General features: G+C 37.8%; 1 protein-coding gene across 2 annotated transcripts; it reads right to left on the minus strand.

The window, feature by feature from the left end:
• Positions 1-2,099: 2,099 nt before the first annotated feature.
• On the minus strand, positions 2,100-83,954 carry LOC150090429 (uncharacterized protein C3orf18 homolog). Of its 2 annotated transcripts, none has more exons than XM_090369125.1 (6): positions 83,818-83,954; positions 60,627-60,830; positions 43,034-43,059; positions 37,767-37,890; positions 8,358-8,423; positions 2,100-2,468 (listed from the first exon to the last, which is right to left on the minus strand). In XM_090369125.1, exons 2-6 carry the CDS (start codon positions 60,825-60,827, stop codon positions 2,418-2,420), a joined length of 468 nt encoding a protein of 155 aa, XP_090225251.1. In that variant the 5' UTR covers positions 60,828-60,830; positions 83,818-83,954; the 3' UTR covers positions 2,100-2,417. The 2 variants fall into 2 exon arrangements, with proteins under 2 accessions (XP_090225251.1, XP_090225250.1); XM_090369124.1 differs by having other exon boundaries at positions 60,627-60,833.
• Between the last annotated feature and the right edge of the window lie 26,668 nt (positions 83,955-110,622).

Genomic DNA, 110,622 nt, shown 5'->3' on the forward strand with positions numbered 1-110,622 from the left:
GAGTTATTCAATAAAAATGTCATTAAAAGATTATTTATAACATCAACTGATTTCAGAAACTTATAATTATGAATTAGAATTATCTTTCTTTATTAATTTTGAACACTAAAAAAAAAAAAAAAAAAAAATTAAAGGTTGCTCATATATATAAAACAAAAATTTACAAACTATAATCAACAGATCTGACATGAGAGTATTTACATAAACACAGGTACTGGGTAGGATAAAAATACAGCTGTGTATTAAGAACTATAAGATGATTTATTAATTTAGTGTTAAATTAATTTAAAGAAGTAGCACTGTGTCAGTTATTTTTTTAATATCCTCCCCAGAGGCCAAAATAGTTATGTTTAAGAGACTTAGAATGTTAAATGACTGAGAACTGAAAACACCATAAAAACAAATGTAAAAATGATCACAATCTGCTACTACAGCTTGTGAGTATTTTTATATAGTTATTCTGTGCACTGAAGTAGAAGACAAAGAACTATAGCAACACAAGATTGTAAATTTAACTTAATTTTTTAATTAAAAAATCCTTTTTTTAGCCCTTAATGCAGAACTGTGGTTTTATCCTTCCCCATAATCAACAGGAAATATTAGGAATAAGATATCAAAATATATTTACAGAGAAAAAGAATAAGCCAGCTTGAAAACAGTAAAGGATACTGCCTTCAAATAAGAAACATTAAGAAATTCAGATAAAACTGATTAATATTCTGTAGGAAGATATTAAAAATAAAAATTACAGCTTATCATTTAACACGAGAATATTAGTGTTAAATGAGAAAATGTGTGATAGTTCAAATCCTTCTTTGGTTACAGGAAAAATGCTGACGGACTCAACCAAATAGTGATGTGAAGGGTAAGAAAGGAAATGAAAGCCAATATTTCAACATCTAAGATAAGTTTTTCTAGTCCAACAAATTTTGATGGTGAGAAAAAATATGCAATTTATTTTTTAAGAATTTTAGGAACATTTTTCCCAGGGCTTTTCTAATGTATGCATTTTTAATAACTAGGATGTGTTTGAAACAAAAAAAAAAAAAAAAAAAAGAATTTACCAAATTAAAACATAAGCTATAATTCTATAATCTTCTAGTTCATATATAAAACCTTACTGCAATGAAAACTGTTCTTCCTTTTTGGAATGATATGCTCAACCTCTGCATAGTGAAAGCATTAAGGTTTTTGATCTACTGGATTAAATTTTCTGCATACAATTATATATATATATATATATATATATATATATATATATATATTTTTTTTTTTTTTTAAATGCAATTCCATACTAGATTACTAATTTTATTTTTAAAAATTACATTACCAAACTCAAGAAACACATGATGAAACAGGATTAATATAATCCAAAAACATATTCAATATAATTTAAGTATGACAAGAAAAATTTTCAAGTGAAAATAGTTCTATCTTTAGACTATATATTTTGTCAATCACCAGAAAGTAGATATTTAAAAGTTTTTCATCCAAATTCCATTTTTTTAAACTGTTTCAAACAGTTTAAATTAAAAAGAATAGTGAAGTCAAATTATCATCATTCTACTGGTTTAACATAGATCAGACAGTCAGTTAATTTCTAGAATTCTTTTATAAGGAAGAAGTGAAGCCTCTACAGCCAGAAATCATAAAACATCAGAATCAGTTCAAACCACCAGGAAACTAAATAAATAAAACATACAAAATTTTAAGTTCTGAATAATTCTAAGTGTAGTTTTGAAATTTGATTTTTAATGTGATAACATTTCACTGAAAGAGATTAACATTGTTTAATAACAGTTTAATAAATGTTATCTCAAGATGTTTTGTTTCATTAAACAAAAATATTCCACAAATATAAAGAAGTAACAACTAACAATATATTTACTACATTTGTTATTGAAAAATTAAAAAAGTTTTAATCCTATACTCAAAATAAACTATCAAAATTTCAAAAGAATTTACAAAAATAACATTACATTACTATAACATGGCAATGCTTCATACATATGTGGTATACACTCTGTTATCACAAACATTCCAAAACTCGTCCACATTATACTAAGCTTTGAACCTGTATCGACTAGGATAACATTCTTCAAAGTATCTTGCTATGTGCTTTAATTATTCTTTTCAGCACAGACCAAGCTAACAGAAATAGCATTAAATATACCATACCAGGGCAACAGTATATATATATATTATGAATATGTACAAAAATACTACAAGTATGAAGCAATGACTTAGTTTTGAAAAGAGGTATGAAAAAATGAAAAATTTAAATTATCGCTCTAGAGCTTTCCATTCTTTCCCAGATGCTACTCATGTGGATAACTTGCACCTGTAACCTCAAAGAAAACAAGTTTCATGTTTTAAAGAAAAATTCTTAACAGTAACTCCATTTCTGACTGGATATCTCACAAGTTGTGCTGAAAAGACAAATGTGGCTGGTCACGAGAGGTGATATTCTGAAAGAAATAATTTTTCAAATTACTCTTTGGCAATATCACGAAGTAAGTTTAGTATTAGTCCAATTTAATAATAATGAAAAAAAAAAGTTTAATTAATTTGATATGTAACTAGATTATAACTACATACATTCAGATACGTTTATACATTTTATGGGGGCATTCAATAAGTTATCTACCTTGCAAATTTTATCATAGTCTCAAATGTTTACATCTTATTTGATCAGGTCCAACTCAAAACAAGATGAAAGAACAGATTTAAAGTAGCCAACCCATAGGAAAAAATGGATGTCAAAAAACAAGCATCAGACCATCAAATTTTTGATAAGGGAATGGACCAAAAATTATTCATGAACACAAAAGTTTGGTGATACTACCAAAGTTTGGTGAATACCAAATGAAATTTTGACATAAATAGTTTAAATGGGGTCAAGAATCTAGAGATGACCTCTGCTTAGGGTCAACGGAAGTCACAACAAATAGAAGTGACAACACCAAAAATTTTCTGAAAAATTAAAGTGCCTATGATTGCCAGAGAATGTAATATTTCTGAGGGATCCATACTAACCATCCTCCAGGACCACTTCAGCATGTCACTTTCATGGGATAAAATTTTACTACAAACTATTAGACTCACACTGGGCTAAAATTTTACTACAAACTATTAGACTCACACAGTTACTATTAGACTCACACTGGGCTTATCAAAAAAGTTCATTTAGATTAAAAAATAGATGATAATCCTATCCAGGAGTTGCAAATAGCCATGGATGATCTTCCAATTGTGAGTGCATCTATGTCTCCTGATGCCATCTCTTCTGATCCCATTTATCTCCCGAAAAATTTCTTGCAGTAGATAACTTGCTTTTGGAGAATGACAACTAAGGAAATTGTGGAAATAATACAAAGAAATGAGTTTACATTTGACAGTGATAGTGAAGAAGATGAGATGGAAGTTTGTGAAAAAGTGGCAGCTATGGAGATACATCTTCAAAAAATTCATCAATTCCTTGAAGAGAACTCGGATGACAAAGACTTAATGAAATATGTTTTAGCTTTGGACATTTCTATAAGTAAAATTTATGGAAAAAAGAAAATTCGGACAAAACTGGATAAGTAATTTGTCAAAAAGTGAGTTTTACTATATTTTTATTTATGTTATAAAATTTTGTAATGCATAACTCATGTTTTTTTCAATGATCTGCATTATATTTCTTTATATCATTCAATGCACAAATATATTTTGATATTCCCTTTTACCTCTAGAGAAAATGTCATAATTCTTCAATTTCTTAATGCCAAAATATGTAGGTTCTTATTATTTAATATACCTCAATTTAGCATATCTAATTTAGTCTAATGTTAGAGGCAAACAAATAGTAGTGTTAAATCAAGGTTCAACTGTATATAAATAAAATACAGGATAAGAGTAAAAATAAATTGTAAAAAAATAAATTGAGTAAAATAAATCTATTTTATATGTATACAATGTTAATAGCTTGTAAAAACTTAAACTGCTGACACACAATCATCGTTGGATAAAATGTGACTGAGTGTATATGGCTCAGTCATATGGTTAAAAGCAGTAAAATGGGCATTTATAAAAATTTGTGCTTACCATTAAAACATGCTTAATAAAATAGTGTCACAAACTGCTTGCACAGAGGATCATCAGCTCTCAGTAGAAAGGAATATATCAGATGACTATATCCATATGCATTAGTAGACGCATATGATGCAAGAAAGCAAGCTTATGTAGCATCAGCCAAAGAAGAAAAAAAAAAAAAAAAAAAAAAACACTCCCGTTTCACCCCTCTGTTCGTTCGAAATACCTGTTCAGCTGAGCCTTAAATTTATTTAGGCTATCAACTTCCACAACAAGGGGTGGAAGTCTGTTCCACCAATCAACTACCCGCTGGCTAAAGGCAAATTTCCGCACATCTATCCTACATCTGTCTTTTCTCAATTTTAATTTATGCCCTCTCAGGTGATTACTCTGAGCAAGAGAAAGAATCCCATAGGCATTGAGCACACTCAAACCATTCAAGGCTTTATACACCTCTATCAGATCACCTTGCCGGTGCCTAGTCTCCAGACACTGTAATTTGCAAAACTTAAGCCTTTCTTTGTAAGAGCAACCCTTTGTTCTATTCACCAATCTTGCTGCTCTTCTCTGTACTCGTTCCAGCAGCTCTACATCCTTCTTGAAATGAGGCCTCCAGACCTGTATACAGTACTCAAGGTGCGGCCTGACCATTGCCTTATACAAGGGAATAATCGCCTCCCTATCCCTGCTAGAAAAATTCCTGTATATCATTGACAAGACACCATGAGCTACTCTTGCAGCACATCTGCACTGCTCAGAAAACTTCATATCTGCCTGCACAATTACCCCCAGGTCCTTTTCATTCTCTACCACTGTTAGTGTAGTACCACAGAGTTGATACATTGCTCTGGATTTACTGTTTCCCATATTTGTACTTTACATTTGTCAATGTTAAACTTCATTTGCCACCTCTCAGCCCATCTGCTCAACCTTTCCAGATCCTGTTGCAGCAGCATCGCAGCAGTAGTGTCCTTAGCAACCCTGCCAACCTTTGTATCGTCTGCAAACTTGGACATTAAGCTTGATATACCATCATCAATATCATTTATAAATGCAGAAAACAACAATGGACCAACACTGAACCCTGAGGGACTCCACTGATAACATAAGTCCACGATGAGCAGTGTCCATTGATTACCACTCTCTGTCTTCTCCCCCTCAACCATCCCTTTATCCATAGCAGCAATTTGCCTCCAATGCCACACTGCTCTAACTTATGCAGCAGTCTCCATGTGCAACAGTATCAAAAGCCTTTCTAAGATCCAAATATATAATATCAAAGTTATTCTCTGCATCCAGTTCTTTTGCGACTACATCATAGTATCCAATCAAATTGGTCAGGCAAGACTTTCCCTTAACAAAACCATGCTGTGTCTGAGCTATAACTGAAGTCTTGTCTAGATGATCCTGCAGTGCTTCTTTAACCAGTGCCTCCATTAATTTTCCTGGAACAGAAGTTAAACTCACAGGTCTAAAATTACTTGTGTCAGCCTTTGATCCTCCTTTGTGAATTGGGGTCACATTTGCACATCTCCAGTCTATGGGTACCTCCCCTGAGTCCAAAGAAGCTCTCACAATTATGGCTAAGGGTTTGCTTACTTCCTTTGCTGCCTCCTTTAATATAACTGGATAGATCCCATCCACCCCTGGTGCCTTTTTTAGGTTTATCCTCAACAATTTCTCCTCCACTTTCCTCTCAGTTATTACAATCCTATGCAAAGTCGAGCAAGAACAACTTCCTCTTTATGATTCTTGTGCAGACTAGAGTGACACAGTTTTATTACAAACTTAATATTATATAGTTTGTTTGTCACCTGCCCATGCCATGAATCTTGCCACTGCAAATATAACTTATTACAGATTGTCTGCAGCCTGTATAGGGAACTGTAGGTTAATATTATTTGTGGAGACCTCTGATTTGACTGCAGTATCAGCCAAACTGTTTCCACTAATCTCAATTTGGCTGGGATCCAGCAGAAGTAGATAATGAATCCACCTTCATAGAAAGTGCATATCATCTGCTGAACTTGGGACGGGATTGGATGAATAGCGTATCTCATTGCTGATAACACCTATAAGGTGCTCAAAGAATTGGTGTATATAATGAACCATTAGTATTGGTGAGTTCTTATGTGATCAAAGGCTAATTTTATAGCATACAGCTTTTCAGTGTACATGCTGCATTCAGGAGAGAATCTGCTCATACAGTATTGTCTGAAAAGACAGCAGCAAATCCCACAAGACTTCAAGATGCTGTGTAAACTGGCGAGAAGTCAGTATATTCAGTTCAGTGTTCGCAATAGAGGTGAAGGTAGATGGGGAATCAGACTTCATCCAAATCTTAAAGAAAAAGTCATATGTTGGTATTTGAACATGCCAATGTGAAAGGAGCTGCTTTGGTGATGGAAAACCTTGTCTACTATGATGCTAAGCTCTCTGAGTAGCTCAGAATTTGGATACCGGACAGACAGTTGACAGTCTGATGAGTGTTATAAAGGTTTTCCTATTGTGGATCAAAAAAAATGATAACATGGGGTGGTCTGGCAGGGAGTTCGGCTTAAAAGCATACTGTAGAGACAATTGTTTTCATCAACGCAACAAGGATGGTTCATTTGCTTCCATATACAGAATGTTTTGAATGCACCAATAGCAATACGAATAGCCTGACGGTGAATTGGATCAGGCCATGGAAGGATGTATTTCTGGTGGACACATATCTGAGATTCCTAATCTAATTTTGATTACACAAGTACATGATATAGACGGAGAAAAGTGCACTGGTTTGCACCCCAAGAAAGAAGTAGAAGAGAGAGCACGAAGAATGTTCAACCTTCTCATGCACTTTGTGTATAGATGATGAATATATTGAAGAAATGTCAACTCTGTCAAATATGAGTCCCAAGAATTTAGTCTCTGGTACGAGTGGAATAGTGCTTTGTCCAAGTCTTAATTCAAGTTTGGGGTGAAGATTATGCTTGTAAAAAAAATGTATGCAAACAGTCTTCTGTGGTGAGAACCTGAAACTATTGGTCACTGCCCAGCAGTTAAGTCAATTAATGACTTGTTGCCAAAGTACTTCAACGACAAGTACTTCAGATTGGGCTACTGCAAGAAGTATGGTTCCCCAAAGATCAGTACTAGGACAACTGTTGTTTTTGATTTTCTTAATGATATTGACAAAGGGATAAATGATGCAATGCCAAAATTTGCAGACAATGTCAAGATTGATAGAGTAATTAATAATCAGTATTAAGCAGTGCTTCTTCATGACAAAGTAGATAGAATTCAAGGATGGTCAAAATAATGACAACTATTGTAATGCAACAAGATGCAAGGTCTTACTTACACTTGAGGAACTGCAACCCCAAACTATCTTATACATACATCTGGGAGTTGATACAGTCAGACATGAAGCTCTCCAGGCAGTGTAATCAGGTGGCAAGGAAGCTCCCATGGTGACATATTGATGATTTACCGAACATCTGCTTGTAGAGGCAGGAAAGTCACAATCCCACCAGATAAGGTAATTTTAAGACTCCACTTGGAATACCATGTTCAATTATGGAGACTGCACCTAAAAAAGACATTAAGCTTCCTGAAAGGATTCAGAAACAGAAACACCTGGTGAAATCAGCAAAAGGGTGTTCGTATGAAGGGTGTAGAATATGTGAGCTACAGAGCTTGGTAACTAGGCACTTTAGATAAGACTTAACTGAGGTGTATAAGGCTCTGAAAGGAGAAAGTAAAATGAATGTGGGTGAAATTTTCACCGTTATGAATGATTCCAGAATTAGAGGCCATAAATTCTAATTATGGGGGAAGAAGTTTAGATTGAATTACAGGAAGTTTTATTTTATCCAGTGGGTTGTTAATCATTGGAATATGTTGCCGCCACAGGTGGCCGAGGCTGACAAAATGAGAAATTCAACGGTCAGCTTGATAGGTACCTATGTGAGGAGGGTGTCAAACAGGTTGATTTTATTAATTATAATTATTTTCTAAGAGTTACTTTACACATCAGGCATAGCCTCTTTCTACACATCGGTATGAGCAAACTGGTTGGGTACTTAGTAACTTAGTACATTGATCTAGATTTGCTCGTTATTACATCAATAGTTTTCACAGATTGTAAGCTTGTGCTGTAGATGTAACTACATTTTTTTTTTTTTTTTTTGGCTGGTCAGGAAGTCTCAACAGCTTCCTTGCACCATATTGCTAATACTAAACCACACATTATTTGAAATTGTATCTTTAATCTTATTCATTAAATGCAAATGACATACCGGAGGGGGGTTAGTTGGACTCATCACTGTTCTATAGGTTGTTGTCAACTCCAAACTCAGTCCATTCTGAAAATAATAAAAAGCACCATTTTTTTCTAAATATCAAAAGGTTGACTCTACATTTCAGAAATCATGTAATATTAATGTTCTAACTCACAAAAACAATCACGATTATTTCATGCTGGAACTAGGAAAATGTTTTGTTTGCGTTTTCACTAGCTGGGAGAGGGAGGCATATATTAGCACACAGGAATTTAAGAATTGGAATCAGCACAAAATTAATAGTTATACTTGTTTAGCTGTTACCAGAGTGAGTTTCTTGAAAACATATGTTCCCGAGGGCTGAGTTTTTGGCTTAGCTGTGGGCTCTGTAGAAAGAGTTTCTTCATGAAATTTTTAAAATTTATACAATTTAAAACTTTCTACATGCTTTTAAATATTAATTTGTTCTTACTTTAACTTGGCTGCCCGATATTAATGTGAAATTGTCAAAAATCAAATCAAATCTAAAAAAATTTGCAAAAAAACAAAAAGATCTGCAAAAAATGCACCAAACTTATCTTTTTGATGTAATATTATCTATCTATTTTGTTTCAATTTCATTAACTACTGGATCTAAACTCCACAGAATTTTAGCTTTTGTAAACTAAAACTGGAGAACACATGTATAAATTGGAGAAAAGTGTCATTAAGGGCAAGTTACTAATATGGATAAAAGGCAAATGATGCAAGAAACAACCAAGCAAATATAGCCAAAAAAAACCTGTCAGTATCATCTAACAGTTTGTCTACTCAAACATGCCATTTCAACAACACCAGATGTATATTTATTCCAGCAAACAACTACCTGTTAGCTGAAGGGAAATTTTTGGACGTCTAAACCTACAAAAATTCTCAGTGTTGATAGAAGGATCCTATCAAAACTGAACTTACTCATTCCATTCAGAACTTTAAACACTTCAATCAGTGCATAGTCTCCATATACTGCAATTTGCAGAACTAAAGTCATTCTTGATAAGAAAACCTTATTTTGTTCCCCTCACTAATCTTGTTGCTCTTCTCTATACCTGTTCCAACACATCTGCAGCCTTCATAATATGAGACAACCTGACCTATATGAAGTACTCAACATGTGTCCAAAAGGATTATCACCTCCTTATCACTTCTAATAGTAGTGGAGAATGAAAAATATATTTTTCATTCTCCACTACTCTGAGGGCTATACTAGATGGGAACTTAAAGATTAGCACTGGAAATGCCTTCAAATGCCTGGTTTTACAGGAAGCAAAGGGAATAAACGAGAAACTGTTGAAGATAAATATAAGAAAGGCACCTGTGGTGGATGGGATCTATCCAGTTATATTAAAGGAAGTAAGCAAACCCTTAGCCATAATTATGAGAGCTTCCTTGGACTCAGAGGAGGTACCCATGGAAAATGTGAAAATGTGACCCCAATCCACAGAGGAGGATCAAAGGGAGACAAGTAATTACAGACCTGTTAGTTTAACTTCTATTCCAGAGAAATTAATGGAGGCACTGGTTAAAGAAGCATTGCAGGATTATCTAGACAAGACTTCAGTTATAGCTCGGACAGCCTAGGTTTGTTAAAGGGATGTCTTGTCTGACCAATTTGATTGGATACTATGATGTAGTCACAAAGGAACTGGATGCAAAGAATAATTTTGATATCATATATTTGGATCTTAGAAAGGCCTTTGATACTGTTGCACATGGAAGACTGCTGCACAAACTGGAGCAGTGTGTCATTGGCGGAAAATTGCTGCTATGGATAAAGGGATGGTTCAGTGAGAGAAGACAAAGAGTGGTAATCAATGGACACTGCTCTTCGTGGAGTAATGTTATTAGTGGAATCCTCCAAGGGTTCAGTGTTGGTCCATTGTTGTTTTCTGTATTCATTAACGATATTGATGATGGTATATCAGGCTTAACATCCAAGTTTGCAGACGATACGAAGGTCAGCAGGGTTGTTAATGACACCAGTGACAGTATGCTGCTGCAACAGGATCTAGAAAAGTTAAGCAGATGGGCTGAGAGGTGGCAACTGAAGTTTAACATTGACAAATGTAAAGAACTGCATATGGGAAGCAGCAACCCCAGAGTAACATATCAACTGTGTGGTACTACACTGACAGTAGTAGAGTGAAAAGGACCTGGGGATAATTGTGCAGGTAGATATGAAGTTTTCTGAGCAGTGCAGACGGTCTGCAAGAGTAGCTCATGGTGTCTTGTCAATGATATACAGGAATTTTTCTAGCAGGGATAAGGAAGTGGTTATCCCCTTGTATAAGGCAATGGGTCAGGCCACACCTTGAGTACTGTATACGGTACTCAAGGTGTGGAGGCCTCAATTTAAGAAGGATGTAGAGCTGTTGGAACGAGTACAGAGACATGCAACAAGATTAGTGAATGGAACAAAGAGTTGCTCTTACGAAGAAAGGCTTAAGTTTTGCAAATTACAGTGTCTGGAGACTAGGCACCTGTGAGGTGATCTGATTGAGGTGTATAAAGCCTTGAATGGTTTGAGCATGCTCAATGCTGATGGGATTCTTCCTCTTGCTCAGAATAATCGCCTGAGAGGGCATAAATTCAAATTGAGAAAAGACAGTTGTAAGATAGATGTGTGGAAGTTTGCCTTAAGCCAGCAGGTGGTTGATTGCTGGAAAAAACTTCCATCTGTCATTTCAGAAGTTGATAGCTTAAACAGATTCAAGGCAGAACTAGACAAACATTAGGAGCGAGTGGATGGGTGAAATGAGAAGGGTGTGTTTGGTTTTTTTTTTTTTTGCTGATGCTATATAAGCTTGCTTTCTTGCATCATGTGCCTTTGCTAATGGGCATGCAAACTAGATGGGTAGTTCCAATGCCATGTTAGATGATATTAGCTGGAATTCAATGCCTGCTGGCAGTGGAGGCTTTGAAAATGTCAGCGACTTGGCGTTTATATTACCTGAGGAGAAATTCTCCCCATGAATAGGTTGGTTGGCCTTCATCCTTCATTCATTTGTTTATTATTATTTGGAGAAGACGATGTTTGACAACAAGAAATTTATTTGAGAGATGGAAAGGAGGCCTGTCTTGTACAATACGGCATTAAAGGATTATCCCAGAAGACTAACAAAGGGTTTTAATGAAATCTTTTTATTGCCACATACATTTAATTCAAATTCTTTGTACATAGTTTCTTATTTTTCAGAATTTTAATTTTCTACTAAATACTAATATTTATTTAAAAACATAGGATAAATTTTACTGTAATTATATTCTAGTATTCTGCCATGAAGGGGTGCTAACACCGTTGAAATATGTAGAAAAAGAATCCATTATTGACACACCTGAAGATCACACTCCAACTGCTGTCATTTCCATTCCCATCTCACAAGTTAGTGCCTTCAAAAACATATCCATCCCTTCTTCACACAAAATTATGCAATATGCAACAATTTTTTTTATTATGTCCATAGCAGAACAGTTGTTGTTGTTGTTGTTATTTGGTTTTTAAGAGCATTAGCAACTAAGGCCATATTGCTCGGGGAATATGCGGTGGTCATTCCCTGACCTTTCTGCATCCTCCGTATTTGTGGCCACGAGCTTGAACCGTGGTCTAATCAAGAAGCGTGTGGTATGCACTGCTGCTCCTGCCCATCTGGCTATGGATGTGCCTAGCAGAATGGGGATTCAGTAAAATGCCAGAGTGAAAAATGTGCAACTTATTTCTCAGTATTCCAAACATGCACTCTACAAGTCGCCTTGCTCGAGTTAATCGATAATTGAAAATTCTTCACTCACTGCTCAAATTTTTTGATGGGTATGGTAGTATTAAATTTTCAGTCAATCCAAATGCTTTGTCCCTTACAAAAAACAAATGGCATTTCCAGCCCATTTGTACCATTTGTTAATTTAACAGCAAATTAAGTTGTTTCATTAGCAGTCTTCTTCCAAAATTTGAATTTTTAAAAATGTTCGAATCACCATCACATCCATCTATTGCAAGGAAACAGTAGTTTGCATTGTGATTTTTTCACTAATTAACATTAGAAGTTCATCAAACTCTATCGACATTCTGTAAAATAAAATTAAAAAAAAAAAAAAACATCTCGGGGAAAATTCCTACGTGTTTCAAACATAATATAAAACTGCCCTGTTTTTAACCTATTTGAATTTGCTGGATGACTCCACCATCATTGTTTTCTCTTTCGACTCTCAATCAATGGTATACATAAATGCACAATACATCCAAACTTGAACATCTACCTTGCAACTGAGAACAGAAAAGGTGAGTCACTGGTGGTATCCAATGAAACGATCTGACGTTAGAAATGCTAAGTGTAGTTTGGTGGCACCAGCTGATGTCGGTGCTTTAAGTGCCTGTCTCGTATAGCCCTGAGTGTGGTCTCACACAGTTGATTAGTTAATCTGGGATTACTACTACTCACATGCAGTATTCTTTGCATAGGAGTAGTAATTATTTGTCAGTGTTAAACTTAAACTTTCACTTCAAGTCCATCTATCTAACTGGTCTAGAATTTATTGCAGTAGTGTACCCTGATTACTACATTAACTACCCTGCCAACTTTCTTATCTGCAAGCTTAGACAACAAGTTTGACATGCCTTCAACATTAATAAATACAAAAAACAACAATAGAACCAGCATTAAACCCTAGAAAACTTCACTAATAACAGTAGCTCAAGAAGAGTGGTGCCTATGATAGCATTAACTCCATTAATGTCACACTGTTCCAATTTATGCAGCAATATTTTATGTGCAACAGTGTCAAAAACTTTTCTGAAATCTATGTACATCTGTCAAAACTGTTTTGCATAGTTTTTTTGTTACTGTGTCATAATATCCAATCAGATTGGTCAGACAAATTCACCCCTTAACAAATCCATGCTGAATGCAATATAACTAAACTCCCATCTAGATGGTCTTATGTTACTTCTTAAACCAGTGACTCCATTAATTTTCCTGGAACAGAAATCAAGCTAATAGGTCTGTAATTACTCGTGTCAACCTTTGATGCCCCTTTGTGAATTGGGAATACATTTGCACATCTCCAGTCCACAGAGATCTCTTCTGAATTCAAGATACTATCATAATTATGGTTAAAGGTTTACCAATTTCTTTTGCTGCCTCCTTAATATAATTGAATAGCTCTCATCCACCCTGGTGCTTTTTACACATATCAGAATGTATGCATAGTGCACCTGCTGTCTTCACCATGTCTATCTGTTCCCACATAACAACAACTCCAGTAGATGGATTTTCATTAAATTTTACAACACCGTTCAATAAGGAATGATCATATATTTTTTTATTTTTTTCCCACAACATACCTTTATTAATCATCCGTATTTTGATGGACCTTTTTAAAGTAGTCCTCGTTTGACGAAATACACTTACTCAACATTTCTGCCATTCTTCAAAACCGTGGTGGGATCCAATTTTTGACATGCATTTGAGAATTGCCTCCAACGTCTTACAACTTCTGATGGCTGGAAACATTTTCCTTGCAGTTCCTTCTTTAAATTTGAAAATAAAAAAATAAAAAAATTGCAGAGTGCAAGGTCAGGGCTGTAGGGCAGATGAGGAACACATCTGACTAATTCTGGCAAAGTACTTGATGACAGTATGAGCAATATGAGGTCTTGCATTGTCATGATGCAGCATCCACCCACCTGCATACAACTGTAGTCATTTGTGATGAATGTGATCCCCAAAGTGTGCAGTACAGTTCTGTAGTAAGGTTCCATAATAGTCATATGATGTGGAACAACATGCTGGTAAACCATTCCTTGAATGTAAAAAAAAAAAAAAAAAAAAAAAGATGACCATACCTGTCCTGCAGAAGCCACAACTTTTGCTTTTTCTGGTGTTGGTGAATTACACTTCCAAACAGAGCTTTGTTGCTTACTCTGGGTCAAAACAAAGCCATGTCTCATCTGCTGTTAACACCTTAAGCAGTACCTCACCATCTTCAATAACTATCCACTGCAGCTCCTGACAAACCTCCATGCAAACTTGCTGTTACTCTGTTACTCAGGTGTGAGTAGTCTTAGAACCCAGTATGCACAAACACGTCATATGCAAATGGTTATGGAGAATACCATGTGTGCTTCCTACTGATATTCTCAATATCTCTGCCAGTTGCCTTACTGTTATACAACAACCTTCTCTCATGATTACAGAAGCAGTGTTTATGGTTTCTGTAATGACAGCAGTGGTTGTAGCTCCAGGACTGCCGACCTTTGTGATTAAATCAAATTCCTCTTTAAACATGCCACCTGCAAGCTGTGCTATATTGAAGCATTGCTTCACTATAAGCCTCTTTTAATATTTCATACACTTCGGCTGAGGTTTTCTTGAGGTGGACACAAAATTTGACAGCAGAATACTTTAACTCACATGTCGTATCCATTTTTACATAGGCGAAACTGCCATAAACTTGACCAGCCACCAAGGTCACACCGTGCGCTTCACTACAAAGTCAACTGTGCAGTAGCTATGCGATGCTCCTTGGTTTTGGTCTTAAATTCCACAGCAAAGCTAGGAACAGCAAGCAATACAGTTGTTCATGAAAAATTATGATCATTCTTTATGGAACAGATCTCAAATATTCTGGCCCTTTAGAAAGATTTGTAAAGTCATCCCAAATTTCATTCATATCAGATACTTGAAAATTATTTTATTATTTTTTTCCCTGTCTGCATGTAATAAGTCAATGCAACACCCAGTGAATAGATTTTCATTCAATTTCGCATTTAGATCTTTCAGATAGACTGCCAAATCTTCTTTAAGCCTTCTCAAATTTCATTAAAATTAGATTAACAAAAATCCAACAATTATTATTTTTTACCCCCCATACATATCACATAGGTTATCAGCTAGTATATTATGCTTCAGCTGAATACAGTATATATTGTAGCTGAAGCAGTGGATATACTATGTTCGTTACTTTGCACTGGTTGGAGGAATGAATGGTCAATGTGGTACAAGTGCAGAAACAAAATGGTCTCGTGAATTATTTGATAATGCACCTAAAATATAACACACTGAAATGTAAACATTAAGTAATGATTAATGTTTAGCTTCAAGAGTTTCTTCCCCAATTTCCTCTCCATAATCACAAGTCATTTATCTCATTTTAGAATTTGATACACCTCCCCATCCTTAAAAAATTCCTCACATGTGAATTACAATGCAAAATACCTAATTAGTTTGTCAGCAATTTAAGCAGAACCACCAATGGTTAACCCATGATCCACTAGATATATTCATATCTAGTGGATCACGTGATTCATCCTCTAGTGTTTACATAAGTAAAGAAGTCTTTGCTGCTCTTCTTTGCATTTTTTGCCAGGCACTTCTCAATCTAACTTAGCTTGCCTAACTTCCATTGTGACTTTATTGCAGACCAGTTTAAATCTACTGTTGACTTCTGTATTACCTGATAATTTATGTGAATCGTGTACATTTTTCTTCTCTGCCATGAGTCTCAGCTTCTACGATTACTTCCCTGAATGCTTCCCATTTATAATTTGCTGTTGGTAATATCAGTTAGTCCCACTGAATAAAATTTAATAATTGTCTGAGAACACTGTAGTCATCTTTACATAAACAAAAGCCCCATCCCTTTGCCCTTGACATAATTACATTTTTAAGTATATTCCACATTAATACCACCTAGTTGTTCTTTTATCTACAGATTCTTAATGCACGACAAGTTGCTGCTGGTAATCAAATCAAGAGTATTGCTACTGTGGGAGTGACCAATCCACAGGTTCCCATCAATATCTGGAAAGTTAAAATCCCCCATTATAAGACATTCTGATTTATTGGTCCACTATTTGTGTGTACAATTGTTCGTTATACTTATCACAGTCATTAGGCCTATAACACACTCCTACTCACATTTTTGTATTCCCAGTGTTTACGTCACACCAAATTGACTCAACGATGCACTGGCCACCTATGTCAACTGGATATACTGCCTTATATTTTATGTGCTTTTTAAATAAGGGCATAACCCTTCCCTTCTTCCCCTGTCTGTCCTTTTTATACATATTGTATTCCCCACAGTCAAATTCTGCATTGCTTGTGTCTGAGTGACACTATGACTCTGGTATCCCTACAATATCTGCATTTGATGAATTGACCAGTACTTCAAATTAAGTTTTTTTACTATACTCCTAATATTAGTTTTATACACCTTCATCTGTTTTTACTCTCAGTAACCTTAACACAGCCCATGTATTTGCTTTTCCCAGGAGACTCCCAGCAAGCCTTGAGTAGTTACTCCATAAAAGTCACTGCCCTTTACTGACTAATGTTATGAGTGAGGTCTGACAGGTTCAGTTCTTGGCCCCTTACTGTTTCCTAATATTCACTAATGATACTGATATTTCAATTTTAATGTTTAATTTTTCTGCAATACAAAGGCAGGCAGGGAGTTAATGACGGTAATCAGGGTATGCTACTTCGACAAGACTTATATAAATTATGTGTGAATGGGCTGAGAATGAATACTGGCAAGGTTCTGCATCTGAGTACTTAAGTACCCAACTCAAGACTGCAGAGAATGCAAAGGACTTGGGAGTAACTATATGGTTTGATATGATGTTTTCTGAACCGTGTATACAGTCTGTTCGGACAGCTCGTTAGATTTTGTCAATGATATATATATATATATATATATATATAGGACCATGTACCAGCATATTTAACTAAACTATGTCAACCAAGCAGAGGATTTTAAAAAAAAAGTTTGTCCATATTTCTAAACAAGTTAGTTAATGTATGCATGTGTTATGTTTCAGTCACATTCATTTTTTTTTTTTCTTAAATTAAATGATTTTTTTCACTTTCTCTGATTAATAGAAATGAAAAGTAAATATGGTTATCTTCTTATCAATTAATTACTAAGATTATAAGTTATAGAACACTTAATAAAATAATATAACCTATAGAGTTTTAATAAAACTCTATAGGTTATATTTTCTAAACTTAGCCATTTAGCTTAATTTTTTTTTTTTTTATGTAAACCCCAAACACGAGAGGTGTTAGAACCTATGGTACTTAGTACCGTACTTGGTTTTTTTTTTTTTTTTTTTTTTGATTTGGTAGTTGTTGGCGCATTGGCTTCTGTGGCCATATTGCACCTCCCAAGGTTTTTGCAGTACTTTGATCCAAGCCCGAGGCGGGAATCGAACCCGCGACCTTTGGGTTGCTGGGCAGGTACTTTACCCACTCGGCTAGCCCGGTCGGCCACCGTACTTGGGTTTACGACTGTATAATATTTATTTGTCTCCTCCCATATTATTATTATTTTTCAAGTCTCTTTTCTCTCTCTCTCTATATATATATATATATATGCATTTCTTTACAAGTGACATCAAGTTTACAAGTCTTGCATAATATTTCACACAGAGCATGCACAGACTGTCTAAAGCTTACAATACTGCATTAAAACTAAATTTAATCTATGAATTTATTTTTTCCATATAATTGGTATGGAAAAAAGAAATAATTGCCAGATTTCTAATTTGTCCAATTTTAATGAAATTTGGTTTGGCTTGACAAATGTTTTTAGGAAGCCAAAACTTACAAATACAAAATTTCAAGAAAATTTGTCTACTGGGAGTCCCTCCGTTATATACAGATGGACATGGTGAAGACGACAGGCCCTTAGCAAATATATATATATATATATAATAAAGAATAATGGTATTGAGAAGCTAATTAATATAGGGAGGAAATGTGCCTGTACTAAAAAGAAGATAACATAGCTTATGGATCAGGGACACTGCATTAGCAAAACATACCCTACAGCAATAATGTGTATATATATATATATATATAAAATTTTATGTATAAAATATTGTAAGTAGAACGCGTGAAGGAGATTTTATTGAATTACTGGGAGAGATATATGGTATGAAAAAGAGGAAGAAACGGACCGAAAATTAAAATAAAGATAAGAAGTGAAAAAGCGACCAAGATGAAATAACATTGTGGTGTCCTTCACAATTTCAGTGTCATCATTAGAGGTCATCCACCGAAATTATGAAAAAGACAGCAATGTTCTTGCTTCTGTTTCCGACATGCTCTGTATACTATGGTGCACGTGTTGTGAAGGCAAATTTAGATTTTGAATTTTGCAGTAAGATTATAAGGGAATGTGCTAATAAAAGTGGTTATGATACGTGGTGCATACAGATCATGGATGACCTTACAGAAGCAAGTGAAAAGAATTGAAAAAACTGGATAGACTAAAGTAAGGAATATCGGTATAGACAGGAAGAAAGGGACTTACAGTTACTTTATAAAACTGACCAAAAGACCAAGATGGCGGGGTGCCGGTATATTTATGTGGGTACGCTAGCGGCTCCTAGCGTTAGGTGTGGAAAAAAAAAAAAAAAAAAATTTGGTATGGTGTCTGTATAGATTGAAATGAAATGAGTGGTGATGATCACTGTATAGATTGAAATGAAATGGGTGGTGATGATGAGCTAGGTTAAATACATGATGTCCAAACTGCCCAGGATAGTTAAGAAATATAATAGCTGACAAAGTAGCAGTAAAAAGCAGCTAAACTTTGTTAAGGAAAAAAATAGATTGGGTAAAGTTAGAAAGTAGTGTCCCGCTATTGCATTCGGTAGACTAATGGCTCACAGGACATAAGTAGTGGCTAGTAAAACAGAAAGATGAATCTTTCTAAATCATGTTTCATGGATGTTTTCTCTTCTGCTTCTTCACTGATGGTAAACTACAGTGAGGGTAACCAAGCAGCAGCTAATTACTGCAATTAATGCCCTATCCCAGCTGCTACAGGGTAAGATTCTCAAATTTATGCTAAAGTGTCTTAGCCCTTATTTTGCCAATACCTTAACCACAATATCTAATAAATCTTCTCCCAGCACCACTTACCCACATTGTGGAATTGTAAAGGACACTGCAATGTTATTTCATCTTGGTCGTTTTTCACTTCTTATTTTATTTTAATTTCCGGTCCATTTCTTCCTCTTTTTCATACCATATATTGCTCCCAGTGTATACCGTTCATTCATTAGATTTAATTCAATAAAATCTCCTTTACGCGTTCTACTTACAATATTTTATACATAAAATTTTATATATACAGTAAACCCCCGCCATTTGCGGTATCTGTATTCTAGGTTTCGCGGTCGCTGATTTAACATAAAATGAAACCTAAACAAATGTGAATTTTAAAGCGCCGTGAACATTTTCAGCCATAAAAAAGCATGGGCGTGGCTAAAATTATCTTTCCCGGTCAAAACAGCACTCACTGGGTGGGGAGAAGAGGTGACAAAATCGCGAGCGTGGATGTTTCTCGCTAATATGTGTTATGCGCTTGTCATGGAAGGTTTCGTCGTTTGTTTTTAATTTATATGCTTATAAATTGAATAAATTTATCAATTTTTGCTTACAAAAGTGATAAATCTACCGTTTTGCAGTGTAAAACACACACTTTTTCAAGTGTGTTAACGGAAGAAAGTGACTTTATTGTGGACAAGTTCTTTCTAACCCCTACAAAAATATGGCTACAAATAACAAGGGAAATGTGAAAAGATCAAAGAAGGTGATGACATTAGCGAATAAAATTGAGTTATTAGACAAAATTTCTAATAGTGAAAGTGTCTCCTCAGTGGCAAAACATTATAAAATCAATGAGTCAACGGTACGATCAATCAAGAAATCGGAAGAAAAAATCTGCCGTAGTGTCCGTGAAAACGCGCTAATTGTTTCAAAAATTTGCTCTGTAACTTGTGATGTTAAATTAGAAAAAATGGAAAAGGCTTTAAATCTGTGGATAGAAAACCGAACTCAAAATAAAATTCCGTTAAGTTCACTCATCATTCATGAAAAGGCAAAACTCCTTTATCAACACTTTAGCAAAACTGGTGATAACAGTGGCGGGATAAGTTTTAGCTAGCAAAAGCGCTGGTTTGAAAGATTTGTTTGAAATTTTTAATAAATATTACATTTGTGGTCCTTGAGGTTGTCACAGACATTCTCTCAGATATGCCAGACAAGCTATACTTGCTATCTGGGAGTCTAAAATGCTGATGAAACTGATATTCGGGTGACACTCAAGTCAAGTGGACCCAATTTCGGCGAAGTCCGGATGGTCTGTGACAGCTAAATCCTCTGCTTGCACCTTCATGATGGTGGGACTGTTAGTAATCCTGGGTATAACCTCCATGCACAAGTACATGGTGGGTGTGAACCTCCCAAGCACTTCCTAATTCATTTCACAAATATACGTGGTCTCAATTCTAATCTCAACGATGTCCATTTCCATTTGCAGTCTGCCAAACCCCATGTACTTTTTCTGACAGAATCTCAGTTATCGGTTGATTCAACTACTGCTCATCTCAGATGCCCAAATTATTCGCTGTATGATTCCTTTCGCCTCAAAGTTGGTACTTGTACATATGTCCATTCTGATATTCCCTGTCAGAGACTTGGCAATTTGGAATCTCCTCTATTTGATCTTCTCTGGCTTAAAATCTCTCTACCTCATTGTGTCAAATTCATCTGTTGTCTCTACCGTTCTCCCAACTCCACTAATCACTTGGAGCTCTTTGACTTCCTCTCTTTGCAACTTGACTTTCTCCAGTCCAACTTTCCTAACAGTGAGGTAATTTTCCTTGGTGATTTTAATGTTCACAACTCCAGCTGGCTTCTGTTTTCTAGTGACACCGACCCAGCAGGTTGAGATGCTGAGGCTTTTGCAATTACTAATGACCTAGCACAGATTGTTCATTTACCTACAAGAATACCGGACAATCCTAATCATACAGCCAATAACGCTTGATCTTTTTCTCACAAAAGTGAGAGGTCCTTTAGGCACTTCAGATCATAACTTGGTGATTGTCTCTTCTCCAACGGAACCTTTATCTCATGGCTATTCCCAACCTTGTGTTGTTTGGCATTACAAGAATGCAAAATGGGATGACCTGCGAGACTTCTTTTCTTCTTTTCCTTGGTCGGATTACTGTTTCAAAACTTCTGATGTCAACGGTTGCTCAGATCGTGTCAGTGAAATTATTCTTACAGGAATGGAATCCTTTATCCCACACTCCACTTTAAAATCTCGTCCTTTATCTACACCTTGGTTTTCCAATAAATGTGCTACGGCTGTTCAAGAGAAGAATGTTGCATATCGTAATTGGCTTGTTTCTAATTCTTCAGTTTCATTTTCTGCCTACGCCAAAGCTCGCAACAATTGCAAAGAAGTTATTAATCAGTCCAAACTAGAGTTTGAACAGGCTAAGAGTAGAAAACTTGCTTCTTGCCCTAATGGTAGCCGAGCATTCTGGTCTCTTGCCAAAGCTATTGGCCGCAACTTTTGCCCATCTCTGCTCCCACCTCTGTCCAAACCAGATGGTTCTGTTGTCACTTCAGCCAAGGATAAAGCTGATCTGGTAGCATCCCACTTCTCTTCCAGCTCATGTATTAATGATCTTGGAAAAACACCTCCCACCATTCGCGACATGCTCCATTCAATGCCTTCTGTGGTCTTCCGTCAAAAGGATATCAGAAGGATTTTGAAGAATCTTGATGCTAAGAAAGCTTCAGGTCCTGATGGTATTTCTCCACTTGTTCTCAAAACCTGTGCTCCTGAACTTACTCCTATTCTTTGCTGTCTTTTTTTCACTTTCTTATTCCAAATGTGTTTTTTCTTCTGCTTGGAAATTTGCTCATATCCAGCCAGTTCCTAAAAAGGGTGACAAATCCCGCCCATCCAATTATCGTCCCATTGCAATTACTTTTACTCTTTCTAAAGTAATGGAGAAATCAATTAACTGCCAACTCTTAAACTACCTAGAAACCTTCCGTCTGATCAACGATGGCCAGTACGGATTCAGTCATTGTCGATCCACTGGTGATATTCTGGCTTATGTTACCCACTTATGGACTAATTCAATGGAAAGGTTTGGTGAAACACAAGTAGTTGCTCTTGACATCTCAAAGGCTTTTGATCGTGTTTGGCATAAAGGTCTTCTAAACAAGCTTCCATCTTATGGTTTGCCAACTGTTTTTAGTAATTGGTTATCCAGTTTTCTTGTATATTAATGACCTTCCATTGACTGGAAATCCTATCCATAGTTTTGCCGATGATAGCACATTGCATTCCACTTTCCATTTTGAGAAACCTTTCCTGCTCAATCAGCTTCAACTGCTCGAAAATCTGCTACCAATTCCTTAAATGCCGATCTTCAGGTAATTCTTCAGTGGGTCAAAGACAACTTAGTTGATTTCAACCCTTCTAAAACTCAGTCTTGTCTTATATTTCGCAAAAAGGATTCTTCTGCTCCTATGCTTATCTTTAGTGACACTCCAATTTCTAGGCAAAATGATATATCTCTTTTGGGGATTACCCTGACTTCTAATCTCTCTTGGCACAAGCACATTACAAATATTACTTCCTCTGCATCTAAAAAACTTGGTTTTCTCTTTCGCTTTCGGTGTTACTTTTCTTCCAAACAGCTGCTCACTCTGTATAAATCGCAAATCCACCCTACCATGGAATATTGTTCCCACATCTGGGGTGGTGCCCCCAAAACCTCTCTCAGGCTTCTTGATTCCATTCAGAAGAGGGCAGTTAGGTTAATTAATGATTCATCTCTAACAGAGTCTCTCCACTTGCTTTCTCATAAACGTACTGTTTCTGCTGCATGCCTCTTCTATTTTGGCTTCTATAATTCCTGCTCTCTCTTTCAAAACAGTCCGAACACGTGACGCCACCAGCCAACATACATTTACTGTCCAACTTCAAACCCACAGAACCAACTTTTCATCTTCCTCATTTATTCATTCAACTGCCGTTTTCTGGAACAACCTTCCTTCATACGTATTTCCTGAAAATTACAATCTACAGAAGTTCATGTCCAATGTCAACAAATATCTTCTTTCGTCTTCTCAACCTCCAACCCAAACACGGTATTAAGTACTATAGGTTCTAATACCTCTCGTGATTGGGGTTCACATAAAAAAAACAAAAAAAAAAAAAAAAACAGGAGAGACTGCTTCTACAGGGATGGGATACACTTAAATAGAAAGGGTGCAAGAATATTTGCTGATGCTATCGAGGCAGTGTTAGGTGGGTCAGCAAACTGCTAGCTTGGGGGGATTCACAGACTAAAAGGTTAAAAGTAGCCGCAGGCAGAGTTGAAGGTGATTCTTGCAAAACTTCTATTAGAATAAGTAGCGACCTGGAGCGAGGGGTGCTGGGGGTTTCAGGGACTGATAGCAGTCATCGTGAAACAGGTGGGTATATGGGATTTGTTAGGTAACTAATAATAAGGATAGGTACATGTATACTTGCATATATACCAATGCTGGAAGTATAGAAAATAAATTTGAAGTGTTGGTCAAGACATCAAAGGCAGATATTATTGGGATAGCAGAGACGTGGTGTCACATAGATATAAGGAATGCAGAACTGGAATTTGGGGAGTACAATGTGTACAGGAGGGATAAACAGAATAGGAAAGGAGAAGGGGGTTATGCAATTAGTTAGGAAACACAAAACAAAATCGAAGGAAGTACAGCCAATCGACATGGCTGGACAGGGCAGTGTTGAGTCAGTTTGGTGTGACATAAATACTGGGAAAGCAAAATAGAGAGTAGGAGTGTGTTATAGGCCTAATGACTCGAATGAGTACAATGAACAATTGTACAGAGAAATAGAGAGGGCTAGTAAACCAGAATGTCTTATAATGGGGGATTTTAACTTCCCAGATATTGACTGGAACTTGTGGATTGGTCACTCACACACTAGTAAGACTTTTGTGGATTTATTGGATGATTGTTTTTTGCAGCAGCATGTTCGAGAGGAAACCAGAGAGGGTAATACTCTTGATCTGGTTATGAGCAGTGATCATTCTTGTATTAAGAATTTGCAGATAAAGGAACCAGTAGGTGGCAGTGATCACAGTGTACTGATGTGGGATTTACTTAAAGATATAATTACCATCAGGGGTGAAGGAAAGGGTTTTTGCTTCAGGAAAGGTGAGTACAGTGGTATCACAGTTTTTAAATTCTGTACAGTGGGATCAACTGACGATGTTACCAACAGTAAATTCTAAGTGGGAAGCATTAAAGGAATTCATTGTGGATGCTACTAAACGTTTCATACCTATTAAGAAATATTGTTCAAGGTTTCGGACTAAATGGTTATCAAATGAACTAATGAGACTCGTGACAGAGAAGAAAAATGCATGGGATGCATATAAATTATCAAGTGACTCAGAAGCCTATGGCAGATATAAGCTAGTCTGTAATCAGGTCACAAAGGAGATTAGGCAGGCAAAGGCAGATTATGAGAAATCTTTGGCAAAAGATGCTAAGAAAAACAGCAAGGATTTCTTTACTTATATAAACTCTAAAAGGAAGGGGATGAATCTGATTGGTCCACTTGATATCGATGATTCGACTGTTGATGATCCTGCTCAGATAGCAAACAAACTGAATGAGTATTTTGCATCTACATTCACACATGAGGAGTTAAGATTTGAAAATGGCAGAAGGTTATCAAATTGTAGCAGGGTGGGTGCTTAATGATTTTGTAATAACTGAGAGCAAAGTGAAGGAGAAATTGTTGAAGTTAAAAATAAGAAAGGCACCTGGGGTGGATGGGATCTATCCAGTTATATTAAAGGAGGTGGCAAAGGAAGTAAGCAAACCCTTAGCCATAATTATGAGAGCATCCTTGGATTCAGGGGAGGTCCCCACGGACTGGAGATGTGCAAATGTATCCCCAATAATGGAGGATAATGGAGTCACTGGTTAAAGATGCATTGCAGGATCATCTAGACAAGACTGCAGCAATAATTCAGACACAGCATGGGTTTGTTAAGGGAAAGTCTTATCTGACATATTTGATAGAATATTATGATGTGGTTACAAAGGAACTGGATGCAAAAAATAATTTTGTTATCATATATTTGGATTTCAGGAAAGCTTTTGACACTGTTGCACATGGAAGACTATTGTACAAATTGGAGCAAAATGGTATTAATGGTAATTTGCTACAATGGATAAAAGGATGGTTGAGTGAGAGAAGACAGACGGTGGTAATCAATGGGTGCTGCTCTTCGTGGACTAATGTTATTAGTGGAGTCCCACAGGGTTCGGTGTTGGGTCCTCTGTTGTTTTGTTCATTTATCAATGATATTGATGAAGGTATATCAGGCTTAGTGTCGAAGTTTGCAGATGATACAAAGGTTGGCAGGGTTGTTAATGACAGTAATGGCAGTGTGCTACTGCAACAGGATCTAGATAATTTTGGGCAGATGGGCTAAGAAGTGGCAACTGAAGTTTAACCTTGACAAATGCAAAGTAGGGCATATGGGTAGAAGTAACCCCAGAGAAACGTACCAACTATGTGGTACTACACTTAAGGTGGTAGAAAATGAAAAACATGGGAGTAATTGTGCAGGCAGATATGAAGTTTTCTGAGCAATGCAGACAGGCTGCCAGGGCAGGTCATGGGATTTTGTCAATGATATATAGGAATTTTGCTAGCAGGGAAAAGGAGGTGATTGTCCCTTTGTATAACGCAATGGTCAGGCCACGCCTTGAGTACTGCATACAAGTCTGGAGGCCTCATTTTAGGAAGGATGTAGATTTGCTTGAGCATGTATAGAGAAAGGCAACAAGATTGGTGAGGGGAATGAAGGGATCCTCTTACCAAGAGAGGCTTAAGTTCTGCAAATTGCAGTGGCTGGAAACTAGGCACCTGCACGGTGATCTGATTGAGGTGTATAAGTCCTTGAATGGGTTGAGCATGCTGAATTCTGATGGGATCCTTCCACTTGTTCAGATTACGAACCTAAGGGGGCATAAATTCAAATTAAGAAAAGACAGATAGAATAGATGTGCGGAAATTTGCCTTTAGCCAGTGGGTGGTTAATTGCCGGAACAAACTTCCATCTGTCGTTGTGAAAGTTGATAGGTTAAATAAATTGAAGGAGGAACTGGACAGGCATTTGGAGGAATGGTGTGATTTTTTTTTTTTTTTTTTGGCTGATGCTGCATAAGCTCATACACTTGCTTTCTTGCATCACATGCCACTACTACTATATCTATATGGTAGTAGTGGGATGAATTGCTAACGCTGCCTCCATGCTGCCCTCTATAGCCTAATTTATTCCCATATATATATATTTCAGGCAGTTGCTTTGTCTGTCCAGTTATTTTTCCACTACATATGGACCACCGTTGTATAAATCTATTGCAGCGGTAGTTTGATCATTGTATCATTCTGTTGTGGTTATGGATTCGTGTAGCATTCGAAATTTAGTGGTTCCCTGACTATTATGGCCTCGTGGTCCACTGACGAGTTGGGGCATAATGGTCAGTTTTTCCTATTCAATTTGTTTTTATAGGTTGCTCTACTCCTTTCTCTATTTTAATCTTCCTTCGCTATTAAACTTAATTTCTGTACTGTTGACAGGTTACATTTACATATGTGATATTTCACGAGTTTCAAAAATTTGCATTTAATGTGTTCTAAACTAGTTATGTGATATTTCACGTGTTTCGGAAACTGGTGCCTAAGCAAAAGGGGGGGGGGTGCTGCTAAATTTTCATTTAATTAGGACTATTTTTTCTAAATAATATTTCCCCAATATTACTCTAACCTTACTTTCGCATGTTAAATTCTTTGCTCTATTTGCCACGCTACTGGCATGTTTCCATTTCTTTTTATTGCAACATGATATTACATTTATATTCAAGCAACATGTTGTGGTTTTTGCATTTTTGCAACCACTGATGTCTGCTATACTATGCTATACTAACACAACATACCTGATATCCTTCCTGATGAGGTAGAACATGCGCTGAAGAAAATGAAGAATCAGGAAGCCCCAGGGGAAGATGAAGTTACTGTAGAGTTGTTAAAATTTGGAGGAAGAGACACGACACAAAAACTGGTAAGACTCTTCACAAAATGCATTAGAAAAGGCGTGACGCCTAAGGAGTGGAATAATGCAGTCATAGTTTTGCTGCATAAGAAAGGAGATAAATCAGAAATTGGAAATTATAGACCAATTATCTTGTTATCCCACATCTACAAGTTGTTCACAAGGGTCATTACTAACAGATTAGAAAGAATACTTGATGAGAATCAACCGAAAGAGCAAGCTGGCTTTAGGACAGGATTCTCAACTAAAGATCACCTTCACGTAATATCACAGCTAATGGAGAAAGCAAATGAATATAAAACACCATTATGCCTGGAATTTGTGGATTACGAAAAAGCAATGTTTCAGGCACTGGAAAGACAAGGCACAGATACTCCATATATTATGATTTTACAGAAAATATATGAAAATGCTACCTCCTTTATTAGACTAGACAAAGATAGTAGCAAATTTAAAATTGAGAAAGGAATTTGACAAGGAGACACTATCTCTGAAGTTGTTTACTGCTGCCCTTGAGGAAGCTTTCAGAAGATTAGGCTGGTGGCAGAAAGGAGTCAATGTGAACGGAGAGTACCTGAACCTTTACGATTTGTAGATGACATTGTGGTCATAAGCCACGATCCCAAAGAATTAGAGGAAAATCTTAATCAGTTATGCAGAGTTCAGAGTTAGTAAGGATTTTGGACTAAAAATGAATATGGTAAAACAAAAGTAATGATGAACAAGTATGCCACAGAAAGGGATATAATGATTGAAGGAGCAGTAATTGAAAAGGTGGGGTCATATACTTATCTGAGACAAGTCATTAGCTGTAATAATGATAAATGGCTTTAAGTCAAGAGAAGAATAAATTTTGGATGGACAGCATTCAGGAAATATAGTCACATACTGTGGAGCAATATCCCAATTTGTCTGAAATGTAAAATAATGAACCAATGTATACTCCCCACCATGACTTATGGAAGTGAAACTTGGGCACTTACCAAAAGAGTGGAAGAGAAGCTGAGAACTACACAGCAAAGAATGGAACGAATTATATTGGGAATTGGACTATTAGATAAGAAGAGAAACACATGGATTAGGCAGCAAACTCAAGTAAAGGACATTCTTATCAAAACTAAAGAACTAAAATGGTCTTGGGCAGGACACATAGCTCGAAGACACGATGACAGATGGACTAAGAAAATAACAGAATGGTACCCAAGAGGAGCTAGAAGAAAACCTGGAAGACAACGACGGAGATGGACAGATGAAATTCATGAGTGTGGGTAGTAAATGAATGGCCATTGCACAAAACAGAAGGAACTGGAAAGTTGCTGGAGAGGCCTTCATCCTGCAGTGAATTGAAAATGGCTGATGATGATGATGGTCCATGACGAGTTGGGGCATAACGATCAGTCTTTCCCATTCAATATGTTTTTATAGGTTGTTCTACTCCTTTCTCTATTTTAACCTTCCTTCGCTATTTAGACTGAATATCTGTACTGTTGGCAGGTTACATTTACATATGTGATATTCCACGTGTTTACAAACTTTGCATTTAATGTGTTCTAAAATAGTTATGTGATATTTTCATGTGTTTCGGAAACTGGTGTCTTAGCAAAAGGGGGCACCACTAAATTTTCATTTAATTAGGAACTATTTTTTCTAAATAATGTTTCCCCAACATTACTCTAACCTTACTTTCGCATGTTAAATTCTTCGCTCTACTGATTGCCACACTACAGGCATGCTTCCATTTCTTTTTATTGTAACATAATATTACATTTATATATATGTATATAAAAAAAATAGTTATGTGATATTTCACGTGTTTCGGAAACTGGTGCCTATATTTATATATTATCACTAATTATATGTTTATATCCAGGGTATGGCATTGTAGTAGACCTACACACGCTATCTTAGTCTTTATAAGTTATTTTGGCATTAAGACCCACTGTACACTGTTATGTTTAGATACATATTCAGCATCTATATAATACATATTATACTTTTACTATAATAACTATATATATATATAGTATGTATAAAGTTAATCATGTTGGATATTATCATAGTATTACTTATGCTTAATGCTATTCTTGTTAGATTTTAACATATTTCTTTTATGAAATCATTTGTGCAACATTAATGCCATTGTATATATGCCAATTGGACATTATACGTGCCTGTAATTATCTATATGTTCAACTTACTGTGGAATGTTTCCGATTAATGGTGTTTGACTAAAGGTATTAGTGTGGTTTACGGATGTATAAAGTTAATCATGTTGGATCCGGATCACCTGATCTGTAAAGCACACTAATACCTATAGTCAAACAGCATTAATCGGAAACATTCCACAATAAGTTGAACATATATACATATATATATATATATATATACCTAAAAAGTGCTTCATACAAACAACACATACCCTACCAACATACTTTAACATTTTACACCCTTTTACTCAACATGCCGAATAACTATATAACAACATATAACAAGAGAAGCACAAATTAAATTAAATCAAATACACTAAACCAACATATTTACAAAATGAATAATAAATGAATAAAATCACAAAGCCATTTTAAGGCTTTATATTCAAAATGCCTACATATTTCACAAATATTAGTTAACTGAAATAACAGAGAATTCAAATTTTTAAAGAAAATATATTTTGAAATATACTTAAAATGTGTATCTAACAATGATTATAGTAAAAATTCACACATGAAAGCTATTAAAACCTATAATACTTAGTACCATGCATGGGTTGAAATCTGAAAAAGCACAGAAGACAATGTTGATATTACTTCAATTTTTGTATAATATAATTTTTGGGAAATACATCAAAGAAAGGTTCTTCCAGAAAACAGAAGTATAAAAGAAGAGGAGGTAAATGATGAAGAAAAAAAGTTAGTTCTGTTAGTTTGGAGTTGCTGACTGGTATAATGTGAATGGATGCTGACTGTTTGCAGAATATTTTAAACTTATTTGGAAGAGAGTAGGGGGATTACAGATGCCAATTCAGAAAAACAGTGCCAATGGAAGTATCTACAGAAAAGGCATACAGCAGATATTGGTGGTCTACGAGACAGATCATTAATTAAAATGGCTTCCCTTTTTTGAATTGAGTCAAATATGAGAAGTTTTGGGCACAACTCGAGATGTGAGAACAAATTCCAAGTTGTTTATAAGAAAAGTAAAGCAGAGAGCAAAAAAAGAAAATCCATTTTTATTTTATGCAGAGAAAGCAATATTTGTGATGTGCTTAAGCACAAGAGAAATTAAAAGGCAGTGTAATAGAGATATGTGATCTTTTCTAGAAATCTAAATGTCATCAAACATAAGCATTGGAGCAGCAGACCATTTTGCAAGAAATAAAACAAAGACTGAGTTTTAAGAGGATTAAAGTTAACTAAATTTTCTTCATCCCATTAGAAAAATACCTGGATATCAGTGTTTAACTGATGGTGGATATTCGAGAAGTTGAGGTTGTTTGTGCAGGACAAGGTTTCTCAAAACTGGAAGGTGGAAAGTAGTTTTGCTATCTTCAGCAAAACTCTGAGTGGGATTCCTAGTCAGAGGAAGATGGTTGTTAATATAAATGAAGGAAACAGCAAAGGAAAAAAACTGAATCTTGGGGTATACTGGCATTAGTGGAGAAATTAGAAGAAAGTGCCATTTACCATCACTGGCACTGAACACTCAGAGGCAAAAAACTGGATTTCCAATTACAAAAACAGTGGCAGGCAATAAGATGGGAGCTTATTTAGAAGACCTTTATTGTCAAACAGGACCATATGCCTCAGAAGTGTCATGAACAGCAGCTTGGATTTCACCAAATTGTCCAAAGCTGAGTAACATAAGCTAATATATCATCAGTAAATTGATATTGATGGAATCCATATTGGTAAATAGAAGATTCCAAGATAGAGAGTTGGCAGTTGATGAATTTAGTATTAGTAGTGGAAAATGATGCAAGAAAGCAAGCTTATACAGTATCAGTCACAAAAAGAACAAAAAAAAAAAATTTCATTTCTCCATTACTTTGTAAGCAGCAGAGGTAAGTTCAATGGTGCAATAATTGAAAGAGAGGGATTTGTCATCCTTTTCAGGAACTGGCTGGATATGAGCAAATTTCCAAGAAGGAAAAACAGCAGTACAAAAAGAAAATGTAAAAAGCAACAAAGAACAGGAACTCAGGAGCACAGGTTTTGAGAACAAGTGGAGAAATACTGTCTGGACCCAAAGCTTTGTAATCAAGATTGTTTTGGAATTCATGTAATGTCCTTCTGCTGGAAGATGACAGAAGACAATGAGCAGTGTACCAGTATGATAGGAAGTGGTTTATCAAGATCATCTATACAAGAGTTAGCAGAAAAATAGGAGATGCAAATAAGTCAGCTCTGTCTTTAGCTGAGGATGAAACAGAACTACCCAGTTGTAACAGAGGTGGGAGTATTAATGGACAAAAGTTGTGGCCTTGAAAATTTAATTGAGTAAAAATGCAAGTTTTTTAATTATTTTTATGATAAAATTTACTATGTCTATGAACAATAATTTTCACAAAGCATGTTTATTGTTAGCTATCTGCACAGCACAAGTGAAACTGCAGTGAATAGAGGTGAAATGGTATTAGCATAGCTGCTGCTTCCAGGGCAATTAAGGATGTCACTGTAGGGGCCAAAGTCAAATAGGGTCTCATTTATTGGGGGTAATTATTATTGAATATAGTATTACTATTAAACTTTGCATTGGGGCCCACTTTTTCATAGTTAAGTTACTGATATAAACGTAAAAAAATTACATCAAAACAGATTACTTGCTTTAAAAAATTGATTCACAATACTGGCAGTCCTTGAAGATCTTGAATAAGTTTAGTTTTCATATAAGTCAAAAAATGTGAACTTTTACCTCTATATCTCACTAATATTGTGGTTTGGAGCTTTGCACACTTCTACCCAAGAAATATTTATTTCTTACAAATTATACATACACATATATCTATATCTTCATTTCACTTAATTCCTCTGGTTTTCTTTATAATTACCACTGATTTCATGCATCCAGATCCTTTAACATGCTCCGTTATTTGATATTTGCCCTTAACAGCAGGGTTAACTGCTGACACTGCCATGTTCAAACTGGTTGCTATTATAGAAAAACTGTCACCTTTTCCATATCTTTTAATTATGTTTACTGAAGTGGAACTGTTCTTCATTTTTTTTTTACACACCTTCACCTTTCTTTTACCGAATATTTGCTAAACACAGTTGCCACTCGTAAAGGAACTTAAGTATATAAAATTCTTACTACATGCACACAACATACAAAACTTGCAAGACGGGAATTGCAAAAAAGAACACCACTTAATGCATGTGCAACCTCTACCCCCTGCTTATGACCAGCTTTTTCCCACTTCAAACCTTACAGAAACTCAAGTTTATGAAAATCAAGGTTTGTTTGTCTTGAAGATATCTTCTCCGATTTATGTTCTTTAAATGTTCTACAAAACTATTTTTTCAAGGGTTATACTTTCTTTACTCTTTGAAGTCCAGAATTATTTCCAATGCCTTCTTGCAAGCCATCTTTAAAATCCAAAACAATGACTACTCAAAATGTAATGTTCAACAAATTATTTATTTTTGGATTTGCTAATAGGCAAAACTGCATGATAAAACATTTTATTTAATGGTAATTATTTATATGATTTTAGTGTGTGGCATTTTCTGAAACTTTCAAAGTCCTGCCATCAGGAGCAAGCCTCACAATACCAAACTGTTTCTTTCCTCCCACTTCTAAAATTTCTGTCACTACATACTGCACAGCCTTTCTTCTTATTTGGTTTCTCATTTATCACTACAAAATGAGGATGGAATTCAATCTGTCTTCTGCATCTGAACTTGATATCCTATTTCCTGAAAGAATGGGTATCTCCTACAAGATGAACAAGTGCCTTCTTTCAAAATTGCTTAGGATGAAGGTTCTTTTGAGATGAATCTGCCTCCTTCATCAAGTTGAAACTGCTTGCAATTGAGAATTCTCAATCCCAGAAAAATAACTTCTGCTGTGATCTCATCCAAAAACTGCTTCACAAGTATCTTCAATTCTGTGAAGCAGTTTTTGAATGAGATGAAACATAATCCTTCAGGTGAAAGTTGTCTGGTTTTATAAAGTCAGTAGCAGGTTTTCCAAAATATCGCATAACAACTGCCATGAAACCTGTTTCTAGTTAGTTAAATAAATTCACAATAGCCCACTTTTTTGACTTTTGAAAGTTATAACATATGAATGAAATTCAATAGCAAAATCAACAATGATTTTATCTAATGCAATAATTCTTCCTAGACTAAAATATTGAAACTTCTCGTTCAGATCACCAAAATTATTTTTTATTTTAGATCCCCTACTTTGAATTCCTTATATTTTCTATATATATATATATATATATATATATATATATATATATATATATATATTTTTTTTTTTTTTTTTGGTGGGCAGAGATGCAGTATCCAAAATATCTGCAGAAATCTCTTCCATTTATGACAATTTATAACTATCATATGTCTTCTATCTTGTCAACTTCTGATATAACAAAGGATCTTACCACTAATCCAACTTTGTTCAATTGATATCTTTCATATAAAACCATAGCAAAGGTTTTACTGAAGTCAAGGTATATAATGTAAAATTTGTTTTTTACATTCAGCTTGTAATAATTGACTATACTGATCACTCAAGATTTCTCCTTCACAAACCCATGCCATGACTGATATAGAACTATTGTATACAGGATGTCTCAAAAATATACGGCATAACTTCAGGAATGAGTTCCTCATATGTAGAGACAATAAAAATATTTTATATCAACATAGTTCCGGAAATGCTTGGTTCCCAAGTTATTAACCGGAATGTCTTATCTCCCGCAGGTGATTTCCTTCATCACAAGGTACTGACAGAATCTGGTGGTTTTCCATTCCGACCATGTACTCAAATCAGGAGCAAGCGGATATGCACTTTATGTACGGTTTGGCGGACGGCAATGCTCTGGAGGCTCGTCGTTTGTACCACGAAAGGTTCCCAGAACGAAGATGTCCAGACAGGAAAACATTTGAAGGTATCCATCACCGCTTTTGTGAACATGGGACCTTTACACCTCGTGCTGCCGACAGAGGACGACCAAGATCTACGACTCCTGAAGTAGAGGAGGAGATTTTGGATGTTGTGCATGTCACTCCTGGAATCAGCATACGCAGAATAGCAATGCAACTGGCTGTTCAACGTTCGACTATTTGAAGAGTGTTGCGAAAACACCAACTGTATCCTTACAATCTGCAACGGGTACAGGCCTTGTCATCATCAGATTACCCTGCGCGAGTAATGTTCTGCCAGTGGTTCTTGCAGCAGTGTGGTAAAACTCCTCGCTTTCCTGCCTTAGTGATATTCACAGATGAAGCAGTTCACACGAGACGGAATCCAAAACTTTCACAATCAGCATGTATGGGCTGAGGAAAACCCATATGCAATTCTTCCATCACATCACCAACAGCGGTTCAGCCTCAACATCTGGGCAGGTGTTTTTGGTGATAAGTTATTTGGGCCCCATGTACTTCCAAACAAACTCACTGAGCAGGCGTAGAGAAACTTTCTGGAAAACAACATGCCTGATTTCTTGGACAACACGCCACTGATCATTCATCGAACAAGCACACTTCATGCACGATGGCACTCCCGCACATTTCAGCCATCTAGCCTGCAATTACCTGAATCGAAGGTTTCCTGGTCGGTGGATAGGTAGAGGTGGACCAACTGCCTGGCCTCCACACTCCCTGATTTAAACCCACTAGATTTCTTCTTGTGGGGCCATTTAAAGTCATTGGTGTATTCGACTCCGGTAGCCGATGTGTAAACCCTCCGCAATCGAATTATGGCAGGTTGTGAGACAATACGAAACATGCCAGGAATTTGGCATTGTCTTCGCGAGTCCATGAGATGTCAATGTGAGGCCTGTATTCAGGCAGAAGGTGGACATTTTGAACAATTACTATAAGGTGATGTGAACAGTTAAGTGTCATAGACAGACCTTCAAAACTCGGAAACCAAGCATTTCTGGAACTATGTTGATATAAAATATTTTTATCGTCTACATACGAGGAACTCATTCCTGAAGTTATGCCATGTATTTTTGAGACACCTTGTATATTGTATCCTTAACCACAAACTCCATGACCTTACCAACCACCTCTTTGTAGATTGTGGAGACAGTAGCACTTCTCCAATCTAAAGGATATAAGGCCCCCATAATGTAATGATGATCTCATTAACCATCCCATGAGCGGATGAAACATGGAGAAATTTTCTTAGAATAACATTATGTATACTGCCCAACTTGGGGCACTACTTTTATTCAGCTTCAGAAACTTATCTAACAGAAACTTCTTTGAGAGTGTTATATCCATTATTTTATAGCAAATTGATTCCTTGTCACTCTTTCAACTCATGCTAAACTTCCTATGATTCTTAATTCAATCAAATAAGGGCCTATCTGATTCACTCTCTTTCTTTTTTTGTATTTACATATGAGTAAAATGCCTTTCCTTCATTCTTAGCACTCTTCGTTAGTGATTTTTATAATCAACTTTTGCCATCATATACTAACAGCAGTTTTATTATATGCTTATAATACTCATATTAATCAATGTCATACAATAGTCTGTAACTGTCCCATGTCTTTTTCTCAGGCTCAATTAGATCTTGAAACTCTCTTGTCATCCATTTTGGAATCCTTCTTTAGTGAAACTTCTCCACTCAAACAAATGCTTCTGTGACTTCCAGAACAAATCTCTTGAACACTCCCCATGATGAACTCATATCCAACAGCATAGTAGTTCTCTCTGTAATTATAAAAAGACATTGAAACTGCAAGAAACTTTGTGGATTACTATTTGAAGTGTTATACAGTAAGTACAGAAATTTTTTGCACTGTATCACTACCCTTTCATACTCAGGCCACAAACTTTTCCAATGCCCCTCATAAGTATGCCTTTAAAGACATGACAAACACTATAGAGATAAAATATAAGGTGAAAAATACCAAAATATATTGTATAAGCATGCAAAACTTCTCAGTAATGTAACAAATTTTATTGTAATTAAATTGCTTAATTACAATAAATTGTGTAATTGCTTAATTACAAAAGAAAAATTAGTGTATATTATTAAATGAAGTGCACCTATTATTAAGCAGGCATTGTTGTTGATATTTGGTTTTTAGGAGCATTAGCAACTAAGGCCATATTGCTCCGGGGATATGCGGTGGTCATTCCCTGACCTTTCTGCATCCTCCGTATTTGGTGGTCACGGGCTCGAACCTCAGTCTAATCAAGAAATGTGTGCTATGCACTGCTGCTCCTGCCCACCTGGCTACGGAGGCGCAAAGCAGGCATTAATCAATGAATAAATCACTTCGCATTTTGGACTGAAGGATTTATGTAAATTTATAATTCATAAAGTTCAAGTTACAGATTTTTAATACCACTGGACTGAAGGGCCTGAAGTACGAATGCAAATAATAAAATTAACTCATTAAATTAACAAATTAAACTAATCATTCACTGGCTTTTAAATCCTCTGTGACTGTTGTGGATTCACCATTTGTCACTTGTTTGAAGAAGTGTATGAATTTAAAACCCATTGGAGACGGGACGAATTCTTAAAGTCCTCTTTTATCGGGGATGTAGTTAGCTGATCTAGGATGGAGGACACCTGTAGTTTCCTCCCATGAGTTATTGCAGTTAAAACAACACACCAATCAGTCAGTGAACACACTTCTGAAGATATAATGCACAATAAAAACATTATGGATAATGTAATTAAAGTAATCAATGTACCAAGAAATTCCAAGGAAACAAAAAAGTGTCTATTAAAACTTACAATAAAATTTTACATAGAAACCATAGCAAATCTGTGTACATAACATATGTGTCCATTAAACATAAATACAAAAGTTAAACAGCTGAATGTCCAGGTAACTAGCATACAAAGAATGAATCAGGTCAGTTATCAGAACAGTAGGCAGTTCACTTTTATATGTATGCTTAGTAGACATATCATGTGTGTTTATGTTCACAAACTAAATTATTAAAATTTTTATTGTATGATTTAATTTCATATGTTAATCTAATGAGTTAATTTTAATTCTTATCTCCAACAAATGGATAGAAGAATACATTCCTAACATAAGGCCATATAATTTCTCAATTCCAATAAATCCTTCAGCAAAAAACAGAGTGGTGTCTTCATTTAATAGTAGCAACGACCACAACATTAGGCACACTGCAAACACAAATATCTTAGATTAGTCAATTCTTGATATGAGTACTTGGTTTCATGGCAGGGAATTAATAATTATAACAGTTATACAATTATACATTTACCTTTTCCCTCCTACTGGGCCGATGGTAAGTTCCTTCCTCTAGGAGTTCAGCTTCCCAGTCTTCTCCCTCTTCAGCAGGATCAAAGCTATACAGGGGCATCAGATGGTGACGTAATTTATCAAGCCTATAAAAGTTTTTTTTTTTTTTTATATATATATACATAATATCAGTTTATTGGTCAGTAATCAAGATACAAATCAATTCTGGACAACACACAGACTACACAAGTTTACATGATAGGGCTAAAAAAAGGAAGGAAAAAAATAGCAAATTAATCACAGAAGAAACATAAGCATCACATAATTTCGTAGCTTTCGACAGTACAGGTAAACATTTTATATGCAACATACAAAAATATTGGGGAAAAGAGTTAATAATAATACAAGTGTACACTTAATGATACAGAGTATGAGGCAACACAACTATAATAAGACTGTGTTGAAATTTGAGAGAAGCTTAACATTGTTCCTATAATTCTTTTCATTTCAGAGACACACAAAGTTACATCAACTTCTACTTATTTATGGCATTCAGAAAAGGATAAGAGAAGATAAGGGAACTAATAGTGCAGTCAGATATGACATTATCTGGGCAAAGCAGGAAGGGCACCAGAACAATCAAGGGTTTTTGTCAATTATATACAGGAACTTTGTTAGCAAGAATAAGGAGGTGATTATCCCATTGTAAAAGGCTGCACCTTGAGTACTGCATACAGGTCTGGAAAGTTCAATTTAGGAAGGATGTATATCTGCTGGAATGGGTGCAAAGAATGGCAACCAGATTGGTGAAGGGAAGAAAAGAGTGGTCTTACCAAGAAAGGCTTCAGTTCTGCAAATTGTAGCTGAAGACTGCATCATTTAAGTATATCTTAAATGATGCCATCTTCAGTTATTTTAGAGTTTGCTGAGTACTAACATGATGCTCTTGCACTAACTTGAACACCAGTTAAACTTTCACAAAGCCCAAGGCATAAGCCCTAAAATGAGTTCAGTCTGATTCATTTCATACACCATCAGGCATCTCCCATAATGTGGAGTTACACTTCATAACTGAATTGTCATCAGTGCATCACCAGAGTATTTACCCAGCCACTAAGGAAAGTCCAAATAGCCTTGAAATAGTGCCATCTGGGTGGTGGTTACCAATCCACTGAGAATAAGTAATGATAGTCTTCTCCATTGGTGAAGCATTACTTATTTGAGGTAGTGCAATATCATGGCAACTCGTCAACGTATTCACAATGAGATATACTTAAATGATGCCATCTTCAGCTATTTTAGAGTTTGCTGCATACAAACATGATGCTCTTGCACCAACTAGTATGTCACTACATTAATCATAACATTATTATTATTATTAATAGTGGTAGGGGCTGCAAATAATGCAAAGAAGCAAGCTTATAAGACATCACCACGCAACTGATCTGTCCATCCTTTCTTAAATTTATTCAAACGGTTCACTTTCACAACACCAGATGATAGTCTGCTCCAGCAATCGATTGCACTCTGGTTGAAAAGTAAATATCCACACTATCTTGCAACCATCCTTTTTTTAATTCATGTTCCATTGGGTGTACTGGCTAAGGAAGGGTAAGGATACCATCATCATTAAGTTTACTCAATCCATTTACTGCCTTAAATACTTCAATCAGGCACAGTTTTGCTCAATCAGGCACGGATTTACTAAAAGAAGTAACTATCATCAAGGGTAAAGGGAAGGGTTTTTGCTTTCGTAAAGGCGACTACGGAGGTCTGAGACATTATTTAAATTCTATACAGTAGGACCAACTGATGATATTACCAACAGCAAATTCAAAATGGCAAGCATTCAAAGAATTAATCTTGGGAGCTACTAGGCTTTACATACCAACTAAGAAATATTGTTCAAGGTTTAGGCCTAAATGGATGTCAGATGAACTAATGAGACGTGGCACAGAAGAAAAATGCATGGGATACATATAAATTAATGGGTGACATGGAAGCCTAGGATAGATATAAGCTGATCTGTAACCAAGTCACAAAGGAGGTTAGGCAAGCAAAGGCAGATTATGAGAAATCTTTGGCAAAGGATGCAAAGAAAAACTGCAAAAAGTTCTTTACCTATGTAAACTCTAGAAGGAAAGGGATGAATCAGATTGGATAACGATGGTTCAACTGTTGATGATCCTGCTCAGGTGGCTAACAAACTAAATGAGTATTTTGCATCTACATTCACACATGAGGAGTTATTCAGGGAAGGGAATGCCAGAGGTGAACTAAACTCTGGTGCCGACCGAGCTAGCCGGGTAGGTAAAGTGCCTGCCTGGCAACCCAAAAGTCGCGGGTTCGATTCCTGCCTCAGGCTTGGATCAAAGTACTGCAAAAACCTTGGAGGTGCATTATGGCCACAGAAGCCTATGCGCCAACTACTACCAGAAAAAAAAAAAAAAAAAAAAAAACTAAACTCTGGCAGTGAGCTATATGATTTTGTAATAACTGAGAAAAGTGGAGGAGAAATTGTTGAAGATAAACGTAAGAAAGGTACCTGAGGTGGATGGGATCTATCCAGTTATATTAAAGCAAGCAAACCCTTAGCCATAATTATGAGAGCTTCCTTGGACTCAGGGGAGGTACCCATGGACTGGAGATGTGCAAATGTGACTCCAATTCACAAAGGAGAACAAAGGGCAACACAAGTAATTATAGACCTGTTAGTTTAAATTCTGTTCCAGAGAAATTAATGGAGGCACTGATTAAAGAAGCATTGCAGGATCATCTAGACAAGACTTCAGTTATAGCTCGGACACAGCATGGGTTTAAAGGGAAGTCTTGTCTGACCAATTTGATTGGATACTATGATGTAGTTACAAAGGAACTGGATGCAAAGAATAATTTTGATATCATATATTTGGAACTTAGAAAGGTTTTTGATACTGTTGCACATGGAAGACTGCGGCAAAAATTGGAGCAGCGTGGCACTGGAGGCAAATTTCTGCTATGGATAAAAGGAAGTTTGAGTGGGAGAAGACAGGGAGTGTTAATCAATGGACACTGCTCCTCATGGAGTAATGTTATTAATGGAGTCCCTCAGGGTTCAGTGTTGGGTCCATTGTTGTTTTCTGTATTTATAAATGATACTGATGATGGTATATCAGGCTTAATGTCCAAGTTTGCGGACGATATGAAGTTTGGCAGAGTTCATAATGACAGTATGCTGCTGCAACAGGATCTAGAAAAGTTGAGCAGATGGGCTGAGAGGTGGCAAATGAAGTTTAACATTGACAAATGTAAAGTACTACATATGGGAAGCAGTAACCCCAGAGTAATGTATCAACTCTGTGGTACTACACTGACAGTGGTAGAGAATGATAAGGACCTGGGGGTAATTGTGCAGGCAGATATAAAGCTTTCTGAGCAGTGCAGACGGTCTGCAAGAGTAGCTCATGGTGTCTTGTCAATGATATACAGGAATTTTTCTAGCAGGGATAAGGTGGTGATTATCCCCTTGTATAAGGCGATAGTCAGGCCACACCTTGAGTACTGTATACAGGTCTGGAGGCCTCATTTTAAGAAGGATGTAGAGCTGTTGGAACGAGTACAGAGAAGAGCAACAAGTTTAGTGAATGGAACAAAAGGTTGCTCTTATGAAGAAAGGCTTAAGTTTTGCATATTACAGTGTTTGGAGACTAGGCACCGGCGAGGTGATCAGATAGAGGTGTATAAAGCCTTGAATGGTTTGAGCATGCTCAATGCTGATGGGATTCTTCCTCTTGCTCAGAATAATCACCTGAGAGAGGGCATAAATTCAAATTGAGGAAAGACAGTTGTAGGATAGATGTGCGGAAGTTTTTCTTTAGCCAGCGGGTAGTTGGTTGGTGGAACAGACTTCCATCCTTTGTTGTGGAAGTTGATAGCCTAAATAAATTTAAGGCTGAGCTGGACAGGTATTTGGAATGAACAGAGGGGTGAAATGGGAGTGGTTTTTTTTTGGCTGATGCTGCATAAGCTTGCTTTCTTGCATCGTGTGGCTCTACTAATGTTAATCATTTTGCACCTTATCTGAGAGGCAGTATCACATATTACTGTATAAAATACAGAATATCACCATTAATATTATAGAATTCAGACAGAAGTTTGATAAAAGTATTTGTGCAGATAGAATGAAAGCCAGAAGCCAGATCAGGATAAATAGTATCCATCTGAGCATTGGGGTTTATTGCATCGGAAACATGAAATATAGGTTTCAAGCAGATTTGTAATTGCCTATCTGACGACCTTTTACTTTCAAAAAGCTGGAGATTACGTATTTGTACATAGGAGGGAAACAGGACTTTCTTTGGCCATTGTGGCCAAAGACATTCCTGTTTTAGGGTTAAAAAAAAAAAAAAAAAAAAAAAGGTTTTTTTTGCAAAAAAAGCTGGAATTATTCCTGAAAAACAGGAGGAAATTATATGGTTTCTCAGAAAAAAAAGAAGAACCCTAAAGTGCTATAAGATTTCAAGAATCAGAGACTTAGAAAAATTAATGCCTACACTTTTTTTGTAATTAATATTCTACCATAAATCGACTGATAAGTTACCTACGTTATAACAAGCAAGAATTCATTACAATCTATCTCTGTTCTTGCTATACATCAGATTAATATTCAAAGTACAACACTGTCAGACAACGAATAAATATTCCCCATATTCTGAAACAATGTATTTCTGGTAGTTCACTGTAAATTTTGATGTTAGAGCAGAGATATGCAATTTTGCAATGGCACTTTATCTTGGTTGCAGTGCCATTGCACTATAACAATTTATTTTGGTTACAATGCAATGGCACTTTAACCAACATAAATTGTTACAAATTATACAGAGTTTTTTTTAACTATCTTCCTTATGATGTTACAGCTGGGTTCTCATTATTTCCAAAGTTTCTTTAAATTTTTAAATATTATTAGGGTTTTATATTATTTTATTATTTATATTTTACTAATGTTTATTCATGTTAAGGTATTTTACACTCTGTATATAAATTATGTATCACTATTTTTATCCGCATAAGGCTGTGACTGGCTGTGATTTAAGCTTGCAAGATCACTAAATATGATTAATATTCTTTTCAGAAAATTAGTTGTAAATCCGTCTGACTTATGTGGTTGTGTTAGGGTATGAACAGTACATTTATTTTTATAATTTAATCTTTGTTTGTAGAGAGTAAAAAAATAAAAAAGTACCTAAAGAAAACAAGATTGCAAGTTATTATTATTTGATTAGAGTTTAGAAACTTTTAAACATGACTCACCTTTTCTTTCTTATTAGGAATACTATCTGTAACAGAGAACCCAAAATTAAGTAAGAGAATATATTACATGGCTGTAATTAAAAACAGTAAAACAATAGCAGTTCCATAAAAATTGACAGTTAAATAATGTTGAATGATAATGAAATATAAACTGCTACTACTGTTTTTCAATAACTATTTAGAGCTAAGCAAAGCTCAAGTCATATATGGGTAAAACTTGTTATAACGCAATGCTCAGGATGCAAAGAATCACATCACGATATAAGCCATTCTAGCCATTTTTTGACATTCAAACTTCATACGTACTATCAATTTTGCTCACCTCTTTTTTTGTGCGATAATTGCAATACTACGTCTAAGAAAAATCACACAATGAATAATAATGGAATAACATGAAGTTACATTGTTTCAATCTTTTATTGATGCACTGTACAATAAAGTCAAAAAGCCAAAATTCATGTTGTTAAATATACATAAACACACACCTTTTGTAACAAAAACAAATCAATACTTATAAAAACTGCTTTTCCACGTGGTTGTACTGACTTTTACATTTGTGTTTTGAAATTAACAAACAGTCGAAAATTCTCGAGAAAAAGGAAAATGTAACAATGCACTCTGTGTTCTTTCAACTACTAAGTAGACATTAGCGAACAAACTTTTGCACATTTAAGTCATTACTTTCAAGTCTTTCATATTTTATAAAAACTATATCAAGGATAGACTGTTTCATTGCATCTCTATGTTTCTTTTTAACAATTTGAATACGGCATTTTAACTATAAATATTGAAAGGGAATCTATCCTTTCTGTTTCAAGAAATTTCAGTCCAGTTTGAAAACCAGCAAGTGCCTCCACTATACAATTCAACAAGTGTTCAACAACTTATGGAAATCAAATGATAATGCGTATTGTGGATTCGCATTAAACTGAAAATATCACCACGTGTTCACAAGGAATCCAAAATGTTGATCTTCAGTGACCAAAAACTCATTTAAACTGACAATAAATGGGAGCCATGCTTGCATCATGTTATAAGCAGAATAACATTCTAACGAATCGTGTTTTAACAGGTTTCAGCTATATTTTAAGAACTGTAAATTAACATGTTCACTGCTTTTTATGCATATAAGTGTCAAATAGTACCACAGATGATATGCCATTATGTGTATAAGCATTCAAAAAGCATACAAGTGCTGTGCTGTAACACAACAAAGTGCTTCTTAAGAAGTCAATAAATAAGTGCTGTAAAAGTACAGCTAAAGACATGAAATTAGTAATGCCTTGATTCTGTCAGCATGCTGATTGAGCTCTGGACCATTAGCTGAAATGCCAGTTTTTGTTTATAGCTTTTTACACAGTCTTGTTTTTTTGTGTTGAGGTCAGTTCGTGTATGTGGAATAAACTTTTGATAAAATTGAGGTGTGTTCTGATTAACAATTCAGCCCAAAAGTAAGAATCTACTTTTAGATATGAATTCCAGAATCTTTCTTTTCAATCATTACTTACAAATTTTCAGAATGCTGAGGATTTTGGAATAGTGTTGTTTCTGAATATTCCAAAATTAAAATTACAGTATGCTGGATGCTCTCTCTCTCTCTCTCTCTCTCTCTCTCTCTCTCTCTCTCTCTCTCTCTCTCTCTCTCTCTCTCTCTCTCTCTCTCCTCTCTCTCTCTCTCTCTCTCTCTCTCTCTCACACACACATACATACAGGCAGGAGCAAATATGTTAAAGAGTACAAGGGCAGGATGTAGTGTCTAGCAACACTACATCCTTCCTAAAATGAGGCCTCCAGGCCTTTATGCAATAGTCAAGTGTGGCCAGACCATTGCCTTATACAAAGGTAAAAACAGCTTGTCTCTGCTGGCAAAATTCCTATATATCATTGACAAAACTCTATGACCTGATCCGGCAGCCAGTCTGCATTGCTCAGAGAACTTCATACCCGATTGCATAATTATCCCCAGGTATTTTTCATTCTCCACCTGCCTGAGTGTAGTACCACAGTTGGTACATTAGGTACTCTTGGGTTACTGCTACTCATATACAGTACTTTGCATTTGTCAATATGGTATATGTCGATATGGGTTGGTCACTCACATGTTAGCAAGACTTTATTATTATTATTATTATTATTAGCCCTATGGTGCAAGGAAGCTTGAGGCTTATGCTGCACCAGCCAAAAAAAAAAAAAAAAAAAAAATTCCCGCGTTACCCTGAGAGAGAGAGAGAGAGAGAGAAAGGAAGGAATCACCAAGAAAGAGAAGAATGATGATATCCAGCTCAGGACCCTGGGTTTTTGTCAGGTTCTTTCCAATTGTATATAAGATTATATAATCTGCATAAATTTTTATAAAGGAGTTCTTTATTGTGGATTTGTTGGAGGATTGTTTTCTACAGCAACATGTTCGAGGGGCAACCAGTGGGAGTAATACTCTTGATCTGATTATCAGCAGTGACTATTCATGTATAAAGAATTTGCAGATAAAGGAACCGCTAGGTGACAGTGATCACAGTGGACTGATGTGGGATTTACTTAAAGATGTAACTACCATCAAGGGTAAAGGGAAGGGTTTTTGTTTTTGTAAAGGTGAATACAGTGGTCTCAGAAATTTTTAAATTCTATACAGTGGGATCAACTGATGGTGTTACCAATGGTGAATTCAGGGACTTAATACTAAGCTTTTCATACCAACTAAGAAATATTGTGCAAGGTTCAGGCCTAAATGGACATCAGATAAATTATTGAGGCTTGTGGCAGAGAAGAAAAATGCATGGGATGCATATAAATTATCAGGCTACACATAAGCCTATGGCAGATATAAACTAGTTTGTAATCAAGTCAAAAAGGAGGTTAGGCAGGCAAAGGCAGATTATGAGAATTTTTTGGCAAAAGATGCAAAGAAAAACAGCAAAGAGTTCTTTGCTTATGTAAACTTTAGAAGGAAGGGGATGAATCAGATTGGTTCACTTAACATAGATGGTCGACTATTGATGATCCTATTCAAATAGCTGATAAACTGAATCAGTATTTTGCATCTACATTCGCACATGAGGAGTTCTTCAAGGAGGGGAATGCCAGACGTTTACCAAACTCTAACAAGGAGCTAAGTGATTTTGTATTAACTGAGAGCAAAGTGAAGGAGAAATTGTTGAAGTTAAGCATAAAAACGGCACCTGGGACAGATGGAATCTCTCCAGTTATATTGAAGGAGGCAGCAAGAGGAGTAAGCAAACCCTTAGCCATAATTATGGAAGCATACTTAGAGTCAGTGGAGGTTCCCATGGACTGGAGATGTGCAAATGTAACTCCAATTCCCAAAGGTGGAGCAAAGGGTGACATAAATAATTACAGACCTCTTAGTTTAACTTCTGTTCCAGGGAAAATAATGGAGTCACCGGTTAAAGAAGTGATACAAGATCACATAGACAAGACTGCAGTAAAAACTCAGACACAGCATGAGTTTTTTAAGGGGAAGTCTTGTCTGACCAATTTGACTGGATACTATGATGCGGTCACAAAAGAACTGGATGCAAAAAATAATTTTGATATCATATAGTTGGATTTCAGGAAAGCTTTTGATACTGTTGCACATGGAAGGCTGCTGTACAGATTGGAGCAGTATGACATTAAGGGCAAGTTTCTGCAATGGATAAAGGGATGGTTGAGTGGAAGATGGCAGAGAGGGTTAATAAATGGACACTGCTCTACGTGGACTAATGTTATTAGTGGAGTACCCATAATGGTATTAGTGGAGTTCAGTGCTGGGCCCATTGCTGTTTTGTGTATTTATCAATGATATTGATGAATGTATATCAGGCTTAATGTCTAAGTTTGCAGATGATACAAAGGTTGGTGGGGCTGTTAATGACAGTAAAGACAGTATGCTACAGCAACAGGATCTAGAAAAGTTAGGCAAATGGGCTGACAAGTGGTAACTGAAGTTTAATATTGAAAAACGCAAAGTACTGCATTTGGATGGTAGTAACCAAAGAGAAACATACCAACTGTGTGGTACTACACTCAGAGAAGTGGAAAATGAAAGACCTTGGGGTAATTGTGCAGTCAGATATGAAGTTCTCTGAGAAGTGCAGGCGGGCTGCCAGAGTAGGTCATGGAGTTTTGTCAATGATATATAGGAATTTTGCATTAATAGATAATTAATTTTACTAGCTATTATAATTAACATATAGCTTACAATCATAACGGTACACCAGAAACTCGATAATTAATACATATAACATAAACTTGATAACGTAATACATATTATTCCTGCATAACTGGTGCAGTGTTATTATAGCAGTTAAGTATATTAGTTTAGTGTAACATTCTCGATTAAACTGAATTTTAATAGAAATCATGCCTCAGACCAGAGCAACAAAGCAAAGGTCTCAAAGTAGTGGGAGTGCTGTGGCTTGGGGAGAACTGATGGGGATGGTTGTTCTTCAAATCATGGCCTCACGAAGTGTACTGCTTGATTGATGTTTGCGGATCTATCTGGAATGGAATATGAAACAGCCAAGGGTAATGTCTTTGTGTGTTATGTAGACGTATGTTAGATGTAGAGAATGTGAGGATATTAGGTCAACTTAGCATCTAATGGGCATTTATGAGAGCTTGAAGAACAGGGTGAATGCCCTCAAAGAAATTAAGTTGGAGCCCATCAAGTTCTCAGCTGCCCACCTAAATGCCAGAGCTTCCACTTGCACATCAATCAACACAGCGACAAACCCCAAGGCAGAACTCAATCTATTAAAGGCATTAAACAACTCAATCAAAGCACCCTGCAGGTGCCTAGTCTCCAGAAGCTTAAATTTACAGAACTAAAGCCTTTCTAGGTAAGAGCACTCTTTTGTTCCCTTCAGCAACCTGGTTGCCCTTCTGTTGTTGTTTGGTTTTTAAGAGCATTAGCAACTAAGGCCATATGTGGTGGTCATTCCCTGACCTTTCCGCATCCTCCGTATTTGGTGGTGACGGGCTCGAATCCCGGTCTAATCAAGAAGCGTGTGCTACGCACTGCTGCTCCTTCCCACCTGGCTACGGAGGCGCCAGGTTGCCCTTCTCTGCACCAATTCCAGCAGATCTAAATCATTCCTAAAATGAGGCCTCCAGACCTGTATACAATATTCAAGATGTGACCTAACCATGGCCTTGAACAAAGAGATAATCACTTCCTTATCCCTGCTAGCAAAGTTTCTGTATGTCATTGATAAACCCCCACAAGCTGTTCTGGCAGTATGTCTGCACGGTTCAGAGAATTTCATATAATTTCTACACCAGGGTTCACTTGGTGTCGATGCTTTAAATGGGGATGATACTGCTTGACTCGCTGACAAGCTGAATGGGAATTTTGTACCTACATTCACACATGAGGAATTCTTTAGGGAGGTGGGGGGGATGCCAGACGTTTATCAAACTCTAACAGGGAGCTAAATGATTTTGTGATAACTGAGAGGAAAATGGAAGAGAGATTGAAGTTAACATAAAAAAGGCACCTGGAATGGATGGGATCTATTCAATTACATTACATTAAGGGAGGTAGCAAAGGAAGTAAGCAAATCCTTAGCCATAATTATGACAGCAATCTATAGATTCAGGTGAGTTTCCTGTGGACTGTTAGCCCGAGAGTTTTTACTTTCCCTGGAATTATAACCAATCCATACTAATACTCAGTTATCAATAGTGTAACGGAGCAACATCAAGCCTGAGTTGTGTAACCGTTAGGTATCTAGTGCCAGATGGAAGAATAGAGAGAATATTCCCAATGTAGCTAGGTGAAGTTTGTATCCCAGGGAACGTGAAAATCTCTCACTCTAACTAGTTTCTTCCCCTATATCTGATGAGAAGTACGATAAAACTTCCCCAAAGACCATCATAGCACCCGAGCCAAAGGCCAGTACATTCACAGCATATGTCAAACATGGGATACGATGAGTCAGAGAGAATGTTATCTAGGGTTACATCAAGGATTGCATCAATTAATCTACAATGAAAGAATGCAATAGGTCAGGCCCTCTTCGCCAACCGCAATACCCAAAAGATTTTACGACTGGGGTAATAGAACAGAAGTCGTGGGAAGTTGGCAAGAAGGGAAGCCAGCATGAGAAAGTAAGTGGGCGTTTCTTTTTATTTATTTATGTCTCCAACACCAAGGTGCCCAAATACTTCCTTATCTGTCAACTCTGTCAACCAGAGACAGAGGGACCCTTTTGGAAGCATGAGTCATCCCTGGACCATCTTGAGCAGAAACAGTTTTGGAAGTCACGAGTTTTGCTCTAGAAAACAAAGGAGAGCACAAAGTATAAAAATGGCCCATATGAGAGCAAAGGGGTGTCTCCGTTGCCACTGCCGAAGGCTTTGCTGGTTCTGGTCAACATCGCTCCTATGTTCCTCGGAAGATCTTCACCACCATCAACATAGTTGCTATCGGTTCGCTGTCGTCTAGTGGACCCCTGTGGTCATCGATGCTGGTTGCCATCACTACCCAAGTCACCATTGACATCTCGCCCAAGCCTCTTCAGTAGCTGCTCGCACTATCCATCTGGCTGAAGAGATGGAATTGGGATGGCCAGGGAAGACCACAGTCCACTCCAATATAGAAGGAAGCCTTGTAACAGACTCCAGGACAAACCAATTTAACCTGGTAAGCAGACCGTTCTTACGTGTGTATGAAAATGTGTGAAACAGACAAGTTTACTTTAAACTCAATGCTTCCTTTCTTATTCTCTTTTATATGTGGAAATTAGTACTAATTCAATAAGGTGTATCATAGTTTATGTTCTAGTATTGTTTAGAGGATGTTAGAAGTAAAGGACAGGATTTGTTTAGAAAGATAAAATGTACAATCACATGAAATCGCAATACCATTGAATGTTGTAATGCTAACTATGTCCTACTGTTAGCATATCGTTGCACTTAGAATTGATGCACACTTAACTCATTGTACTATTATTGTATGAAAGTACACTGTATACATGGCTTTTTTTGTTTATAATAAATGTTGTTAAGTGTTATTAGCATGTCGCATTCTCTCTGTCAGCATATTAAACCATACCAGGGTAAACAAATAAAGAAAATGGATTTTGTGGGATGGAAAGACACTAAGCAATCTTTCCATTAAAAACACAATGCGATCTGCAGCTGCAGAGATCCAGGGCCCCTAAAACCCCTGATTTCCGAGGGCTCAGATTATTGTCCTAACTGATTGCTTAAATTGAAGCAGGATAGACGTTACAGGTGTACCCCGAAGAAAGGGGGGGGATTAACAGGACTGGAGATGTGCAAATGTATCTCCAATTTACAAAGGGTGAAGTGTGTAAATACAGACCTGTTAGCTTAACTTCTATTTGAGGGAAAATAATGGAGTCATTGTTAAAGAAAGTTAAAGTAATATAGCACCATCTACAGAGTAGTGCAGTTATACTTCAGCCACAGCATGGGTTTGTTAAGGGGAAATCTTGTGTGACCAATTTCGTTGGGTATATGATGTAGTGACAAAGGAATCGAATGGAAAAATAATTTTGATATCATATACTTAAATTTCAGGAAAGCTTTTGATACTGTTGTATATAAAAGACTGCTGTACAAATTGGAGCAGCATGACATTAAGCAAAAGTCAGTGCTATGGATAAGGGAACGTTGAGTGGGAGAAGACGGAATGGTTATCAATGGACACTGATCTTTGTGGATTAATGTTATCAGTGGAGTTCCACAGTGTTTGGTGCTGGGCCCATTGTTTTCTGTACTTATTAATGATACTGATAAGGGTATATTAGGTTTAATGTCCAGTTTGCAGATAATACAAAGGTTGGCAAGGTGGTTAATGACAGTAATGGCAGTATGTGCTGCAACAAGATCTATAAAAATTAGCATAGAGGCTCAGAAATGTTAACTAAAGCCTTAACATTGACAAATGCTAGGTAATGCATATATGTAACATTAAACTCGGAGTAACAGACAAACTGTGTAGTACTACACTCAGTGTAAGAGAAAATGAAAAGGACAGGTAATTTTACAGTCAGATATGAAGTTCTCTGAGCAGTGCAGACAAGCTGCCAGGAAGCACTTGGGGTTTTGTCAATGTTATATAGAAATTTTGCTAGCAAGAATAAGGAGATGATTATTCCATTGTACAAGGCAATGGTCAAGTCACATCTTGAGTACTTCATACAGGTCTGGAGGCCTCATTTCAGGGAGGACGAGGAGCTGTTGGAGTGGGTACAGAGAAGGCCAATGAAATTACTGAATGGAATAAAGGAGTGATATTACTAAGCATTAGCATTAGTAGAGGCATTTGATGGAAGAAAGCAAGCTTATGCAGCATCAGCCAAAAAAAAAAAAACACTTCCACTTCACCCCTCTGTTTGTTCGAAATACCTGTCCAGCTGAGCCTTAAACTTATTTAGGCTATCACCTTCCACAACAAGGGATGGAAGTCTGTTCCACCAACCAACCACTCGCTGGCTAAAGGCAAATTTCCGCACGTCTATCCTACCTCTGTCTTTCCTCAATTTGAATTTATGCCCTTTCAGGTGATTATTCTGAGCAGGAGGAAGAATCCCATCAGCATTGAGCATGCTCAAACCATTCAAGGCTTTATACACCTCTATCAGATCACCTCATTGGTGCCTAGTCTCCAGACACTGTAATTTGCAAAACTTAAGCCTTTCGTTGCAAGAGCACCCCTTTGTTCCATTCACTAATCTTGTTGCCCTTCTCTGTACTCGTTCCAGCAGCTCTACATCCTTCTTGAAATGAGGCCTCCAGACCTGTAAACAGTACTCTAGGTGTGGCCTGACCATTGCCTTATACAAGGGAATAATCACCTCTTTATCCCTGCTAGAAAAATTCCTATATATCATTGACAATACACCAGGAGTTACTCTTGCAGCCCATCTGCACTGTTCAGAGAACTTCATATCTGCCTGCACAACCACCCCCAGGTCCCTTTCATTCTCTACCACTGTAAAAGACTGCTGTACAAATTGGAGCAGCATGACATTAAGCAAAAGTCAGTGCTATGGATAAGGGAATGTTGAGTGGGAGAAGACGGAATGGTTATTGTGGATGTAGTACCACAGAGTTGATACGTTGCTCTGGGGTTGCTGTTTCCCATATGTAGTACAGTAATACCCCGACTTACGCTACCCCGACTTACGTGGTTCTTGATTTTTTTTCGTTTGGCAACGCTGCCGCCCACTATCTTCAAGGTCGTTTTTCATATGTTATTGATATACGGTGCGACGGCGGAGAATGAGAGCGAAAGATGAACAAAATTCAACTTTGTTGCTTTTATATTTTTTATATCAGTGAAGGGGAAACACATTTCACCATAATAACGTAAAAACCAACACAATTCCAGCTATCGGTATAATCGCAAATGCAATTAGATCGAGTTTACTACCAGTTTATAACAGATTTCACTAGCAGAAACGCAACTGGATTTTTATTGTTTTATGGTAGTAACCCCTAGAAATGTGAGGTGTTAATAGTGTATCTCTGCCTTTATGGTGTTGTTTATTCAGTTGCTACATGCGCGCAGCTTTGTTTATGCGTATCAAGCGTGCCTCCTCGTTTTGTAATTGTGCTTTATTCCCTAAAAATGAGTAAAATACTTAATTAAAAGGTGTGAAAAGGAAGCGTCCTGGTGAAGACACTGAAGATTCAGAGAGAAAAAGAAAAGCAATTATCGATAAACAGAGGCGGACTGGGTCAAAAATTCTTACCCGGGAAATATAGTGGCCTCATACCATGGTTTATGGCCAAAATCACACTGGCCCACCGGGTTTCCCCGGTAAGGCTTATGGCCAGTCCACCTCTGTCGATAGAGAAAAAATATGAAATTGTGAAACGCTTTGAGCGAAATGAAAGACCATGTGATATTACACATGCTACAGGCCTAAATGAAGCAACGGCGAAAAGCACATGACAATTGCAAACTTGACAGGGTGAAAATTGAAAAGGGCTCAATTGTAAAGGGCTTAAAAATTTTAGAAAACATAGACTCCAACGAAGAACGTGTTATAGCTACAAAGCAAGGAATAAAAAAAAATTATTAGCTTGCTACGAAGAAATTCTGCGTGAAAAAAAGAACGCGCTGTGTCGTCAGACGAATTTGTTAGATTTTATAAAGCCATCGACATCGAAATAACTTTTTAACGTAAGTCATTTGTTTTTTTTAATACATATTTTGTATTAATATGTATAAAGAACTGCAATTTTATTAATATTTTTCTTCTAAACTAGTGTTTTTGTTAGTCCTTGGTCCCAATTAAGCAAAATTTATATGTATTTATATGCAAAGTTGTACCCCGACTTACGCGAATTCGACTTACGCGATTTTCGTCGGACCCACCTATCGCGTAACTTCGGGGTATTACTGTACTTTACATTTGCCACCTCTCAGCCCATCTGCTCAACTTTTCCAGATCCTGTTGCAGCAGCATAGTGTCAGTAGTGTCCTTGACAACCCTGCCAACCTTCGTATTGTCTGCAACCTTGGACATTAAGCTTGATATACCATCATCAATATCATTTATAAATACAGAAAACAATAATGGACCCAACACTGAACCCTGAGGCACTCCACTAATAACATTAGTCCACGATGATCAGTGTCCATTGATTACCACTCTGTCTTCTCCCCCTCAACCACCCCTTTATCCATAGCAGCAATTTGCCTTCAATGCCACACTGCTCCAATTTGTGCAGCAGTCTTCCATGTGCAACAGTATCAAAAGCCTTTCTAAGATCCAAGTATATAATATCAAAGTTATTCCCTGCATCCAGTTCTTTTGTGACTGCATCATAGTATCGTAAGGAAGAGCTTCAGTTCGTCAAATTGCAGTGTCTGTAGACTAGACTCCTGTGAGGTGATCTGATTGAGGTGTTTAAGGCTTTGAATGGCTTGAGCAAAGTCAGTGCTGATAGGATTCTTCCTCTTGCTCAGACTATGCACATGAGGGAAGGGAAGATAAATTCTAATTGAGAAAATATGGTTGCAAAATAGACGTGCAGAAGTTGCCTACAGCCAATATGGGGTTAATTGCTATAACAAGATTTCAGGTGTTGTTGTAGAAGTGGATACTTTGAAGAAATTCAAGGACGAACTAGACAAACTAACCCAGGGGCTCACATCTGGTGAGCATGGGCTTGGCACACCCAGTGTCCTCAGCTGGATATCATCATTCTCTTTCTTGGTGATTTCCTTTTACTTCTGACTCTCTCTCTCTCTCTCTCTCTCTCTCAGGGTAACTCGGAATTTTTGCCTTTTGCTGGTGCAGCATAAGCCTCAGGCTTCCTTGCACTATATGGCTGGCAATAATAATAATAAACTATTGAAGGGGATGAATAGGTGAAATTTTTTTTTTTTTGGCTGATGCTGTGTAAGCTTACTTTCTTGCATCATTTGCCATTATGGATACTTATACTAAGACTTCACCCACCAAATTCTCATCTCTTTTCTCGAGCGATGAATGGCATCTAAGTTTAAAGAGTCAACACCAATGAATAATGAATAAGAGATCACTGCAGATTGATTTCTTCACCAGAAATCATTTCAGGTAAGGGATGCTTTTTGATGATGGATCTCTTCATTCTAATTGTTGGAATGTTCTTCAACTTGCCAAAATTTTTGTAGAATAAAGTTCATCAAGGATTTACATCCCTTGCCTGGTCAGCATAGGTGGAGAAGACAAGGGAAGTCTGGTGCAATTTACTTGAAAACCCTGAACATATGATTAAGCCTTCACAAAAATCTTGCCATTGGACACCAATATATCAATATCAAGAAATTAACTAGGTACTCCTTACAACTCTATGGAGTGCACAAGTTAAACAGTCATATGAAACAATGAAGGAAACGAATTTTAAGAGCTCTTAGCACATTCTTCAAGTAAGGAGTTGCATTGATCAGGTGCAATTGGAAGAAAGACAGAGAGAGAGAGAGAGATATTGGACACCAATATATCAATATCAAGAAATTAACTAGGTACTCCTTACAACTCTATGGAGTGCACAAGTTAAACAGTCATATGAAACAATGAAGGAAACGAATTTTAAGAGCTCTTAGCACATTCTTCAAGTAAGGAGTTGCATTGATCAGGTGCAATTGGAAGAAAGAGAGAGAGAGAGAGAGAGAGAGAGAGAGAGAGAGAGAGAGAGAGACCCTTGTATAAGGCAATGGTCAGGCCACGCCTTGAGTACTGTATACAGATTGGGAGGCCTCATTTCAAGAAGGATGTAGAGCTGTTGGAACGAGTACAGAGAAGGGCATTTGGAGACTAGGCACCGGCGAGGTGATCTGATAGAGGTGTATAAAGCCCTGAATGGTTTGAGCATGCTCAATGTCGATGGGATACTTTCTCTTGCTAAGAATAATCACCTGAGACAGCATAAATTCAGAATGAGGAAAGACAGATGTAGGATAGATGTGCGGAAATTTACCTTTAGCCAGCGGGTAGTTGGTTGGTGGAACAGACTTCCAGCCCTTTTTGTGGAAATTGATAGGCTAAATAAATTTAAGGCTCAGCTGGATAGGTATTTCGAATGAACGGAGGGGTGATATGGAAGTGATTTTTTTTTTTTTTGGCTGATGCTGCATAAGCTTGCTTTCTTGCATTATATGCCACTACTAATGGTAATGGTAAAAAGTTGACCTATTTGCTTTTCAAGTACTACATATGCGTTATCATCGGCAAAACTATGTATAGGATTTCCAGTCAATGGAAGAAGGTCATTAATATACAAGAGGAAGAGTGGGGGAAAGAACAGAAACTTGGGGAACACTGGCATTATTGGAGAAGTCAGAAGACAGAGAGGCATCTACCATCACCCTCAGTGAGTGATCAGAGAGAAAACTAGATAACCAATTACTAAAAACAGTTGGCAAACCATAAGATGGAAGAAGACCTTTATGCTAAACACGATCGAAAGCCTTTGAGACGTCAAGAGTAACTATTTGTGTTTCACTGAACCTTTCCATTGAATTAGTCCATAAATGGGTAACATAAGCCAGAACATGACCAGTGGATCGACACTGATGGAATCCATACTGGTGATCGTTGATCAGACGAAAAGTTTCTAGGTAGTTTAAGAGTTGGCGGTTAATTGATTTTTCCATTACTTTAGAAAGAGTAGAAGTAATTGCAATGAGACGATAATTGGATGGGCGGGATTTGTTACCCTTTTTAGGAACTGGCTGGATATGAGCAAATTTCCAAGATGAAGAAAAAACACATTTGGAATAAGAAAGTGAAAAAAAGACAGCAAAGAATAGGAGTAAGTTCAGGAGCACAGGTTTTGAGAACAAGTGGAGAAACACCATTGGGACCTGGAGCTTTCTTAGCATCAAGATTCATCAAAATACTTCTGACATCCTTTTGACGAAAGACCAAAAGAGGCATTGAATGGAGTGTGTTGGGAATGGTGGGAGGTGTTTTACCAAGATCATTAATACATGAGTTGGAAGAAAAATGGGATGCTAGCAGGTCAACTTTATCCTTGGTTGAAGTGACAACAGAACCATCTAGTTTGGACAGAGGTGGGAGCAGAAATGGGCAAAAGTTGCGGCCAATAGCTTTGGCAAGAGACCAGAATGCTCGGCTACCGTTAGGGCAGGAAGCAAGTTTTCTACTGTTAGCCTGTTCAAACTCTAGTTTGGACTGATTAATAACTGCTTTACAATTGTTGCGAGCTTTGGTGTAGGCAGAAAATGAAACTGGAGAATTAGAAACAAGCCAATTACGATATGCAACATTCTTCTCTTGAACAGCCTTAGCACATTTATTGGAAAACCAAGGTTTAGATAAAGGACGAGATTTTAAAGTGGAGTGTGGGATAAAGGATTCCATTCCTGCAAGAATAATTTCACTGACACGATCTGAGCAAACGTTGACATCAGAAGTTTTGAAACAGTAATCCGACCAAGGAAAAGAAGAAAAGAAGTCTCGCAGGTCATCCCATTTTGCATTATTGTGATGCCAAACAACACTAGGTTGGGAATAGCCATGAGATAAAGGTTCCAATGGAGAAGAGACAATCACCAAGTTGTGATCTGAAGTGCCTAAAGGACCTCGACTGTGTACTTAGAAGGGTTGTTTGTGAGAAAAAGATCAAGCGTACTGACTGTATGATTAGGGTTGTGCAGTATTCTTGTAGGTAAATGAACAATCTGTGCAAGGTCATTAGTAATTGCAAAAGCCTCAGCATCTTGACCAGCTGGGTCGGCGTGACTATAAAACGGAAGCCAGCTTGAATTGTGAACATTAAAATCACCAAAGAAAATTACCTCACTCTTAGGAAAGTTGGACTGGAGAAATTCAAGTTGCAAAGAGAGGAAGTCAAAGAGCTCCAAGTGATTGGTGGAGTTGGGAGAATGGCAGAGACAACAGATGAATCTAACATAATGAGGCAGAGAGATTTTAAGCCAGAGAAGATCAAAGAGAGGAGATTCCAAATTGCCAAGTCTCTGACAGGGAATATCAGAACTGACATATGCACAAGTACCACCTCTGAGACGAAAGGAATCATACAGTGAATAATTTGGACATCTGAGATGAGCAGTAGTTGAATCAACTGATAACCGAGATTCTGTCAGAAAACGTACATGGAGTTTGGCAGACTGCAAGTGGAAATGGACATCGTTGAGATTAGAATTGAAACCACATATATTTGTGAAATGAATTAGGAAGTCCTTGGGAGGTTTAGATCTTTTCAGATAAGCTTGCTCTAATAGTCTGACAGTTCACTGTGTATTCAATAGTAAGAAAAAGTGGGTGGGACATGCTGTATGAAGTAATGAAATTTTTGGATATGGCGTGCACATGGTAAGAATATACCCAGATCCTTGACATAACGTGGCCTCAACAATGTTCCCCGCATACACACTACTCAGACTCCCTCCAGTCACTATCTGGCAGAGTAGAGGTAGCAAGATTATACACTAGCTGATCCGGAAGCCTCCTACAGAATTACCAATAGGTTCAGTCCGGTGTACTAACTAGCGGCCGGCCTGTGAACACCGTTTTAGAGCTGTACCCTTGAAATGTAAGGAATATTGGATCTCGCCAAGATGTTCATCATAACCTCAAAAGTCATCAATCGTACTGCATGACGGAAGAGATAAGGAAGGGTTGACTGGAACTTAGCTCTAGAGACTAAACATGAGTTCCACCACTTCAAGCCTCCAATAAGCAAAGTGGGTATTGCACCGGTTGAGGCGGCGTTCCTCCATGTGGTGTGGGCGCCACACCTCGACCTCTGCTTATGTTGGTCCACACCTCGGTGGTCAACCACCATGTACTCGTGCATTGAGGTTATACCCAGGATTACTAAAGTCCCACCGTCGTGAAGGTGCAAGCAGAGGATTTGGCTGTCACAGACCGTCCCGACTTCACCGAAATTCGGTACACTTGACTTGAGTGTCACCTGAATATCAGTTCTATCAGCGTTTTAGACTCCCAGGTAGCAAGTACAGCTTGCTGGTCCAATTTACTTCACCTCTGGTGAAGTAAATTGGACCAGTTTACTTCACTCAAGGACCAGTTTACTTCACCTCTGGCATTCCCCTTCCTGAATAACTCCTCATGTGTGAATGTAGATGCAAAATACTCATTTAGTTTGTTAGCCACCTGAGTAGGATCATCAACAGTTGAACCATCAATATCCAGTGGACCAATCTGATTCATCCCTTTCCTTCTAGAGTTTACATAGGTAAAGAACTCTTTTCTGTTTTTCCTTGCATCCTTTGCCAAGGATTTCTCATAATCTGCCTTTGCCTGCCTAATCTCCTTTGACTTGGTTACAGACCAGCTTATATCTATCATAGGCTTCCATGTCACCCATTAATTTATATGTATCCCATGCATTTTCTTCTCTGCCATATGTCTCATTACTTCATCTGACATCATTAGGTGCCTCCGTAGCCAGGTGGGCAGGAGCAGCAGTGCGTAGCACACGCTTCTTGATTAGACCGGGGTTCGAGCCCGTGACCACCAAATACGGAGGATGCGGAAAGGTCAGGGAATGACCACCGCATATCCCCGGAGCAATATGGCCTTAGTTGCTAATGCTCCTAAAAACCAAACAACAACAAACAACAACATCATCTGACATCCATTTAGGCCTAAACCTTGAACAATATTTCTTAGTTGGTATGTAAAGCCCAGTAGCTTCCAAGATAAATTCTTTGAATGCTTCCCATTTTGAATTTGCTGTTGGTAACATGATCAGTTGGTCCCACTGTACAGAATTTAAATACTGTCTCAGTCCATCGTAGTCGCCTTTACGAAAGCAATACCCCTTCCCTTTACCCCTAATGGTAGTTACCTCTTTGAGTAACTCCCACTTCAGAACACTGTGATCACTGCCACCTAGTGGTTCATTTATCTGCAGATTCTTAATGCATGAAGAATCACTACTGATAATCAAATCAAGAATATTACTCCCTCTAGTTGCCTCCCGAACATGCTGATGTAGAAAACAATCATCCAATAAATCCACAAAAGCCTTGCTAGTGTGTGAGTGACCAGCCCACAAATTCCAGTCAATATCTGGGAAATTAAAGTCCCCCATTATAAGACTCTCTGATTTACTGGCCCACTCTATTTGCCTGTACAATTTCTTATTATACTCATCAGAGTCATTAGGTCTATAGCACACTCCTACTCTCAATTTTGATCTTCCAATTGTTGTTGTTATTCTTTAGGGTTTAATGGCGAAAGAGCAGCTTCGGCTATATTGCACCTGTTCAAGTTTTGTTATTTCCCGTTATACTGTTACTGATTAGACATATTAGATATGAGTGGTTAAGTTTATTTAACTGAGATATGAAAAGAGTTCACTGACATTTGATTTTTCTCCCATAATGAGCTCAAGACTTAATGGCTCATTTGAATGTGATTTGAAAGCTGATTGGCAGGCAATTTGGTATCGTGGACAATCTATGATGATGTGCTTCACTGTTAGTGTGGTCAGTCACTGAGGGCATTGTGGAGGATCGTCTTTCTTTAGAAGGTAAGAGTGTGTTAAATGTGTGTGGCCGATGCAAAGCCGGGTGAGGATAACCTGTTCGTGTCTGTTTGACTGAAAACTTGATTTCCAGGATTTCTGCTGCTGTCTGATTTGGTATAATTTATTGTTTGTTTGAGATTTCTAGGTCTGCATCCATATATTTTCAGAGGCTTTTCGATTGATGTTTTTAAAGTCGTTGAGCAGAATTTTATGCAAGTGAGGGTTTTCGTTTGACGGATGTTTTGCAGCATCATCCGCACGTTCATTACCGAGTATTCCAAATATCCAGGAATCCAAGTGAATCTGACTCACTTGGATTCCTGGTCAGCACATACCCCTTAACAGCAAACCTGTGTGACTTGCAATTTCCATTGCAAGTCACACAGGTTTGCTGTTAAGGGGTATGTGCTTTTACTTGTATTTAATTATATATTTGGGCATTAAATGAATTTATAGACATAGTTTAATGAATAGTTTATTTATTAAACTATAAATAGTTTATTCTGCTAGTATCTTAAATTATCCCAGAGGACAATTTAAGATACTAGCAGAATATCACTACAACACCAACTGAATTACTTACCAGTGCTATGGCCAAAATAAGAAAAGCTAAAATACCAAGTGGAAGAAGGATATAGCTAGCTGAAACAGCTTTGTCTTCGTCCTCCTCCTCTATACCAATTTCCATGGTAGAAGTAATGTTCACCCCATCAGGCTGCAGGGCAGATATATTGGCAGCTGACTCTAGAAGATTGGTAGCTGGACTTACTAGCAACACTCCCATGAGCTACTAGAAAAGAATGTTCAATTACATTTTTCCATAAACACAAAAGACAATTGATAAAGGAGTTTTTTTAAAACATTTCATTTTTACACACATTTTAATCTTTATGCAATTGCTCATTCACATATTTAATAAGAAATCAAGATTTCTATTTAACTGACAAATGTTAAAGCTGTCTCACAAATTTCATAATAAACAAGTTTCTACCAACTACACAAATTACTCATGTTTAAAGTTTAAAGTTAAAAGATAACTAAATTAACAAAGCTTAAAATAATAATAAGAGGGTCACTCAAAAAGTTATCAACCTCCGTAATAAAACAAAAATTTTTTTTTCTCAATATACATCAGTTTAATACATGTATTCCATTATGATCCCTGAAAAAGTCATTAACGGCTTTCCTGAGATTGTCGTCATTTGAAAATTATCTCTACGTCCATGCAAGTAACGGAAAATAAGCACTGGGACTAGGTCTGGACTATATGGGTAAATGGCTCAGTATTAGTAGTGGCAAATGATGCAAGCAAGCTTTTACAGCATCAGAAAAAAAAAAAAAAAAAAAAAAACCACTTACCATATCAGCTGTCCATCCCCTTTAATAGATTGTCTAGTTCTTCCTTGTTTGTTCCAAAAATCAGCTGCTTCCTGACAGAAGGAAAATTTTCATACATCTGTCCTCCTTCCTCAATTTCTATCTTCACTCTCGTGTGTAGGCTGAGCAAGAGGAAGATGCCATCAGCATGACATTCAAAGCCTTGAACACCTCAATCAGACTTGCTCACAGGTGCCTAGTTTCCAGACATTGCAACTGCAAAAACTGAAGCTTTTCCTGGTAAGAGCAACCTTTTGTACTTTTACTAGCAGCCTGTCTGCACTACTCAGTAAACTTCATGCCCTATTGCAGAATTACCCCCAGGTCTTTTTCATTCTCCACTGCCCTGAGTGTGGTATCACACAATTGGTACAGTAACGTGGGATTATTGATACCCATGTACAGTACGTTATAATTGTCATTTGTTAAATTTCAACTGCAACTTCTTAGCCCATCTGCCTAATTTTTCTAGATGTTCAGTACCACAGAAATATTATATTCTCTGGTGATCAAAGACACTTTAATATAGCTTTTCCACAGATTTTCAGTGATGAGAATTGGATAGGAGCATTGTCAGGAAGAAGCAATAAGTGTCTCATGTCTCAAGGATGTATTCTGAATATGAAAAACATCAGGATAAAACGCGCACTGAAAAAAAAATGAAGGCCTATCTTAAAAAAAGGTGGTTGATATAAATTTTATTGTCCTGGCTTTTCTAGGACACCCTAATATTAGCAGCATTGATGTAATTTCATAAAACTGTGTGCAAAAAGAGATCTGTATAAAATTAGAAATCAATTAACTGTAGGAACACAATCCTAATCCAGGTACAATTAGCATGTTCTTTATAAGAAAACATTAACTACAAGACCTAAATATCAAAATGCATTTTACACTGAAAAAATACCACATCCTATTCAAAACTATTAGTCACATTATTCTAGATCAAATTCAGTGTAGAGTTTCCATTCAATTTCAGGCTCTTATGTCAAGTACAAGTTCAAAGAAATTATTATATCCAAATTGGCATGATGGCACTAGACCTTCTGAGTATGAAAAAGGCCTGGGTTCAAATTCCATTTTGATAGAAGAAATTATAATTTTTTTCGCATCACTGAGTCAGTTGGTCTTGGGCAAGACTGGCATGATTTTATCTCTTGGAAACTGTTTCTTCATCTCATAAACAGCAACCTGACCAAAGAATGCACACTATTACAGACAGAATTTACTGATGCTTCATCGTCTTAGTTACTTAGGCACTTAATACATGCCACCTTTTAAGTATTATGTTCTTTAATCACTTTTTTTTTTAAAGAATAGTACCCATTCTTCTCAGCAATGCCAAGAAAATGGGTGAAAAAACCTCAGCACCATTATATTTTAGTCCTTCATTGGAACAATCATCCATAAAACAAAAACTATTTGTTTTGAGTAATCTATGGTCTTGGAAAAATAATCATAACCCACATTGTCATGAATATTATATCCAGACTTCAGCTATGGAGGGTGGCAAAAGAGTGGTTTTACCTTTTCATGTAATTAGTATCAGCATTTGCGATTTACATCCAGGCACTGCAATGACTTGACAGAGTCCTACAACGTGTAGTGGCAATTTTACAGTGGAGACACTATAGTACCATTAGGTCTGCCACTGTAGTGATTCTGTCAAAACAGGTAAACAGATTAGTTAAACAAGATTTTTCCTTAACAAAACCAGTGCTTCCTTCAGAATTTTTCTAGCATTTCTATCTAAATGATCCATTATTGCATTCCTGATTTTTTCATATCGCTGATGTCTATCTACTGACCAATTAGTAGTTGCCCACTTCACTCTTAGAACCACCTTTATGAGTTGGAGATACATTAGTACTTCCACAATGGAATCACTCCTGAGTTTAATGATGCCCTTATAATTAATTTTAAAAGATTGAATGCACTTTCATGCCACCGCACACTCAAAATTAGAGGGTATATGCTATCACCTACAGCATCCTTACTTGCCTTTACGCTCAAAGGTTTTTCAAATAAATAAACTTCAGAAATTTTAAAATCACCAATCTCGTGCTTTCCAGCCTCACTTGCAGTTTCTCCTCGCCATGGCAGGTCCTTATTCTGAACAGGTACTTAATGAAGTTTAACACTGACAAATGTAAAGTACTACATATGGGAAGCAGTAATCCTAGAGTCAAGTATCAACTCTGTGGTACCACACTGACAGTGGTAGAGAATGAAAAGGACCTGGGGGTAATTGTGCAGGCAGATATGAAGTTTTCTGAGAAGTGCAGACAGTCTGCAAGAGTAGCTCATGGTGTCTTGTCAATGATATACAGGAATTTTTCTAACAGGGATAAGGAGGTGATTATCCCCTTGTATAAGGCAATGGTCAAGCCACACCTTGAGTACTATATACAGGTCTGGAGTCCTCATTTTAAGAAGGATGTAGAGCTGTTGGAACAGGTACAGAGAAGGGCAACAAGATTAGTGAACAGAACAAAGGGTTACTCTTAAGAAGAAAGGCTTAAGTTTTGCCAGTTACAGTGTCTGGAGACTAGGCACCTGCAAGGTGATCTGACTGAGGTGTATAAAGCCTTGAATGGTTTGAGCATGCTCAATGCTGATGGGATTCTTCGTCTTGCTCAGAATAATCACCTGAGAGGGCATAAATTGAAATTGAGGAAAGACAGTTGTAGGATAGATGTGCAGAAGTTTGCCTTTAGCCAGAGGGTGGTTGATTGCTGGAACAAACTTCCATCTGTCGTTGTAGAAGTTGATAGCTTAAATAGATTCAAGGCAGAACTTGACAAACATTTGTAGCGAGGGGAAGGGTGAAATAAGGGTGGTTTTTTTTTTTTTTTTTTTTGGCTGATGCCATATAAGCTTGGTTTCTTGCATCATGTGCCCTTGCTAATGCTAATATATTGATGCAAATTACTGTTCCAATCAACTACAACATCTGCTTGATGTAGCCGAGTGGTCAGGAGCAAGAGTGCAGTAGCATACACACTTTGAGTGGACAGTGGTTCAAGCCTGTGACTGCTAAATACGATGTTTGTATTGATAATTTATTGTAAACTGCACTGACCTGGCGGTTGTGTAGGAGTATAAACAAGAATTTTTTTATTTATTTTTTTTTTATCATAAGCCATCACACAAGGGTCCAATCTGATTTGTTCTTCTTTTCTTAGTATTCACACATGAGGTAAATCCCAACCTCAATCTTTAGCCTCTTAGCTAGCATGTATACTTGCGTGTACACCAATGCTAGGAGTTCAGTAAATAAATTTGATGAATTTGAGGTATTGCTCAAAACATCAAAGGCAGATATTGGGATTTCAGAGACGTGGTGTCACACAGATATAAGGAATGCAGAAGTGGAATTTGGGGAGTACAATGTCTACAGAAAGGATAGACAGGATAGGAAGGGAGGAGGGGTTATGCTATTAGTTAAGAAACACATAAAATCCAAGGAAGTGAAGCCAGTCGACATCGCTGCACAGTGCAGTGTCAAGTCAGTTTGGTGTGACATAAGCATTGGGAGATCAAAATTGAGAGTAGGAGTGTGCTATAGGCCTAATGACTCTGATGAGTATAATAAGAAACTGTACAAAGAAATTGAGTAGGCCAGTAAATCAGAGAGTCTTATAATGGGGGATTTTAATTTCTCAGATATTGACTGGAATTTGGGGGCTGGTCACTCACACACTAGCAAGGCTTTTGTGGATTTATTGGATGATTGTTTTCTACATCAGCATGTTCGGGAGGCAACTAGAGGGAGTAATATTCTTGATTTGATTATCAGTAGTGATTCTTCATGCATTAAGAATCTGCAGATAAATGAACCACTAGGTGGCAGTGATCACAGTGTGCTGAAGTGGGAGTTACTCAAAGAGGTAACTACCATTAGGGGTAAAGGGAAGGGGTATTGCTTTCGTAAAGGCGACTACGATGGACTGAGACAGTATTTAAATTCTATACAGTGGGATCAACTGATGATGTTACCAACAGCAAATTCAAAATGGGAAGCATTCAAAGAACTTATCTTGGAAGCTACTGGGCTTTACATACCAACTAAGAAATATTGTTCAAGGTTTAGGCCTAAATGGATGTCAGATGAACTAATGAGGCATATGGCAGAGAAGAAAAATGCATGGGATACATACAAATTATCTATATAATATAGGTGTTTAGATACACCATAGACACTCTTAAGAAACTACAAAGTAGTTGTTGTAGGCATCATTTGCTCTTTCTCATATTGTGCTCTGCCTTCACAACGAGTTGCCATGATATTGCACTACTTCGAATAAGTAACGCTTCACTAATAGAGAAGGCTATTGTTACTTATTCTCAGTTGAGTACCACCACCCAGACAGCGCTGTTTCATGGCTATTGGCCAATCATCAGTGAGTGGGCAGGTACCCTGGTATTGCAGACATGACGACCCAGTTGTGAAGTTAATCACACAATATGAGAGATGCCAAGAGGTGTAGATGTCAATATTTAAAATAAATAAATGCACAAGGCATAATACTTTAAGAGTTTGGTATCTATATAATATAGGTGTTTAGATACACCATAGACCTCTTGGCATCTCTCATATTGTGTGATTAACTTCACAACTGGGTCGTCATGTCTGCAATACCAGGGTACCTGCCCACCCACTGATGATCGGCCAATAGCCGTGAAACAGTGCTGTCTGGGGAGCCTGATATTCACGGAGTTTCTGAGAATGGGTAACAACAGACTTCTCCACTGGGGAAGCGTTGCCTATTCGAGGAGTTTATGAGTTTTTGAGTGGTGTGAGTTGAAGGAGTTATTGTCCCTTTCATTCTTCTACACTGTTTCATTTCCTCTTCCACTCCTACTATAACTTTCCCTCTACTTTTTGCTTTCTAAGTCTAATAGGGACAAGTGGATATTCGAGTAGATATTCACATACATACAAATAGCCATGAAACAGCGCTGTCTGGGTGGTGGTACTCAACTGAGAATAAGTAACAATAGCCTTCTCTATTAGTGAAGCGTTACTTATTCGAAGTAGTGCAATATCATGGCAACTCGTTGTGAAGGCAGAGCACAATATGAGAAAGAGCAAATGATGCCTACAACAACTACTTTGTAGTTTCTTAAGAGTGTCTATGGTGTATCTAAACACCTATATTATATAGATACCAAACTCTTAAAGTATTATGCCTTGTGCATTTATTTATTTTAAAAAATACAAATTATCACGTGACACAGAAGCCTATGATAGATACAAGTTGATCTGTAACCAAGTTACAAAGGAGGTTAGGCAGGCGAAAGCAGATTACGAGAGATCCTTGGCAAGGGATGCGAAGAAAAACAGCAAAGAGTTCTTTACTTATGTAAACTCTAGAACAGGCCTTCTTAAACTATGGGTCGCGACCCCATTTGGGGTCGCGTAGCAAAATTCTGGGGTCGCGAGAGATTTTAATGTCAAATATTTAAATACACGATTTTATAACATCTAGATGTGTATTTGTGCAGAGTCACACTCACACACCTGCACACAAACAAAGGGAGGAATGCGCGCGCGCACACGTGCAGCGAGACTATGATTCAGTAACACTGACTGTAATGTGAACTAGTGTAGTATTGACGCTCTTCTAGTGTAGTCAATTGTCAGTGTTCCGCCGTAACGAGATTTTAGTTTTTTTTATTTATTCGGTAATTAATAAATCAATTATTATATGCAATATGTTATTTTTATATATTTATTGTATTTTAGGATCAAAATAATTTTTGGCCATGGATAAATGGCTGAACTTAAATAAGAATAGCAATGACGCAGATAATAATGCTACAAACTCTTCTCAGGCAGGACAAAATATTGAAAAACAGGCATCTTATGTGCGAAAAAGAAAATATGATGAGTCTTTTCTTCAATTTGGCTTTACATTTCAAAATTGTAGGGGTAATGAACAACTTCTTTGTTTGATCTGCAATGAATTATTGGCTCCGGAGAGTATGAAACCATCAAAATTAAAAAGACATCTTGAATCAAAGCATGTTTCGTATGTCAATAAACCAAAAGAATATTTTGAAAGACTGTATAAATCTTTAAATAAAGAAAAAAAATCCTTTGAAAAATTTATAACCGTTAGTGAAAAATGTTTACTAGCGTCATATGAAGTTTCATACTGTATTGCTAAAAATAAAAAGCCGTTCACCATTGGAGATCTTGTATTACCTGCTGCTATTAAAATGGTAGAAATACTACATGGAAGTAAATATGGTGATGATATTCGAAAAATTCCTTTGTCGAACGACACTGTCTCGAATAGAATTTCTGATATTAACAAGGACCAATTAGTGCAACTTATTACAAGAATTAAAGAAAGCCCAAAATTTTCAATTCAGTTGGATGAAACAACTGATATTACTAAATTGGCTCAGTTGTTAGTATATGTCAGGTACGTTTATAAAGAAAGCGTGGAGGAAGAATTGTTATTTTGTCATCCTATGGAAGACCATACTACAGGGAAAGACATATATTGTAAAGTTGACGAATTTTTAAAAACTGAAGGTTTAGAATGGAAAAATTGCTGTGGAATATGCACAGATGGTGCAAGAGCGATGACCGGCAAAAATTTTGGTTTTAAATCATTTTTTCAAGCTGCTCATTATGATCATATAACTTTTACTCACTGCCTTATTCACCGAGAGGCCCTTGCAGCAAAAAAATTAGCACCAGAATTGAACGATGTGCTTCAGGATGCTGTTAAGATTATAAATTTTATTAAGAGCCATGCCCTTAACAGCCGCTTATTTTCAAATCTCTGTAAGGATACGGATTCCAACTACACAACTTTATTATTACATGCAGAAGTAAGATGGTTGTCAAGAGGTCAAAGTTTAAGAAGATTATTGCTATTAAAGGATGAGATCGAAATATTTTTAACCGAACAAAAATGTGAACTTGCTGCTTTTTTTCAAAATGACTTATGGCTATCCAAGCTGTGTTATTTGTCAGATATTTTTGCGAAATTAAACGATCTCAACTTGTCTCTCCAAGGAAAAAATTGCGATATATTTACTTCGAATGATAAAATTGAAAGTTTTATCAAAAAGATCAACATTTGGAAAAGTAGGGTAGAAAAAAATTCGTTCGAAACGTTTTCCAATGTCGACAATTTTATAATCGAGAAAATTCATTGTAAAACTTTTATTGCAAAAATTATTGTAGATCACTTAACAGCGCTAGAAACAGTTCCGTACATATTTTATATTAAATATTGATTTCCAAAAAATAGTTTGGATTCAAAAGCCATTTTGGATTGGCTTAAGTGAGATTGATCACCTGCCACTTAAAGCTCAAGAGGAATTTGCTGAGCTTTCGAGTGACTCAAACTTAAAACTACAATTTCAAAAAACGTCCTTGACTGAATTCTGGATCGGAACTAGAACTGAATTTCCCACAATCGCTGATATGGCGTTAAATGTACTTCTGCCATTCAACACCACATATTTATGTGAAGTTACTTTCTCAGCTTTAACACATATTAAATCCCAGTATCGTTCAGCGCTAAAAAATGAAGAGGTCTTACGTCCAGCAGTGTCAAACATTCCACCAAGATTTAATTTGTTATGCAATAAAAAACAGGCACATCCATCTCATTAAATTTTTTACTTTAATTTTAATTTAATACTTACCACTCAACGACTGCGTTCGAATATATTCGAGCGAACTAAGATGGTCAGAATCCCCTTTTATTTATGTTATTGCAAAAAATGCAATTTTGATGAAAAATAGGGCATATAATTTTTGTAACTATAATAAATACAATTTTACAATTTTTTGTGCAATTTTTAATTTTAGATTTTTGTATGTTTCAAAACGAATTCTAAAACTATATATTTTCATATGTATATTGTTACCTAATAAATAAATCATCAAAAAATATTAATTTATCTTTCTTTTATATTTATATGGGGTCGCCAAGAAACTCGCAATCATAAATGGGGTCGTGAATGAAAAAAGTTTAAGAAGCCCTGCTCTAGAAGGAAGGGGATGAATCAGATTGGTCCACTTGATATCGATGGGTCAACTGTTGATGACCCTGCTCAGGTAGCTAACAAACTAAATCAATATTTTGCATCGAAATTCACACATGAGGAGTTATTCAGCGAGCGGAATGCCAGAGGTGTATTCAACTCTAGCAGTAAGCTAGAGAATCTTGTAATAACTGAGAGTAAAGTGGAGGAGAAATTGTTGAAGATAAACACAAGAAAGGCACCTGGGGTGGATGGGATCTATCCAGTTATATTAAAGGAGGCAGCAAAGGAAGAAAGCAAATCCTTAGCCATAATTATGAGAGCTTCCTTGGACACAGGGTAGGTACCCATGGACTGGAGATGTGCAAATGTGACCCCAATTCACAAGGGAGGATCAAAGGCTGACACAAGTAATTATAGACCTGTGAGTTTAACTTCTGTTCCCGGAAATTTAATGGAGGCACTGGTTAAAGAAGCACTGCAGGATCATCTAGACAACACTTCAGTTATAGCTCGGACACAGCATGGTTTTGTTAAGGGGAAGTCTTGCCTGACCAATTTGATTGGATACTATGATGCAGTCACAAAAGAACTGGATGCAGGGAATAACTTTGATATTATATACTTGGATCTTAGAAAGGCTTTTGATACTGTTGCACATGGAAGACTGCTGCACAAATTGGAGCAGTGTGGCACTGGAGGCAAATTGCTGCTATGGATAAAGGGGTGGTTGAGGGGGAGAAGACAGAGAGTGGTAATCAATGGACACTGCTCATCGTGGACTAATGTTATTAGTGGAGTCCCTCAGCGTTCAGTATTGGGTCCTTTATTGTTTTCTGTATTTATAAATGATATTGATGATGGTATATCAAGCGTAATGTTCAAGTTTGCAGACGATACGAAGGTTGGCAGGGTTGTCAAGGACACTACTGACACTATGCTGCTGCAACAGGATCTGGAAAGGTTGAACAGATGGGCTGAGAGGTGGCAAATGAAGTTTAACATTGACAAATGTAAAGTACTACATATGGGAAACAGCAACCCTCGAGCAATGTATCAACTCTGTGGTACTACACTGACAGTGGTAGAGAATGAAAGGGACCTGGGGGTGGTTGTGCAGGCAGATATGAAGTTCTCTGAGCAGTGCAGACGGGCTGCAAGAGTAGCTCATGGTGTATTGTCAATGATATATAGGAATTTTTCTAGCAGGGATAAGGAGGTGATTATTCCCTTTTATAAGGCAATGGTCAGGCCACACCTAGAGTACTGTATACAGGCCTGGAGGCCTCATTTCAAGAAGGATGTAGAGCTGCTGGAACGAGTACAGAGAATGGCAACAAGATTAGTGAATGGAACAATGGGGTGCTCTTATGAAGGAAGGCTTAAGTTTTGTGAATTACAGTGGCTGGAGACTAGGCACCAGTGAGGTGATCTGATAGAGGTGTACAAAGCCTTGAATGGTTTGAGCATGCTCAATGCTGATGGGATTCTTCCTCTTGCTCAGAATAATCACCTGAGAGGGCATAAATTCAAATTGAGGAAAGACAGATGTAGGATAGATGTGCGGAAATTTGCCTTTAGCCAGCGGGTGGTTGGTAGGTGGAACAGACTTCCATCCCTTGTCGTGGAAGTTGATAGCCTAAATAAGTTTAAGGCTCAGCTGGACAGGTATTTCAAACGAACAGAGGGGTGAAGTGGAAGTGGTTATTTTTTATTTATTTATTTATTTTACTTTATTTATTTATTTTTTTGATGCTGCATAAGCTTGCTTTCGTGCATCAAATGCCTCTGCTAATGCTAATTTCTCATAATCTGCTTTTACTAGCCTGTCTTTTTCTTTTACTAGTCTAACGTTTTCAATTACAGATCACTTTGTAGCTGTTATAGACTTCAGTACTTTTTACCCTTTCCATGCCATCTTTTTCTGCTCTATAAAACTGGCTATTTCATTATTCATCCATCTTGGAATCCTCCTCACGCTGTATTTTCTTACTGGTACATGTGCATTCAAGGCTTCTGTTACTATAACTTTTAAAGGTATACCATAATTTTATTGTATTTACACTCTGTGAGCTAACTTCTCAGTAGATAGAAGCCATGTAGCATAAGTGGGCATAATCTGACATCCTGAAATTAAAACCCATTCCTTTGCCTTTAATAACTACTACCACATTACTCATGATACAACTTAAAAACCCATGATTACTCCCTGCTAATGGTTTCTGTACAATCGGCCTTATGAGTCATCTGTTCATGGGTGATGATAATGTCTTGAATCTTTTTTCCCCTAGTACAGAGGTCCCAAACTTTTATACCTTGGACCCCCCCTCTTAAAATAATTGATAATTTTCATGTCCTCCATCTTCCAGAACAAGTGAAAATAAACAGATTTGACATAAAATTTAGCTATGGGTATACATACTTTTATGAATTAAAATATACTTCAACACAGGAACTCCCCGACTTACATAATACTCGACTTCCATAAATTTGACTTTACATAAGTTTTTGCCAGCCAGTGCAAACTTAAAAAAACGTGGGAAAATATTTTGCATCCCGTAGGAGTAAATATCGTAATGTGAACCCAATAACACTTTTTTTTTCTTTTTTTTTTTTTTGTAATTCGTTCCAAGTCCATGGAAGTTGAAAATTTTTCCACATTACTAAGCTATTTACTCTCTAAAAGGTCATATTTATAATGAAAACTGCACTACACTTTCATCTGTTGAAAGTGTTACCATATGTTGCCATTATAAGAATCAATTTTGAACGCCTTGGTGATAATTTTCTAAAGCACGTTTCTGGAGGTCATGACCAAAAAAACAATAAAAACATTTGCACTTTCCGGATTATTGGGCTTTTCTGTTAGTGCAAGCAATTATAAACATGTAGTAAACTCGATCTTATTGCATTTGCAATAATACTGACTGCAATTGTGTGGATTTTTATGCTATTATGGTGAAATGTGTTCCCCTTCACTGAAATCTTCAATCGTATAAAAAAACAAATTTTCAGAAACTTCTCTTCATTCCTATTTACGTATTACAATGATGAAGTTTGTTTGTTATTTGGTTTTTAGGAGCATTAGCAACTAAGGCCATATTGCTCCGGGATATGCGGTGGTCATTCCCTGACCTTTCCACATCCTCCGTATTTAGTGGTGACGGGCTCGAACCCCGGTCTAATCAAGAAGCATCAATGATGAAGGGAAAAGGACCAACGGAAAGTGCAAGTGGTGGGAGTGCCAGGAAATGAAACAAAATTGATTTAGAAATGAAGATGAAAATGATTAAGAAGTACGAAGCAGGACAAAGTTTGTCATATATTGAAAGGGAATTAGGTCTCGCTGCTTCAACAGTGAATACTATTTTTAAGGGACAGTGTACGTATAAAAGAACATGTCAAAGGATCAACGCACTTAAGATCAACAGTGATCACAAAACAGCGTTCAGGTGCTATACGAAGGTGGAAAAGCTATTAATAACATGGATGGAAAATCAGATTCAGAAACGAGTGCCCCTGAGTCCAATGGCCATTCAAGCAAAAGCAAGAAGTATTTATGAAGATATTAAGGATAAGTAAGGCAAACCCCAAGCCAAATTTGTGGCAAGCAACGGGTGGATTAATAGGTTCAAGCATCATGCTGGTTTCCACGATGCTAAACTATGCGGTGAAGTCACCAGTGCCGATTTTGCAGCTGCAGAGACATTTTGTGATGTGCTGGAAAAAATTATTGATGAAGGCGGCTATTCAACACAGCAAATTTTTAACGTTGACGAGACTGCTCTGTATTGAAAAAAAAAAAAAAAAAAAAAATGCCGATTCGAACATACATTGCCAAAGAGGAAAATACCATTAATGCCAGGTTTCAAGGCATCAAAAGATAGGGCCACACTCTTGCTTGGAGCTAATGCAGCAGGAGATTACAGATTAATACCACTGCTTGTGTACAACCAGAATTGCTTCCTTTATGCAAGTCCATTCATCTTCAATCTTGTCACCGTTTTCGTGTTCCTGCAGTTTTCGGGCCAACTCTGCCTGGTACTTCGTTTCAACCAGTCTATCTTTCAATTTCTCTGCATTCCACCGTTTAGTTTTCCCAGCCTTTCCTCTTACCATTAGGGCTATTTTATACTTCAGTCTGGCTCCCACTAGAAAATGATTAGAATCAGAGCTGCCACCCCAAAAAGACTCATGCATTTAAGGGCATCAATAAAGCCACCCTACCCATGCATTTCCAATCGAACCAGAGAGCATGGATAACAATGTCTCTCTTTGAGGATTGGTTTAAATGATGCTTCATTCCTGAGGCTGAAAAATATTGTAGACAACACACGTTCATTTCAAGATTTTGCTTCTATTAGATAACGCTCCTGGACATCCTATGCATCTAGATGAGTTCAATTCGAACATGAGTCATATTTCTACCACCAAACAACTTCACTTATCCAATCTATGGATCAAGGTGGTTAAGAGCATACTATTTACGGACATTTGCTCAGGCATTATCTGCAGTAGACAATGAGAAAAATTTTATGTTAAGAGACTTTTGGAAATCTTATGATATTTACCACGCCATCTTAAACATTAATAAGGTCTGTACAGCAATTACTAAAAGTTGTTTAAATGGCGCATGGAAGAAAATATGCCCCGGCACGTAAAAGGCTTCAAAGGGTTTGAAAAAGACGAATCATATGAAGAGGTTACAGATAATAATGTAAAGGTTGCAGAGCTACTTCAGTTGGAGGCTGATGCCAAAGACATGGAGTTAATAAAGGAAGAAGAGAAGGAATTATCTAACAAAGAACTTATTGACTTGCAGGCAGCGATAGTGAAAGAAGAAAATGTTGACGAAGCTTGAGAAGAACCAAATGAGGAGCCGAGACGCTTCATCACCAGAGAGATGGCAATGGCATTTCGTGAAATTGCATCGGCAATGCTGAGGTTCGAGAAGAAGGATCCTGACAGCGAACGATTCTTAAAAGTTAACAGAGGGGTGAATGATATTCTTGATTGCTACAAAGAAATTTACAATGAAAATAAAAAAGCCACCGTCCAGTCATCTATTAATATGTTCTTTTGTAAGGTGGCCGACCCCCTTCTAAATCTCCACAGCCCTCAGCCGCGTACTTATCAGCTGAAGACATCGATTTTGGCGACGATGCTCGAGAGGTAAAACTTACTGATGCTATGCCTGTCTCCTCTCTTTTTTTGTAATTTTATAATTTTGGAATTTTTTAAATTGCAAGCTTTTGTAATTTTTCCTATGCATGAGATAAAAAATTGAATAAATACAATAAATAATTCTGTTTACATGTTTGTTGAACATTTCTTTTTTGATTCAATCAATTCAGCAAGCGCAGTTGCGAGTGCTGCACAAGCATGGGGAAATTCTGACTTGTGTAGCGTTCCATGGAATGCAACCCTTACGTAAGTTGGGGAGTTCCTGTACATTTAATCTCAAAGACTGAAAAAAATGCCAATCCTAGTTTAGACCTAAATGGTTGTCAAATGAGCTCATCAGACTAGTGGCAGAGAAGAAAAATGCATGGGATTGATTATAAATTATCAAGATATAAAGAGGAGTGCTGAAAGCTGAAAAGAAAAGGAAGCTGAAAAAGAAATTGAGTTTAAAGTATAAAAGGCACCTGGGGCTAATGCAATATACCCAATTATATTAAATGCGACAGCAGCAAAAAGTGGTTTGAAAACCTCTAGCCATAATCATGAGAGCATCTTAGGATTCAGGAGATGATACTATAGAATAGAATGGAGTGTACATCTCTCCTATTCACAATTGTATCAAAAGACAAAGTAATAATTGCAGAGCAGTAAGCTTGAATTGTGCCAGGAAAAATAACGGACTCAATGGTTGAAAAAGTAATGCAGGATTAACACGAGAGGAATGTAGTTATATGGCAAACACAAGAGATTTATTAAGAAAAGATCTTGTCTGACCATTCTAATTAGCTTAAGAGTAGTCAAAGGACTGAATGCAAAAAATAATTTTGATGCCACATACATTTCAGTAATGCTTTTAATACTGCTCCACACAAATGGCAGCTGTACAAATTGGAGCATTATGGGCAAGGTACTGGCAGGAGTCAGAGTGGGGGTTATTAACTTGTTAACCACTATAATGTTAAAGAAAAAACTGATACATAGGGCCCACCTATTTTTGTTGTTGTTGTTATTATGGCCACTAAACCAGAGGCGGATTAGCCATAAGACTTACCAGGGAAACCCCAGTGGGCCAGAAGCCGGTGGAGGCTGTTGTAATTTTCAAAATTACTACACTCTACCTCCAGTACATTCGATTTGTTTTCCCCAGTAAGAATTTTTTACCCAGTCCATCTCTACCACTTATGTGATGAAAATGTAAAAATCTATTTTTTTTTAAATTTTTTTTTTTGGAAACCCACTCCACACCCACGAGGCCGAATTCTAAACTCTCTTGTAATAAGTACATCAGAAATATTGCTTCCTCTTTATGAAACAAACTGGTGTTACTTTTCTTCTGAAAAACTATTCACCCTGTACAAATCTCAAATCAGTCCTCCTACAGAATACTGTTCCCACACCTGTAATTGAGCACAATAACTTTCTCAATTAATGAAATCACTTTTTTTTTTTGTTGTTGTTTCTTACAAAGTCTGTCCTAAAGTCCTGCCTCAGGTTTGGTACCTGTGGATTACCCAAAATGCAAGTCAGTTCTCGGGTAATTTTGTGATTCACAGGTCATGCAGTTGCAGTTTTTATTAATAATTCATTGCAATACAAATGGAATTAAAAGGTTTAACAGAAAGAAAAAGGTGGAAGGAAGTCAATTTATTTGATGTGGTAGATTGAAATGATGAAGATGTTAGCCCACCACCTGACAAAATGAAAAATTATATCACAATAAAATCTCCAACACTGATTTCTGACAAAGATTTACAGTGTTTTTTTTTTTTTTTTTGAGTTGTTGGCTCATTTCAATCTTGTCATTCCTGCTAGCAGCATACCCAGTGAAAGAGATTATTCTGAACTGGATTTCTAATCCAAGAAAGAAGAATACAGTTAAACTCAGAAAGTGTTGATGTCTATCCTTTCTCTGCATAGTAGAAATGCATAAAATTTAACAATGGTATGAATATATGTTCATTATATTTTCTCTATTTCATACTGCTGAGTATTAAAACCTGCTGTTCAAATTGGAGCAGTGTGGCATAAAGGGCATATTTACTGTAATGGATAAAGGAATGGCTGAGTGGCAAAAAACAGAGTGGTTGTCAATGGATACTGCTCTTCGAGGAGTAATCTTATTAGTGGAGTTGGCGGTTAATTGATTTCTCCATTACTTTAGAAAGAGTAGAAGTAATTGCAATGGGACGATAATTGGATGGGAGGGATTTGTCACCCTTTTTAGGAACTGGCTGGATATGGCCAAATTTCCAAGCAGAAGGAAAAACACCTTTGGAATAAGAAAGTGAAAAAAGGCGGCAAAGAATAGGAGTAAGTTCAGGAGCACAGATTTCGAGAACAAGTGGAGAAATACCATCGGAACCTGGAGCTTTCTTAGCATCAAGATTCATCAAAATCCTTCTGACATCTTTTTGATGGAAGACCACAGGAGGCATTGAATGGAGCGTGTTGGGAATGGTGGGAGGTGTTTTACCAAGATCATTAATACATGAGTTGGAAGAAAAATGGGATGCTAGCAGGTCAGCTTTATCCTTGGCTGAAGTGACAACAGAACCGTCTGGTTTGAACAGAGGTGGGAGCAGAGATGGGCAAAAGTTGCGGCCAATAGCTTTGGCAAGGGACCAGAATGCTCGGCTACGATTAGGACAAGAAGCAAGTTTTCTACTCTTAGCCTGTTCAAACTCTAGTTTGGACTGATTAATAACTGCTTTACAATTGTTGTGAGCTTTGGTATAGGCAGAAAATGCAACTGAAGAATTAGAAACAAGCCAATTACAATATGCAACATTCTTCTCTTGAACAGCCTTAGCACATTTATTGGAAAACCAAGGTTTAGATAAAGGACGAGATTTTAAAGTGGAGTGTGGGATAAAGGATTCCATTCCTGCAAGAATAATTTCACTGACACGATCTGAACAAACATTGACATCAGAAGTTTTGAAACAGTAATGCGACCAAGGAAAAGAAAAGAAGTCTCGCAGGTCATCCCATTTTGCATTCTTGTAATGCCAAACAACACGAGGTTGGGAATAGCCATGAGATAAAGGCTCCATTGGAGAAGAGACAATCACCAAGTTCTGATCTGAAGTGCCTAAAGGACCTCTCACTTCGACCGTGTACTTAGAAGGGTTGTTTGTGAGAAAAAGATCAAGCGTGTTGGCTGTATGATTAGGATTGTCCGGTATTCTTGTAGGTAAATGAACAATCTGTGCAAGGTCATTAGTAATTGCAAAAGCCTCAGCATCTCGACCAGCTGGGTCGGTGTGACTAGAAAACAGAAGCCTGCTAGAGTTGTGAACATTAAAATCACCAAGGAAAATTACCTCCCTGTTAGGAAAGTTGGACTGGAGAAAGTCAAGTTGCAAAGAGAGGAAGTCAAAAAGCTCTAAGTGATTAGTGAAGTTGGGAGAACGGTAGAGACAACAGATGAATTTTACACAATGAGGTAGAGAGATTTTAAGCCAGAGAAGATCAAAGAGAGTAGATTCCAAATTGCCAAGTCTCTGACAGGGAATATCAGAATGGACATATGCACAAGTACCACCTTTGAGGCAAAAGGAATCATACAGCGAATAATTTGGGCATCTGATATGAGCAGTAGTTGAATCAAGCAATAACTGAGATTTTGTCAGAAAAAGTGCATGGGATTTGGCAGACTGCAAGTGGAAATGGACATTGCTACTTGTTCTCTTTTTGTGAAGCTACCTTTAGCAGGCCATGATATAACCATGGGGAATGCTTTTGTGTGTGTGTGTCATTGCAAAGAGCATGAGGAGGTTAAGCACAAATTTGGCATTCTGATGGGCTTATATGCAGGCGTGAAGATCAGGGTCGATGCACTCTAGGTTTACAAGAGAAGGATCCATCAAGAACTCAGCAGGATGCCTTTCAAGCACTCAGCTGTGCAGCTTGACAACTGAGTCCATGCTCCAGCAACAGACAACATAAGGACATCCTATGCAGCATGGATTCCTGGTGCCACAGGAAGTAGCTATAGTTGGTGACTCAATTGTCAGGAAAGAGCAAAATATACTGTGAAAAAAAGGCAAGTGAATAGGACCAATGTGTGTATGCCAGGGGATAAAGTTGATGACATTGCAGAGCAGTTATCATTTTTAAGGGCACAAAAAGTGATGTTGCAAACATTGGTAATAATGATATTAACAGTAAATCTCAGGATTTAATTAACAAGTACAGAGTTGGGAAATGTTTGAAGCAATGCCTGAACGTGTCTGCAATCACACCTTGTCAAACATTCGACACTGGAAAGAAGACAGTGCAAGGCTCATAGGTAAGTGAGCAGGAGGTGTGCAGATTCTTAATGCATGAAGAATCACTGCTAATAATTAGATCAAGAATGCTGCTTCCTCTTTTTGCCTCTCTAACATGCTTCTGTTGAAAATTGATCCAATATATCCTCAAAAGTCTTGCTAGTGTATGAGTGACCAACCACAAGTGGAAATTAAAATCCCTCACTGTGAGACATTCTGATTTACTGACCCATTCTAATTCTCTGTACACTTATTTGTTATACTCATCAGTCATTAAGCCTATAACACATTCCTATTCTCATTTTTGTTTTCCCAGTGTTTATATCACACCAAACTGACTCAGCATTTCAATGGACACCCACGTCAACTAGATGCACTGTTTTCAATTTAATATTCTTAACTAAGAGCATGACCCCCTATTGTTCTGTTAATCTATTAGTCTATATATATCCTCCAAGCTAGCAGTTTTTCAAACCACCTAACACTGCCTCAATATTGTCAGCAAATATCCTTGCAAAACCTTCCATTTAACAGTGTCCCATCCCTATAAAAAAAATCAGTCTCCTATGAGCACAGATCACACTGAGAAACATTTTATCCCATGAACCTAGTACATTCTCTCATTCACTGAATTGATTGACAAGGCTCTCACATTATGTATAAAATTTCAGATTAAAAATATTTAAAGAAATAATCATAAAAAATAAAGTGTACTAATTCCACAACTGTTCCTAATAGATATAAATTTGTAATACATAGCAGCAATGTAAGTCAAAGCACAGTCATCTATAATAGACGTTTCAATAGACACAATGTTTCTAAATTTACTTATATAACAGTGACATGTTCACAATTCACATACTACATGCAACTAGATTTTCAAGTTTACAGAAAGTATACATGTGAATTTGAAGTGTACATGCATCTAAATTTTGAAATATAAAAAACAGAACATGTGCACTATTTTTTATATTTTCAAAATCTAATCGCACATTGTTTCATCACATGCAAGAGTAAGGATCCATTAAAAGCCTTAAACACCTCAATCAGTTCTCCTCAGAGGTGCCTAGTTTCTAGACCTACACCTGTTCCAACCAATCCACATTCTTTCTCAAATAAGACCTCCAGAACTGTAGTACTCAAGGTGTAGCCTAACCATTGCCTTATAAAACAAAATAATTACTTCCTTATCCTTGTTGGAAAAATTCCAGTATACATCACTGACAAAAATCTAAGGACTGAACTGTATTAGCAGTCCACCCGCACTGCTCAAACAACTTCGTGTCTGACTGCACAGTTAACCCCAGGTCTTTTTTTATTTTCCACTAATCTGAGAATGGTAGCACACTGTTGATACATTAATTTAGGATGCCTTTCATTTGTCAATGTTAATTTCAAGTGCCACTTCTCCACCCATTTGCCTAATTTTTGTAGATCATCTTGCAGTAGCATTCCCTGATTAACCACTCCTGCCAGCCTTTGTATTATCTGCAAACTTAGATAATTAGCATTAGCATTAGTAGAGGCATTTGATGCAAGAAAGCAAGCTTATGCAGCATCAGCCAAAAAAAAAAAAACCACTTCCACTTCACCCCTCTGTTCGTTCAAAATACCTGTCCAGCTGAGCCTTAAACTTATTTAGGCTACAACTTCCACAACAAGGGATGGAAGTCTGTTCCACCAACCAACCACCCGCTGGCTAAAGGCAAATTTCCGCACGTCTATCCTACATCTATCTTTCCTCAATTTGAATTTATGCCCTCTCAGGTGATTATTCTGAGTGAGAGGAAGAATCCCATCAGCATTGAGCATGCTCAAACCATTCAAGGTTTTATACACCTCTATCAGATCACCTCGCTGGTGCCCAGTCTCCAGACACTGTAATTTGCAAAACTTAAGCCTTTCTTTGTAAGAGCACCCTTTTGTTCCATTCACTAATCTTGTTGCCCTTCTCTGTACTCGTTCCAGCAGCTCTACATCCTTCTTGAAATGAGGCTTCCAGACCTGCATACAGTACTCTAGGTGTGGCCTGACCATTGCCTTATAGAAGGGAATAATCACCTCCTTATCCCTGCTAGAAAAATTCCTATATATCACTGACAATACACCATGAGCTACTCTTGCAGCCATCTGCTCAGAGAACTTCATATCTGCCGGCACAACCACCCCCAGGTCCTTTTCATTCTCTACCACTGTCAGTGTAGTACCACAGATTTGATACGTTGCTCTGGGGTTGCTGTTTCCTATGTGTAGTACTTTACATTTGTCAATGTTAAACTTCATTTGCCACCTCTCACCCGATCTGCTCAACCTTTCCAGATCCTGTTGCAGCAGCATAGTGTCAGTAGTGTCCTTGACAACCCTGCCTACCTTTGTATCGTCTGTAAATTTGGACATTAAGCTTGATATACCATCATCAATATCATTTATGAATACAGAAAACAATAATGGACCCAACACTGAGCCCTGAGGGCTCCACTAATAACATTAGTCCACGACGAGCAGTGTCCATTGATTACCACTCTCTGTCTTCTCCCCCTCAGCCACCCCTTTATCCACAGCAGCAATTTGCCTCCAATGTAACACTGCTCCAATTTGTGCAGCAGTCTTCCATGTGCAACAGTATCAAAAGCTTTTCTAAGATCCAAGTATATAATATCAAAGTTATTCCCTGCATCCAGTTCCTTTGTGACTGCATCATAGTATCCAATCAAATTGGTCAGGCAAGACTTCCCCTTAACAAAACCATGCTGTGTCCGAGCTATAACTGAAGTCTTGTCTAAATGATCCTGCAGTGCTTCTTTAACTAGTGCCTCCATTAATTTTCCTGGAACAGAAGTTAAACTCACAGGTCTATAATTACTTGTTTATAATAATAAGCCTAATATGTCTTGTTCAATATCATTAACAAACATTGAAAACAAAAATAGGCCCAGCACTGAACTCTGGGGTATTCTATTAATAACATTAATCCAAGAAGAGCTGCGATAACTACTCTCTACCATACAATCATTTTTTTATTCATCGGAATAGCTTTCTCCCAACACCACACCACACTGCTACAATTTGTATAGTTTTCGGGCAGAACAGTATCAAAATCTATTCTAAAATCTAAGTATATGATGTCAAAATTAATTTTTGGATCCACTTCCTTTGTTACTACTATAGTATTCAATCAGATTGATCAGACAAGACTGCTGTTTAACAAATCCATGCTGATTACCATAAACTTCATTCCTGTCAAGAAGAATCTGCATTACTTCTTTCACCACTGGTTCCTTTGTTTTCCCTAGAACAGAGTTTAAGCTTAGAGATTTCTAATCATTACTTTGCTCCTCAATCCCTTTGTGAAATGGTAAGACATTTGAACATCTCTGCTCATTTATAATCATCTGATGCATTTTCCTCTCTGTCACTGGTCTCACCAGTTCATCTGATACCCATTTAGGTATAATCCTTGAACATCTCATTTGGCATAAAGCTTAGTAGCTTCTATGATTACTTCCCAATGCATCCCATTTAGAGCATGCAGTTATTCCCGCCATATTTAAGAAAGCAAAATCCCTCCTCTTCATGATTACTGTAGTTATAGCTTTAAGAAGGTTTACATAAATATATTTTTATCAATTTCATTTAGTGGTTCCTTTATCTGGAGATTCCTAACACACAGTGAGTCACTACCGATAATCAGATCGAAGTGTATTACTTTCTCTCTCTGTTCTCTAAAACATGCTTGTGTAGAAAGAGGTCATCCAATAATTCCAAAAAATCTTGCTACCGTGTGAGTGACCAACTAAAAGTTCCATTCCATATCTGGAAAATTAAAACTCCCCATTATCTATTCTGATATACTGGCCCATTCAATTTTGTGTGTGTGTCTTTTGTTCATTACACCCTATAACACACTACTCTCATTTTTGATTTCCCAGTGCTTATGTCACGTTAAACTGACTCAACGTTGCAGTGGCTATCCATACCATCCTGGGTACTGTTGTTGGTATTGGGCTTAACGACACATGGGCTACTGAGGCCAAATTGTGCCTGCTTATAGTTTACTTATTTGAAGTATATTGATATAGATGTTAATTTATATATTGCTGTACAGGCCAACTGGGTGCACTGCTTTATATTCTAAGTGTCTCTTAACTACACCTCTCTCTCCTCCCTTTCTGTACTCACCAGATTCACATTTTGTGGTGGAATGAATTTCCCTAAATGCTTAAAACCAACCAAATCCAATGACTTTATATGCAAAATTCTAAACCTCGGAGGCATCCACCGTTGCTATTATTTTTATAATTCATTAGTGTCCAAGGCCATATTGCACTATATACGTATGTACATATGGTTATGGGCCAGCTAAAATATCCACAAAAACTCAGGGGTAGAAATATTACTACTTCGGCCTGAGATTACTAACAATGCCGACTGAAGAAGTCCTCCACAGACAAGCGATGGGCGCACATCTCTGAATGCTGTTGGTGTTTCTGTTTCGTTTTGTGTTAGAGGTACAGCAGTAGCTCTGGGTTCTGCCAACCTCGCAGTTCAATTCGACTCCAAATAATGCATATTTTAAACAGATGCCAATTTATATCAGATTTTTGCTCTGCAATGCACGAAACAGAATAATAATATAATTTTGGTAATCTGAAACAAAAAGTGTAACCTATTATCATGAACACAAAAATACAATGAACGATCAATGACTATTCTCTTGAATGGTAGTATTCGCTTTTATTTACTTGCCAAACTAGGACTCACTGAAAACAGATTTGAAACAGTAAAAGCAAAGTAGAATAAGTGGGTTACGTCGGTAAAAATGCTGTTCACTTCTGATGATTCGTTCGTGTACAAATTAGTACATTTCTTTCAGTCTTCTCGCTACATTGAATGAATAAAATAAAATAAAACTTAATTCATGCTTACAAGCAGTTTCACTAGGAGAAATTTGCCTCCATTCGTAACATTACGCCGATTATTTCACCAAGCAGCTCCGAAGTGCACAATCGCTCATTGCACATTTGCAGTGTGTTTCAGAGCGCAACTCGCAATGTGTATATTTTGAGGAGTCAGTGACAAGTTCAAGAGAAAAATACATCTACAAATGATTCTTATCACACACCTTCAACGCAATCAACTCAAAATTACTAAATAGGCAAAACATTTATTGGAAAAAAAAAAAAATAATAATAATTCTGTGTAGTTATTTACTGATCCCAAACATGTGCGAACCTCAGAAAATACCCACATCTGTCTATTATAAGATAACAGTTAAAAAATAAAATAAAATAAAACAAATAAAAGAGTTCTACCATGGGGCAGTTTTACTTCCGTGATTTCTAAAAAAACTTCGCACTACTTTTTTTTTCTTATTTTTATTTCTAGTTGCATATATTTATTTAATAATTTTTCTCTTTATTTTATATTTTTATTTATTTATTATTTATTTATTTATTTTTTTTTTTTGTCTAATTTGGACGTGAGGATATTTCCTCAAGTTCTTTTCACTGCCAATTTTCTTTCAAAGATGACGCAGTATTTTCTGTTTCGTTTCGATTTGTTACTCATTACGACGTTCATTGTTCCAAACTACAAAACCATTATAAGAAAAGCCTACAACTCCGAATGGAAAAATATATGGCAAGAACAGAGCAACAATAAACTAATGGAAATTAAGACCCAGCCATCCTAATGGAACTCCACAAGCACAAGGAAAGTAAGAAAAGAAGAAGTGGTTCTAGCAAGAGCACGCATTGGTCACTCCAATAACTCATCTTTACCTTCTAACTTGCAGAGACGGACTGTCCGTAAGGCTTACCAGGGAAACCCCTGTGTGCCGAAGGCCAGGAACCGATGGAAGCCGGTGCGATTTTGGCCATAAACAATATGGATATAACCACTAATGAGAAGACGCTACGAGTTTTCCCGGGTAAGAATTTTTGACTCAGTCCGCAATGCCTCTAAGAAGCATTGTAGAGAAACATGTTTTACTTGACTGTTCCTATTATCAAATTATTATTATATTAGGGTTACCCGTAATTTAATACATAAACCGTATTTGTGTCTGTAAATTGCGTGTTCAATTGTTGATTTCCCTGTTTCCTGGATGAAAAACTCCAGTTTCTGGGGGGGGGGGGAGCCTTGCTATCTACGCATGAGACCTACCCCAGGGGCTCACATCTGGTGAGAATGGGCTTGGCACACCCAGGGTCCTGAGCTGGATATCATCATTCTTCTCTTTCTTGGTGATTCCCTTCTACTTCTGACACTTGTTTCCTTTCGCTCTCTCAGGATAGCTGGATATCATCATTCTTCTCTTTCTTAGTGATTCCCTTGTACTTCTCGCTCTCTCTCAGGGTAACTTGGAAATTTTTTTTAGCTGGAGCAGCATAAGGCTCAGCTTCCTTGCACTATATGGCTAGTGATAATAATAATAATAATAACTCAGAATTTTTTTTGGCTGGTACAGAATAAGCCTCAGGCTACCTTGCACCATATGGCAAATAATAATAAATAACTCAGCCACGGAATGAAAAAAGACCACCAAAAGTTCCTCTCGTCATCAAGGGGATTCGAACCCGGACCTTTCCCATACAGTGGGGAAGGACGCTGACAATACCACTGTACTAACCACACAGACTGTTCCTATTATTGACAGAAAAGGCTGGAAACGTTCCTATCTCATAGAAGTTCACAGGAGACCATAACAATGAAGAGTATTTTGGGAAATGAAGCAAACGCAGAAGAATTTTTCTCATTTTCTAAAGAAGATAACAATGTTCTCTCAACGCTAAAAACTTACATACTTGGAACTATTTTTTTTTTTTTTTTTTGGCTGATGCTGCTGAAAAACTTGCTTTGCCTCTACTAATGCTAAAATGCTAATTGTTAACTCCGTTTGAAAGATGCGAGTCAATGTGGTGGCCTTCGCCACTCGGCCTAATCTAAAAGAGGCCACTGGAGTACACGGTCAAAATTATAAATGGATAGAGAGGCAAATAAAAATATCAATCAATCGATCAATATCCATTTATTCGCCCGTAGTCTAGCGACTAATATACAGGTATAGCAGGGATTTAGCAGCATCAGCAACTAAGGCCATATTGCTCTGTATAAACTTTCTGTAAATTGCAAGTGTTCTATGGTCTATTTTCGGGTTGCTGGACAAAAAACCCGAGCTTCCAGAGAAAAAAAAAAACATGCTACACTCGCCTAAGACCGACTAACTCAGCAACGTGCTGAAAAATGCCCATAAAAATTCCTCACGCCATTAACAGGACTCGAACTCAGGTCATTTCCACCCGGTGTAGGAGGACAACCACTCTACCAACTGTGCAACCCACGAGGGCGCTCGACGTTGTGTATGTGTGTGCATGCATAAACATAAGAACACACACATACGTCGTGTCTGCAAAGCGCCCAAATGAAGAGATATAATATTCCTCTTTCTCTCTCTGAGGGTAACTCAGAATTTTTTTGTTTTTAGCTGGTGAAGCAAAGCCTTAGACTTCCTTGCACCATAGGAATAATAATACTAATAAAAGGATGCAGGGAGCAATTAACCATAGTTGCCGCAGTTATGGAGCAAGCCTTCAAGAAGCACTGCAACCTACACACGGCTTATATCGATTGCCGCGAGGCCTTCGACTCCATACCTCATAGCTGGCTAATAGGGACCCTGAAGATCTACAAAGTCCAACCGATAGTGACAAACATCCTAGGAGCAACAATAGCGAAATGGAGTACAACAATTAAGGTACTTCCCCTGAGTCCACAGAAGCTCCAATAATTATGGCTAAAGGTTTGCTTACTTCCTTTGCTGCCTCCTTCAGTATAACTGGATAGATCCCATCCACACCGGATTCCTTTTTTTATATTTATCCTCTACAATTTGTTCTCCACTTTCCTCTCAGTTATTACAAAATCATCAAGCTCACTGCTGGAGTTTACTTCAGCTCTGCCATTCCTCTCCCTGAATAACTTCTCATGTGTGAACGTATATGAAAAATTACTCGTTTTGTTCGTTAGCCACTTGAGCAGGATCAACAACAGTTGAACCATCAATATCCAGGGGCTAATCTGATTCATCCCTTTCCTTCTAGAGATTACATAGCTAAAGAACTCTTTTCTGTTTTTCTTTCATTCCTTTGCCAAGGATTTCTCATAATCTGCCTTTGCCTGCCTAATCTCCTTGGTGACTTCGTTAGAGACCAGCTTATATCTATCATAGGCTTCCACATCACCTAATTAATTCATATGTATCTGATGCATTTTTCTTCTCTGCCATATGTCTCATTAGTTCATCTGACATCAATTTAGGCCTAAACCTTGAACAATATTTCTTAGTTGGTTTGCTGTTGGTAACATCATCAGTTGGCCCCACCGTATAGAATTTAAATACTGTCTCAGTCCATCGTAGTCGCCTTTACTAAAGCAAAAACCTTTTCCTTTACCCCCTGATGGTAGTTACCTCCTTGAGTAAATCCCACTTCAGCACACTGTGATCGCTGTCACCTAGTGGTTCCTTTATCTGCAGATTCTTAATGCAGGAAGAATCACTACTGATAATCAGATCAAGCGTATTACTTCCTAAGTTGCCTTCCGAACATGCTGATGTAGAAAACAATCATCCAATAAATCCACAAAAGCCTTTGCTAGTGTGTGAGTGACCAACCCACAAATTCCAGTCAATATCTGGGAAATTAAAATCCCCCATTATAAGACTCTCTGATTTACTGGCTCACTCTATTTCCCTATACCGGTTCTTATTATACTCATCAGAGTCATTAGGCCTATAGCACTCTCCTAGTCTCAATTGTGATCTCCCAATGCTTATGTCACACCAAACTGACACGACACTGCACTGGCCAGCGAAGTCGAGTGGCTTCACTTCCTTGGATTTTATGTGTTTCTTAACTAATAGCATAACCCATCCTCCCTTCCTACTCTGTCTATCCTTTCTGTACACATTTGTTTGCGTGGGTAGCACAGTGGTATCGTCACCGTCCTCAACCACACCGGGTGGAAAAGGCCCGGGTTCGAATCCCGTCGATGCCGCGAGGAACTTTAGTGGACTTTTTTCACTCCGTGGCTGTGTTAGTCGGTCTCAGGCGTAGACAGCAAGGTTTTTTCCCCCCAGAAACTGTGGTTTTTTCGTCCAGCAAAACAGATAAATCGACCAGAGAACACACGCAATTTACAGACACGAATACGGGTTAATGTATTCATTTACGGGTAACCCTAATATAGTAATTTGATTCTTTCTTTTCTGTACACATTGTAGACCTCAAAATCCAGTTCTGCATTCCTTATATTTTTGTGACACCACGTCTCTGATATTCCAACAATATCTGCCTTTGATGTTTCGAGCAATACCTCAAATTCAACAAATTTATTTACCAAACACCAACCATTGATGTACAGGCAAGTATTCATGCATCTGTTCCTATTCTTCGCTACTCTAACACAACCCATGTGTTTACTTATGCCGCAATGACTCCCAGCGGTCTCTGAAATACCCTGCATCTTGTTTTCCAGATTGCTGCTCATTCCAATAGAAGCAGTGGAAGAATTACTTTCACCTCTGCCAGTGGCTGCTGTTAATGTATTATTCCGTGTATCCCCCAAGCTAGCAGTTTTCCACTATCCTAACTCTGCCTCGGTAGCATCAGCAAATATTCTTGCCCCCTTTCTATTTAAGTGGGACTTGGGTGTAACGATACGGTCAGACATGAAATTCTCTGAGCATTGTAAACAGGTTGCAAGGAAGGCCCATGGTGTCCTATCGATGATCTATCGAACTTTTGCAAATAGAGATAGGAACGTGATAATCCCATTATATAAGGCTTATGTCAGACCACACTTAGAATACTGTGTTCAAGTATGGAGACTGCACCTAAAGAAAGACATCGAGCTTCTTGAAAGGGTGCAAAGAAGGGTAACTCGCCTGGTGAGATCGGCAAAAGGGCGTCCTTATGAAGAAAGACTTCGAATATGTGGGTTGCAGAGTTTGGAAACTAGACACCTTAGAGGAGATTTGATTGAGGTGTTTAAAGCTCTGAGAGGCATCAGTAAAATGAATGAGGACAAAATTTTCAAGATTATAAATGATGCTAGAACTAGGGAACATAAATTCAAGTTACGGGGGGGAAATGTTTAGATTGGACTGCAGGAAGTTTTACTTTAGCCAGCGAGTTATAAATTACTGGAATAAGTTGCCTTCATGGGTGGTAGAGGCCGACAGTTTGGGGAAATTCAAAGGTCATCTGGATAGTACTTTTGGGTAAGGGAAGCGCATAGGATGATAGGTTTAATTTCCTTTTTATTTATATTTTATTTTATTTATTTTATTTATTTATTTATTAATTATTATTATTTAGTTATTTATTTAATTTTTTTTGTTTTTATCATTGTTTTGTTCGGATTTTTTTTTTTTTTTTTTTTGGCTGGTGCAGGATAAGCCATAGGCTTTCTTGCACCATGCGGCCGTTACTAATACTAATACTAAATACTAATACAAAGTGTAGCCCATCACACAGGAGAGGCTGCTTCTACAGGGATGGGATACACTTAAATAGAAAGGGGGCAAGAATGTTTGCTGATGCTATCGAGGCAGTGTTAGGTGGGTCAGAAAACTGCTAGATTGGGGGGATGCAAGGACTAATAGATTAACAGTAGCCACTGGCTGATGAGAAAGTGATTCTTGCACTGCTTCTATTGGAATGAGCAGCAGCCTGGAAAATAAGAGGCGGCAGGATATTACAGAGACTGCTGGGAATTATGGGGCTACAAGTAAACACATGGGTTGTGTTAGGGTGGCTAAGAGGAAGAGCACGTGCATTGGTGTATACTTCCCTGTACACCAACGCTAGGAGTTTAGTAAATAAATTTGATGAATTTGAGTTATTGCTCAAAACATCAAAGACAGATATTGTTGGGATTTGAGAGACGTGGTGTCATACAGATATAAGAAATGCAGAACTCGAATTTGGGGAGTACAATGTCTACAGAAAGGATAGACAGGATAGGAAGGGAGGAGGGGTTATGCTATTAGTTAAGAAACACATAAAATCCAAGGAAGTGAAGCCAGTCGACATCACTGGACAGTGCAGTGTGGAGTCAGTTTGGTGTGACATAAGCATTCGGAGATCAAAATTGAGAGTAGGAGTGTGTTATAGGCCTAATGACTCTGATGAGTATAATAAGAAACGGTACAGAGAAATAGAGTGGGCCAGTAAATCAGAGAGTCTTATAATGGGGGATTTTAATTTCCCAGATATTGGCTGGAATTTGGGGGCTGGTCACTCACACATTAGCAAGGCTTTTGTGGATTTATTGGATGTTTGTTTTCTACATCAGCATGTTCGGGAGGCAACTAGAGAGAGTAGTACTCTTGATTTGATTATCAGTAGTGATTCTTTCGAAGAAATATTGTTCAAGGTTTAGGCCTAAATGGATGTCAGATGAACTAATGAGGCATATGGCAGAGAAGAAAGGTGCATGGGATACATACAAATTAACACGTGACACAGAAGCCTGTGATAGATACAAGTTCATCTGTAACGAAGTTACAAAGGAGGTTAGGCAGGCGAAGGCAGATTACGAGAGATCCTTGGCAAGGGATGCGAAGAAAAACAGCAAAGAGTTCTTTACTTATGTAAACTCTAGAAGGAAGGGGATGAATCAGATTGGTCCACTTGATATCGATGAGTCAACTGTTGATGACCCTGCTCAGGTAGCTAACAAACTAAATGAATATTTTGCATCGACATTCACACATGAAGAGTTATTCAGCGAGGGGAATGCCAGAGGTGTATTCAACTCTAGCTGTAATCTAGAGAATCTTGTCATAACTGAGAGTAAAGTGGAGGAGAAATTGTTGAAGATAAACACAAGAAAGGCACCTGGGGTGGATGGGATGTATCCAGTTATATTAAAGGAGGCAGCAAAGGAAGTAAGCAAACCCTCAGCCATAATTATGAGAGCTTCCTTGAACTCAGGGTAGGTTCCCATGGACTGCAGATGTGCAAATATGACCCCAATTCACAAGGGAGGATCAAAGACTGACACAAGTAATTATAGACCTGTGAGTTTAACTTCTGTTCCAGGAAAATTAATGGAGGCAATGGTTAAAGAAACACTGCAGGATCATCTAGACAAGACTTCAGTTACAGCTCGGACACAGCATGGTTTTGTAAAGGGAAAGTCTTGCCTGACCAATTTGATTGGATACTATGATGCAGTCACAAAAGAACTGGATGCAGGAAATAACTTTGATATTATATACTTGGATCTTAGAAAGGCTTTTGATACTGTTGCACATGGAAGACTGCTGCACAAATTGGAGCAGTGTGGCATTGGAGTCAAATTGCTGCTATGGATAAAGGGGTGGTTGAGAGGGAGAAGACCGAGAGTGGTAATCAATGGACACTGCTCATCGTGGACTTATGTTATTCGTGGAGTCCCTCAGGGTTGAGTATTGGGTCCTTTATTGTTCTCTGTATTTATAAATGACATTGATGATGGTATATCAAGCTTAATGTCCAAGTTTGCAGACGATACGAAGGTTGGCAGGGTTGTCAAGGGCACTTCTGACAGTGTGCTGCTGCAACAGGATCTGGAAAGGTTGAGAAGATGGACTGAGAGGCGGCAAATGAAGTTTAACATTGACAAATGTAAAATATTACATATGGGAAACAGCAACCCCAGAGCAACGTATCAAGGTACTACACTGACAGTGGTAGAGAATGAAAGGGACCTGGGGGTGGTTGTGCAGGCAGATATGAAATTCTCTGAGCAGTGCAGACGATGCTAATAATGCTAATGCTAATGCTAATAGGAATTTTTCTAGCAGGGATAAGGAGGTGATTATTCCCTTGTATAAGGCAATGGTCAGGCCACACCTAGAGTACTGTATACAGGCCTGGAGGCGTCATTTCAAGAAGGATGTAGAACTGCTGGAACGAGTATAGAGAAGAGCAACAAGATTAGTGAATGGAACAAAGGGGTGCTCTTACGAAGAAAGGCTTAAGTTGTGCGAATTACAGTGTCTGGAGACTAGGCACCAGCGAGGTGATCTGATAGAGGTGTACAAAGCCGTGAATGGTTTGAGCATGCTCAAAGCTGATGGGATTCTTCCTCTTGCTCAGAATAATCACCTGAGAGGGCATAAGTTCAAATTGAGGAAAGAGATGGAGGATAGATGTGCGGAAATTTGCCTTTAGCCAGCGGGTGGTTCGTAGGCGGAACAGATTTCCATCCCTTGTCGTGGAAGTTGATAGCCTAAATAAGTTTAAGGCTCAGCTGGACAGGTATTTCGAACGAACAGAGGGGTGAAGTGCAAGTGGTTATTTTTTATTTATTTATTTTTCTTTATTATTATTTTTTTTTCGCTGATGCTGCATAAGAGCTTGCTTTCTTGCATCAAATGCCTCTACTAATGCTAATGCTAATGCTAATGCTAATCGCTGTAGAAGCAATCTCTCCTGTTAACAAGTTTAAGGGATGCAAAGAAAAACAAAGGGATGCAAAGAAAAACAGCAAAGAGTTCTTTACTTATGTAAACTCTAGAAGGAAGGGGATGAATCAGATTGGTCCACTTGATATTGATGGGTCAACTGTTGATGATCCTGCTCAGGTAGCTAACAAACTAAATGAATATTTTGCATCGACATTCACACATGAGGAGTTATTCAGCAAGGGGAATGCCAGAGGTGTATTCAACTCTAGCAGTAAGCTACAGAATCTTGAAATAACTGGGAGTAAAGTGGAGGAGAAACTGTTGAAGATAAACACAAGAAAGGCACCCGGGGTGGATGGGATCTATCCAGTTATATTAAAGGAGGCAGCAAAGGAAGTAAGCAAACCCTTAGCCATAATTATGAGAGCTTCCTTGGACTCAGGGGAGGTACCCATAGACTGGAAATGTGCAAATGTGACCCCAATTCACAAAGGAGGATCAAAAGCTGACACAAGTAACTATAGACCTGTGAGCTTAACTTCTGTTCCAGGAAAATTAATGGAGGCACTGGTTAAAGAAGCACTGCAGGATCATTTAGCCAAGACTTCAGTTATAGCTCAGACACAGCATGGTTTTGTTAAGGGGAAGTCTTGCCTGACCAACTTGATTGGATACTATGATGCCGTCACAAAAAAACTGGATGCAGGGAATAACTTTGATATTATATACTTGGATCTTAGAAAGGCTTTTGATACTGTTGCACATGGAAGACTGCTACACAAATTGGAGCAGTGTGACATTGGAGGCAAATTGCTGCTATGGATAAAGGGGTGGTTGAGTGGGAGAAGACAGAGAGTGGTAATCAATGGACACTGCTCATCGTGGAATAATGTTATTAGTGGAATCCCTCAGGGCTCAGTGTTGGGTCCATTATTGTTTTCTGTATTTATAAATGATATTGATGATGGTATATCAAGCTTAATGTCCAAGTTTGCAGATGATACAAAGGTTGGCAGGGTTGTGAAGCACACTACTGACACTACACTGCTGCAACAGGATCTGGAAAGGTTGAGCAGATGGGCTGAGAGGTGGCAAATGAAGTTTAACATTGACAAATGTAAAGTACTACACATGGGAAACAGCAACCCCAGAGCAACGTATCAACTCCGTGGTACTACACTGACTGTGGTAGAGAATGAAAGGGACTTGGGGGTGATTGTGCAGGCAGATATGAAGTTCTCTGAGCAGTGCAGACGGGCTGCAAGAGTAGCTCATGGAGTATTGTCAAATGATATACAGGAATTTTTCCAGCAGGGATAAGGAGGTGATTATTCCATTGTACAAGGCAATGGTCAGGCCACACCTAGAGTACTGTATACAGGTCTGGAGGCCTCATTTCAAGAAGGATGTAGAGCTGCTGGAACGAGTACAGAGAAGGGCAACAAGTTTAGTGAATGGAACAAAGGGGTGCTCTTACGAAGAAAGGCTTAAGTTTTGCAAATTACAGTGTCTGGAGACTAGGCACCAGCGAGGTGATCTGATAGAGGTGTATGAAGCCTTGAATGGTTTAAGCATGCTCAATGCTGATGGGATTCTTCCTCTAGCTCAGAAAAATCACCTGAGAGGGCATAAATTCAAATTGAAGAAAGACAGATGTAGGATAGACGTGCGGAAATTTGCCTTTAGCCAACGGGTGGTTGGTTGGTGGAACAGACTGCCATCCCTTGTGGTGGAGGTTGATAGCCTAAATAAGTTTAAGGCTCAGCTGGACAGGTATTTTGAACGAACAGAGGGGTGAAGTGGAAGTGGGTTTTTTTTTTTTTTTTTTTGACTGATGCTGCATAAGCTTGCTTTCTTGCATCAAATGCCTCTACTAATGCTAATGCTAATGCTAATGCTAACAAGTACAGATCAGGATGAAAAAAAATTCTACACCTTGAGCCTTGCACCATCTTTCCAGGGCCGAATTGATCGAGAAGGCTCTTACCATATATTCCCTCCTATCGTGTCTGCGCAGAATTGCAGACACTAAATTGCAGACAAGAACGGTAAATCTAGGGTCACTTAAGTATTAACTAACTTCCAAAATCTCGCTGTCTCAATTAAGAATAAACCAAGGATCTTTTACTAGGTCTATAAGCTACTTATAGAAAATAATTTAATATAACAATTGGTCAATATGGCAAATACAATTGGTCAATATAGCCAAGATTTGGTTAAAAATCTTCCTGTTCAGTGGAGTTGCAAAACATGTAACACGTGGATTTGATACCCTTACCGATACTAAGTAATAACCTAGAAAATCTCTATCTAAGTTAAACGTTAAACTAAGTATTGTAACTAGGAATATAAAGCTATTCTAGAAAATAAGTTAATATGCCAAATTAAGCTAATAAAACAGAAAAATCTTCTCTATTTCCCGGAGCAGTAAAACTTCGCTTGCGGAAGGCTACCCTCGTTCCCACCTATATAACATACACATTCGGGGTCATAGATTGGACTAACACCGAGCCAGAAGATATCATGCGAAAGACAAGGACAATAATGACCAAGAGTCGCCAACACCACCCGAAGTCAGCAGTGGAGAGAAGGGGCCTGATAGATCTGATAGAACAACAGAAAACAGCGATAGTTAACCCGATGGATTACTTCGAGAACAACACATGCCACTCCACCAGGCCATAAGGAAGATAGATAAGTGGTATACCCCACTTAACCTAAGCGAGGAAACCCCCTCCCGCCCAAACGGTACAAGAAACGTAGATAGAATGATGGGCAAAGAAAACACTCCATGGCAGACACTACAATGATCTCCATCAAGATCACATCGATAACATTGCTTCCAATGCATAGCTCACAAGTGGGACGCTCTTCCCCGAGACTAAAGGATTCATGCTGGCCATCCAAGACCAGGTAATCAACACCAGAAACTATAGAAAATACATCGCAAAGGAGACCGAAATATCAGATTACACATGCCGACGTTGCCACTTGGCCTTAGAAACGATCCAACACATCACCCAGTACACTGAGTAAACTCATAAACACCCACTGAATATACTCATAAACAAGGCCAGGTAGCCAGGATAATACATCAGAAGTTAGCAAGGAAATACCAGTTGACCAAAGAAAATATACCATACTACAAGTACGAACCGCAGGCAGTACTAGGGACCCGAACCCACTGGGATCGCGCCATAATAACCGATAAAACCGTCCCTCACAACAGACCGGACATAACCCTTGTGGATAAGATGGAAAAGGCCACCTACATGATTGACATAGCGGTGCCAAACCCTAGCATTGCCCAGAAAACCCATGAGATAAAAATTAGGAAGTACACGAACCTGAGACATGAGATCAAGGAGATGTGGCTTATGCAAGAAGAATCAACCATCCCAATCATCGTGTCAACCACCAGTATGGTACCAAAGACTCTACATAGCAGCCTAGCAGCAATAGGTCTCCCAAAGAACACCTACAAGGAACTCCAGAAAGTCGCAATCCTGAACACCTGTAGGATAGTTAGAGATTTCCTCGACCAACAGTAACACCAGACATTACAACCACCCTGTGTATTTGGTAGCAGTACCCGTCACGGAATAGAACCCCCCCCCCCAATCAGGGAGAAATAATAATAATAATAATAATAATAATAAACCATGAGGAAAAAATTAGGAAGTACACGAACCTGAGACATGAGGTCAAGGAGATGTGGCATAGGCAAGAAGTGTCGACCATCCTGATCATCGTGTCAACCACCGGTATGGTGCCAAAGACTCCACATAGCAGACTAGCAGCAATAGGTCTCCCAGAGAACTCCTACAAGGAACCCCAGAACATCGCAATCCTGGACACCTGTAGGACAGTCAGAGATTTCCTCAACCAATAGTAATACCAGACATCACAACCACTTTGTGTACTTGGTAGCAGTACCCGTCACGGAGTGGAATCCCCCGATCAGGGAGAAATAATAATAATAATAATAATAATAATAATAATAATAATAATAATAATAATGCAATACAATTTATTTTTATCAAGAGAATTTGTTTACAATAAATGAACTTGTTAAGAAAAGTAAATTTCTTGACAACAAGTTGTAATTCTTCATTTACAACAGTTTTTGCATACTAATTTGTATCTAACAGAAAAGATAATGAAAGCTCAACATAGCACATTCCACACTGCAAACAGAGATACCAATTGATAATAATAATAATAATAATAATGATAATACAGTGCAATACCACAACAACAACAACAATAATAATAATAATAATTGTAAAAATGCTTTCATTTTTACATCTTGGCTTGCCTTTGAGAGGCAGTTTCCGCTCCGAGTCATCCTGTATTTTTGCCACTACAGTATTCAAAGACTAATGACCACTACTTGCAGGAAACTATTTTTATCCGCACAAACATGTGCCCCTTTGACGCCACGCTCGGGAAAGCAGCAATCGAGACGTTAACCTACTGTTATGAGTTCGGCTGGTTCACAGAAAGAGATCGTCACTCGATCGGGTCTGACAAACTTCATGGATATAAATTTAATGAAAATGATGGGAAAGTCTGGGATTCTCAGCGGAGAAATCAGAGTAAGGTTAGTTAAGAAACCTACTTTTGGGGTGAAATCTGAAAGTGATCGCTACGGGGTGATTTTTGTCTGTAAATTATTATTATTATTATTATTAATATCCATATGATGCAAGGAAGCCTGAGGCTTATGCTGCACCAGGAAAAAAAAAGTTCCCAAGTAACCCTGTGAGAGAGAGAAAGTCAAAAATAGAAGGGAATCACCAAGAAAGAGAAGAATGATGATATCCAGCTCAGGACCCTGGGTGTGCCAAGCCCATACTCACCAGATGTGAGCCCCCGGGGTTAAATTGGTTGGGATGAACAGACTTTAGATCTAATGATTACCGATAGACAGTGTGGAGATGCTACCCCCCTGCAGATTCGAAGTTCCACTTTCTCCTCTTAGACTCCATTCCAATTGTGTCAGGTTTCGAGGACAATAGACCCCGCGATTTTCTTTTCCCCACAAAATTCGCCTTTTGACCAATGTGAGGATTCTAAACTTAAAAGGGGGGAGGATATATATTTTTTCAGTTGTGAGAAGAAAGAGGCAGCATTAGCATTAGTAGAGGCATTTGATGCAAGAAAGCAAGCTTATGCAGCATCAGCCAAAAAAAATTAAAATTAAATAAAAATAAAAAAAATAAAGAAACCACTTCCACTTCACCCCTCTGTTCGTTCAAAATACCTGTCCAGCTGAGCCTTAAACTTATTTAGGCTATCAACTTCCACGACAAGGGATGGAAGTCTGTTCCACCAACCAACCACCCGCAGGCTAAAGGCAAATTTCCTCACGTCTATCCTACATCTGTCTTTCCTCAATTTGAATTTATGCCCTCTCAGGTGATTATTCTGAGAAAGGTTGTTCGTTGGGGTTGTGGTTGCTGATGTTAGAGGGGCGTTGGTAAAAACGGAGAAAAAACAAGAGGCAAGAGGAAAGAGACGCATAGAAAATGTTCCTGACAGACTTCTACTCCAAGTCTTAAACCCGAGAACTACCCAAGAGTTTTCTTTGGTAAGTTAGCCACGTGTTTTTGATAGCCAATTGATTGGAACTATCCGACAATTAGACCTACCCCTCCCTCTACATTGTTGTCATTTACTTACATCTCTCCTCCTAGATACACATGCCGATAAGTGTCCATTTTACTGTGCTTAGACTCTAGAATGTATTATCAATACAACTCACCATTAAACATAGTACTATCAGTTATTGTCAAACTTACATGTCAACTTTACACAGGTACCTAAATACTCGGACAGAGAGAAGCCTGTCAGTTCCTCCAAGTAGGAACAATAGCTGTCCACCAAAGGCCACGCGAAGAACATGAACCGAACAGCATATATATAACATGAACACTGTAATCGATAGCCACATGGTAGAAGAATAGTGAATTCATCCCTTTTTTTTGAATAATGAAGTGATCAATCCGAATTATCCTGTAAAATATATAGAATAAACTATGTTTTGTTTGTTCACTCTTGCCTCATGACCATTCTCTTGATATACACTACCCATAGCACAAATGACAGAGAATGACCTGTAATTTGTGCCGCTTTGGAGTCTAGCCATCTGGGACGAGTCCAGAGTGAAAATCACAACGCGATCTTGTTGTTACGAATCTATTCTCTACATCTCTGAATGGGTTGTAGAACACGAGATTTGGTCCTAAAACTAAACCACTAGCCTATCATATAAAACTCAGGTTTCCTGGAATACCAATATTAGTGTTTAAACTTGCCTAGAGACCTTATTGTACACATTGAAGGTTGAGTAAGCGTATCAGTTGATTGTCTTAGTCGTTACGCGATGAAGGTTGTCCAGCAAGCACACTACAATGGGAAAGCCTGTGCAACGTAATAAGGGCGTGAGGCCCACTGGTTACGACAATGGACTACCAGCCTGATGGTTGCGGGTTAAAGTTGGCGGAAGCGAACGCGGCTCCATCACGCTGGGAGACAGGTTTAGTGATAAATTAGGATAATAATAATAATAAATAAATTAATAGTAATAAAAAAAATAATAAAAATAAATAAACATCATGAAAGTTTCTCGAAGGGAATTTGCTACCTACACAACAGTCGTATTGGCGGCTGAAGCAGATTGTGGCAACATCTGGCATCACTCGTGAGAACTAACACTGGACATAAGCAGAGGTCAAACAGGTCAACCTCCATAGATGAATAATGTTACAGAGAAATATTAATCATACTGCATCGAGTGTGGTGCAGGATAAAGTCAGCCGCGTTCAGGCCTTAGGCAGAGGGGTCGGTTCGAAAAATTAGAGACGGTCTTCTGAAGAAGACAGTCGAGCGAGTGGCGCTGTCCCCCGCATGGCTACCACAAGAGAAGGGCAAGATCATCCAGCCCCACCAACTGGAACTTCTTCCTGCGCTACTGCGCTAATGACCACCCAAGAGGGAAGAAAATGCCCATGCATGAAGTGGAGCCTCAAAATTGAATGTACAGTATATCGAAAAGTTACGAAACTGGAGACCGATATGACAACTTACAGGGCGGGACTGCACAGCAAGTGGCTGGAACGATTCCCGGATATTCAAAACAGCAAATAGCGGACCAGAGAAGGACCATCGTCACAAAGAACCTGATAGCTCCTGCAATCTTGGGAAAAAACAAGCAGGACGTGAGCGATCAACTACAAAAGATAAAGAATATGGAGCCACAAGAGGAAGAACATATCAACGCCAAACCAGAGGAGGAAGAGCAAGAAGAAATACAACCCACAGCAGCTGAAGTGGAAACAGACGAGGTCATGATATCCAGAATAGAGGAAGGTTAGAAAAAGGCCCTAACAGAATTCGAAGGAATGGACCCCACAAAGACTCACGTGATATGTAAGCAGAGGTCGAATAGAACCATGTGGAGAGTCATAGACCACCTCCATCGGCACATAATACCGTATTACCTCAACAGCAATGGTGAAACGCTGGAGGCCATCCACACAGCTGTGTATTGTGCTGCTGGTCAATCGCTTCTCTTCCATTAATTCTCGGGGCTGCTGCCACAGCCCACCTGGACAGAAGTAGAACGCAAGAAAACCAGCAGAAGAACCAAAAACAGAAGGAACCATCAGCGTGAGAAAGAAGACCATAGCAGAAGAATTAAGAGTCAAGATAGGCCAATTGACCCAGTACCAAAGGGGCAATAGGAGTAAGAAATTAATTGGAAAAGTGAAGAGCATCCTCAAGAGAGACAGCATCCACAGCAAACACGAGACAAAGAATCAGAGAAGAGAAGAGTACTTGGACACATAGAAGCAGAACCTCCTTGCACCTCAGCACTTGGCTACTCCGATACAAAGAGAGCTCCCAGAGGAAAATAAATAACCGAATCTTGGATGAGGACAAAGAGGCTTCTACAGGAATCTCGGAGAAGATGGGAAAGAAGCGAACGGACGCACCTAAGAAGACGATTGAGAAGTTCTGGGAATCATATGGAGCAGAGAAGTAAGACATAATAGCAGAGCCAGCTGGATAGAAGTAGAACGCACGAAAACCAAGGACATACAAAAAATACAAGAAGTAAAACAGACGACCAAGAACCCTCTCAACTTGTGAACTCCAGGAATAGATAACGTCCACAACTATGGTACAAGAAGCTCACTTGCACACACGGATATAATCTCAAAGAAGGAAGAAAGAACCTGTACACCCTCAAACACCTGATGTACATGGCTGACATCAAGCTCTACGCGGGAACCGAGAAGCACCTTCCGCAACTACTCCAGATCCCCGAAGAATTCAGCAATGATATTAGGATGGAATTTGGTCAAGACAAATGCAACACCCACGGATTGGATCAAGGAAAATTAGTCAACCGAAACTACCAGCTGCAGAGTTGTAAAGAGATCGAAGCCATGGGAGAGAGGCCTACAAATACTTTGAGATGATGCACGCACAGCAGTTACAGCATAAGGAAATTAAGGCCTGCCTTACCGAAAAATACTATCAGAGACTCAGAAGACTGCTGAAAGCAAAGCTGAATGGAGGAAACACAATTAAAGCCATAAACGCCTGTGCAGTCCCAGTGCTAACATACTCCTTCGGGGTCATAGACAGGACTACCACTGAGCTGGAGGACGTCATGAGAAAGACAAGGACAATGATGGCCCAGAGCCGCCAAAACCATCCGAAATCTGCTGTGGAGAGACTGACAATTGCCCGCGAAGAAGGACGAAGGGGCCTGAGAGACTTCATTCAGCAACAGAAGACAGCTGAGTTAACCTGAAGGATTACTTCCAGAAACACACAGCAGAAATCCACCAAGCCATAAGGAAAACAGACAAGCGGAATCTAACTGAAACTAAGCAAGGAGTCTCCCCCCAGAACCATGAGGTACAAACAAAGCTAGAAAGATGGGCAGAGAAGACACTCCACCGCAGACACTACAATGATCTCCATCACGATTGGGGGGTCCCCTGTATAAGGCAATGGTCAGGCCACACCTTCAGTACTGTATATAGGTCTGGAGGCCTCACTTAAAGAAAAATGTACAGTTGCTGGAACGAGTACAGAGAAGGGAAACAAGATTAGTGAATGGAACAAAGGATTGCTGTTACGAAGAATGGCTTGTTTTGCAAATTACAGTGTCTGGAGACTAGGCACAGGGGAGGTGATCTGATAGAGATGTATAAAGCCTTGAATGGTTTCAGCATGCTCAATGCCTATGGGATTCTTACTCTTGCTCAGAATAATCACCTGAGAGGGCATAAATTCAAATTGAGGAAAGACAGATGTGGGATAGATATGCGGAAATTTGCCTTTAGCCAGCGGGTAGTTGGTTGATGGAACAGACTTCCATCCCTTGTTGTGGAAGTTGATAGCCTAAATAAATTTAAGGCTCAGCTGGACAGGTATTTCGAATGGACGGAGGGGGTTTAATAGGAGTGTTTTTTTTTTTCCCACTGATGCTGCATAAGCTTGCTTTCTTGCATCATATGCCTCAATTATTGCTAATGCTGATGCTAGGATCACATAGATAAAATTGCTTCCAATTCATCGATCACGAGCGTAACGCTCTTGACTGAAGGACTCATGCTCGCCATGCAAGACAAGGTAATCTACACCAGAAATTAAAAAAAAAATACATCGCTAAAGAACCAGGAGAGTTTGATGACACATGTGGACCATGCCACCTGGCCTCAGAAACGAGCCAGCACATCACTGAGGGATGCTAGTAATCACCCAGACTGGGACATTCATAGACACGACTGGGTAGCAAGGAGCTCACATCTAATGAGTATGGGCTTGGCATACTCACGGTCCTGAGCTGGTTATCATCATTCTTCGCTTTCTTTCTGATTCGTCTCTCTCTCTCTCTCTCTCTCTCTCTCTCTCTCTCTCTCTCTCTCTCTCTCTCTCTCTCTCTCTCTCTCTCTCTCTCTCTCTCTCAGGGTTATAGAATTTTTTTTTTTTTTTGGCCAGTGCAGCATAAGCCTCAGGCTTCCTTGCACCATATGGCTAATTATAATAATAATAATAATACATCAGAAGCCAAGAAAATATCAGTTGGTCGAAGAAAGTGTACCGTACTACAAGTACGAACCACAGGCAGTACTAGAGAACCCAAACGACAAGCTCTACTGGGTCCGCGCAATAATAAAGGATAGGACAATCGCGCACAACAGACCGGACATAACCATTGTGGACGAGAAGGAAAAAGCTGCCTATCTGATTGACATAGAGGTACACAACACTCACAACTTGCAGGAAAAACCGGTGGAGAAAAAATCAGAAGTACGCGAAACTAAGACAGGAGATCAAAGAGATTTAGCATTAGCATTTACATTAGCATTAGTAGAGGCATATGGCGCAAGAAAGCAAGTTTATGTAGCATCAGCCAAAAAAAAAAACAAAAAAACTTCCACTTCACCTCTCAGTTTGTTCGATATTTTTATTTATTTATTTATTTTTTTTTTTGTGTATGGGCGGCTCCTAGAACAGAAGTTCAACTCCGCCTCGTTGCTCTGTTCAGTTGGTACAGACTCTGTCAGGGTAAGGCCAGTGTGTGTGTCTCGTAAAAATAAAATAATTTTTTTTTTCCCCAAACTAAATCCACACCGAAATATCCCAGGTTGGATGAAGATAGATGAAAAGGAAGGCGAGAGAGAGAGAGAGAGAGAGACAAAAAAAAAAAAAAACGTTTTTCATCCCGCACCGGAGAAAGTGATAGGAAATAAAAACTTTGTTTATGAGAGGAGTTTGTTCGATATACCTGTCCAGCTGAGCCTTAAATTTATTTAGGCTATCAACTTCCAAAACAAGGGATGGAAGTCTGTTCCACCAACCAACTACCCGGTGGCTAAAGGCAAATTTCCGCACATCTATCCTACATCTCTTTCCTCAATTTGAATTTATGCCCTCTCAGGTGATTATTCTGAGCAAGAGGAAGAATTCCATCAGCATTGAGCATGCTCAAACCATTCAAGGCTTTATACACCCCTATCAGATCACCTCGCCGGTGCCTAGTCTCCAGTTACAGTAATTTGCAAAACTTAAGCCTTTCTTCGTAAGAGAAACCCTTTGTTCCATTCACTAATCTTGTTGCCCTTCTCTGTATTCGTTCCAGCAACTCAACATCAATCTTGAAATGAGGCCTCCAGACCTGTATACAGTACTCTAGGTGTGGCCTGACCATTGCCTTATACAAGGGAATAATCACCTCCTTATCCCTGCTAGAAAAATTCCTGTATACCATTGACAAGACACTGCCAGCTACTCTCGCTGCCCGCCTGCACTGCTCAGGGTACTACATATCTGCCTGCACAATTACCCCCATGTCCTTTTCATTCTCTACCACTGTCAGTGTAGTACCACAGAGTTCATACGTTGCTCTGGGGTTGCTGTTTCCCATATGTAGTACTTTTCATTTGTAAATTTTAAACTTCATTTGCCAACTCTTCGCCCATCTGATCAACCTTTCCAGATCTTGTTGCAGTAGCATAGCATCTGTAGTGTTCTTGACAACCCTGCCAACCTTTGTATCGTCTGCTAACTAGGACATTAAGCTTGATATACCATCATCAATATCATTAATAAATATAGAAAATAATAATGGACCCAACCCTGAACCCTGAGGGACTCCACTAATAACATTAGTCCACGATGAGCAGTGTCCATTGATCACCACTCTCTGTCTTCTCCCCCTCAACCACCCCTTTATCCATAGCAGCAATTTGCCTCCAATGCCACATTGCTTTAATTTGTGCAGCAGTGTTCCATATGCAACAGTATTAAAAGCCTTTCTAAGATCCAAGTATATAATATCAATTATATATCAATTATTCCCTGCATCCAGTTGTTTTGTGACTGCATCATAGTATCCAATCAAATTGGTCAGGCAAGACTTCCCCTTAACAAAACCATGCTGTGTCCGAGCTATAACTAAAGTCTTGTCTAGACGATCGTGCAGTGCTTCTTTAACCAGTGTCTTCATTAATTTTCCTGGAACAGAAGTTAAACTCACAGGTCTATAATTACTTGTGCCCAGAGGTGGATTAAGGTAGGTTGAGGCCCCGGGCGCAGAAGAAAATATTGGGCCCCTTAAAAAAAAATACATGTTAACTATTTTTTTAAATAAATAAAAAATATTATGTACTATTAATGTTTTATTTCCAATAAAATTTGAATATAATATATGTATAATATAATTAATAATAGCATAATAATAATCACAAAGTTTTGAACTAATAGTTGAACATATGTAAGACTATAATTAATGATGGTATACGTATAATAGGAGTAACAACTAGGAATTTGAACAAAAAAAATCATAGAATTTTACTTGAAATTAAAATTACAAATGTGAAAATATTTAAATAAATTTTTTTCTTGCTTTTCGTTTTGCAAACTTATTAACTATCTCATCACAATCAATAATTTTAAGTAACTCGCTCTCTATATATAAAATAGCCATATTATTTAGTCTTTCCTCTGAAATTGATTTTCTTAGATAATTTTTTACTCTTTTTAGACAAGAAAATGAGCGTTCCCCCGATGCGTTTGAAATTGGCATGGTTAACAAAATTTTCAAAATAATTTCCACATTTGGAAAAGTTGCTTTCATATCTAATGCTTTTTTGTATATATTATTAATTGATCGCTTGTCTTCTTCATCTAAATAGATTAAAAACTGTTCCAACTCATCTTTAAAATTGTTGGAATCAAGGTCATCTTTATACATTTCTATTAAATTATTAACGCATTTTTTCTTTTCTTCTATACACAATGTAAACAGGAAAAAAAACTCTAAAATTACTTATAACATTTTCATAGATTTTTCTGCGTCTGTTCAGTTCTGCTGTTAAATGATCGCATATTACGTAGAGTACATTATGTAAAAAAAATTCCTTTCGATTTTCTGTAGTGTTCGCTCGCGATCATCTTCAAATGTTTTATCTGTTAGTTCTTTAACTTCTGATTCGATTTCGTTGAAATTATGTCTTATGTTTTCATTAATAAAACTTTCTAGACTTTTTAATAATGACGCACCTTTAACAATTGTGCAGTCAATAGATTGTAAAGATTTACTCGTTGCATCGATTCTTTGCAAAATTTTATTCCATAGGACTGTCATTACAGCAGTTTCATAATCATTCATTTCTTTAAGTAATGATTTTGCTTCAATAACAGCAATTTTTTTTTTCTTTTGTGGAATTGCATATCTCATCTAATGCCTCTTTTATATTTTTGTAGCCACATTTTAACGCTAAAACTGCATCGGCCCTGGCAGACCACCTTGTATCTGACAATTTCTTTAATGTATAAGAACCTTTATCCAATTTATTGCATAACATGTTCCATCGAAACGTTGATGCGGAGAAAAAAAAACAAACAAATTTTGCACGAATAAAAAATATCTGGAAGCGTTACTACAACTCCCTGCAGCAACATAACCAACTAAATTAAGTGAATGACTGGAGCACGGAATAAACGTTGCTGATGGAGCATGTTGTCTTATTCTTGTTTGCAGACCATTGTACTTGCCCGACATATTTGCTGCATTGTCGTACGATTGTCCACGGCAATATTTTATATCTACTGGCAAATTTTGCAAGGTAGATAAAACTGTCTCTTCTAGATACTCCGCATCGTGTCTTTCTATAAGGAAGAACTTTAAAAATCTTTCTTTAACATTCCAATTTTCTGATAAATAGCGCACTACAAAAGTAAGTTTATCCACATGCGCAACATCGGGTGTAGAATCTAAAATAATACTATAATATTTTGCGCATTTCATTTCCTCCACAATGTGTGCCCTAAGATAATCGGCAATTATTTGCAAAAGTTCATCACACGTCTGATGCGATAAGTAATTTACATGTCCGCTACCTTGATTTCCATACTTTTGTAAGTGCAACTTTAAAAAATCGTCATATTCGCTCAAATACTCTAAACTAGTCAAATAATTGCTTTTTCTCGAAGATGTTGCACTCTCGTTATGGCCTTTAAAAGCAATGCCCAAACTTGCGAGGAATTTTATTGTGGATACAATTCTTCGCAGAATCTCTCTCCAATAATTTTCTTTTTGCGATGTAATTTGCAGATTTTGAACATCAACGCGATTTAACGTAGAGGAGCGCTTGTATAATGTACACATTGAAGCGATGTGCTCTTTTGACATTTCATGCTCGGACAAAGTTATTCCAATATTTTTCCAATTTTGGAACCTTGTAGTCAACTTAGACATTGAGTCCGAAAACATTTTGCATGGGTAACAATAAATTGATTTGGATGTTTCGGAAAAAATTAGCCACGTCCTTTCTTCTTTTTCGCCATTCGAAATTTTTCTGTAAAAATGGTCTTTACACAAGCCTCTGTAGTAAATGCGATCACCGTGTTTATAGACCAATCTAAGTGTAGTTATATCGCCTATATTTCTTGGTTTATTTGAAATTAGAAATTCGACCATTTCATTAGATAAAACGTTAGGCCAGAGAGCAATATCTTTTAGTGTAACTTCGAATGGAATATTTTCCATTTGCATTTCAATATTTTCTAATGGACTTTCTTCTATACTTTTTTCTACTGGTTTTTCACCTTGTTGACGGTTAACTGGTTTTCATCTTCTTCATCATTGTTGCTTTCTTCTATACCTTGATTTTCAACTTGAACTAACTCCTTTTGTTAGCTGATGGAAGCTCCTTGTTCTTCATCTTCATTGTTGCTCGAATTATGATGGCTTGAATGGCCAGCACCAGTTATAAATTTGTCCAATGCTCCTTTCTGTTGGTTGGCAACTTGCTAGCGTCTTTTTTTAATTTGTCTTTTTTCAGCCCCTGATAGATGTCGTTTCATTTTTTTAGCTACCATTGGTAGGCTACCAATGAAAAGTCATAATAGTCTGAATGTTTAGAATACTAGAGAAAAGATTTTTCGTTATAGTGCAATAAATTAATGATTAATTAAATTCAAAAATTATTCATAAACTAATCCAGGCGCTGATGTAACAACAGGAATTAATTTTATCTTAATATAATTTCAACAATATGCAATATACAGTGGTACCTTGGTTTGCGAGCATAATTCGTTCCAGAAACGTGCTCGTAATCCAAAGCACTAGTATATCAAAGCGAATTTTCCCATAAGAAATCATGGAAACCCAGTTCATTTGTTCCAAAACTCGAAAATATTCATATACTGTAAAAATGATTAATACAAAATACATACATACCTTTTCATATTTTTAATATTTAAATTTAATATACGTAAAGCAATCGGATTTATGGTAGGACCACTGTCACTAACGGAATCACTGCTATCTGTAGACTCTTTCTTTTTGCGCGACTTTAACAAGGAACCTCTCCAATGACACTTTGCCTCCTCTTGAGGATTTCACGGAAATATGACAATTGCATTGTCCTTAAACAGATTCATCGCTCGCACTATTACAAAATGAGGAGGCACGCTTGATACACATAAACAAAGCTCCGCGCATGTAGTAATTGAATAAACAACACCGTAAAGGCAGAGATACACTATTAACACCTCACATTTTACTAAAGCACATTTCTAGGGGTTACTACCATAAAACAATAAAAACAATTAAAAACAAGTTGCGTTTCTGCTAGTGGAATCTGTTATAAACTAGTAGTAAACTCGATCTAATTGCATATGCGATTATACCGATAACTGGAATTGTGTTGGTTTTTACGTTATTATGGTGAAATGTGTTTCCCCTTCACTGATATAAAAAAGATAAATACATTTTCAGAATCTTCTCTTCATTCCTATCGTGTTGGGGTGATTCCGGTCAGACTGCCATTTCTTGTAAACACAAAGGCCAATAGTGCATAAGCGAATTCGGTTCGTGTTATATAAGATATCGTTAAGTGTAAAGTTGGGGTTTCGGGGCCCTTCAGAAGTCGGGGCCCAGGGCGCGCGCCCGGTGCGCCTGCCGTTAAATCCGCCTCTGCTTGTGCCATAGTTTGATCCTCCTTTGTGAGATGTGGCATATGCAACAAGTAACGACCATTCCAATCATCGTCTGGACCACAGTTATGGTGCCAAAGACCCTACATAACAGTCTAGCAACAATAGGTCTCCCAGCGAACACCTACAAGGAACTCCAGAAAATCGCAATCATGAACATCTGAAGGATAGTTAGAGATTTCTTCGACTAACAGTAGCACCAGACATAACAACAACCACCCTGTGGACTTGGTAGCAGTACCCGCCATGCGGTGGAAACCACCATTCAGGGAGAAATAATATAATAATAATAATAATACAAATGTATATAAATATATATTTGTCCAGTTCCTCCTTGAATTTATTTAAGCTTTCACCTTCCACAACGACAGATGGAAGTTTCTTCCAGCATTAATCACCTCTGGCTAAAGGCAAAATTCTGCCAATCTATTGTACAACTCTCACTACTCATTTTGGATTTATGTCCCCTTAGATTCGTAATCTGGGCAAGTGAAGAATCCCACCAGAATTCAGCGTGTCCAACCCATTCAAAGCTTTATACACCTCAATCAGATTACCTTGCAGGTGCTTAGCCTCCAGCCGGAGCAATTTGCAGAAATTAACAGTGTGTAGCACACGCTTCTTGATTAGACGGGGGTTCGAGCCCTTCACCACCAAATACGGAGGATGCGGAAAGGCCTGGGAATGACCACCGCATATTTCAGGAGCAATATGGCCTTTGTAGCTAATGCTCCTTAAACCCAAATAACAACAACAACATAACAGAAATTAAGCCTCATTTGGTAAGAGGATCCCTTCATTCCACTCACCAATCTTGTTGCCATTCTCTGTACATGTTCAAGCAAATCTACATCCTTTCTAAAAGGAGTGTTCTAGACCTGTACGCAACACTCAAGGCAGAGCCTAGCCATTGCATTATGCAATGGAATAATGACCTCCTTTTCTATGCTAGCAAAATTCCTGTGTATCATTGACAAAACCCCATGACCTGCTATTGCAGCCAGTCTGCATTGCACATTAAACTTCATAGCTGACTGCACAATTACTCCCAGGTCGTTTTTAATTTTCTACCACCGTAAGTTTAGTACCACACAGTTGGTACGTTCCTTTGGTGTTACTTCTACTCATAGAGAGAATTTTGAATTTGTTAATATTAAACTTCAGTCGGCACTTCTAGCCCATCTGCCCAAATATTCTAGATCCTGTTGCAGTAGTATACTATCATTACTGTCATTAACAACCCTACCAACCTTTGTATCATTTGCAAACTTCGACACTACGCATGATATATCTTCATCAATATCATTGATAAGTATATAGAAAACAACAGTGCGCCCCACACCGGAACCTGTGGAACTCCACTAATAACATTAGTCCATGAAGAGCAGCGCCCATTGATTACCACCCTCTATCTTCTCCCACTCAACCACCCTTTTATCCCTTACAGCAATTTACCCTTATTACCATTCTGCTCCAATTTGTACAGTTGTCTTTCATGCGCAATAGTGTGAAAAGTTTTCCTGAAATCCAAATATATGATATCAAGATTATTTTTTGCATCCATTTCCTTTGTGATCACATCATAGTATCCAATAAAGTTGTCAGAAAAGACTTTTCCTTAAGAACCCCTGCTGTGTCTGAATTATTGCTGGTGTCTTGTCTAGATGATACTGCAATGCATCTTTAACAGCGACTCCATTATTTTTTTTCTCGGAACAGAAGTTAAACTGGTCTCTAACCACTCGTGTCACTCTTCGATCCCCCTTTGTGAATTGGGGATAAATTTCCACATCTCCAGTCCATGGGGACCTTACCTGAGTCAAGGATGCTCTCATAATTATGGCTAAGGGTTTGCTTAGTTACTTTGCCGCCTCCTTTAATATTGCTGGATAGTTCTCATCCACCCCAGATGCCATTCTTATGTTTAACTTGAACAATTTCTCCTCTACTTTGCTCTCACTTATTACAAAATAATTAAGCACCCCGCTACAATTTGATAATCTGCTGTCATTTTCCTTCCATATCTTCTTATATTTTCATAGGTTTCTGTGTCGCCTGATAATGTATGTGCATGCCATGCATTTTTCTTCTCTGCCCTGAGTGTCATTAGTTCCTTTGACAACCATTTAGGCCTAAACCTTGAACAATATTTCTTAATAGGTATGAAACCTCTAATGGCTTCCACTACTAATTACTTGAATTCTTCCTACTTAGAATTTGCTGTGGTTGAACGTGTTCCACAA

This window comes from Mastigoproctus giganteus, chromosome 2, assembly GCF_048544385.1.
Source record: "Mastigoproctus giganteus isolate SK-2022 chromosome 2, ASM4854438v1, whole genome shotgun sequence".
Classification (NCBI taxonomy): Eukaryota; Metazoa; Arthropoda; class Arachnida; order Uropygi; family Thelyphonidae; genus Mastigoproctus; species Mastigoproctus giganteus.

Coding starts and splice junctions, on each gene's coding strand:
- LOC150090429 (XM_090369125.1), bottom strand. CDS start 60,827: ATGGGAGTGTTGCTAGTAAGTCCAGCTACCAATCTTCTAGAGTCAGCT. Junction 8,424..37,766: donor GGCCCAGTAGGAGGGAAAAG/GTAAATGTATAA, acceptor TATTATTTTCAG/AATGGACTGAGTTTGGAGTT. Junction 2,469..8,357: donor GTCCAACTAACCCCCCTCCG/GTATGTCATTTG, acceptor TATTTCTTTCAG/AATATCACCTCTCGTGACCA.